This window comes from Oppia nitens, unplaced genomic scaffold (genome assembly GCF_028296485.1).
Source record: "Oppia nitens isolate AA-2021 unplaced genomic scaffold, nextdenovo-longstitch-racon4-pilon3 scaffold5_pilon_pilon_pilon, whole genome shotgun sequence".
NCBI classification, from domain to species: domain Eukaryota; kingdom Metazoa; phylum Arthropoda; class Arachnida; order Sarcoptiformes; family Oppiidae; genus Oppia; species Oppia nitens.
The window spans coordinates 2,047,348-2,171,246 of NW_026533243.1; the positions used below are offsets into that span (position 1 = coordinate 2,047,348).

Here is a 123,899-nt window from a genome sequence, read left to right on the forward strand (position 1 = left end):
TATAACTTAAAAACTTTATAAACTGTATAATTTTTTAAATAAATGTTTGAGATTTTGTATTTTAAAAGTTTAATATATTTTAAGTTTACTGTATTTAAACAATTTTTTTATAATTTAAACATTTAATACATTTAAACAAACAATTATTGTATTAATAAATCAATTTTAATTACAAAACATTGAATTACTTTTAAAAATTGATTGAGTTTTACGTTATTTGTGATAAAAATACTTTTATTTACAAACAATACAACAATTTTATCGATCAATTGTTGGCCACATTTGTGTCCGATTTGAACAACAGGTCTATCAATACAATGAATACCCGACGAGTAGCGGTCGTGACCGGCGGTAATAAAGGCATCGGCTTTTCGATTGTCAAACACCTGTTCGGTCATTCCTTTGACGGCGATGTCATTCTGACCGCACGCGATGTGACCAGAGGTCAGGAGGCGATCAAAGCACTCAACGATTTGGGTTACAAACCGTTGTTTCATCAGTTGGACATCGATGACAATCAATCCATCAACGATTTGAGACAGTATCTGATGGACAACTACGGCGGCTTAGATGTGTTGGTCAATAACGCGGCCATTGCCTATCCATACGACTCGACGGCTCCGGTCACCGAACAGGCAGCCAACACATTGCGGACCAACTTCTTTAGCACTCGAAGTGTATGCGAAAAGTTGTTACCAATTCTCAGATCACACGCCAGAGTTGTTAACTTGTCGTCAGCGTTGGGAATGCTTAACAAAATTAAAGGTTTTATCTTTGCCGCCGATGTCTTGAATTTAATATTTATTTTAACCACTTTTGATGTCTTATATGATTAGGTGAATCACTGCGGAAACGGTTTGCTGATCCTAATCTGACGGACAAACAGTTACTCGATTTAGTTAATGAATATCTTGAAGATGTCAATAATGGCAGACATGTAGAGAAAGGTTGGCCAAACAGTACGTACGCCGTGTCAAAGGTGGCGGTGACGGCACTGACATTCATTCAACAGAGACAACTGAATGCCGATAAGTCACGCGAAGATATTGTAGTGAATGCCGTACATCCAGGATATGTGGACACAGATATGACACGACATAAGGGTGTACTGACTCCTGAACAGGGAGCCGATGCACCCGCATATTTGGCGTTATTGCCACCCAATTGTAAGGAACCAATCGGTGCTATGGTTTGGTTGGACCGGCGAGTCGTCAACTGGTTTACTGAATGAGTCTACAAATTATAATAACTTATAATCCATGGCTTAAACAATAATAATAATTACTGTAAATTAATAATTAGGGGATTATATGTTTGAAACTATATTCAATATATCGTAAATTGAATACAAAAATAATAATTATTTTTATAAAATTATATGATTTACAACAAAATATATTTTTATATGCAATCTCTTATAATATTATAGATTTGTTTTAATCATAAGTTGTTTACTATTTTAGTGAATTGTTTAACACTTATAAAAGTGTCTAAAAAAAATATCATTTATTTTGTGATATCTCTATGTTTATTATTATTATAATTACCGGTATATATATTATACCTATATTTTATATCAATAAAAATATATATTTATTTACTATTTATTTGTCAAATTAAATTACGGTACCTGTATCTAAAATATTTTTAAATATTTAGATAATTAAATTTTACTATGGGATTTAAAATTTTAGTGCATATATTTACAGGTAAATTATATAGTTTATATTATTAATTAAAACATATTTAAAAATTCACATTTTTTATTAAAATAACAAAAATAAATTGTATTTTAATAATTAAAAAAAATAAGAAATTAATTTTAAATTATGAATGAATTTATTACTGTATCCCAAAAAAACAATTAAATGATTAACACTATTTGTAACGTATTATATGAACAGTCCGTCGAGTTTATGGTTAATGTTTGTGAATAAATGAGTGAATAATTGAATAGAAATTGTCTACAAAATTGTTTGACAATTATTGTGATAAACATATATTGAAAACATTTAATAATAAATTATTGTTTGAATAAATCGTTGACCACTTTGTCGGGTGTGATGTCAGTGGTCATTGAGACGACAATCGGCGACATTACAGTCGACCTGTTTGTCAAAGAGAGGCCGCGATGTTGTCTTAACTTTTTAAAGTTATGTCAAATAAAATACTATAACTTTTGTGTCTTTCATTACATTCAACACAACTTTATCGCCCAATCGGGTGACCCGACCGGTACTGGCAGTGGAGGTGACTCTGTATTTCTGCAATTGTACGGCGAAAATGGCCGCATGTTTGAGATGGAGACCAAACCGAAGATCAAGCACAGGCGCAAAGGCCTCGTCTCGATGGTCAACAACGGTGAAGGACTTCACGGCTCACAGTTTTTTATAACACTGGCCGACGAATTGGATTACTTGGACGGCAAACATACGGTGTTCGGTGAAGTGGCCGAAGGTATGGAAGTGTTGGACAAATTTAACGAAGTATTATGCGATACCAATCACAAGCCGTATAAAGACATTCTCATTACTCATACCGTTATTTTGGACGACCCGTTCCCGCAGCCAAAGAGTATAATTATTTGAATGTTATTTATAGCGATATATTTACCGTAATATTATAGATATAATACTAATAGTATTGTCTTTTCAGATCTGGAAATACCGCCGCAATCTCCCGAAATTAACGAAGAGTTTCTCAAATCAGACCGAATTGGTGTTCTTGAAGATGTTGATGACACGGATGGTATGACAGCACAAGAAATAGATGAATCGATTCGAGATAAAGAAGCAAAAGAAAGAGCATTGGTTTTAGAAATGATTGGCGATATACCCGACGCTGAGGTTAAGCCACCAGAAAATGTACTTTTTGTCTGTAAACTAAATCCGGTGACCCGTGAGGACGATCTGGAAGTAATATTTTCGCGCTTCGGAACTATAGTGAGCTGTGAAGTGATTCGCGATCAAAAATCTGGTGAATCACTTCAGTACGCATTCATCGAGTTTGACAACGAAGAAGACTGCGAAAAGGCCTACTTTAAGATGGATAACGTACTGATCGATGATCGAAGAATTCATGTAGACTTCAGTCAATCAGTTTCTAAGATTAAATGGTTTGGAAAAGGAAAAGGAGTGACAATTGTTAAAGACTTTAAGGATAAAAAAGATGACAAATCTGGTGATCAGTTTAGACTTAAAAATAGTGCGTTAGGACAGAGAACTGATGCTAAATATAATTATGTCTACGATAAAGATGAGTATCAGGTAATGTTACCTAAGATTAGCCATAAGTCGAGTAATAACTCACCTGAACGGGACAGACACCATAAAAACAGACATTCTAGACATCTAAGGAGTCGTTCCAGAGATAGAGATAAAGATAGGGAACATAGGGATCGACATCGGGATAGGGATAGCGATAGAAATAAGGATAAGGATAGAGACAGATATAGAGAACGAAACAAATACACTGATAGAGACAATAAAAGATCTCATGGAAGACATGAATACAGAACTGATTCCAAAAGGAATAGAAGTCCATCACCTGAAAGAAGTAATCATTCGAGAAGTAATCATCGCAGCAGACATTGATATATATATATAACTATCAATTGATTATACAGTGAGGCCTACATTTTTGTTACATTTTAATTTTTCAGAAACTATCCATGATAATTTATTTAAATATATATCAAAATATCACGCATTGTATAGGATTTAAATAATTAAATGAAAATAATTGTTGTCATTGATATAGTTTTAATTAAATTAACTTTTGCGGCGACATTTTGTTCATTTTTATTAAAATGATAATGTTTATTGAATTATATCATTTTTTATTTGATTACTAAAATAAAAAGTATAACAACAAAAATCCTATATTTTGATGAGTATTTTGGAATTTTTTCGAATAAATTACCATGTACAGTTTTTTTAAATATTAAATTATTAAAATGTATTAAGCCTGTGGGCCACTATGTATATAGTGTTGTATAAGTTATAGACCGACACATTTGACCTTTAATTTCCTATAGATAATGATTATTAGTTTTTAAAATTTTCTTATGTTGTAAAATATATTGACCCAATTATTTTAATTTTTTATTTTCATCAATTATTAATGTAAAAATTGCAATTTACTTATAATAAGTAAATAAATATTAAGAAAATTGACTGTAATTAAAATATTAATAGTTATACGAAATAATGGACAAAATAAAATTAAAAAAAATACATTTTATTATTATTAAAATTGTATTTCAGTTGTATATACAGTATTAGACAATATTGATTAAAGTGGACAATAATATTATGATTTTACAATTTTAGAGGCAATTATCAGATTCAATAAAATTTGTAAATTTTATTAAATCTTTTTATTTCTCATAACTTTTATTAAGGATTTTTAATTTTTGTATTCAGATTCGGATAGAGAATCAAAATGTAGAATAGGATTAAACTAAAGAATAAATGTCAGATCTTTTAATGAATTTTGTTATGGAAACGCTATCTATAAAGTACAGTAAATTTATAAAATAATTAAAAAAATATTAATATTTTTATATAATATTATTATTTGGACTAAAAATTAAACGCAAGCTCAATACAGTATATTAAACCAATCAAATCTTTATAGTGTATTGGTTTAATAAATTAATTTTTATTTAAAAAACAATTCCTTATATTATAAGTTTACGCACCCATTGTATAATTAAATTACAATTTTTACCATAAATATAATACAAGTATTATATCTTTTCTATTATGTCCGAAAGTTTGTTCAAAAGTTTAAATGCAATTTCATATTATTATTTATGCAATGTTGTGATTATAATTAGATTTTGACAAAGTATTGAATTATTATAATTAAAAATTTTAAATTAAGACACTAATTAAATAAATGTTCAAATATTCATGAATTTAGAAATAAAATATAGAATTATGTTTATTTATTTAAGATAAGATTATAGTGTATTTCAATTTTAAAACTATATACGATATTACACATTCAAAAATATTTAAAACAAATTTAATAAATAAAGTATTGGTTGAAAATTAAGAGAGAGAGAGAGAGAGAGAGAGAGAGAGAGAAAAGAAAGTGAGTGTATGTGTGTGTGTGTGTGTGTGTGAGAGAGAGAGAGAGAGAGAGAGAGAGAGAGAGAGAAAAGAAAGTGAGTGTATGTGTGTGAGAGAGAGAGAGTGAGTGATTGAGTGAGTGAGTGAGTGAGTGAGTGAGAGAGAGAGAGAGAGAGAGAGAAGAAAGTGAGTGTATGTGTGTGTGTGTGTGAGAGAGAGAGAGAGTAATGACATATAAAAAAATTACAAAAAATTCCTAATTCAATGTTAATGACAGTAATGAGTATCGGCACAAAAGTTAGGCATTAATTCACATATTTATAAAAACCAGTATATATTGTACAATATATATATATATATATATATATATATATATATATATATTTATAAACAGTATACTACTCTTCATATAAACATTTTGTGAATGTCCTCCTCCTCCACAACTCACGGCATTCGCTCATTAACTCAAATTTTGCACCTTTTCCTCCAACACCATCTCAAACACTATTGTATGGCAATAAATATCAACATATAGTCACACAAAACATATACCAATATATACAGTATATATTCAGATCTTACTGTTATGTAATTCAACTTTATTTTTATACTATACAGTACTTGAAATGTATTGCTTGATACAGTACTAACAAACCATATACAGTATATAACTTATATACAATTTATTCTATATATTACTAATACAGTATTATTAGTTTTAAACTTAAAGCAAAAATATATGTTTTTAATAGAAAAGTTTTTTCTCAACAATTTTTTATTTGTTTCTCAAAATACTATTGTTTTCAATGATATTCAATATTAGATTTATAGTTATTTTAATATAAAAAAGAAAAATAATCAGTCAATCGATTGAATGTAAACTCAATGCCTTCGACTCTTATTTAAGATAATTATTATATTTAAATATAATAATATATTTTCAATAATTATAATAATATGCTGATGTGTTTATGTATGTATTATTGATTTTTACTTTATTAATATAAGTCTATTTAAGCATAATAATTTATTATTTAAATATTTATATTTCTTATTGAAACAATAGAAAATTATATAATTATATATGTGTTTACTCGTTGACAATAAATATATGAGTTTAGATATTTTCATATTATTAGTTTTGCAAATCAATTAATTTTATTTATAAATATACTTTTATGCATTGATTATTATTATTATTATTTTGTGGTATATGTGTTGTGCCACATATAATATGTTAGTACTTGTATTTAAATATTGAAATTATTTATGTTGTTTCTAAGCAAGTAAATATTTTATTTTAAAAATAATAATAATAATAGTAAGCAAAATATATTAATGATAAATAAAAATAAATAGAAAAGACAAACATAATTAATATACGATTTCAAAAAATTTAATTAAAAAAGCAATTTCTAAAAATTGTTTTATGTGAAAGTCATGATAAGATTTTTATATATGAAATTAATTAATATATAATTTCTATATAATCATAATTTTTGTTTGCCTTTATATATTTGACTCTATATAAAAAGTTAGATATAATTTTAATTAATGTTAAATACAATTAATATCTGTATATAAGATTTTCTCTTAATGTTAATTAAAAATATATCCATTGTTTTTTTAAGTATTCATATTTAAAACTATTTAAATATAAAGATTTGATAAAATAAACATTGAATAAATTATTTAAAAGGAAAATCTTTAGCTATAAATTTGATAGGATTTATATTGAATCAAATATTTAATATAAAACAATGATATTTCTGTCAATTTGTCGGCTTATATCAAAAAACATGGCTTTTAATATCTGAGGTGAACCTCAATTTAGCTCAAATAATATGATACTCACGCGTTACCCACTAATGTTTGGGTAATATTGTTAAATCCAAACCCAAAACAACAAGAGATAACCGCCCGATGGATATCGTGTCTCAGATCCCGATAGTCATAGGCAGGTGTTATGCTCTGCGCTTTTATACACCACTGGAAACTAAAACTTATTTTTTAATATTACATAATATCATATATGTATACTACATATGCATTGTGTGACCATATTTAGCCACAAAACATAAAAAAACAGTTAGACTATTAATGTAATGAATACTAATTACATTAATATTAGTGTATATTGAATATACAGTACACTTAATATTGTATAGTGTGAGAGATGATAAACGTTTTAAATTAAATAAAAATATTGGTCCAAACAATAAATTGTTAGACAATAAAAAAATTGAATACACAGTATAAACCAATTTATATGCCAAATATTCCCAACACATTAGTTGTATTACAATAGTAAAAATAGATTTAATTTTCTCATTGCGTTTCTAAATAGACAAATGATTATTAAAACTAATTTGAATGCAAACTTCGTATTAAATGTTATGATATTTCATGTAGTTTACAGTTATTGTAAATTTTTCAATAATATCATAAATATAATAGATATACAGTATAACGTAGTAGTAGATAATGTTTTATATTTTGTTTTAATAATATTTTTAAAATAATTTTAATTCAAATTAAAAATTATAGTTTTAATATAATACATTATTACTAACTAATGTCTTATTAATTTTAAAATTGACGATTTATTGAAATACTATTAACTGTTGTATATTTCATTATAAATTCTGTTATAAATTCATTATTTTAGCAAAAAAACAGTTTTCCCAACTGTTTGGTTGATGTACTCTTCAAATTGGCTATAATTGATGGCAATTTTTATATATTTATATAATTGTCTGTTTAGTGCCACAATAATTTGTATTAATAGACTGTTAGTCACAAAAATTGTTTTGCTTTTACAGTACACTATAATTGCAATTTTATATAATTTTACATAAAAATTAATCTATATAAGTATAAAGATTTTTATATATAAAAAATTTAATTAATTATTTTCATAGTATATATATTCATTTGTATAATATAAAGAAATTTAGTTTTCAGATTCAATGTCTCATTAAAATTATTATAAAGATTATAAAATTAGTATATATAATATTTTCGATATATTGTATTCAATAAATGAAATATTTTTATATTAAGTGTATATACTATAAAAGAGTATATTTTATTATTACAAACATAATATTCATCAACTAAATTAATATTTTGTTATTTAATATGATAGTGACGCCACTTGTAATAAATAATAATTATTATTACTTATAAGTATAAAAAATTTCAAACATAAGTGCAATATAAGATTTATATGAAGATTATCGGTATATAACATATGAAAATACATAACAAATATATGTAATACAGTATATATAATATAAAGACTCATTGAAAAAGAAATGTTAGTTAACTAGTGGTGAAGTGGTCTGGTATGGAGTGGTTTGGTTGGCGCCAGCAGTTGTTACAGTAACTCATTTGCCACTGTGTTTGATGAATGAGACCAGAAATTGAACGGTAAAAACTGTGCTTTTATTTTTGTAACCATCCGTTCATCCAATAGGTCGATATCACACATCAGTTTGACTATTGAAACACACAAAAGTCATTTACAAACATCACGTTTGTCTATACAGTATATACTAAACATGTTTATACTGTGTAATATACAGTATATCTTAATAATTTTTTTAAATTATAAAAATAATAACATTTCCCTCAAAAAAATTACAAATATTCTATTGAATTTTATTTTTAAACAACTATTTTTTAAAAAAAAATAACTAATCTTATTTGTAAACTATATATAGCAGTGTTTATTAAAATTTGTTTTTTATTTGTTATAAAAAGTAATTTTTTTCACCGAAATGTTATTGAATTAATTTATGAATAAAATCTATTAACAAAATTTTAGACCTTTTTTATATAGTTATTAATCATAAATAATTTATTCAATATTTTGTGATAAAAGCAATACCAGGTGGAGAATAATTATGTTAATTGCATAGAGAAAGCCATCAGTATGTTTGTATGCATATCAATGTACTGTATTTCCTGGCATTCAATTACTTTATCAACGGGTTTCACTATATGCTAACTAACCCTATCATTACAATTCATAATCCATTTGCCAAAATAAAAGAAACAATTGACAAACAAATTGTCTATTTTAGAAAAAACTCATAATAATAACAATAAGCAATACACTACTATTACTAATAATAATAATATTTATTTATTGTTATGAATGACATACTTTTACACATGTCTTAAGGTTTTTATTTTCAGTGATTTTTGTTTGCCATTAGTTAAAGCTATAGAAGTGATAGTAAAACATATCACAAGTTATACATATATCTGACATATGAATGCCTGGAGGAGGAGTTGAGAGATTCAAATGGTCATCCTTTTGATGTTTTTGTGAATATATATATACAGTATATGATATTTGAATAAAAGGGAAACACTGCAGACAACCGACGGCTCATAACTTTTTACACTTATATTTTTCAATACATTTTTGCTTTACTCCTAATTGTTTGCCCATAATTGTATTATCATTATTATTATAGTAAGAGCACTGTTATGCCATAACTCAAGTGCTGACATAAACATGCAATTTATGCTAATTTTCTCTGAAAAAGTAAACCTTGTTTGCTCTCTCTCTCTCTCTCTCTCTCTCTCTCTTTCTCTCTCTATTTTTGAGGCCAATCTATGTCCAAAGTTGACGTCTTCATCCTCTATGACTGTAGATTCAACTGTTAATTGTCGGTCTGATTACTACTCAATGATTATGTCTATATGTTTGTACATTCAATACCCAGTGTTTAACTTATCATTTATTAAGCCAAATAAGACATTTCCCTAATAGTAGTTATCATATATAGAATCTTAACATTTATTGGACTATTGTATCCAAACAATTGCTAAATATAAACTCTAACATTGACTATAAGTAGTTGCACTAACTTATTGACTTATTTTTCTATAATTAAGTTTATTTATATCATATTTTTAAATTTTGTTTGTTTCAGAATCTTTTATATATTCTATAAAAATAAATATCAATAATAATTATTTTATATTATTATTTAATTATTAACCATCAATACTAAAATGATATGTAATAAACTTAAGTTTTCATTAACAAAACTGAAAGTAAGTAATACAACATTCATTGATAAATGTCATAAATTTTATGTTGTAAACAAAATGATACATAATAATTATATGTATTTATTATAGTAAGAACTTATTATAAATATTATTATGTAAATGATCTGTTAGTTTGCTAATTGAGTGAATAACTTGAGAGAAATACACAAAATATAGTAATTATTTAGTGGTAACTCAAATGTTAGAGAAGCATAAAATAATTGTTTTGTCCCAATAATACCTTTTAAAAGTCAAATAAATGATTTTCCATTTCCATTATAATGTGATAAATACAGTATTATATATTGACATTTAGGGGACCACTGGACTCCCGTTAAGGCCTACTCTCTTATGATATAAACAAATGGCAAATATATTAATGTTAGATATATTCAGATAGACGTAAATATAGTCTCTATGTTTATAATCACGCGATTATTGTTTCAATGGTTTTGGGTTTGCAATCATAAACTAAAAACATGGTATAAATATATCAATACTATTATATATTGCTTCTATTAACCTTCATTTATTGATATTATACACATATATCTCAAAAACTTTATTTGTCTAGTTAGCAAATATATCTCCCGGTGCAATACACACATAAATTATATATACTGTATATATATATGTCTGTGTGCACCGGTATATAAATTTATATATACATTATACACTGTTTACGTACAATAGATATGTGTCAGTCTTTCCATTAGTAATGGATTATTAGAAAGACTGAAAATAAAGTAAAAATCAAAATATTTATCAATGGAAATATATGTTTGTAGTATTCATAATAATATCAATTTCGAGTCGATTGATACACAAAATTAAATTTCTAGTTTTTTTTAGAGATAATACTATATGTTTATTTGAAAATACTGGGCGATGAAATCAATGACTGATGTGGAGGACAGGGATTGTGACAGTGATATAATCACTGATGAATACCTCGCCCTTATTTTCATTTCATTTGCAAATCTCAAATGCACTCCTAATAATAATATATACTTTATTTCATTTTAAGGCCTTATTTTATGTCGATTCCCAGAGACTGACTCTCGGGAACCGATTTTATTTCATACGATAGGTTATTATATATATATTAAATACATTGTAAAGTATATACTGTATCAACGATATACTGTATATACAGTATATTCTTTATATTTCTGGTCTATGACTTTCATTATTAATAACAGTGTAGTTATCTCTCTCTCTCTCTCTCTCTCTCTCTCTCTCTCTCTCTCTCTCTCTCTCTCTCTCTCTCTCTCTCTATTTGTTTTACTTTTCATATACACCCAAAAAAAATCACAGGCTTTTAATTTGTAAATATATATTGTCTTACATTATTAGACAACTATAATATTTGATACATTAAACCTCTGTCTATATAATATAAATTTATGTATTTTATCATTATATATATATTTAATTGAAACATTTATACAGTATATTGTAAATCAATAAATTACATAAAATTACTATTGCATAATATACTATCATTAAATATAATAAATAATAAAATAAAATACCATATTTATGAATTAAATAGAATATTTTTATAAAAATAATTTAGTTAAATTTTAAATATTAGTTCCGAATTAATTAAGTAAATAATATAAATGTGATATTACTTGTAAATATAATTTGTAACATATTGTTAAATTTTATTATAGCATAATGTAAAATGTTTCATTTATTGTTTATTGTTAAATTATTGTATTTGTTTATTATAGTGATATCTTATATTATAGTCATATTATATCTTATATTATAGTCATATTATATCTTATATTATAATTTACAACTTATACAGTTATATTTAAAATTCCAAGTTTTTAAATATAACTAAAATTAATAATTAAAATCATTAATAATACTTTACATTAACAATAAAATTATTAATGATAATAAATTTTTAAAATATTCAAACTTGTTTTTCATTAATCAAAAAATTAATCAAAAATGTCATTTTTATAAAATAATATTTTAACAAATATTTATAGATAAAAAATATACTATAATAATTTGTTATAAGATTTAGACAAAATGAAAAAAAACAAAAATCATATTTAACAAAATTTATAACTTAAAAAATGAATCTATATTATTACATAACATATAATTTACTGTTTTATACAAATATTGTGTGCATTTAATTATTTAAAAAATTACAATTTGCTTTTATTACTTGTAATAATTTTTACAGAGGTTATAATAATGATAAATTTTTAAAGAATTTTAAAAAGATATTTTGTTTGTACAAAAAATAAATCTTAAACCAATTGTATGCTATTATTACTACTATTATGATTGTAATTCTCAATTTTTCACATATAATTTTTACAGCAAATATCTAATTATTATCAATGTATTTGAAGCTATCGTGAGATTGTGTGAGTAAAAGCACCGGTAGTACCAAAATTGAACATCCATTTCCAACAAAACCATTTCCAATCCATTTCATAATATTCTTGAGTTTCTCTATAATTTACGGCAAATTCTTAAGGAGTTAATATAATTATATTCAAATTGACGATCCAATTAAATATAAAAACAATTTAAAATAAATTTTATTTACATTGTATTTGATAGGATGATAAATATATTTTTTGACATACACTTGAACTATATTTTATGCAGTATATACATTATTTTTATTTTTATCTTATTTACTCAGTATAAATTAAAAAGCATTTATTATAATGTAATAAATATCAATATGATAATGAGCATTTCTATTGATTTTTATATTAAAATAATCAATATTAGTGTCATTTACCTTAAAAATTGATTTTTTTGTATTAAATAAAATTGCTATTTATACAATTTCAACTATGTTTATTTATATTTTATTTATTAATATATCGTATAACACATAAATACAGTATAATTACTATATTGTTTTTTGTGTTTTGAATGCCAATATCATATGTTAATATAAAAAATAAGTTTTTTTTATAATAAATTTCTAGTTGAACTTAAGTTTTTGCATTAACTCATTTTTTTTATAACAAAAACAAACATTACGCCCAATCGTTTAACAAACAGATTTCAATGTGCAATTCATTGTAAAAATTTCATTATTAGTGCAACTAATTAAATAGATGTTATATAATTGATTACTAAATATTACGAAAAATCATTATAATAAACTATCTAGCAATGTTTTTTACAAAAAATAATAACAAAAAATTTAAAAACTATGAAATAAATGAGACAGGAAAACGTTGTCTTTGAGATTAATTTTCACCGAAAAAAAACTTGAAAATAACAACAAAAATTAATTTGTATATGTATGAGAAAGTTTTATTTAAAATGCCTACAATATATATATATATATATAGTATATCCATGTAATTTGAACTAGATAAAAAACAAATTGAATCACATATATAGCATAATTGAATATTTAGCAAAAAAATTGACAAAATTGAATATTTTTTTATTAAAAAAAGTCCTTTTTCTAGCTTTGATGTACTGTGAGTAGTGTTGTGCATGAATTGCATCCAAATAACGACTTCAATGATATATTAATGTTTGGCACGACTTCGCACACATACACACACTTACGGCACATACAGACACACTATTGAACGATAGGTAGACCCATACCGGGAGAGAGAGTTAGTCACTATTAGGATAGTTGGCCACCATTTCATTGTATAGTATATGAATTGCTGTGAAATAGCGCTTTAGTCGAGAAATAATTTTAATTACATGTCCTCAACGATACGTATACATAGTATATACAGTATATATATATATATATATTGAATATAAGTTATCCAAAAACGCGTAAATGAGTTATAGTTGTTATATCCGGCTATCATTTTTATATTATTAAAATTTTTATATTAATTTTGTATATAAACTTTATGCCTGGTTTTGTCTCTACAGTACAGAAATATCTGAATTTTATTTATTGTACAGATTTTTCAAGTGTCGTCTCTCTCTCTCTCTCTCTCTCTCTCTCTCTCTCTCTCTCTCTCTCTACTGTTTTTTAGTGTAAATGTAATTATGAAAATTAATTTCATTTGTTAATAAATTAAAATTTTATAGTTATGATATAAAATGACACAAAAAAACAAAACAAAAAACATATCTATATGCAAAAATATAATTGAAAACAAAAATTTTTATCACATATCCAATCTAATGGTAATTGTTTTGCATTTAATGAGATAATCATCAAAAGTCTAAAAGTTTTTGTTGAAAAAGTGTTAAAATGAAAACGATTTACAACAATAATGTTAATTGTTAAGTACCATTAGTCTATCTGATACTTATCATATCATATGATAAATATTTAATTGAATGGCAAATCTGTTTTTATTTTTGATAGTAATCTTTTTTTACTACAATTTAATATGTGTATATATTTTGTTATTATATATTATATTACATTGGATTACAATGTAAAACACATTTACTGACACAATATACAGGTATATGACTATATATGTCCTTATGTTTTGCATGCATTAGTTGTTGTGATCAGCAAATTGTATTGTATTGTATGTATAATAATGTCGAGTGTGATATCTGAGAGTTTAAATGCACGCAAATTGTATTTAATTTCTAACCCAATATTTTTTGTTGCCTTAAAAACAGTGGGAAAACAACTGTCAGACCAGTTGTCATACCTCTCTCTCCCTCTCCTCTGAGTCTCTCTAATTCAATGCTATAATCATTGACCACTCATTCACTTTCTTCCTGTAATTATTTGCCAAATAAAATGTTACACTTTAAAAAAAAAAAATAATATGCAAACAATTATTACTCTGACTTTTCATTTGACAACAATTTGTGTTAAATAAATATGATATTTATTTAGCCATTATAATATATTATACTATTATTTATTACTTAATAAGCCAATAAATCATAAATACATTTTACATATAATTTTACAATAAATTGTATACTTCTGTATTTATTACTATCATAATTATGACCAAATTGCTACTATTTATATAATTGCATTTAAATGAATATTTAAAAAATATTAATATTGGAAAATTATAAAACAAATATTTATCTGACTTTTTAGAAATTTTAGATTAGAAGTTATGTAAAATCTTACATTTTTTCTATAATTTTCATGTAAACATCAAATTATAATTGTTACAATAATAATTAACTAAAATTGCAATTAAGTTTTATATGATTTATGTGAATAAAAAATTATTATATATCATATCATAGTATTTACTATTATTATTATTATTACTACTACTACTACTACTATTTTTTTACTATTAAAGTAATTCATTCACTGAAATAGTATTTTTATTTTCTATTGTAAACATATTAAAAAATTTTGATTAAAATTATTGCAGTTTTAAATTTTTTTACTGTATATAAAAAAAAGTAAACATTTGAAAAAAACTGTGTTTTAATTCATCGATTATTAGGCGTAACTGTTGTGCAAATGATTAGCCAATAGTTTACGAGAAGTTTTGCATAATTTTCTATTCATAGCCACGCCTTTACTTCCCAGCACTCAAAACAACATATGTATAGCAAATACTATGTGTCTTATTATTATTATTATACCTGATTTGCAGCGAAAAAAAATAATAATAAAATAAAACATATATTATAATATGCTTTTGAATAATAATATTTAGCTAAAACTTAATACACTACCGTTGTATTACTATAATAATAATATAATAATAATAATAATATTGAAACTTTTGTTTTATGAATCTATGAGAGGAGACAGTATTTGTTTGAATATTGAGAGGCGAATGGACTGTAAATTATACGATAGTATTAAAAACTGATGATATTATATGTCTTTTGAAAGTTCAATGAGAGTTGTTTCGTGTCATCTCTAATAGTAATCCGATTACAACGACTGCTACAAAATATTGTTATCATTATTATAATAATTATTAAGTATTGTAACATAATTTTTTTTAATACAATCAGTTTAATTGAATAAATTATAGACTGTATTTATATAAATATATGTCACACAACTTGAATACATGACTTTGACGTGTGAGACCATTATATAGCAAACATATATTGTATATATATATCTATGTTTGTGTGACTCTCAACTTAGACATTGATTTTTTCCAGTTATTACTTAACACATGCAATATTCACCAATTTATTCAAATAACAATATTATTGTTATTATCTGTTTAAATGTTAGTTTAAGTTAATTGACTAAAAAAACTTGTTGATAGCGATCGCGAAATCAGCACAATTGGTAAGTCATCGCTATTTCACATAATTGAAATACACACATAAGCACACACACACACACACACACACACACACATACATACATACATACACACACATACACACACACATAAACACATACACCAAACTATTGCTTCATTTTTATAAATATCTGACACTTTTTCTTTTATATCAACTATTTTGTTGCTAATTAGCCGGCAATAGCCTTAACCTTAAGGCTATAGTAAATAATAATAATAAGCATTTAATAACATCACACATGCAATGCTTTTGCAATGCCATGCAATCGATTTGCACTGTTATTTGGCTTTAATTTTTATTACCAAAATCTCCCGGTGCCCATTAATGTGGTCCACCATTAAGTATTGATATATAGTGTTGAAGTTTAGATTTTGAAAATTTTTAATTTTCCTCAAATGTATTATAAATATATATAAAATAAAAGTTAATTCCTATATACTGTAAAGATAAATGCTATTTATTATTCAAACTAAATTAACTTAATATTATAAAACACATCTTTTTGATAATGATTTATTTATTTACTTATTTATTAAACGAGAAACATTGTTCATAAATTAAAACTTTAATAATTTTTGACAATTGGTGATAAATTATTTTATTTATTGCTCAATAAATTATTAGCAAAAATTTTTATCAAATTAAATCAATACAAGTTTAATAATTTTATTTATTTATTTAATTTATTAAGAAATTATCTACAATAATATAATCAATATTACTCTATAATATATAGAGTCTATATCTATAATAATATATATGATGATTATCTTATTATTATAGAGGTATAAAAATTGTTTGTTTTATATCCATTAATGACAAGTAATCTCCTATGAAAACAATGATAATAATAAATATCCCAAACATTTCATTGAAAATGACATTAAATATATAGTGACAAAACAAATATAAATAATATAATATTTGCCGTAAAAAAGATATAAAAATCGTGATATAAGTGGGAGTGAGAGTACATCTCAACAATCATTTTGATAGTTATATTGTTGTCTAAAAGTCAGACAAATCATCAATTGCTTTATCTGTCATAAAATTACATATATTTTGCTCCATTATTATCACTAAATTTATAATATCTTCATATATGAGATAACATACAAAATTTGTATTTGTATTACAAATAGGAACTAAATTATAAATAAGTTTGTAATGTTTGTATGTTTATATAAAAATAGCAAAACTTAGTTCAATATTATAATTATTTCATTGATGTTAATTTGAGTTCAATCTCATTAAAAAACTTAATATTTAGATCTTTAATCGAAATTTTAACTAAAAAATGAGGAAATCTTATTAAACATTTTAATTAGTTAATATATATGTTTAAGATATGTTTCAGTGTTTAATTTAATAATAATATTAAATTATGATTATATCTAAATTATATCATACAATGTAGTGTATTATTTATTTGTATAATAATTAACTATTTCAATAATTACAGTATTTTAATTTGGTAATTTAGTATATATTTAATCAAAAATGTTTTATTTTATATGCATAATAATATTATCATAGATAAAATGTCTTACTAAAAATAAATATAAGGATTGACTCATAAATGAATCTATGTTAATTTTTAATTTTAATATTAAGTATATATTTAATATACTGTAAATATCAATGCAAACTTTATTTTTAAATAAACATAAACAATTACATTGATAGTTATTTTTTTTTAAATTTCTAATTTGAATGAATCACTTACAAGTTAACTAATTGCTATCATATCTAATTGCTATTGGGCTTGACTTATACATTACAGTGTTTTGCAAAATGAAAATCTAAATAATTATAATGAAATAAAACAACATTTAAAAGTTTTTATCCAAACATTATAATTATTAGTACACAAACTTATAATTTTATAATTAGTTTATTTATTTCAAAACTTAAGATTAATTAAGTTTTTCTCTCATAACAAATATTGAACACAAATTTATTGTTGAATGTATTTTTTAAAAAATAAATATTTTATAATTATATTGTATTTAACTGATTGAAAGCAAATCTTTAAATTTCGTTATTATTATAATTATGATTATGTATTCATCGACTTCTTGACGACTGTTTTATTATTTTATTTTAATATTTTTTGTTTTGTTGTTCAAACAATTAATTACTGGATATGCCATTTGAGAAAACAGTCTGCACCACAAAATAGGAGTATCTTATTGTTTCTCTATTTAGGAAAGGGATGACTGATTCCAATCTCAAGGCTAAAGAGTACATATTTTTTATTTTATCGCTTCTTTGAAACTGTTATGAGATCAGAGAGAGAGAGAGAGAGAGAGAGAGAGAGAGAGAGAGAGAGAGAGAGAGAGAGAGAGAGAGAAAGAGAGATCAACTTTTCATTTTGTTTTCTTTAATAACTAATTTTTAAAGGATTATATAATATAAGCCTCTTTACTGTCAGGCATAACATGTATTCATTGCTCTTAACTGAAGACAATTATTAACATATATATACATTACTCTATGTATAACTATTTTTGTTGTGACTGTAATGACCAGACCTATAATTTGTAATATTATTGCCAACTGATCCCAGACTCTCAGCCACCACTGTCTAAGCTATTGGTATTAAAAACCAGATATAATTAGAGTCAAAACAAAGTGATCATATAATTTAAATTGGTATACATTTTATATGTATAATAACATTTTAAGCAATTTATACATGTATGTATTTGTAATTTATATTTCTATAGATATTATTTATATTATGTATGGATAGATGTAAAAGCAGCTTAATACTGGTGTAGTATAATATTTATTTAAAATAATTGATGTTAACAAACAAATTGTTGATAATTATGATGTCCATTCATTGTATTATACATTATATATGATTTTTTGTCATTAATTTATGCGATAAGAGAGATGTCCAACAAAAATAATAAAAGAAAAAAACATGAAAAGAAAATAACAATAATTTGTATGAAAAAAAAGAAATGACTAATTGATTGAAACAGAAATTGATTTTATGGCAGTGTTTTGTAAATAAATTTCTGGACGACTCATGTATTGCCTCCCATTATGAAAACACCTCAAATGCAGACACAACGGTGCTCTTCAATGTTATGCTGACCGTAATGATTGTGAGCACGAAATTATTGAGAGAGAGAGAGAGAGAGAGAGAGAGAGAGAGAGAGAGAGAGAGAGAGAGAGAGAGAGAGAGAGAGACTGATAGCTAGTATACAAACCGTTTTAATAGAGCATACGGTTCGTGAATATATTTACTGTTAATAGTCCGACAATTTAATGTATTAATGATGTTATATTATTTGCTATATTATTATCCATTGATTATTTACAGTGATAATAATAATAAGCATATTTGAATTTATATAAAATATATTTGTAAAAATTAGAAGAACTATTTATAATATATCAAATATTAAACTAATTGCTTATTTATATAAATATATATATATACTCTATATAGGTAACCATTAATAATAAAAATGATTAAACGATATTTTCAAAGAGTTAATTAATTTGTTATAAAATATTCATAAAAAAACTTAAATAATTTTAATAATTTCATTTAGTTAATTAAGAAAAAATAACTTTACAATCATAGAGAAATTGGTATCTCCTTTCTCTCTCTCTCTCTCTCTCTCTCTCTCTCTCTCTCTCTCTCTCTCTCTCTCTCTCTCTCTCTCTCTCTCTCTCTCTCTCTCTCTCTATGTCTGTCTCATCATTTATTATAAGCAACTGTACTCCGTATTAATGAGTTTTATGAGGTCTCCTCCCATACAATTGGGTGAAAAAAGCAGATGCAATACATATAATAAACACATACATTGGTTTTGTTCACAACCACAACAAACTTAATATAATAATAATAATAACTAATTTTCATTTTGGTATTTATTTCAGCTCCAAATTACTTGAAAGCCTATTAACTGCAATAGGCTATCATAATATGAAAAAATTCTCAAATACATTACTATATATATATATATATTTATTTATTAAAAAGCATATATAGTTTGTGGTCTGCAATGTCGGTGTCCTCATGAATACAAAATTACTACAAATGACTGACTGTGCCGTTGATTTGTTAGGAAAAAACTACTTCACATCTAAACAGTTGCTTCTCTCTCTCTCTCTCTCTCTCTCTCTCTCTCTTATACTGTATATTTAATGGGAATTTTCTTTCGAGTAATAGTTATCTAATTAGTTGTTTAATTTTGGATAATTGTTGGCATTTATATTTTAAAATTGCTTTTATATATATACAGTATATACCTATATATCTATATAACGATATATTATTGTGTATTTTTAGATACGACAACACATTTTCTTGCAGTGTATTCTCATAATAAATAGCTTGTTATAATAAATAATTGAAAAATTACTTATTATTATTATTTATATAAATATATATTTGTCAATTTTGCTTATAAAACTTATAATAGATATTGTTTATTATTATTATTATTATTATTATTATTATTATTATTATTATTATTATTATCCTCCTTATGTTCATTGGTTGTCAATCTCTTTACATATAAATTGTTAGACAAAATATAAATAACTATTTAAATACAATTTTTTTTTATAGATTTTTGAAAATATTTTTTTTGCTATTTTTTCGGAGAGACTAATCGTCGACTAATCATTAATTTCCGGATGGAAACGATAGATAACAATCGCGAGAATTAGACACAGAAAAACAAAATTCAAAACATCAACGGATATTTTATATGTTATTATTTTTGTTAGTATTTATCATTTGTGAGAAACGGTAGGCACAAAAAATATCATATAAATCAAAATTAAATACCAATTAATAAAATCTACATTTATAAACTAATATCATTCATTTTTTTGTCCAACAAAATCTATTATAGTTTTAATGATTAAACTAAAAAACAGCTGCAAAAATATTTGAATTAAATTTATGTTGTTTTAATTTAAATTAAATAAATTAATGAAAAGTAAAAAACAACGTTTTTTAAATAAATTTTTATAAAACTTATTGTAACAAAATAGACTGAGTTTATTGTTTTAAACAAAAAGTTATAAACATTTTTTTAAAAAATAAAAATTTGTTTTCTTATTTTTATCCATTAGTTTACGAGTAAAAACAATTATTTTTACAACATTTTTATAACTTTTAATAATTATAGTATATATATATATAAATCTTAATCTTTTTTGTCTCACAGTTAACAACAGTTAAGCAAAAAAAAAATGATATTAACTAAATTATTTATTTATTGCTTTTCATTTAAAATACAATTTACTTTATCATAAATACTGTACTATATATAACATATAATGAAAAGAGGATGTCGGAATTGATAAAATATTATTGCAAAATATTTATGAGTTATAATAAAAAAAATCTATTAATTAAATTTTAGATTAAAATTAATATTTAAAAAATTATAATTATACAAATATTTTTTTATTAAATTTATTTATTTGTAAAAATCTAGGAATAGTGTTTAAAATATTAAAATTTCAATTTAAAAAATTAACAACAATCCTACATTACCTTTTCATTTTTAAATTTTATTTATTACACTTTCTAGAGTAGACAGACGTCTACAGTCTTTCCCGTATTTTTAAAAATTATAATCATATAAATACAATAATTTTCAATATTATTATTTTTATGCAAAACATTTGTTATATTTTATATACTGTATTTAAATATTATACTGTATTATAAACTGTATTTGAAAACTTTTTTTACGAGATTTTTATTATACCGTTTATTATATGTGTATGTCTACAAAATAATATACCTAAAAAATGATATAATATATTTTTTATTGAAAAGTTTATATATTTTTAATATACTCAGTTTTATATTGTTAAAGTAATTATTAAATCATAAATGTTTGGATAAATTTAGTGTAAACACCGCCTTTATTGTGAACATAACTGTTGGCCACCAAAGTTGCTATTTATCTCATACCTAACTTTTAGATAGTTTTGTATTTTATTGAAAGTCAGATAATAAAATAGTTTATTCATATATTTATTTATGTATTTAACAAATTTTTAAAGAAACATTTACAGATTATACGCGGAAAACATAATATAATAAAATTTTATTTAAAAAAATGCTGAGTAAAATAATTTTTACACAATTTTGTTTTAAATATTATAAAACAAATTTATTATAAGTTGATTGTTAATGTATAAAAATGAATACTTAATTTGTATTTATTTTATAATCGCATCGATTTTATCACTGGTATAATCGTAATAACGATATTTACCAAATTAATGATATGGTTAACTCAGTTTTCAATTATTGATTTAGCTTTGGGTCATAATCTTGAATTTGCTATCAATTATCTTTTTAAACATATATACTAATGATATGTTAATAGAATTTTTATATAATTTTTATATAATTTCAATTCCCATGAAATTTTCAAAATGTTTTTTAATAAATTTTATATATATATATAATTTAAATCAAATCATATTATCATCATAATTCCTAATATAATATGTTATTTATTTGTATAAATTCAGTATCTATTCAATTAGACATTTATACTAAATTATAATATATTAATTTTGCAGAAAAATGCTGTATATTGAAATATAATTTTAGAAAAAAATTATGTAATGTCAAAATAAGATAAATTAATTTTTTGGTGACCATTGAATGCTTAGTGTTTGCAATTATATAAAACACCTTAATTTTTTTTAATTCTAATATTATTATTATTTTATTATTGTTTGTATTGTACTTTACTGTAACCATGGATGTGGCAATGGATTTGTAACAATAATTTTACAAAAATTATATATATATAATACATTACTTATTATAATACTTGACTTAACCCCTGTTTTCTCGTTATAAATTCAAACGGAAAGGGCGTAAACATTATTGAATTAAAGTTATTATATTATTACTATAATAAAAGAAAATGCATTACTCAAGCTTATAGGACTTTACATATAATTAATGTTGTTTTAAAAACTAAAAAAAATTAACAACAATTTACTTGTTTTTAATTTAGTTTAATATAAAATAAATTGTATTGTTAACAATAAAATTGAGTGATAATTAGAGAATAAAATTCATTATAGATAAAGAATTTGAATAAATAAATAAAATACATGTGAAGTGTGCCATAACTTAGCACACCTTGTGGTCCATCTATCTGATGGACAGTCATATTAAATGTAAGAATAAATCTATTGTTAAATTATATAAGAGGTTTAATGAATAATAATTTTATAATTGTTAACTATCATTATAATATATAATACAATGTAATATAATTGTTACAATATTGAATCAGTTGTTTCAACACACATATACACCATACTTATGTTTTTTAATGTACAAACATGGAGTTAAATTGCAATTACCATTAACAGTATATATACAAACATATATATATATATATATATATATATATATATATATATATATTTAAAAAATACTGTAAGGTATTTAATAATAATGGCCTCAACAAACATTGCTACTGTTATTTTGTGAGCTTATTTATGTATATAATTTTTAATTACCGCACGCAATAGTTAAGTAAAACAGTTATTTTTTTTTCGAGAGAGAGAGAGAGAGAGAGAGAGAGAGAGAGAGAGAGAGAGAGAGAGAGAGAGAGACCTGGTTACTTAGTTGGTAAGTATTGGGCCGGTATTTGTATTTATTACATGTGTGTGTATGTGTTGTGTTGTGTATACGTGTGCCACATATGACTTCAAACACGAGACTTTCTTTAAGAAAAATATATGTTTCAATTTTTTGTGTTAATTAATAGCCTGTTTGCAAAATGTAATTAAATCACTCCTCTTGAAAATTACAAGACATACACATTCATGGATACCATTAATTATACAGTAATTTATATTATAAAAACAATTGAATTATTTTTGTCAACAATTATGAAAAATAACATTTTTACACTTAAGAAAACATTCCTACTATATTACTGACAATATTTTACACAATATATTTGATTATATACTGTATTATTTAAAAATTGATTTTTGAAAAAATTGAGTATAAATATATACTGTATAACAGTTGCACATATTTTTGTTAAATTATCGCAAAAATGATTATCCAATTTTTTTATATATTAAAATTTTTCAACAGAAAAAAATCTATAGTTATTTTTCATGTGAGAGTTGCTATTGCATACAAATATTGTATGATTAAGTAATTGCTCAATTCATAACATAATGGTGCCGGCAGTGTATGTGTCTATCAGGCATTTCAATCCATTGCCTAACCATTGTACCAGTGATTGCATAATAGATGTGCCGCACAATTGTAACACAGAAAACAAATAGCCTATCGGTATATATTATACATGTATACTGTATATAATCAGTATATACAGGTATATATATATATATATTTGTTATATAAAGTCTGCAAAATTGGTGAGAAATAACGCATTGATAACAAATAATTTATGTAATGGTTTGGACTAAATGAGTGCAATGCGTGTCTATGCCTTATAGTGTAAACTCTAACAGTCCTGATCGTAGCAAAACATTATCTTTAGGTCAAATACACATATAATACAATTTATCGGTAAAAAGGGAATGCAATGGTAGGGAACGTAAGCACTTGTGATATATACACAATCATCCGCTGATTGACCATAACTTTGAAAAATACTTTGCTTTGATTACTGCTAACTCTTGTTTTATATAATCATATAGAGTGAGAAATAATATTAGTTTTGTGTGTTATATAATTTTTTTATGATGTATTGCACTGCAAGTTAAATACAATATATGACAAACAAAACGCAAAGTATAGTACTATATAAAAAACTAACGATTTGCCAAAAAATAGTATTATTTGATCTTTGGATCAGTCAAAACAGAAGCTATATTTTAACAATATATATATATATATATATATATATATATAAGACTAAAAATTAAAACACAAATTTTGTTTTAAGAAACCATTTGCAGAGAGAGAGAGAGAGAGAGAGAGAGAATATGAAATTATAGACAACACTAGTTTTTAAAATAGATATTTTTTAATCAATATAATCATAACAATTGCAGTTTTTATAATACAACACAAGAACCACAACAACAACAATAATAAATAATAAAACTAATAACAAAAGTGAAATGTTGTTTCAATTCATTGCGTGCCATAATATTTATAAATTGATGCCAAAAGTAGTTTTTGTTAATTTCAATGAACGAGAAAAAAAGTTGTTTAAAAATTTTTGATTTGAATGTTAACGAGGAATGAGAGGTAATAGAGAATTGATGGTCAGATATGCCCAGACCTTAGACCAGAGACGCACTACAGTCTCTCATCTCATCACTGCAAACATTAAAAGTTAATTTTGTTTTTGTATAACACCTTAATATATATACAGTGTATGTGTTTATACACAGAGTGTAAGTGTATATACTTTTTTTGATTTGTATAGAAATAAGATCGATAACCGAGCTCCGGGACCTTCTAACACTACCACTTGGGATCCAGTTTGAGATGAGATGAGAGTATATTAGCTAAAGTAGTGACAGAAAATTCAAAGGCCCAGTCATTAGATGTATAGTGAATATGTGGTGTATATATGGGGCGGCATTCATGGCAACAATCGCTGAAATGATGGATCGTTTTCTAATGAATGGCCGCCAATGGTCTGCCTTCAAGCAAAGCGACCACTTCTTTGCCATTTCTTTAGTTAGTCAGAAAGAGAGAGAGAGAGAGAGAGAGAGAGAGAGAGAGAGAGAGAGAGAGAGAGATAAACTATAGACATTGTTGGTCCCAAATATCTACAACATTAGATTATTTTTATAAACATTATTGCATTGACTGGTAATATAACGACATTTTTAGACATCAATTATTAACAAATGGATTGCTTTATAAAAAAATATTTTCCAATTGTTGGAGATTTCTTTACATTCATTGAAAGTTTCGTCTTTTAAAAATAAAAATAATAATTTTGTTTTATGATATCACAGGTTTTTGTTAAATAAACAATTGTAATGATATTTGGTTTGTATAGACAAGTCATAATACATATGATAACAAGCTTTTTAAATATAAACAAGTTTTTTTCAAAACTTTGATTTATTGCCATTTGATTTAACGTCAAATAATATAATAAATAAATAGTGTAATAGAATAAAGAGTTGAATAATTGTGTAAATATAGTATAATATAATTAAATAATATATATATATATTGTATATATTGAGACAAAAACAATATATAAATGTGATCTAAATAGGCGTTGAATACCGGCGCCTATGCAAGTCATTCACAATTGGTATCACAATATAAAATTTAATACTCAATACAATTAGTGTTTTTTGAATAATATAGTAAAAACTAATTTCAAAGCTCTCTCTCTCTCTCTCTCTCTCTCTCTCTCTCTCTCTCTCTCTCTCATAGATAAAGTAAATGCACACAAAATTCTATGATATTTATAGCTGTCAATCGGTTTTTAATGATATATGATATTTGACTGAAAAGAAAAATAAAATTGTGAGAAAACAATATCCCGGATGAGAAAAATGTTGTATTCAATGACAGTGTTTTATGTTTGCTGACCCAACAACACTAAACTATAATCTTATTTAATTTTTATTTAAATAACATTTATATATATATATATATATATATATATATATATATATATATATATGTGAAAGGTCTCACTTACTTTTAAACTGCGAATGTTTTTAAAAAATATGATACAATATATAAAAAATAAGATGTAATAAATATTATATATAATTATAGTTAATAACAACATTTTACTGTACTGTGTTTGATAAAACTTTTGGGAATTTACCGGACCTGTGAATCGGACATTAGCTAAATAGTTGTGTGGATAAAGTCGATGATTACATAATTGACTAATTATCTAATATATATATATATTTATAGCAGTAATAAGTCTAACAAAAGCCAGGGTCTGGCAAATGATGAGACAGACAGATGGTATATTCAATACGACATTTGTTACCCTTTTATTGATTTTCAAAATTTTCTTCTTCTAATATATATATATATATATATAATAATTGATTTATTTTAAAATAGTATTTGATTTATAACAATTTAACATTTGATAGAATTATTAGAAATCTCTTAATTCCTATACCTCCCAGAAAAAACAAACTGAACCCCCTGTATAATGCAGACCCAAAATAAAATTATATGATATGTAAGTCATTGGCTTTTAAAATGGCAATTATTATATCATTAATGTCGGTGCGATCGACGACCACCTACTAAATGCTCTCACAAATTCATACATGTCTAGTGTGTACCACTCCTTAATGACCACATTTGTAATTAAAGAGGAAGAGATTTTGTTAAGAGATAGTCGGGTCATCCAAATGGCTAAAAACACTGGTCACGTATTTTCACAACTTATATATCTTTTTCACATGTTTTAAACATATTTAAAAATACATACCAACACATACAGTACACTACAGTGTTTTTACAATATATTTAAGCAAAAAAAAAGTTTTAACAAATAGTTTTTATAATTTATTTGAAACTCCATAAATAAGCATTTAATTTTGAAGACACGTTTTTTGAGTACAAAAAATCTCAATCAAAAAATCTTTTATATTACACTTTTGCTTTTGTCTTTAGAAAAAGTATATAACAAAGTCATGCATTACTTCAATCAAATTAATTATGAATCTCTTTATTTGACACTTCAATTAATGCTGTGTTTTAGACAGTGAAACAAATTAAGTCTATATTTAAGTTAAAATTAATTAAAACATAGTGAATAAAATTGTTTAAAAAATAGTATATTGTATTTTATATAATAAAAAATATAAAATAATATAAATTTAAAAATGAAATATTAAATATGAAACAATAAATTTATATAAATTAAGAGGAAATTAGCAACAAAAAATAATAAAAGCAATAAACATTTTATTTGATTACATATCATATTATCAATTTGTTGAGATAAATGCTATGATAATATTCATTACTTTGTCAATAATTGAAATATTGATTGAAAACATATCATTTATCTAAAAAATAATATAATGTTATAACTTATAAGTATGATTACTTGATGTGATAATGTCTCTTTATTTTAAATATAATATTTATATATATTATAAATTCATTAAAAGCAATTTGAGGCCAAAATACATGAAAAACATTAAAGTTATTTGAAAATTGGAAGTTGTTTTGCGGACTAAAAACTAATATATTTATTACACACGTCTATAAAAATAAAATATATGTAAGCAATGCATCTGCTTTTTAAAAACACAAATGTATGGGAGGGAGACCTCATAAAACTTATAGTCCGACTAACAGTTGTCTCTAACAAATGGTATGATATATAAGTTATATATTAAAATTGAGGGATGAATTGAAAGAGAGAGAGAGAGAGAGAGAGAGAGAGAGAGAGAGAGAGAGAGAGAGAGAGAGAGAGAGAGAGAGACCTTATAATTCATGTTCACGTTTGGCTTTAAAGTATAACCTTTCAATAATTTCAAAACAAATTTTTAAGGTAATTAACTATTAATTGACTAAAAGATTATTACATTTTAAGTATTACTATATAAGAGTAAAAATAAATTGATTTAATAATTTAAAATACTTTTATTAATTTAAAAAATATTTTAATATTAATCTAGTTTTCTATTTATATTAAATTAATATTTGTGTTTAATATATGATGTTTTTGAAAAAATGTCCTCACTATTTATTATTTTAAATATCGTAAATCGACCAGATTTTTTTAGGTAATATTATAAATATATGAAATTGATAATTTTGAAGCTTACACACAAAACAATATATATTTAATAAAAAATATGTGTCTTATCGGTAAATTTAATCAACACATACACATACACATACACATACACATACACATACACATACACATACACATACACATACACATACACATACACATACACATACACATACACATACACATACACATACACATACACATACACATACACATACACATACACATACACATACACATACACATACACATACACATACACATACACATACACATACACATACACATACACATACACATACACATACACATACACATACACATACACATACACATACACATACACATACACATACACATACAGATGACAATTTCGTGCACATAACCATTACGGGTAAAGTTGAGTGCAACGTTGTGTTGGATATTATGAGGTGTTTTCCTAATGAGTGGGGTCGCAACACAAGGATCGTCCAAAAATTTACTTATACTGTCATAAAATTATATACAGTATATATATTTGGATTCAATTAATTAGTTATTTTTATATAGTGCCCAAAAAATTTATGAAATAAACTATGCCATACAGAAAATGCAAAAAAAATCTTATCAGACAAATTTTTGTTTTTTATGATTTTTCTCATACAAATTAATGCCACTTATGATTAATGTGAACGATGTGTATAATTAATATTATTGTCAACAACGATAACAACAACAACAACAAAATCATTGGCATTGGAAAATAACATATGAAGATATATTGAAAATATAATATACAAAAGTAATCCCAAAATTATAGTCGAATTGAAAAAAAATAATATTTTAATATGTTTTATGTCTTTATTCTCATACATGGCTTTTAAAAAATTAGTAGTATTAGTACTTATGTACTAATTTAAATAAATGGCCACAAAGTTTTGGCTATAGTTATAATTATAGTTTTTGGCAAATAGTTTGTTGATATGATATGACTATACAATATAGTGAATCCCTGGGATCAGTCAGTCAGTTAGTCTTAGCAATAATACAACTAATATAATAAATTATATGGTTTTTGTGAGCCCATAATATGATCAGTCAAATAGGTATAGATATGCTAATAATTGTATTTAGTCACTAAACAGTAGTACTGTTAAAAACTAGTCAATGATTGCTTTGAAAACATAATCCTTAATTTTAAAAAATATTTTTAAAATAAAACAAAATACAGTGACAGAGGTTTGAAGTGAAAACAAAATCTCATGATTCATAACTATTTCCAAAAAGCAATTATGATATATAAAAAAATTAAAAAAAAATTGCAGTATTACCAGTTGAAACTCAATGATCCCTACAATACTGTAAAATATATAAAATACAATATAATAGTTAGTTTGGACAAATGCAAAAAATGAGAGAGAGAGAAAGAAAGAGAGAGAGAGAGAGAGAGAGAGAGTAGGTTATGCAAATAAATTTTATGCTAAATCTTTATAAAATATTTTTATTATAATAATTTATATGTAAATTTTAATAAATTTATCACTAAGAAATAAGATTAGTTTGCGTTGTTTTAACTTATTATATTTTATTTTGATAAAAAAAATAATTTATCAAATTAATAAATACATAATTGTATCCAAGATATCAATGACCGTTTATTTATATATATAAATAGTATAAATAATTATTATAATGATATTGAAATAATAAGATTAATTAAAATAATAAAATGGTATATTGATGACAATTGATGATTTATATTATATATATATGACCTCATAAAATATAACTTTATTGAACAAAATTATATACTTATAACTTTAGACTATTAATATTATTTTTTATTGTAAACATTTAATTGTTTTGCTATAGAAATTATATAAAGTCGATACTTTTACTCTTAGATCATATTATATTTGCTTTTTTGAAAATAATATTATTTATTGTTATATAAGAGTATGGTATAGATTTTATCGATTATGTTTTAGCATTAATTGTAGTCATAAATTAATTTTATTATAAAAGTAAGGTTACATTACCTCATATACGCTATTATTAGTAGTGCTATAATGAAAAAAAGATTGCAATCGTTGAAAGTAAAAGAAAGAAAAATAATATTTTTATTTATATTTAATATTTGATTATTAGATATCATATAGACTTAATTTAGATCTATATCGCTCTCTCTCTCTCTCTCTCTCTCTCTCTCTCTCTCTCTCTCTCTCTCTATTTCTATGTCTATGTTTATATTTTGTGGATCCATTTGACATTATACTGAACAATGATATACTACAATATATACAAGTATATGATGCATAATTGAGGAAAGTTGTCTTAAATGGTTTTCATATGATAATAAACTTGTGTGCATATATTCAGTATATCCATTGAAATGTCATATTTGGCGACACCAGCTTATATCGCGATATGTCTGTCCAATGAACGACTAGTTCAATCATTTTATAGCCCGCGAGTATTGTTTCACATTATTACAAATAACTAACCACACTATCAGCACAGGTATGACTGATAGGTTGTCTTTTAGAATTAGAATTTATATTTAAATAAAACAATTTTTCTGATTTTGTATATCTATTCTAATAGTTATATTATACTGTAAATTTTATATATGCAGCTCTAATATACTGTATATGAAAATTATATAGATATATATATATATTTATAACAAGTTCCCATAGCTGTCATAAATTGTTGACAATTATTTATGCAACCATTTTATTAAACTTGTCAGTCAGTGTTTATGGTGATGATGCTGATGAGCTACCAGTCCTTATAACTACCGGTTATAATAAAAGTGTATATAAATACAAACACACAAGAAACTATATGAAAGGAAACGAGTGATTATTATTTAAACATAAGGCCCAATGAGTATCTAACTGATCCCATCTAACATATAAAACAAGTAGTGTTTTTTTTATTGTTGGCGCTGTTATTGTTATACAATATTATGACTATTGTACACAAAATTTTACTTTAAAAATTTAACTAAATATCATAATATACTATATATTAGTAGAATATGTTTTTTATGCAAAACATAGTAAAGAAAAGTTGCAAATTATAGAGATTTTCTCTCAATGAAAATCATCGCTGTTTATGTCATATCTGAATGAAAACGCCTTTACCTGACACACACACACACACACACACAAACAGGAGTCATGGGAAAGGCCTATCGGCTTATGTTGTGACACAATTGATATATCGCTTTCAAGTATAATTCAATTAAAATTAACGCTCAAAATATATAGATAACAATTTTAGAGTCAATTTGGATCATCCAAAAGATCTTATCAGTAAAAGGGCGCTATAAGCGCACCGTTAGATTCAGTCACAGGATATTAGCCACTCGGGGGGTATTTGTTAACCGATATCATTGTTATTTACAACAACACACCACTACATACATTGTATACACTATAAACACACAACCGATTCATTGAATACTCTATTCAAAAATCATTTATCACCTAATATTGTATTGAAATAAGTTTGTAATGAATCGATTGAGTTTTTTTCAGTCAATGTTTTAAAGTGAATACAAAGAGTTTTATTTAACAAATGAAAAATAGATTTTAAAAATAGCTTTCAGAGTATTATTTTTGTCCACTGATTTTGCGATTAAAATCAAATGCTATACTATGTATGTATGTATGTGTTTGTATGTGTAGTGTCTGGCAAATGGCAGTGTTTTTTTTTGGTGAAATTCATTATAATTTAAATTGTCTGAAATGGCTATAACCATAAAAATATATTGTATTCATATAAACAGTATATATGATATATACTATAACTTTACAGCCGGTTATCGGTTTCTGATATTTATTTTGCTTCCTGTGCCGGAAATAGACATTACCTGAAGCCCTATATAACAAAAATATAAAAATAAGGTAAAAGTGTGGACATAAAACAAGTTTTAAAAATAGTATATATATAACAGTTTTATTTTCATATAACTTATTAATCCCGGAATTACATTTTTGTTTTGTTTTTATAATTGTGTTAATTCAATATAAATTATTATTGTTATTATTGTAAAAGTTATTATATATTTTGAAAATACAAATAGAAATACTAATTTTTGAGTAAATATAGTTATAACTGAAAATTTTAATTCGTAAAATATTAAATGTGATGCAAATTGTTGTCACATTTGATAATAATTTTTACCTTATTTTCAACACACGATAGACATTGATATTTAATGACTTTTAATGACTATTAAATACTTGTTTTATTTATAATATAAATATATATTGAAAATATTGTACTTAAAAGAATTCTCGTGAGAATTACTAAAAGTTATTGAAAAATTTTATTATTAGACATGAAATTACAATCTTTATTATATAGTATATTATTATTATTATTACAATATTAACTTAATTATAAATACCAAATAATTAGTAATAATCACAACAGAGAGAGAGAGAGTGAGAGAGAGATCATTTTAATCAACAAACATTAAATGAATTCAACGATTCAATAATGACAGGAAACATGATTTGGGATAAGAGTTGTGGCTCTCAATGATTTTGGTGGATAATGTGTTGCTTAGTCAGGCTTTAATGGACTCTTAGGTAGAGTTAATTCATCTGAAAAATGACTCTCTCTCTCTCTCTCTCTTTCTTTCTCTCTCTCTCTCTCTCTCTCTCTTTCTTTCTYTCTCTCTCTCTCTCTCTCTCTCTCTCTCTCTCTCTCTCAGTCTCTTTCTTTCTCTCAAAATTTCTATCTCATAGCGAATCTTCAAATTATTATTATTTTTCAAAAATAGAAATCTATTTTGCTTTTGAAATAATCAAAACTAAAGTAAAGTTCGTGTAATTTATATCTTGTTTTTTAGAGAGAAAGTTTGGGATCTTTTACTGAATACATGCCTCAGGCGTTGATAATTGTTTTGAAACTTTTTTCTCGCATTACTTTTTTAAGCTCTAATTCTATACATATCTTATACTGTTATATATATATATAATATAATATCTGAAATAAGATTTATTTAGACTTATATCAGATTATATTTCATATAACATTGTTTGCAAGTTATTAACTAGTGAATGATAATTCATGTCATTTTTAAAAAATATGAAATAGGTTTGTATGACTTAAATATTTATTGTAACTATCTTTATTGAAAAATAAAGAGAGAGAGAGAGAGAGAGAGAGAGAGAGAGAGAGAGAGAGAGAGAGAGCAATGAATAACTCAAGTTATTAGGTGGGGTTTACATCTCTTAACTATTAATTTTAAAGTCAAACGCGCACTCAGTCTAGACTTATATGTGGCTATTATTTACCAACACATGTATAGTACCGGTATATATATAGATTAATATATATATATTTTAGGACACAATCAGCCAACCCTATCACAGCATATTTGTAGTCAATGATTATCTAAATAGAAAAATAAATAATTTTACAATATTTTTTTAAATAAAATCTTAACTGTAATAATAATAAAAAGCTTGTGTGTGTGTGTGTAAATCATTAAATGTTTAATAGTAGTGTAAATGAAAATGTAATTAGTTTTAAATTTGAATGAAACTTATTTTTAAAAATGTTGATATAATATAAATTATTATAAAACTTTTTGAAACATTGTTTATAAATTTATATGAATGTGTTAATAAATGGGTGGAGGTTTGTGTGCGCCGGCAATCAAACCGACAAAAAAATAATAAAAAAATAAAGGAATAAATTAAATAAAATGCTATTTTTAAAAACGATTCTTGAATTGTGTGAATGAATGAATTGTGCTATTATTTTAGTCAAATAGGTGACCACCCTCATCATATCGTTCCTCTATATAAATTATATACAGTATATATATATATTATAGTATATACCATCATATATAGTATACAACACCATACATAAACCATCAAACATGCAAACATTCAGTTAAATTATATATAAACATAATCAACAACAACAAAAAATTATAGTATTGCTCATTAGTTTTGATCAAACAATTTTTTTCTCTCTAACCATTAGTACATCAAATTAATATTTAAACTTATCAGTAATTACAATACAGTTGAATAGTAATAGTAATAATAATAAATATATTTTTAAAAAATTTTAGTATTTTTAAAAGAATACTACAAATGATAGTGAAAATTGTTGTCCTAATACAGTATAACATTATATATAAAGACCTACCTATTCGTGTTAATGCTCATCATCTTTAATATTATATTATTTTTTAAATATTGATGTCCTCCCCGATCGGCTTCACTGACTCTCAATAATACATTTTTCTCAGCTTTTCATAACTATAAGGCACTTCTCAAACTCATTATTATTATTATTATTTTACAATACTTTTTTTTAGACAATTACTTTAACATTAAAATACTATTGAATAATATATAGTATTCATTATCAAATATAAATATTGAAAAGTTATCTACAATAAGGTTTAATAGCAATTATTTTTAATGTTTATTATAAATTATTAAATTATAGTTTATTTCATATTATAATATTTAACTTTGATTTAATTATTTTTGTTGTTGTATAGATTTTATAATTTGTTAAATTAAACTATGAATATGTTAAATTATTTTATTAATTTTAATTTTAAAAATGTAATAATAATTATTAATATTTTAGAAAAGATATTACAATAGATTACACTAATAATTATATCTTTAATTATTTAAAATGTTAATATAACTTATAAATTGATATTATTAAAAAAACAATTTTATTATTTTTTTTAAATAACTTTAACTTAAGATAATTATCTAAATGAAGATTTAAATTAATTAGAAAAAATATCATAAAGTGATAGTTTATATTTATAATTTTAAAATAATATTGATATATTATGGGAACAAAATGATCGGAATTTTGTTGATTTTTTATTTTTACATAATTATCTAAATAAATATATTTAAAAAAAATATTACGTGTATACAGTATGTTTCTATCTATATAATAAATATACAGTATTTACAATACATCTATCATTATATATAAATGTATGTGTGTTGTTATCTTATGAACACAACAACTAAAAATTTTATTTTTACTTTTGAGATATGATTTTTCAATTAAAATATAAATGCTATAAATTAATTAATTGAAAGTCAAGTTTTCTCATAGCAATCGTTTAAAAGATGAAATATATATTTTTCATTTGCTGTTAAAACCACAGGTATTCACAGTTTCTATGAATGATACTTCACTTCTTGTCTTTTTTCAAATGATTAGTCGTTTTTCTATTAACTTACTTCTTAGAGATCTATATCTTGTATATTATGTGTGTATATATTTAGAGAGAGAGAGAGAGAGAGAGAGAGAGAGAGAGAGAGAGAGAGAGAGAGAGAGACTCATGAATTTAATATTTTGTTTTCATGTTTTGAGATGAGATGGAGATGTAGTGTCACTTTAATAGGTAATGGATATACTGTATGGATGTTGACCTGAACTATGCGCACACATGTTGTAAGCTATTATATCATATATATTATATAACTTTTTTGAACTAAATTATATATATATATATATATATATATATAGCTAATAATAAACACATACACACACACACAACAAACTTATCTAAAAATCAGATAAAATTTATATTAATTGAAAATCTAACGCATCATTGAAATAAAAAATTAAAATGTTGTTTCGAATTATATAAAATGATTTTGATTGACATTTTTAAAAATTTAAAAACAGAAAAAATAAATAAAAATAATATTTTGTTAAATTTTTACTTAATATAATTTATTTGAAAAAGATAAAACGCTTGTTAAAAGTATAAGATTAATATAAGTTTTATATTTTTTGTTATTTTTTAATTTATATAAAGAGTAATTAATTTAATAGTATTTATAAATAATTAAATATAGAAATCTTTTTTTTATATTAAAATTAATATTTTTTATATGCTTTAATAATATTTTAGTGATATTTTTAACAAAAGGTAAATTAACAGTAAAAGCAATTAATAATTTTATTATATATTTACTAAAAATTCTTAAGATTCTATTATTTTTATGAAATACCATTTAATGATATTATCCACGTATTTACTGGTCTTATGTCAAACACTGATCAGCGCGTGAGTTGATATACGGCAATATATGCGCCACAATAGGGGTGGGATCTCGACAGTAGAGTCGGTTTTATGTGAGAACTGGTATCAAATGAATTGGGCGACCAATGAGTACAATGAATCTACTGTGTACTACACTCCCCTAAACGACCGATTCATAGTATAGATAGTGGTTGTGTCGGCACAGGTATAGAGAGCGCACCAGTATTTGTTTGACAGGTAATTCCCTATTTCTCTAATACAACTATGTATAACAATTGAGAGTCAGAGTACTCTTGTATGCCGGGCCTTAGCATACAGTATGCTGTATACTCTCAGTGAATATATATCGTCAAAAAAATCAGCAAATATATAATATTCAAATTGTTTAATATATTGATATATTGCAAATTTAATTAATTATTGTTGTGTCAATATATTATTTTATTTATTTTTTTTAAAAAATGATCAAGCATAAATATATATATGTGTGTGAGCATGGCTATTTTATTAAACGGTGCAAATTCTTTACCATTATTTAAATCATACGATTCCTACAAGTATTGTCTCATTCATGTGTTTTATGTGTGTTTTATATATACGTATAGATCCAAAAATTACTGGTTAATGACACCATTAATATGAATATTATTGCATGTTTTGTGAAATTCAACTAGTTATATTATTATTATTATTATTATTATTACTATCATTACTATCATTATTGAATATAGATTATTATCATTGAATTTTGTTTTATTGTTAGTCATGTCGTATGAAAAATGACCATGATATATTTATGATTTTATAGTCATAATAAAATCAAAACACGTGTTTATTTTGACAATTATTATTATTATTATGATTATTACTATAAACACTGTATTAATATACACTTTAATATTAAATATTGATTTTTATTAATTAATAACTATGTTAATACCGTTCAACGAAATCGATTAATATACATTAAATAACAATTAAATAATAATTATTGCTTTTTTATATAATATTATACATATATATAAATATATATACAATGAAAAGTAAATAATAATTATCATTAATAAAGACATTTACATAAATTGTGTTTTTTTAATATAATTAATATATTTGCATATATGTTATATTAATGCAATTGCACTGATCATCCGGTCATCTCATGGTAATAGTTGGTGTTAAAGGGACAGCCAGTGCTCCGTACATAACGACCCCAAACATGAATCACCTTGGCACTATGTACGCCACCAAAAGGAGACGCAGGAACAGCAAAAGGTATGTCATATCTATTTGTTGCCCGATTTCTAACCCATAGTTTAACAAATAAGTTTACAAATAAGTATATATATATATGTACTGTATATAAGTATGTTTGTGAGTATAAGATACTGAGAGCCCTGTGCGATGCTTTTCAATACTGTAGAGAATCTCCCGGTGCTCTCAATGAGAGTCATTAGCGGAGGCCACCTCTCAGTGCACTCTAGAAAAAAAGTCCATTAATTATATCAGTTTGAACTTCAGTTTCGACAGCTATGAGTATTTTCACTTTTATATACTATATATATATATATATTGATGCTTAATATTGTTGTTGACTATGACTTTTACTAAATGCTATAAATTAATGTGTTTATGACTTATATTATTTAATGCTCTAAAAAATACTTTTTATTTTTTGGACAAAAACTAGCTCTATATATGTCTATGTCATTTAAAGTGCAATTCTCTCTCTCTCTCTCTCTCTCTCTCTCTCTCTCTCTCTCTCTCTCTCTCTCTCTTATATTATGACTCTCATCCCATAATGTATACCTTTCAGCTGATTAGGCATTTTTAGTTCATTCGTATGACATAATGCTTTAGCAGAGAGAGAGAGAGAGAGAGAGAGAGAGAGAGAGAGAGAGAGAGAGAGAGAGAGAGAGAGAGAGAGAGAGAGAGAGAGAGAGAGAATTAAACGTTAATTACATTAGCAGTTAGTGTTGTGATCTACTATTGCTGTCCTCTGTGTTTATATTTTCACTGCAGTTCAGGGAATGACAGGTAATATGACAGTTGACGACAAAATTATTGCTTTCATTTGGCCACTAAAAACCCTTTCCTTAATTAGCGAGAAAAAAAAAGAGAGACTAAATATAATTGCATTTTGAATGCACACAGAGTTTGACATCAATACTATACAACACAACAGCATTATTAGCGAATACCCCATGAATTCAATGAGAATATTGTAATAAACATAAATAAAAGCTTGAGTTTAATGAATTTTAGGCTCTCCTACAAACATAAAGTACTATATATTGTGTATACAGTATATACCGGTATATATTATATACTTTTTCTGATTGAAATAAATATAACCATCAAATGACAGCACAAAAACACACACACATTCATAAACTCAATTATAGAAAAAAAGTAATTATTGCTATATTTTTTTATAACAACAGTATACGTGTTCAGCCAAAGGATGGTCAAACCAAATCCAATCCTTCAAAGAGACACAGAGAACGGCTCAACTCAGAGCTCGATATGTTGGCCAGTCTTCTACCATATGAACAGTCGGTTCTCTCCAAACTCGATAAACTATCAATACTTCGACTCAGTGTTTCTTATTTACGGACAAAGAGCTACTTTCACGGTAGGCATACATTTTTATTTTTATTTATTACCATCAATTGATTCAATACATAAAGTATAAGTCATATGTTTGACATGTCATCTTGCAGTTGGAGGTATTTGAGGCCCATTTTAAAAGGGGTCTCAATTTTGAACTCTAAAATATCCTAACATGATAAAATTAAAATTTGCACCTGGCAATAGCTGGTTTAGATAAATGGTTTTTTAATCTTGTCATTAATTAATAATTAAAAATTATAATTAACAAAATTAATCAAAATTTTATACAAACAATATTATATTCATCATATGGTATACATTATATATATATATATATATTTATGCAAATAAAATTTCTGATCTATAATTATAAATATATGTTTCATTTTGAAGTTTAAAAAAATTCTAAGCAAACTAAATGCTAATATGTTCAGTCATGTATGTTTAATAAATAACAATTTCAATCTACTGTAATTGTGAGGTACAACTTCTACCTTATATATTATTTTTATATTGATAAATTTGACATTAAGTATATTAAAATAACTAAATATATAATAATTGAGGTGATTAACTGAATACAGTAACAATACATACTTTAAATATAATATTTAAATAATGTGCTAAATTAATTAAATTTTCAAATAATTGAATAGAAAAATTGATACAATTTTATTATTTAGATAAATAAGGTAATACTTATACAAATTGATTTTACTATAATTACTTTTACAGTATTGTACAATATATTTGTTTAATAAAAATACTGAAAGCAACTCATTTGATACTTAAAGTATAACTTTTTTGCTAAACATTATATGATATAGTATTATATAAAAATAAATATAGACTGAGAAGCAGTGAAAGATATATATATATATATATATATATATATATATATATATATACAGTATATTATAACATATACACGAAATTACAGTAAGATATTTGTAAAAGCAGGTGCAATCTAAATGGCCAGTATGTATGTATGTTAGGCTCGTTGGGTCATATTATGGGAGAGTTGTCAGCTTTTGTTATTAAAGTACAGTATATATGATATAATACAACATTTATTTCTCAAGCTTTTGACTTTGACTGACTCTCTCTCTCTCTCTCTCTCTCTCTCTCTCTCTCTCTCTCTCTCTCTCTATTTATTTCTTTTACTCACTCACTCCAACTAATATATAAAATATATTTTATATAATCATTTGACTACCTTTGGTATATTTAATATGTTAGGTTAATACTGTACATATGGCATATAGTGTATGTGTGCATAAAATTTTGTATTATTTTAAATTTAAATACTGAATACAAAATAACTATAATTTATTAACTGACACTTGAGTTATTTATATAAATGTAATTTTATATATAGAAAAATTGCTTCAGTTAGCATATATTTGGTTTATCAAAAAAATATGTATACTATAACATAAATTATATATAATTGTTTATAAAACTTATTATGGCATCCTATATGTTATACAATATAACAAATGTTGAAACTAAGATTGCAAATAATAAAAATTTGTATAACCACGGGTAGGAATAAGTGGGGGTAATATATGTATTATATTTAACTACTGTGGCCACCCCCTTGATGATATATCCAATCTATTTACTAGCGTATTTAAAATTTGTGACTAGTAAAAAAATACAAATTAAATAAATTTTAAAATGCATTTTAATTGTTTCAATAGGGTTTGTTGTCTATCATCGCATTTATTTGATAAACGTATAATGATATCCCCACCTGTTAACCCCCCAATTTCATGTTTGTCCCATATTTATGACTAATTCAATAAATGAATATTCAAGAATATCATGAAATTATGTACAACAAAATGCAATGTTGTTTGAAAATAATTATATTTTATACACAAACATAAAATAAATACAATTGTTTGTCAGTCAATGTTGACTGAAATGAGAAAAAATTCCCATAAATAGATAGTGAAAATATAACAAAAATAAATTATTGAATAAAATTATTTGTTATTTTATTATTAAACTCAATATTGCAAAACATGGTGTCATAAATCATAACATTTTTAAAATACAGAACCTTTCATCTAATAACATACCAGTGTTTTTAAAGTTTATATAAAATATATTAAATAACATTTTTTGTGAACCAAAAAATTAATTGCCAATCATATCATTTAACTAATCACGAAAAACACATTATTTAGAGCTATTGTTGTAAATTCATTGCTCAATGATATATGTTTTTGAGTGGTATCTCATACACACACACAACTGGCGCGCAGTTATTACATAAACCACCCGTACGTTTGATACGTTGAGTTGTTTAACCCAGACCTAGGAATAGATAAGAGATACAAATTGGTCTCTCATTTACAATCAAATAAAAAACACTATGTCTTATATATATATAATATTAGAGACCAAACATATCATTGGGTTTTTTGTTATATAATTGTTTGTTTGAATCACAAGAAGAGGTCAAAAATGGCAAAAATTAAAGTATAAATATTATTATATATGAAAAAGAAAAAACTGTTTTCATTTCATTACATTTAATGAGTGGTTTCCTAACTCTCTAAAAGTTGTCTTAAATACTACTTTTGTGTGCAATTACTTGTCTTAATGATTGTTTATGTATTTTATTTATTTTTATGATGATTTAGCCAAACCCTGTTATATAAACTGTATGTATGTAAGCACTTTATACGTACATATTTATAACATATATATTTTGCACATGTAGTTTTTTTGTCTGTATGTGTGATTGTGATTAGTTTTTCTGTAGTAATACTGTATACAGTATATAATTCACCCGGAATAATGTTTTTAACATAGAGACCAAAAAATGTTCAATTATTTTAAAAATGTTTTAATCAAATGTCAATAAATAAACTGATAATAATGGAGATTTAAAAAAAGAAAGATTTAATCATTTAGTTTAGTGTCAAAGTTATGTTATATTAATACTGTAGTAGAAGTTATAAATGTTGATAAAAATATTTGTCATTTAAATTATGTTTTAAAAGTGCTATTTTAAGTTAGCATAGTTTTTATATGATTATTATACTTAATAAATAAATACTTAAATGAATTCAAATTGTAATATAAGCTGTATTTTTATTACCACTTGTTAAATTTATAATATTATGTTTAGCAAATTTATTTATTTTTATATTATGCATTTTATAATTGTCTAATATATAAGTCCTAAAATGTTATTATGCTTTATATTTTAAAGATGCCATAAATCAATAGTAGAATACATTCAGTATTTACATAGTATAACAATATTGTTAAATTTACTATTGTTAATAATACAATATGAAACTAATATCTATCTCATATAATTGATATTTTCAAACTAATAATACGTACGTACGTGTGAGTGAGTGTGTGTGTGTGTGTGTGTGTGTGTTTGTATGACTCAACCTTTCATTATATTTATATATATTTTCTACACTACTAGTGCTGATCAGAAAACTGAGTGCACTTTATTTTTGTGGCTTAAAATACAGTAGATTTTTTGTCATACCTGTGTAATAGGGTAAATACCTACCTGGCTGTAAGTGAGTGTGTGTATGTGTGTCTAATATACTCTACTAGCTTGATATCAGTGCAAATAGACTCGGATGCCAGTGCTATAGTGCCAGTGGCGTGACTCGAGCCGTCATTTTAGTCATCAATCATTTTATTTGACACAACTCTAAGGATAACCCAGAATGCAGTCGTTCGCCAACAACACCACTGATTTCATTGCAAAAAGCTTTTCCAGTCTCTCTTCTTCTCTCTTACTGATCTTCTCTCTCTCTCTCTCTCTCTCTCTCTCTCTCTCTCTCTCTCTCTCTCTCTCTCTCTCTCTCTCTCTCTCTCGATGTCATTTCAGGTATGACTGGCAGAGCGCTGCCACACTTGCAGAGAGAGAGAGAGAGAGAGAGAGAGAGAGAGAGAGCTAAAATTGTTGTGATAAAAATTATTTTAATATCCGATTAAAAATTTGGTGTATGAACTGTTATATAGTAAAGACACACAAATTCACGGCAATAATAGCCATCAAAAGTAAAAAACTTTCAGAAAATACAACTCATTTGAGTCAATGTCTGTGAAATGAGATTTAAATTCCTACCTTTTGTTTGGTGTTTTTTGCGAGAGCGCACCGGTATTAAAGCCGGTATTATATGTGAACTAAATGAGAGCGTTTTTGGCCTTTCGGGGGAACTGTGTGTGTGAGCCCTAATCATTACATTCATACCAGTGATCATATATACATTAAGAGAAACTCATTTTTCGGCCACTTCTCTCATTGAATCTTATATACAGTATATATATATATCTTTCGACAATTATATTCATAGCAAATATTATATCTGTAAATATTAAACATAATTGTCTGTAATAAAATTGTAGCATTCATTTCAATAATACTATACATTGATGTACAGAAACACAAAAGTATTATTATAAATATGTATTGCTTATGATTATCATTTAAGTATAACTCTCATCCCAACCATGAATATGACAATAACTTATCCAAAAAAAATTGTATAACAAAATCTAAAAGTGATTGCTTTGTATATTAGACTAAATATGTATATAACTAAAATATTGTATACGTTTTTATATATTAGCAATTCAACATTAAAAATTTTGTACTGTATATAATAAAAAAAACACAATACAGGAAATTATTTATAATAAGACATTTGTGTCTTATTTAGTCAATTATTATCTATAGTTAATGTCGCTGTTGTGTACGTATACATAAAAATAAGTCACATTAATTACATTTAATATTTTTAATCACAATACACTCGTATATTTTATATCTTAAATCTCATGTATTTATCTATATATATATATAAACTTGAATTGTTGTTACAGTTGATGACTATAAAAGTTTTGGTTCATTGCATCTCAAAGTTTTTTTTCATATAATGTATATAATAGGAGATAAAATTATTGACTGATAGCTTATGAATGTTTCATGAATGCTATGAACCACTGATTCAACCATCACTTACTCTTCTAATATAAAACTATATAAAAACATTATTTTTTTGCTTCAATATTTGAGTTTTGTCTTTTTATTTATGGTATATAATATTGTATTATATGCACAGTATATATAATACATTTATACATTTAGCATATAATAAGACCAACCATGTTTACATATGCTATTATATTAATATGTATATTGATATGTATATTGATATTTACCATTTTTGGTAAATATATTTTTTATTAAATTGTACTGCAAATATACTATATATATTGTATGAATTTATTTAATATATTCAAATAATTGCAATCTATCAATGTTAAATTACAAAATTTTTAGATATTGACAATATCTGTACCAAATTAAATATATTTAATTTACTTAATTATCTAATGCATTGTATTATGAATAGTTGTGAATTAAGTTAAAATATTTAGACATTTAAAGAGCAAACTTAAAATAATATTAAGTAGTTTAATGAAAACAATTTTTTATTCATACCGGTATATATATATATAAATGACTTAAATTAACAAAATTATGACTACAATAATATGAACAATAAATAGAGTGATACCGCTGTTTGTTGAGCAAAAAAATGTTAGCTAAAACACAAAAAAAACATTTATCATTATTGTTAGCAATAAATCAATAAATGAAAATATAGATACGGTTTTATTCTCATTTATTAAGTTATTTGTCATAAATTTCATTTGAATTAGTATATCATAGATGTTGAACACAATAATAAATATTATTGTATTGCATTGCATTGACATAACAAAACTTTTGTATCAATCAATTTTAATCATCAAAATTATTAATCGGAATCCAAACATAATTGTGATCTTCATGTCAAATCTGATTAAATGTATTTCATATAAATATATATATATATATAAAGAATATTATAGTTTATATTGTTATATTGGTTTTTAGACAATTGTTAGTAATAACCTAATATATACTATATTTATTTTTTGGGTAAACAAAGATCTCTCTCTTATTTATAATATATTTTTGAATGTTAGCCAATGTTATTGATATTTCATTATGTGATATAAATTTATATTGACTAACAATAATGCTGTTTTAATAATAGTTATGTAATATAATGTATTAAATTATACTTATTTTTCATAATAAATCTCAAAGTTATTTTTATTTATTGATCAATAGCTAAACTTAAACATAAAAATTGAATACTGACTTTATTTCTTATATATATATTGATTAAAAGCAAAAAACATATAGTCATTATAAACAGTGTTATATTTAAATTGTTTGTTTGATATGCTAAACCCACCCCGTATTCAATGTATAATATACAGTATTATAAAATTTAGTGGCAATTCATTAGCACTTATAACATGTTTACATTGAAACATATCGTGTTTGGAAAGGTGTTTGTATGGTGTTATGGATGTCCATCAAAAGCCAACAGCTGGAGGTTCACCTCTTAAAGCATCTATTTTTTATTTTATAAAAAAATTTAGATTTTTTAAGCCAATAGGTCTTATAAAACGTTTCCTTAAAAGAGTTCATAGATTTGGTAAATATTTTTCAAAAGATTTTTAATTGTTTTTTATTAATCAATAGCATTAGATTAATAAATAAAAAATCAAATTATATTTTGTAATTAATTATAATTTTTTAATTATATTATATTAGTATAATTTTTTTTATTTTTATATTTAATTATTATTTTTTTTTAATTCTATTTACTATATAATTAATTTTTATATGTGAGCTAACTCTTAATTGTAATTTTTGGCAATAATTTTTTTTAGAAAAGTGTATTCATTATCACTGATGTCATAGCTATGAATATAATTAAACAAAAAAAAAACAGTCAATAAAATATAATTTGGTAATAGTTATGATAATACTTTATAAGCAATAGTAATAATATTAATATAATTTACACAATTGTATGGTTGTGGCAGTTTTGACATTAATTTTTTTTCATAATTTATAGACCACACTGTTGTATAGTATATTATAGCACATCCTAACTATAAACCATACAAATTCATGTAATATATTGTTGTCAAAAATAATAATTTTCTAGTTGTTTGTAGTAGTAGTAGTAGTAATAGTTTGTTTTGTTGTAAAAAATTTTGAAAAATATAAAATAATAATAATGATTGTTAAGGTATTAAACATATGCCTTTAACATGAAAAGGTTATGCAAAAAAGGTATTTTCATGAAAAAAATAAGTGAAAGTTTTGTGTTTGACTCTCTTGAATGGATGGCTACGCACGGGTGAGCCGTAAATGGACAGAGACGTCGTTCACGTCCTCAAAAATTCATTTTACCACCAGTTTATTGTATCATACATTTTATTATTCATTCAAATCTACATATAGTAATATACAGTATTATAAATATATAATATTGTATAATTTCGCACTCATCTAATTTTCAGCTCTCTTTCTCTCTCTCTCTTTCTGTTTCCTCAAAATTATATGATAGTGATGTCCAAAAAAGCAGTACATCTGCTCTATAAAAGGCGTGGTCGATGAGGAGGTATGAGTTGTGAGAGCAGTGGATTTGGCACACATCGGGTGCTCAGTCTGTGCTCTGATAGCATCACTGCATAGTCGGCGCACAAGTAATTCACTGCGATTTGAGTTCACTTTCTCGTCATTTCATTGATTGCTTTTATCTCTCTCTCTCTCTCTCTCTCTCTCTCTCTCTTTCTCTCTCTCTCTCTCTCTATCTCTCGTTGTCTCTCAATATGAGCCGTACATAATCATTACCAATGCACTCATACCTACCATTTTATATATAAAGCGCTGTCATCAATGTGTAGGTGCGCTCCTCTATTAATGCCAAACAAATTGACGGCTCAGACAATATAATGTTTAACTGAGTGAATGGATGGCTTCAATGAAAAGTGTAGCAAAATTGCAATATAAATGTATGCATTATATATGTATATATTCACTCAAATTAGATTATCTCTGATTTCTAACTCTGCAAAAACATATTATTGTTTTATTATATTAACATTAATGTTGTGCACAAACATATGGCCAACAATTTATTCACAATATATTTTCACTATCATTATGTCAATCATTGAAATTCATATACATTTATATATATTATATTTAATAGATCTTTTTGTATAATATAAATAATGGATGTATTTATAACCATTTTAGAGTTATATAAATTATTTCATTATATTTTTTTATTTGTTTTTATAGTTAATTTGCGAGAAAGTGTATATCTATTTAAAATGTTAATTATTTATTTCAAAAAGACAATTATATATAAGTTTAAAATAATTTGCATTTAATTTTTTCCAACAAAAATAACAAATGACAAAAACATTTCTCTTTTAAAATGTGTTTATTATTTTAGTAACTCTTTTAACAAAACATGAAATGAAATATACAGAGTATATAAATATAACAATTTAGTTATAAGTCTTATTTAATGAATTATTCAATACATGATATTTAGTATATGTATTAAACAATTTCTCACGCTTTTTATATGAAAAATATGATTTATGTATTTACTTAAGCAAATAAATAAAATTTATAAATAATTTTTTATGAAAATAATTTAATGCAAACACAAAAATTGTTATGATTTACTTTACTTAACAATATTATTATCATTTTATTATTACATTTGTTTAGCAAAAAAATAGTTAAAATTTCTCAGCAATAAATATAAACAAAATTATAAATATCTAACAAAACTTTATAATTTTGTTTAATAAAAGTTTAACTATGAGAAAATAATTTTCATAAATTTTTGCTGAAAATTATTTGTTAACTTTTTATATATAAAAAATAAGAATTATATATATATACTGTTTTAAATTAAATAATCACAAAAATTAAGTAAGTTATTAACCATTAATAATTTGATAATTGTTGCACTATTTATATCGTTTAAGAAAATGCTATGTTGTCAGTGTTAGAGTGTACCGGTATTTTCAATGTAAATGATTGTATTATTTATATAAAAATGTACTGAAATTTGTGATCATATCGTGATGATTGCAATGATTTTTTAGTCAAAAAGGTAGCACCAATTGGACCGATATTTGATGTAATAATTTTACAAAATGTTTTTGTCACGTAAAGTGCTGCTATAGTCACGGAATATAATAGTATACATACTGTATATCAGTTTACTGTTATATCGGTTTATATTTTGTATGTATTTTGTATATGTATGTTACTGAAGCAAAAATATAATGATTTCTATCCGTTACCAAACATTACAAACACATTCACTCTGATCTCATATATACCAAAAGGCCTGATATATTAGAGTATATATATGCCAACCCTATGACATAAACTAAACATAGCATTTGGATTTATAGACAAACTGTTGTTACATATTTTCAATTTCTTGTAATTGCAATACTAGTATTAGAATTTATATATAAATTTTATATAATAATATTATATGTTTTTTATATAAAGTAGTTTATTATTTTATATAATTCCCTGAGCATCATATGTATGTATGTTTTGTCATACACGCGATTTTTTGCTTTTTTATTGCAATCATTGATACAATAATATTTTGTCTGTATTTTTATGAAATAAATGTTATATATATACCATATATTAATATACCGTACATGTATATACCTGTCCAGCAATAAAATGTTTATTCATTTAGTGTAGTGATGATGGTGTCGGTGGTAAAGACACAATCATTTGTGTCAATATAAATGAAAGTCGTTCATATATATACTGTATAGTATATTGTTATGATTTTGAGGCACTATCTATAGCTAAATCACTTGAATCCACGCACATAGTAATTGAGACATATATAAACATGCATAACAATAATTTTATGAAAATATTATATTACAGTATATATTATTTTATTTATTTCTATCATTTTATTATTATGTACATATTATAATTTAATTTATATTGTATACTATATATTTGTTATACAAAGAATTATTAACATATAAAAATCTAAACATGTGTTTAGTATGACTTATTATTATTGTTAAGTTCATTGAAAAAAATCTCATCACAAACTTTATTTATCAATTTACAAACTTTATATTTACATATAATATTGTATTTAAGTATTGTATGTTTAATTTTATTTGTTTTTATCAAAACAATTAAATAACAATTGTGTGAATGTTATTAAAATAACACGTTTTCAAAAACAACAACAAATAGTCATTTAATTTACTATTTTATGATTACATTATACTGTATTTGGTTGAATGTTTTTTTCTAAAAGTATATCAATTATATCATATTTATCTAACAATTAGTTTAATAATTATCTCATTTTGTTTATTTTTCAGAAAAATTAAAAATAATAATAATTATTATTTGTTTATCAAAAATAATTTCTAATTTTGTATTTAATTTTATTATATATTTATTAATTAAAATACTGTATTTAAAATTTTGCCAATTTTTTGGATTTAGTGTTACAGGACTCTTAACTTTTAGGTCACTCCACAAACACACACACAGCTGGCCAACTATACATGTACTGTATTTTAGTAATTTTTACACAACAAATATTGAGATAATGAGTAAATGTAAAAAACAAAACAAAAATATTAAATAAAAAAATATAATTCAACTCTCATTAGCTGTTAATATAGACATATAATTGATATGACAGTTGTAATGTCTCCGTAAAAATTTTGTTTGTCGTGTAGTTTCTCACAATAATATATTTATAATATGCGGTATATTATAATATAATATAGACATACCCTGATACAACTCATGTGCAACTTAATTTTTTTTTGTTAATTTAATTTTTTTTATTTATGTATTTTTTGTCTCTGAATTTGTTTCATTTTGAAGGCCTTTATTCATTTAACATAACTTTTTTAATTCAAGTTATTTATAGCCTCTCTCTCTCTCTCTCTCTCTCTCTCTCTCTCTCTCTCTCTTTATCTTTCTCAGTGTTTCTATCAATTAAATATTGACAGTAAAGAAATATTATTTAAATTAAGTAATTATATTAGTATTAAATCTATTTTTAATAGACGACAACATAAATTATAGATTAAAAAAGCATAGTTTGCCTTTTGGTATGGATATGTAATGATATTATGCTAAACGCTAAATATTTGAGGGCATACCCCGCGACAACCCCTCTCTCTCAAAAAAATGTATACCCGGTTCTCACGTGTGATCTCCTCTCTGTGTTAAATAATATGCTGTCATATCATGGATATAGTAATTAGACAAATAATATTTTATTTTGTTTTAAGTTGATTACAGGCAACGGAAGGGTTGTCATATTTGTTACATACAGTTGTAATATAAGTACAGTATATGCAAATACTTGACTGCTTTTCAATTTGTTTTGGCAGAAAAACTAATATATTTTTGTATAAATGAATTTTGTTAAAGCTTTTAATCATTTCAACGCTAATTATTATTGTATTTCCTCTCACAAACAAATTTAACTACATTTTTAGCGCTGATCTCTAATACTTTTCTCACCAAAAAATAGTATAAGTAATGAATTTAATTGTATACATATAAATAGTTTGTATATGTAAATGATGAAACATTGATGATTATGGTATATATTTGATAATGACCTAAACTTATTATTTTATCTATTGATTGAATTAAACAAAACAATAAATAAATAAATAATTATTACTTTTCAAAATGTTTTTTTTAAAGTTTCATTCAATGAATGAATCTCTGAAATACTGATCCCCTAATTATTGGAGACTAATAGTCTGTGGGTTAACGCAATGGTAGATAAGGATCAGTGAAAAATTGATTGCATTTTATGTGTGTGCGAGTGTGTGTGTGTGTGTACTAATAATATATTATCTGTATATATATCTACTTTATATAATATATATCTACAATGTATTTATTATAATAAAATATCAGTGAATAATCTCTTGTGAAATGGTATCAAAAATACCTTTAAATTTCTATCAATGAATGTCTTAATTATAAATTCATTGCACGAAAATATTTTTTGTGTATAAACTCCTCTCTCTCTCTCTCTCTCTCTCTCTCTCTCTCTCTCTGTATATGATATATATTGTGTGCATCACTTCACACACTAATGAATATAAAATTGTGATGAATTTGAATAAAATTAATTTAAATAATATCCATAAATAGCAGCAAATAATTTAACATTTACTCACTTGACTGTCAGGATAAAAATCTTGATATTAATAATAATTATTATTATAAAAATATTTTTTAATTATTATAAATTAATGTCTGTCAATTGTACTGAATATAGTTATTTGTTTTATTTTGTTTAAATTTGTCAATTTTTTAATTGTCATACATTACTGTCAACTATAATCTCATTTAAATATTAAAATCAGTTGTGGAAATTTTTTGTTGTTTAGATAATTTTTATGAAGTATACAAATTAAAAAGTAATACATAGATATCAATTATATTTCAATTTAACTTGATTTGTAAAAAGTAGTGATAAAACCCACATAAAACTTAAGTATCTATCATATAACTTAATCTTGCATTTAGTATATACTGTAACTTTGATGTTATCTATAATAGTGAATCACATTTGAATGAATTAATCAATTATTTTAAACAACTAATTGATAAATACAACTAATTATACAGTAATTAATCATTTTTATATATATATATTTATCTGTTTATTTTTTTCTAAAAATGTTTAGTAAAAATTCAATGTACTGCATATAAATATATTTCATATGAATATTTTTGAAGTTTTATTTTATTATGAAATCTAATTTATAAATATAAAGAAATTCAATAATTATTGATTGCCTTAATAAATCAATTGAAAAATATTTTTATTTTCTTAATTTTTTTAATCATATAATATCCATAATATGATATATAATATATATATATACAGGTATATACAGTATAAATAATATTTTTAAGTAGATATAATTTATATTATAGATACAATTTAGCAATAATTACATTGAAAGCAATATTATATATTTTTTCAAAAAATAAAATTTCAAATAAGATTATTTGACTTATGATACCGTCCCTATCCATCACTGATATGGGTAATGGTATACATGAAAGTCATATTTAATAAATGATGAGAATATTTGGATCATTTCATTCTCACGTTTCAATGAATATGAAAATATATACAATTTTCAATTTAATATTACAATAATAATAATAATAATAATATTGTATAAAATTACATCAGTTTTTATATAAAACAAATATATGTATACTGTATGCATAATATATATTACAGTAGTTTTTATGTTAGCACCGGGCGATTTCCAGTTGATTTGTGCCAAATTATTGGTGACATCCAAATTGATATGAATAAATGCAAGAATTTATTATGGAATTTATGATTACAAACAAATAAACAAAAAATATTTGATTGCTTTTGACATTTTAAATGCTTAGATGTTTGTTAAGATAATTATTAATTATTAATTTATAAATATATATTTTTTGCATTTCTCATTTTATATATTATATTATATATATATAACTTATATATTGATTAATTTTCATTTGAAATAAAAACTGCATTTATGTTTTTAAGCTAAAAAACTAATAAAAATGAATTGATTTTGTGATTAGCTTTTAAATATTGCAGATATTTATATACTGTACATAATATTGAATAGAAAGTTGCTTTCAGTCAATAGCAGCGCATTGTTCACTGTTTGTAATGTAAGCGCCGGTAATGTCGATCATAATTAAAGGTTAGACTATTGAGTCATTCACTTAAAATTACAGACATTTTTGTTGAGTTACATAACTTTTAATAGTAGTTATCATCAATGTTTGTCATCAATGGTTGTCATTTCCAATGATGGCTGATGTTTGCTATGAAAAGTCAATACTGGGAGCTCTAGTAATGTGATTATGTGTGTGTATGTGTGTGTGTGTGTGTGTGTGTGTGTGTGTGTGTGTGAGAGAGAGAGAGAGAGAGAGAGAGAGAGAGAGATAGCTTTTAGCATATCTATAACCATCAATTGATCCATAAGGATGTTGATTGAGTTGTCTTCACCACTCATTTATATTGAATACAACTGTCAATACCAATACTGAAGAATTATAGTCATAGTTTTAAAGGTATAAATTGATTGACAGGTAAAGCCATCACTTGCCTGAAAGCGACTATTTGTTGTCGCCTTAAAATAGAGGGTCAGGACTTGTGTCTCGATATCTGGGCGTTCAATAAGATCTATCTCTTACTGTTTAATACCTATAATGTCTGTTCGCATACAATCTACTAAACATTATATATAAATATAAAACATTAGTTATATTTTGACAGTAAAAGTCAAAACAGTTTTTCCACTCATCTCTATCGCTAAAGTTTAGTCTCTTATACTAAATGGCAGTCAAAGTAATCGATAGCTTTTAATTTGATTGAAAATATAGTCAATCTATTTTGTAGGCACTGAATAGTATTTGATGTATATTTTTATACAATATATGCAATATATGTATGGCTTATCTCTGTTTTTAAAAATCAAATTTGACTTAAAGACTAACCACAAGAGTAGTTATATATATGTAGTGATGAATAATGACAACAACAGTGTGTCTGATATTTAGCGCTGATATCAGTCGTCAAATGTCAACCATTCTGTCAACGCTTCACAACATTTGTCTTTAGGGCTAAAAAATAATATAACTTTATATTGATAATACTTACTCTATTTGTGAGTGAGTGAGTGAGTGAGTAAGWGAGAGAGAGAGAGAGAGAGACCTCAATTATTCATTATTTTTTGGACATAGACTAGACATATATGAGCTATGAATGTGATGACAGATCCCGATYTCTGAAAAATGTAGTCTTTATTTGTTTGTGTGAACACACAATTAATTGTTATGGTATGCAAATTGTTATCATTTAGCGTTCAATTACATACTCAGCAAAAATCATAATCGTAATAATGACATTACCAGTACTTATATACATATATATATATATATATATATATATATACTGTGTATATATTTTAGTATTCACTTAACATATAATTCAGTATATTGTTATACAATAGTAATGTAATGATTTTTTTGAACGCAATTTCATGTTTTGTTTTTTTAGTTTGAAATATATATATTAAATATAATATATTTATATTAGTTCTTTAATATGTATATGATGTTATATATATATATAAATATTAGTACATTTATTAAATCATATATTGAATTGCCAGATGTGTGTATTCAACAAAACAATCCGATTGTGAGACCCATAACTAAAACACAAAAAAACTGAGAGAGAAATGCATTTTTATAGACATTTTCTATGGGAATCCAACCTAATTCACAATAATTATAACTCTTTTGAACTGAATTTAACTATTTAACCGCTTTTAAATAATATTAATATTTTTTTAGTTTTTAAAAATTTTATTATTTTAATATTTTTGCTCAATGTTTGTTAGCTTAGATAATCATAATCATAATAATGATAATATAATATAATAAAAAACTTTAATTATTAATAAGCATTTATAAATAATACAGTATATACAGTTTTCTCTATTGTATTAATGTTTTGCAAATAAAATAATTTATTTAAATTATTTAACAATAATAAAACATGTAATTTTTATATTTTCCCATGACTTTTGAAATATAATACAACTCAACAAAAATAATATTTAAAGTAATATGATATTTGAAAAATATTTTTCATACATGTATCTACTATTTTATGATATGATATCAATCTTTCAACTAGTTTTCTCATAAATCGATTTTTAAATATTACTATTCAATTAGATTCAATATAATATTTAAATGTCATCAACATTTTATATATCGATAAAAATGAGATATAATATTATAGTTTATATTCCATAAAATGCTTGAATTTTTAAAACTATTTTTTAAGTCTCTCTCTCTTTCTCTCTCCCAATACTTTAATTATTTCCTATGATTTTATTTATGAGCAAAAATTTTTTGTTTTGTTTGAATATTTATCAAATAAATAATAAGGTATTGAAGTGCTGTTTATACAGAATTTGCATATTATGTAAATGAATTACATTACAGTAACTAACAGACTATTGATTTAAATAACGTTGTTTTGTGTTTTGAATTTTTATAATATAATATTTATATATCATTTTACTCATATATTTAGTGTTTTTAGTTATAGTTTAGTTAGTTGTATCAGTTAGTGAATGGACACACAAATTATGAAAAACTAGTCAGTTTTAGGCCCAGTATCTCATAAATAAACTACAAGTCTATTATCACTCGTATCATAAAATTGGTGAACACTGACTGCCCTTTCAGTATGAAAACATAGGGTTTGATATATAGTATATTATGTACAGTACTTATACTGTATATTATATACTAGTAGTGCTCTCGATCCTTGTTTGCCATAAATTTATTTTAACCATTTTATATAATAAACTCTACAACATATAGATATTCTGGAGCCGGCGCTCAGTCACTAACTCATGAAACTAATGGTTGACTGACTGCTCATACCATACCATTGTGTGTGTGTGTGTGTGTGTGTGTGTGTGTGTGTGTGTGTGTGCACATAAATGCAGGTGTAGTGAGTCAGATCCAACTGAGAGAGAGAGAGAGAGAGAGAGAGAGAGAGATAATAATGTATGCATGAGAGAGATCAGAATATCCCATAAAAGTGAATATAATATCCAATCTGTTATACCTTTCCACCAGTTTTTAGATATTAATTAAAACCAAATACCAGAGAATGAAATGAGAAATATATATATATTTATATTATTTTTGTTATCAATAATTTCACTTTTCTTTCATTACTATTACCTATAAAGTGTGTTCATTAAACTACAATATATTAGACTCAATGAATTTCAATAATAATTGTTTTTAATTAATGAATGTTATTCCCATTTACCGGATATATTCAAAATCTAATTTATATACTGCATATAAAACTGGTACTAGTTTTTTGTTATTATATTTATTTTGAAGATAATTTGATTTAAAAATTCTTGTATTATATGAAATATTCTTTAATAATAATTGTTGAAAAATTTTGATTTAAATATTATCAATATTTAGGATAMTGTACGCTACGATATTATACAGTAAATATTAAATTATTCATAACATTGCCATTAAGTGTCATTTTAGGACTGATTTGTTTTGTTCAATAATTGACAAAATAAATCCCAATATAATAGTTTTTACTAATCATTAATTCATTGATACTGTCGGTGCTGATTGTCAATTGATTGTGTGATTTAATAGCAATTCCTCAAATTGAAACATATATTATGCCATTTAATGGCAATAATGTTGATATTGATTGGCATAAAATGATTATAATTACATTTTATTTACATTGAACTATGTTATTATGGGCCCAATACCATGRGGTAGGTGAGTGCTAAACAGCACCGGTACATATAGTAGATTGTAATATCTATAAGAGGGGAGAAAATAGTATAATATTTATTGCTTGATATTGTTATTGTTGTATTGGCTCCTAATTCTTGTATTGTATTCAATAATAAAATTGAAAGTCTTTTTAAATATAATGTATGTTAGGCTCGACTTATTCCCTATTATATATCGACGCTTTCTCTCTCTCTTTATTCAACAATACATTGTTGAGGGGACTGACTATACGTTTGTGAACAACACACACACACACACACACACACACACACACACACACACACACACACACACACACACACACACACACACACACACACACACTGTTTTACCTATTGTTATAGACAACCAACAAATTGACTGAAATGATACATAACTAACAATAATGGCATTGTGTCAGACATATAAATATATTGAATAGAAATATAAAAGAAAAAATATAGTTTTTTTCGGTAGTATTACCTAATGTTTTTGAGGTCCCCTTATTAGGGAAACTGTTGGCACTGTTAGCTTTGCCACCAACACTACATACAATAAAAAACAACAGTCACACAGTCATAACCTTATGATTGTATTTCTGCCGGAAAGCAATCCATTTGTCATTTATATAATTATGTTTATTCATTCATTATTATATCATTTCACAGTTGCCATACATAAAGAGCGCCACCAGCATCACCAGGGTATCCACGATGCCATGGCTCACCACAAGCCACCGCACCGGGAGCTGCACTATCCCGAAGCACTCATGGAAGGTGATCTCATTCTCCAGGTATGTGAGCCAACCATTAATGTCACCAATGGATCAATTTATGTGACATATATAATGACATTTTCTTGTATTAATATTTATTGATAACTWTTATCTATTGATATATTTTTTTCAGGCATTGAATGGTTTTTTACTGATCCTGACCTGTGATGGGGAGGTCTTCTATACCTCACATACTGTCGAAACTTACTTAGGCTTTCATCAGGTATTTTGACCCCATTTACCACTAAATTATTATTATTATAATAAATAAAAGCAAAACATATAYAGACTTTTCAATTATATCGTATGTCATCTTATTTATTCATGACGTTTAACACAACAACAACAAACAAACTGCCCTTTAATTGTCTGTCCTTATTATTATTATTATTATTATTACCAGTTTTTTGCATTTTCCTAAATATATACATACCAAGGTCTAATCACATATACATATATAATCTTACATTGCATATTAGATGTACATATTTTACATGTATATGCAATAGGATGTTACATTATGTATAAAATTTAGTATGCAATTTGCCAACAACACAATGCATATACTATATACTATACAATACATCATGTATTAAATACTAGTATAATCACAACAACAACAAAGTTTTATATTTACAAATTTTTGCAAAACTAATGACATTCAATTATTTGTCCATTTATATAACATTGTACTATGATTTTAAATATACATTACAAATTACAACAAGGTGCATTAGTTGAGGAAATCACTGTAACTGGCAAACGAGACATACAACAGTGTCTATTATAATTTTATATACTATACTATACCATACCAGCGCTGCTAATATATACTGTATATACCTGTGCTATAATCAAATGCCATAGTAATGCATAACTACTGTAAGTCAATTGCACTTTTAAATTATATGCCGTTTTGTTGGTTATTATTATTATTTTCAACTATTTTTTATTTAAGCGAGCATTGAATTAAATTTAATTATTTATTATGAGTTAGCAATCGATCAAAAAGTTAAAAACATTATACTTATTATTATGACATTTACTGCTTCTTGTGTTTAGCCAAAAATACCTTATTTTAAATTTAAATTTAATTTTTATTTAAAAAATATATTCAGTTTTAGCTATTACATTGTATCATACTTTTATAAACTAAAAAACAATACATTTAAAAAAGTTAAACTGATTTTAGTTCAAAAGTGTTTCAACTGATCACTTGTTTTTTGTTGTTGATTACAATAAATTATATTATATTGTAATTATATTTTCCCAATCAATATGTATATCGGTTTCTAATCGCTTACAAACAGCAACAACAACAACATAACACATAGCATTGTAAGCACAACACTAATGGCATTAATTAGCAATTATAACATTAAMAAAATAATCACTCAATTTTTACTTCAATACTTTATTTTCAGCTAAATATTTTTTGCAAACAATTTTTTGAACAAATTTTTATAAATTAGCTAAAAATCAATGAATGCCGACATCACTCATGACCCGAGAGCAAGATAGTGAGTGAGTGAGTGAGTGAGTGAGTGWGTGTGTGTGTGTGTGTGTGTGTGTGTGTGTGTGAGAGAGAGAGAGAGAGAGAGAGAGAGAGAGAGAGAGAGAGTTAGATATTTTGTATGCAATAAATCTTAATACTAAAAATATTTTTGTGGCAAATTTTACGACTACTGTTCAAAATTTTGTTCCCATATAACAGTAAAAGTGTTTTTGTTGTTAATGTTAATTGATTTTTTTCTGTAAAAATAATTTGTTTGTTACCCGAAAACAACATAGTTTTCACTCAGCTATCTCTCTGTAATATATTATTTTATAATTAATGTTCACTTAATGTTTATAGGTTTCTCACTTAATAAAAAAATTGTTTCAATTTATTGTTAAAATCCTTGCATATGTTTGATGAGTGTAACGAAAAAAAACAATTTTCACTATTTATTAACATTTTTTATATATAGCATTATTTAGAATAATTACTATATATTTATAGTTATTTAATGTTGTCGTTGTTGTTATCTAACATCAAACAAACCATTATCATGAATATGACTATAAAAATTACATTTTAAATAGTTGTCACATCATATATATGACACCTTAAAACTTAATTGTATTGTTATACCACTGTATATCACTTAAAAATTGAAACAAAATTATTGAGAAAAAAATAAGGGCGTAAATAGTTAGATAACTACTATTACTACTATTATCTATTATAAGTTGAGAGAACCATAAAGCTAGAGAACCGGGATGTTAGTACTTTAGTCAGTCTATTATATGGCTTAATGTATTTAACTATTATTATAATTATTTTATTACTGATAATGTGAACATTTAAAAAAAACTATTGTTATTATTAAGTGATAGTTAAAAATTAATGAAACACTAAATAATATGACAAAAAAAGTGTAAATTATTTATTCAATTTTATTCACAATAAAAAACTTGTATTTTATTAGAAAGTGTGAGAAAACAAAATTGTCAATTGTTTTTTTTAAAACTTTAAAAAATATATTTATGTAACCAGATATAAAACATATATATATATATAATGTATATAATATATTTGATAATTTAGTAAAACTGTGTAAAAGCAGAGTATATAACATATAAGTTTTATTCATTGTTAGACTATGAGAGCACCTGTATCTCAATGTGAGTTATCTCTGGTTAATGCCTAAAACCAGTAGACTTATACAGTATATGCGCTAAAACAATGCTTAAAGAATCCATGTGTTGCTATATTAATGCCATGCAATAATATATAGCCGCGATAGCTCAGTTGGGAGAGCGTTAGACTGAAGATCTAAAGGTCCCTGGTTCGATCCCGGGTCGCGGCGTTTAYTTTTTAGTTTATTTTTTTTTTGATTATTATTTTGTATTTTAAATATTTTTTATTATTATCATMGATTTTGTTTTTATTTAAACGATGGTATTTTTGTTACATTGTATATACAATTTATAACATGATTTTTTCTAAAACTAATTGTCTAATACAGTCTACAACTTATAGTCAACTGTTAAAACAACAACACAGCTGTCCTTATGTGTGGGAGTTTTTAAACATAATTATTTGAAATAATAATTATTAAACAATTAATGCAACGATAAATATAATTTAGATCCTTGTTTTTAATGGCAGTAAATGATCCATGAATTCAAATAAAACACATTAACAATATATATATATATATATAAATTGTGCAAAAACTATTATATGCTTTTCAATCACTATATTTTCTATACAAAAATTACACTAAAAAAGACCTTGATAGTTGCTATTTTTTAAAGYACTAACAACAATAACAACAAAATTTTATTTTATATCATATAAATACAATTGAATGGCTTATAACTAAAAAAATAAATAAAATTAATGCAATTAATAAAAAAAATCAAATTAAATAACTTTTTTATTTGTGTGTTATATTTGGCACAATCATAGTGTTATCATAATTAAAATCAAATATTAAATATTTTTTTTAATATTTGTATAAACTATAAATTAAAATTTGGTTTGAAACTTTATTATTATTTTGTCATTTATTATATATCTATTCAAAATAACACTACAGGTATTAAATTTTTATTTTAACAATAAACAAGTTTTAATTATTTATTGTCAATAAACAAAAATACATCTTTTATCTACAATCTTAATGAATTTTATTAAATACTTTACGTTTTTAACTAATTTAATATTAATTTATTTTTATTACTATAAATAATAAATAATTATTATTAATTTATACATACTATACTTTCAGCTTCTATTATATATTTTTCTAAAAATAAATTTAATTATAAATAATTTATTGTATATTTATTTAAAATAATTACAATAATTATGGCATTAATTTAGCATAATTCAGCAATTTGCATATTATGTAATTGATGAGTTTGCAATAAAAATATATTATTAAATATTATAATAATTTCTTGTTATACAATAAAATAACAATTCATGAATATTTTATTATACAACATTTAGGCAAAAAAATCTACATTATTATGCTATCCATAAAATTGACTAATTTTTAATTTAAAATAATTYAATCATAATATTTTTTATATGTAATAAATTTTCTTTTTTATTGATAATTCCTTAAAGAATTTTTAATATATAAAAAATTAGGCAAAATTATTGTCCGATTATTATCAACTTTGTTATGCTATAATAAGTGTGTGTAAATGTCATGTATATAATCACAGGTAGTAATCATTCAAATTGTTAATTAGAGTCTCATTTTTATATTAAAGTGCTGTCCAAATGAGATTTAGTTAAAAGTGTAAATTTTTTTCTACAATATACTTGGGTGCAAATTTTAAAGTTAATTATACCTATGTATGTATATCGGTATATTGTATACCAAATTGTTAGTCACATTTTGCTGTAAAAGCAGATCAACACATAAATACAACGACTCCGGCTGTTATTTAATGAATGCCATCAATAATGATATGATAGGCATTCACTTACTCTCTCTCTCTCTCTCTCTCTCTCTCTCTCTCTCTCTCTCTCTCTCTCTCTCTCTCTCTCTCTCTCTCTCTCTCTCTCTCTCTCTCTTACTCACTCACTCACACACTCGCTTGCCTTTAAGGTCTATCGGCTTAAAAAAGCTGACAAAATATAAGAAATTTTTATAACTACACATAAGCCTATCATATAATAAATACAATTTTTGAAAAATGAAATTTAATTTATGTGTTCACAAGTGAGATAGTGTCAGCACTAATAAAGTATATGTTGAGACACCAAAACTATTTATAACACATACATATACTGTATATATATAGTATAAGATACAGTGTTTTATATAATGTTATAAAAAGAGAAGTTATATATGTATTTTGGTATAAAATTTCATATTTGGTAATATTAGATGCAAAATGTTGAGTCGCGGACTATTTTATGAGAGAATATTAGCACCTGTCCTACGATTACTGTTTCCCTTATAGTTATAATAGTATTTTTTTTGCTCTATTCATTTTTTATGAGAAAGACAACAATAATATATAGTATAATATATGACATGCTTTATATATATATATATATATATATATATACGATATATACTGCATCAGTTATATTATATATATATTTATATATAGAGAGTACAGTATACATATGTAGAAAATAAAGGACTTGAAATTAGCTAATCATAAATTCAATTTATTTCCGCTAAACATTACATTTATTGTTGAAAACAAAGATTACTCCTATTTTTTCAGGAGAAAAAATCATACAAAAAAAACTTTCTTTTTTTTGGTAAACTTAAAGACAATTTATGTTATATTTTTTTCTATATTTCTATGTTTTTTCTTATCTCTCTCTCATTGTTTAGTCTGATATCTGTCATCAAAGTGTCTACGAATTGGTTCACTCGGAAGATAGGGAAGAGCTTCAGAGGCATTTGATGTGGAACTCACACCTACCTAATGATCGATCGTCACTGACATTACAAGAAGTCCTATTACAAGGTATTAGACACAAACACATTGTGTCACATATCTATGTTTTTTTATAMCTGTAATCGCAAATAGTTTTGTTCATAAAAATTGTATTAATCTTTACTAATATTATTTTATTTTTATTTTTTGTCATTATTATTGCTGTTGTAGACAATTGCCAATTATTAGAAAGAAATTTTACGGTTAGATTCAGATGTTTATTGGATAATACATCGGGTTTTTTGGTAAGTTATTGCAGTATTTATTATTATTATTWTTGTTGCTAATTAATACAACAAAATTATGCATTAAATTAATGCATAATTTTTGTAGATTGTAGGGTCCATTGTGTTAGTTTTGTTTTATAAAAAGAAAATAAGTTTCAACAAAATATTTATCAATTTTATTAATAATACTGTATTAGTATTATTATTATCAAAACGTAATTTAATACAAAATAAACATTATACTTGTATACTGTAGTCTATATTTAATAGTTAATAATATGGGATATAATAAATTGAATAAAAAAAATTGTTTGCTATATATATAAGAGGGAAATATATATTTTAAAAGAATAGACAGACAATCTGTTCTCTCATTTATTTGGCGATCAATCGATAATTGGGAGGTAACCTACCTTTTATGATAAAAATTGAATGAAAACATATATATAAGGACAGGTAGATAAAGATAGAGAGCGACTGAAGAGAATGTTAGTATTAGTATTGTTTAATAAAGGAATCGGAAAATAATTTTTTATTGAGAGTATAACAATGCTATCAATATATATCTATATATAAGAAAATAATAATAATTTTGTTGTACTTTTTCTTTGATGACTAAACCTTTAAACGTCTCTATCAATGACATACACACGTAAAACATGCAGACATTCACAACACTGACAGTACTGTCTATTATTTATTTGTTCAAATGCTATGAATTCTTTGATTTGTTATTTTTTTGAAAAAATAAAAATAAATTAAAATTTATTTTCTAAAACTGTGCGAAAACTACTAATCATTTGGACGACTCATTCACTCTTTTTCTATTAACTTTTATCTCTTAATTAAACTTTTATTTTTTTAATTTAATAGATTTAATAAAGAGATATATTAGCAGATTTTTAGTATGTGTTAGCTCTCTCTCTCTCTCTCTCTCTTTCTTTCTCTCTCTCTCTCTCTCTCTCTCTCTCTCTCTCTCTCCTCTAAGATCTAACTGACTGCTGGATAGGAGTAAAGACTAAATTAGATTCACATATAATGTTTTAAGTCATATAAGAATTATCGCCCAGAAATGGGCGGATATTTTAGCAGAAATTTTTTCTTTTATATATAAATTTATATACGATATACCTATATGTATATAAATGRAAAATATATTATACTTAGATTATATAATGTGTATAAATGAGTTGTAATTGGCAATACCTGTAAATGATGGTATATTTAATAAAAATATCTATATATCTCAATGTATATTTAATATATTTGTGTTTTTATAATATTATAATTGTAATGCGGTTTTTTAAACTTATAAATCAATTTTATTGGCGTTAATTGAGAGGCTTAGGTAATGGCTGAGCATTTTATTACATAAGCATTTTCATAGTCATTATTATGATTGTATGGACTTTCTATTAAAAAAAAAAGAAATTTAGACTCATTAATATATTAGTTATATTGTGGATTATTATATTAGTTTGGTTTCATATATTATATGTTTTAATTAAAAGTTAGAATTTTAAATATAATTATTTGAAGACTTAGTCACGACTTCTTAAGTTGGACTCTCTCTCTCTCTCTCTCTCTCTCTCTCTCTCTCTCTCTCTCTCTCTCTCTCTCTCTCTCTCGTCTTAATTGATTGAACTAATAAAACATAATAATGCAAAACAAAAACAAAATTAGTTAATAATTTAATCACACATTTTATCTACTAATCTATGACTTCATTTATGAACCGATTTAGTCACTCCCATTATAATATTATAAAGAAGCTAATAGTAGACAATATTTTTTTAATGGCAAACATTTTAATTATTGGTAATAACTTTCTTAATGAAACCGATTTTGATTGCATTAAAATGATTGTCTTAAATATAAATTTATATATTATAAGTCATCAAAAGGGACGGGAAATTGTTTTTTATATATAAATTCACAAAAAACAAGATAAATGTTTTATAGAGAGAGGAAGTCACTGATAATTAAGTTATATTGAATATACAGTATGTTTTGTGGTTAAAAGCACTAAACCAAACCATTACACTCTTAGTACTCATTTATTTATTATTTTTTTGCAAAAAATAAAACAACCCTTTGTTTGCATAAATTTATAATAATTAATTAAAACATTTCTATGATTTATTAATTTAATTAGAGATTTTGTATTATTTTTTTCTATTAACATATAATTAAAGCCGCAGACATTAAAATAAAAATGAAATATATATATATACTATATATATACTGAATATATATATATATATTATAAAATGATAATTAATATTTAATGGCTTTTATCTCCTCCTTTAATTGAAATATCTTTTTCAGAGGTTAGACATAAGGGGTCGGATTAAAGTACTTCACGGTCAGAACCACAAGTCTGAAGAGCCACCGATGGCATTGTTTGCTGTTTGCACCCCATTTGGTCCGCCGTCTCTCCTGGAAATGCCTCAAAAGGATTCAATGTTCAAAAGCAAACACAAACTCGATCTCTCACTCGTCTCAATGGATCAAAGAGGCAGACAATTGCTCGGTTATAGTGATAGCGAATTGGCAAACAAGGGTGGCTACGATCTAGTCCATTACGATGACCTGGCTTATGTGGCCAGTGCTCATCAAGAGTGTCAGTATCTATAAATGGCTTATTAATAATTAATAAAAATATATACTGTATATACTGTATAATTAATATTATATTTTATGTTTGTTTGTTATGTTAAAAACAGTACTAAAAACAGGAGCTTCAGGTCTTATAGCGTACCGTTTAGTGACCAAAGAATCCAAGTGGCAGTGGTTGCAGACAAGCGCTCGATTAGTCTATAAAAATAGTAAACCAGACTTCATATTATGCACTCATAGGCCTCTCATGTAAGTTATCAGACAAACTAATCAATGAAACAAATAATAAATTATATATTTTTTTTTGTTTCGCCCAAATCATTACAGGGAAGAGGAGGGCAGAGATCTACTGGGAAAGCGTACGATGGACTTCAAAGTGACATATCTTGACGGAGGTTTGGGAGCCATGACTGATCGCTCCGGCTTTCTGTCGGACAGTGATTTTGTTATGCGATGCCAACGCAGTCGTCGATATAAATCTCAAATCAGAGATGTGGTGACAAATTGTAAGCCAACCGGCAAACGAAAACAACAGGCGACCAATGCTGACACACATACATATACAGCGTTTGAAGACAATTCGGGTGTCAATGCTGTGAATGTGGTCACACACGCAGCAGCGGTTACGGCTACAGCGGCCGGATATCAAAACTCAACAATGTATCCGTATAGTGACAATATGAACGGGTTGTCCACTTATGCTGCCGCCGCCGCAGCCGTTGCAATGCCGCAAAATTTGTTTAGCGCCGCTATTGACCACAATTCTCGTCCATTTCTTGCACCGGAAAACTTTTTGCATTACTCTCGTCACGCGTTAGGACCATATTATCCCGAATACCATCCCGCAGCTCAATACCCGACCAATGGTTTTCTCGATCACATGACCACCAGTCGAACGACACATTGTTTTCCCGGTGGTTATAACACAGACACTAATAGTTTAGTCAAAGAAAATAATGATAAGTTATACGGTTGCCAAATGACCAGTGACTCCAAGTTTCCGATGAATGAATCGGTAACAACTAATGGGCGAACAAAGACTTCCTGTTGCGACAGTTATATGTCAAGTGCCACAACACCGTGCAGTTTGATGACGACACCGACATCCATACAAGCTATTCATCAGCCATTATTAGCCGACACCAAAATTGCCGACATTCCCGCGCACCGTAACTTYGGCATCAATTCTGCTCCCAACGACTGTCTCTCTGTCATCAAACATAAGGCAAGTCTTCCAATATTGACAGCAAACTCCGTTTCACATCGYAATGATCACAATAATATCGATTCAATTGCAACCACCTCTCAATCGACAACATCCCAGTCCATACTATCAGCGTTCAGTACAGCAAACAATATAGACTCGCGACAGAGTGTCCTCATGTGGGGTACAAACCATAACTTTGCGCCRAGAAATAAGTACGGATTGGCTGCGAACGACATTAAGCCAAATGAACGAGTAGTCAGTTGTAAGTGGAACGGGAGTATCGCTAATCCCAAACCACTATCACCTCATCCATCTGTAGCACACAGTCCATCCAGCGCTAAGGTGCCAATGAGTATGCCTATCACTGGCTATAGCACACAGGCCTACATCACTCCCGACGTACCACCAATTGAGGTACGGCTTCAATATATATATATATATATTTATTTAAATCTGTTTGAATGACTTGTTTGATTGATTTATATATTTTCTCAAAATTTATAATATTATAAAAAATAATTATTTTTAATTTAGTACTTATTTTARTTTGATTGTATTGTATTTTATGATTTGGTTTGTATTGTAATTTTTGTCAATTTTTTTCATTACCCCACATGTTGTGACAATTAATTACAGGGATGGCAGGTCGAGACAATAGGCCACTGGCGACCCCATCTTCGTAAGTGATGACCGACTCATTTCACACCATTTAAACTGTTTGTCTCACACAACCTATACTACTAGTAGTCCATAGAGCTGTGCTATCCATTACTGGGCTGTCATTTATAGTCATTAACTTTCAATTTTCAACGGACACAATCTCTATAGTTATTATTAATACTGAAATTAGTAAAATTGCAAACATTATTAAATACTGGACAGCTTTACCATCATTAGACTACTCTACCATTACTACTATTACTAACCATCAACTAACTAATTGTCTGCCATCTCAAACAACTTTCACTCATTTGCATTAAATTTTTAAACATCAATTACTTTGCACATTGTTTTTTATTTAATATTATTATTATTATTATATACATAACACCATTTGCATGATTTGCATGCTTTACGTTAATTAAACTAATAGTAGAAAAAATTGTGAATAATTGGCAATTAATTACAATTAATGTCTTTTAATTATTTTCTTTTATCAATTATATATATATATAACTATAGCAACCCTTGGCTAAGCAGTTGGATTACTTTAGAGGCATAGCATTGATCGATGGCTGCAAAGAAATTAATCCATTGCTCACCATATCGGAGGTGACCAATACTTTACTGAATCAATGAAAATTAAATTACCCGTCATATCAAACAATGTTACCGACCATTGACCAGCTTTACATTACTTAATTTAATAATTAATTACAAKTATTCAACTTATATATATATATATATATATATTTATTGTATGTTTCATTAAATAATATAACAAATTGTGTATATTGTAATATGTACCCGATCATATCCATTAATTATCATTGTAAATTATATATATATAATAATTTAAATACCGGTTCCAAAGCTTTATTGATAATTATTGTCAATTGACCAAGATCATCACCATATTGAGCTAGACTGACTTTTCCAAATAACAAAAAACTAATTAAAATTAATTAATAATTATTTTAATGTATTATAATATATTGAATTAACAAATTCCAGTGGTAGTGTAATATTTTGGTGTTTAATAATGTAGTTACTTATGTGTTAACGTTAACTCATTTAATGAGATGATAGCGATAATTGAGATTATTTTTTATGAAAATAATAAATTATAATTAAATAGCAATACATTGTGTAATAATGTGGCAAAAACCATGTATTTGATTGACTGAAATCGATTTAATATTTTGTATATTATTTAGTTTATAATATACTTTTAGTATTTTTAATTAAATTAAACACCAAAAAATTGACGCCATTTACAAAACAGGGTTTCTTATACATATAATAATTTTAATTATAAAAAATATTATAAATAAATGTAAAATAATAATAATAATATTAAAGGACAGTGTCATTATTATGACAATTGTGATGATAATAACAATATAATTTAATAATTGTATTGATTTTATTGTATTTTTACATTCAAACCTTTTATTTAATTTATTTCTTATTTTAATAACAATTATATATTATAATAATTATTATTATATAATAAATAATATTAAATAATTAAGTCTTCATTGAAAACTGTTTTCAATATAAATAATAAAAAACAATAATAATGAGAAAAATGTGAATAAAATATATGTTGCAAATAAATCTTGTTTTTTATTTTATATTAGCAATTAAACTAATATATTTAGCTTTAATTATTGTTTATTTGAATTTATTACCTATGCTTATCAAACATAATGATTTTTATTAGTGTGTGTGTGTGTGTAAAAGCACCCGAAATTTATGCCTTAATTTTTACAGGCAATAAATTTAATAATAAATTAAGACATACCTGAGTCATATGGAGGACACCTATATGTTATATATGCTTAATGACAGGCAATGTTTTAAGCGTAATATTTGAAATTTAAAAAAATTAGGGTTAAAATGTTAATAAATATTTTAATTACTAATCTTTTTTTTGATAGCCAATCTCTAATATCTTGATTTAAATTTTATATAAATTAATTAATAATTTGACAAATAAATTTATATTTATATATATTAATATATTATATATCTATATCTATAAACAATTTTAAGACATTAAGCATCAAAACCCGAGGGTTGGATTACCTGTTGTTAAATCACGGTTTATTCCAACGATCGGACTTCAAAGCTAAATGCTTTGATACAGACATTAGTCGATAAAATTAATATATATTTAAAAAAAACAATAATTGTATTGAAATAATAGAGACATATGTGGCCGCAACCGGTCAAGAATCACAAGAGAGATAGATTCTTATAGAGACTGATTGATGGATCAGCCCTTTATAAGGCTCACTCTCTCCAGTGTTTCATTACCAGAGATTACTTTTTTAATGTCATTTTATGTCTACTATCTTATTATTATCATCACTCACCTCAAAGATGTTGTCCAATTCAATACAATTGATAATAAGCTAAACACGTTTACGGTTTGCTTTACAAGACACTCATTAACAAGTTTTTCAAAATATTATTTATAATGAACTAAACATTCACCCAAATGAACAAATTTTGCATCAAATTTATGCCGTTTTGTGGATACATATGTTAGTACAGATCATCCAATAAATGTTATTTTTATTAGTAATTATATTTATTACCGTATATACTATTTATGCATTTATTACACATTTGATTCAAGTGTTACTGAAATTTCCAGATCGAGACTATATAATTGCAAGTTTCTGTTAACGATTCAATAATACTATTTGTATTGAATATTATTTTTAAAAAAATATATTTCATGTGATAATAATCAAAATGTGAAACCAAAATAAAACATAAGTTAAATATTGTATATAAAAAATATAAATACTTTATACTATAGAAAATWTTAGAGTATAAATAATATACAATTACCGGTAATTGTAAAATTTATTAAACATTTCGTAATATGTTATGTAATTGCCATTTTGTACAAAACATTATATTTTTTAATAATTTATATAAAATTACAGTATAATTTACCCAGGGTAATAAAGCAATATATAGCTTTTAATAATATTGCAATATACTGTATACTGTATGTCTATAAAAATAATGTCAATTTTATAAAATTATTAATATTGTTTTAATAAAGTATCAAATGATGTAATTAAACTTTTTATTGACTAATTATCATAAACAAATCTCAACTGATAATGAATTAATTATATATAAAATTATAATTAATATACATTGATATAAAATAACAATTCATACAGTATGAGACATTTTTCAATAATTTTTGAGAGTTTAYGCAATATTTTTGCAGTGAAGTGATTTTAATTGCAACCCTCTATAAGTTTTGTACATCACTTTACTACTAAAAATACGGTAATAGCTATTAGAGTAAAGCTAATTAAGAAACAATTTAATAACAACTAAACATTGTTAAGCACTATACGGTCGTAAATTGTTTGACTTCATGGCCGCCGCCCTATTCTGAGCTCTTAGATCATCGTAAGTGGTATACGATTTGGACACATCGTCGCCCTTTCGATCTTCATCTTTGTTATAATCGGCAAACTCGTGAGCACCATAACCTTGAATGTCATTCGTGGGTTGATCCCAATAGGATGAATCAGTCCTTGTTTGATCGGTGGTCATCATATCGTCACCACCGGTTATATGCTTATCCATCGTTATATCATCTCTAATGATACCTCTGCGACGTCTCATAGCAGTGACAAAAGGCGAGTCGGAGTTTGAATTAATGAGACGATCTTCACAAACGCCTCGATAACTAAATTTACCCAAAAACCAACCAAAGAATGTGCCACTAATTATGTGCCATACTTTTGGTTTCATATTTTGACGACCGGCCACATAAAACATACCGACAACACAGGCCGCAGACAGTGGTAAACAACGCTTCCAAAAGCTTTCGCGATTACACTCACGAAGCAGTCGAAAGTCTTCGACACTTATGGCAGGTATTCCTTCGTTAGACCGATGAAATCGTTGGTTCGCAACGTTTTCCTGATGTTTATGATAAAGACTCGGCGTTTCATTCGTCTGATTGGATCCTCTTGTGGTCGACGGGTTGCGAGTGTTTCGGTCRTCATATTCATTGAAATTTTCTCGTCTGTCGCCGATATAAGACATTAATTATTTGACTTAAATTTTATCTTCTTTTTAAATAATTAAACAAACAGTAGAAATGATTAACAGATSAAAAACATGTGTCCATTAAATCTRTAAATAAAAACAAATAATATATTTAAATGCATATCATTTGTAACCAATTAACTGATCCATTGATGTCATGATTATTATCAATTGATTGCAATCAYTGGTTAATCTTAAAATTATGTTTAATGTCACTAAAAAACTTACCAAAAAACACATATAAAGACAATTCATGAGATATTGTCAATCAATAAGATCACTGTTTGGATCAATTAGTCGACCAATTGATGTCTTTAATTGTCATTTAATTTTATGTTTCATTTAATAAAAACATTAGTTTTTTGTCGATAAGTTGTAAACAAATTCACGTGACTTTGTATTCACTTATTATTATTATTAAGTAAATTATAAATATCTTTGAATAAGTTATAACAATATTAATACATAAATATTGTAAATATTATTACAATAGTAAATAACGTCTACTATTTCCATGTTCTCAATAAAACTGTTTAATTAATTTAACATAAATATAGTATAAAAACCCAATCATATAATAGTTATGTAATTTATTTTCAAAACATATTGTTTTGATTACAAAAATAGTGTGAAATACTACTAAAAGAGTAGATTTCAGTCAATGAATGACTCAATCATTGAATCAGTTTATGATTACAACAAAAACATAATATTTAATAAAACAATTGTTTTTGTGATAATTTGTTTCAACAATTGATCCGACAATTCAATCACTAATTTGTGTGTCTAGTCGTCGYTCAGTTGATCCAAACCTCACACTTGCCTTAATCGCTGTCACTTCCCATCAAAAATGAACTTTTTCGGCAAAAAACAAACGCCAGACGGTAAGTGAACCGTTGATGATATAATCGATGGTAACCATAGATGATATAGATTTTGATTGATTTGATTTAATTGATRTCTTTAGAGATAATCAGACAACAGAATCGTGAATTAAGAAGAGCTCAAAGAGATGTTGACAGAAGTCGTACGGATATTGAGAAACAGGAGAAACAATTGGAGATCCAAATCAAGAAAGCGGCCAAAGAAGGCAACAAACAGTTGTGTACAACACTCGCCAAACAATTGGTTCAATTAAGGAAATCCAAGACACGAACGGTTGCTGTCGGCGCCAATATCGGTGCTATTGGATCACAGACTAAGGTATTGATCCATCATTTTGAACAATATTTTTAATAAACATAATTGTTATCATATATTCAGGTGATTCAAGCAAACAATAAGATGGCTCAAGCAATGGCCACAACCACTAAGGTATTGATAATTAATTTTAAGTCTTAATGTTTACTTATTTTTCTTATTTTTTTTATCAGACTATGAGTCAAATGAACGCTCAACTAAAACCACAACAGATAATGAAGACTATGCAAGACTTTGAGAAAGAAAATCAAATGATGTCAATGAAGGAAGAGATGAGTCAGTTAATCATTTTTATATTATTATATAATTTTTCTAAAGATGTTGTGATTTAAATTTTCAGTTGAAGACACACTTAATGGTATATTAGATGAATCGGGAGATGAGGAAGAACAGGATGCTGTKGTGGCTAAGGTATTGGATGAGATCGGCATTGAGATCACCGGAAAGGTTAGTCAACAAAATTTATGCAAAATGAAAGTGCAATATACAGTATATATATATATTTATAACAAATAACAATCACTGTCCCACACCTATAGTTGGCTAACGCGCCGACGCCGTCCCGAGATTTGGCCTCAACTTCTAAAGTATCCGATAGTGAAATAGAGGCACAATTGGCTAAACTTAAGATGTAGTTATCATTAAATGATAACTTAAATAAAAATTTAGTACTAATATAATTGAGTTCATATTTAGTTTATATATATTTATATTTACAGTAGAAAGTCTTTAAATAATCACACGATATATTTTTTTTAATATTTATTATATTTTAATAATTCACTCAAATATCACAAAATGTATATAAATTTGTTATCAGTATTTGCTTTTTTCTTTCCGATAAGAGTTTCGAGAGTTTCAATTGAAATTATTATTGAATTGAATTGATTTCTCCTAAACTAAACCTAATTTATAAATATATTTTTTTTTAAATATAATTATCTTAATTATTATTAAAAAATTTTATATTAATAATTGTAACTAACAAAAATAAAACAAACAAATGTGAATAATATTGTTCTAACATTTTAAATATACAGTATATATATATATAATATATGGAATAATTTAATAACACTAGATTATGACTAGTAAATTGCATCAAAACATTTGAGTATATTTTTATAGATATAATTATCATAACATGTGCTAAAAGTTTTATGTGCTTTCAATATCTTAATCATTTAAGATTTAGTATTAATTCATTGAATAAAATATGAATTAATAAATATTAGGCTATTAATTATTACCGGGAATTATAATTAAATTTATTATCTATAACATGAGGATCTGACATCAGTTGACTTTCCAGATCTGATAGAAAACCCAGTCCTCCATAAATGAGGGCACATATGCCGAGTGACGGCTGAACTCAACTTTTACGGGAAGACTACGTAATAGTTGTTCGTATGTCTCGAGTGTTGATTTGCAACCGATTCCGATGGCCTGTCAATAATAGATACAAATTTTATATAAATATACATAAAATGTACATATAATGTATATATAATGTATATATAATGTATATATAATGTACATGGGTGTTTTTTATATCAATATACAGTATAACAAGTAAATTGCTTATAATTTAGTTGACTCTATTATGATATATGAAATTATATCAATTTTGTAGACATTACTTTAGTTAAAGAAAATAGATAATAATTATAACAAATTGATTTATTGTACATTTGAATAGGAATAATATTTTTTTATGTCTTTCATATTTATAAAAATATTATTTTAATTTTTAACATTTTTTAATGAAAAAAAACATTCTCTTTAGAATTCTTTATAATAAATTAAAAATGTAATCATAATTTGATTTTTTATTATAGATTATAACGAATTATTATTACTACTTGCAATCTATTAATAATGAGTAATTTTTAATTAATTTAAGTAAATGTATTATGAAAAAGTATTTAAAAACAAATAATGTGTATTTCATAACTTTCAATGGATTATCTCAAACATTAGATTTTTAAAAACATTTTGAAAACACTTTAAATAAATTTTTCAAAACCTTATTTAGAAATATAAATTTTGTTTCTATTCAAATAACTTTTCAATAGTTTATGAGTTATAAGCAAATTACTTTAGTTTGTATTTTTTTAAAAAACAACCCAATATACAGTATTTACTGTATATATAATTTATATAAATAAATAATTAAAATCAATTAAACTTACATGATTTAAATAAAAGCCGTCGGGTCTGACCAATTTGAGGGCCAAATTAAGTATACGTTTAAAGAATGTCCACAAATCTTCGTCACCGTCGAGACCGGCGTCTCTGTTGTCCTGAGCGCTGATTGGGATATCAGTCAAGTCATTGAAGACAAAATCAAACGAACGCTTTTCGCCGATATATTGTTCCATATATTTGAGACAATCGCCAACAATCACCTGATAGTTAGGACCATCAAAGTTGTCCAAAGTGTCACCACAGGCGCCCCTGAGATACTTCTTGCAGGCGTTAAGCACTACAGCGTCAATGTCGACCATAGTTACAAATTTGGGCTCTTCTTTAAGCAGTTCGTGAAGTAGTCCTCCGTCACCACCGCCGAGAATCAGTATCTCTTTATCTTTGTATGAGATCTCTCCGTATTTCATGAGACCTCTCGTGTATGACAAGTCTTTTTCTGCTAAATTCTGTAAGTCATCCAATAGAAGACAATTACCCAGCGATGGTGAGCCTAATATCTTGATGTGTTGGTACTGTGAATGCTCTTCAAATACCACACTATCGAAGTCATACTCCAGAAGTCTTTCGTCAGACGAGGTGTAATAGTTGGGCACAACTGTCCACTTCTTGATAGTGGGAATCCGCTCCACTTTCGGCACATTCAGTGCCGACACTAACTTTGATCGCAATTTCTCGGAATTTGAGTTATTCAACAAACTATGGGTTTTGCCGATAGTCTCGGAGTCGACACACTCTTCGCCATTGATGGACACCAGCTGTTGACTCTTGTAATGACGAACCGTAATCGTCAATCGATTATCATTAGCGCCATATATAAAGATAAGTCCATCAATGAGTTGGACACGACTGGCCAACGCTATACCGGGAAAATGATCGTCGAAAACAGTGGTCAGTACCGACTCATCCAACTCTTGATTCGGTAACAGTTTTAATGAAAATAAAGCACTTCTTACAGACATATCTTCTTCTGTATGTTTATATCACTAGTCTTTGACAAGAATGTTGTGTCCAAACAACAGGTCAGCGATGGTATCAATCAATGTTAAGACTSTGAACTCAATCAATGAATGCTCTGTCTGTGCAAACCATGTCTTATATATAGTAATCAATTCAATGATATCTCTATCGGTAGTCTTTGGCAACAGTCTTAACATTGGATTAAATGATTTGGTCTCTTATCACAAGTTTTTTATAATAATATTTTCTATAATTATTTGTTTGTTTTATTTGTATATATAATTAAATAACAAAATCTCTATATTATTGACACCAATGCCATCACTAATGTATAAAATGAGACAAATATTACACTAATAGATGTCACTAAATATTAACTATATGTTTAACATTCCCAATGAGGGAAGTTCTCTAATAAAATCCCTCAAATTTTCCCGAATAATATACAACATATTTTATTTTCTCTCCTTTTATCGTTAAAAAGGGAAAATATATCTTATATTATTAGAATAAATAATATAAAAACTTAAATATTTTGCAAAAAATATATTAAAATATTTAAAAATAGATTTTAATTTAATAAATTTAGTGATACTATTTATCAAACCCACTCAAAATACAGTTTAATATATTTGTTTTTTCAACCATTATAATAAAATATGTTGTTTAGGGTTCAATAAGTGGTTACACAAGGAAATAAATTCCCTAGGAATTCCCATAGAGTAGGGAACATAAGATACTTTTGGTATATAAAACGAGGGATGGAATTTGATCGCACCCTAGCTATAAGTAAGTTATAAATTAATAAGTAATTAAATTATTAATTATTATCTAATCTAATTGAACAATAATTATGATTATTTTAATATAAATACAATATAATTATTTTAATTAAATTGATTTATTTTGTTATATATTTATATATTTAAAATTTATATGCATTAATTGYTAATTAATTAATAATAATAATGTTTATTATATGTATACTAAATTACAGTACATTTACTATCATTTAGGACTCTGAGGTTATATTTCAAAATAATTTTACAAAAATAAATATTTTTATCTCAAAGTAAATAAATGTATCATTATCATTTTTTTTWAAATTTCAATAGTAATAAAACATTTTAAGGTTTAAAGTATAAAATAATAGGTATTTTAAACCGGATATATAGTGCTTAACAATTAAGATTTATTTTATTAAACAATATACAGTACTATTCATTAAAATACTGGCACTTAACTAAACGATTTCAATATAATGTACTCTAATTTAATTAATTGATTGATTTCTATTAATTATTAATTAGAGTACAACTAATATATTGTACTTAATTCACTAATTAACTACTACTTTATAATGTTAGATCACATGTGTGTATAATATATTGAAAGAGTCATTTTGATTGCAATAATTTTTCATACATTTTATACATTTCGAGAAAATTTAATTAAATTTCGAAATAAACTCTTATTTTTTATTCATTTAATTAACATTGAAAAACACGTGTATTTATGCTACTATTTAACTAATTAATAACAAAAAAACTTACAAAATAAATAGTTTATATCATATTGTATTTAGATTTCTAAATTTATATTAAAGTTAGATATGATATCTATGGATAAAAGATCAATTATATTCATTKCATTTCTTGCATTGACATTAATGTCAAGTGTGGGTCACTGCAAGAAAAATATAGACCCATTGGCCGCTTTCGCCAATCTGGCCGCAGGAGGTCTCGATAATCTGTCCGATTTGGGTAATATGGGGGGATTTGATACTTTGTTTCCCGATTCATCGGCACAGGCAGGTGTTGAACGGGTGTTTCGATACGCGACGACTGTCCGCGAATGGATTCAATGGTTTCGCTTAATTATTGTCAMATTTATTTCCTCAATATTCTCGGTGTTTGGTCCTAAAGATTCGGTACTGAAGTCGACCGAAATTGTTCTCTTGAAGACCTGGTTGGCCATCAAAGATGAAATGCCGCACTCGTTGTCCGCATTGATGACAAACGCCCAAAATTTAATTCAATTGATGGACTCAGTTGACGGCAAAAACTTTGTTATCTAATCATATAATTATTTTGTTTTATTTATTTTTTTTTTTGCTATTGACACACATCTACTAGTTTTTAGATCTGATATCTTAATTATAATTTTATACAGATTAATATGTTTACTATTAATTTTTTTTATCTAATTAACAATAATAATATTATGTAAARTAACTAATCTATAAATATGTATATTTTTAATATGCAAATAAAATTTTGATATTTATAATTGAAAATATTTTTTATTTTTAACTTTCTGTTGTTAAAMATTTACTGCTTTTTATTAATTGACAACAATTTTGGTTTCACTGGGAAATTAGAAATTTTAATTGTTATCAAACATAGTAGTATTAAAAACAGTATTGTAAAGCTATGACCTGTTTTTGATAACATAATTATAAGACATCTTTTCTACTAAATTTGTAATAATAATTATTATTATAAAAATTATTGATGTGAAACGACAATATAACAGCAATTTATTTAGTATTATATCTTATTTTCTGTACAATGGTATGTATGACTATTAGTTATAAATATATATATATTAGAAATTGTATCTATTGATTACATAACAGTTTGATTGGTAACTMTATTAAGGTGCAAACAATTGTATATTTCTAACAAAAAAATACTGTATATTATATAATAATAATTATAATCTTATTCATTGATTTAATAATGTTATTAATTGGTGGAAGCAATTGGTGGTACCAAACATCCCGTCACCAATATTAACAAAGCGTTACAATTATCCAATCATTTAATCTATTGAATAAAAATTTCATTTTTAAGTGATTTTATTCCCGACTTTTAAATTTATTATTATATATATTTTCGTAGACAAACAGTTTGGCCATAGTTTTAGCCAAATATCAATGTTTTTATTTTTTTAGTCACTAATATTAATACTATTTTTATAATGAAATTTGTAAGTTTTATTATTTTTTATATGATAAGTGATTACTGATTTAATAATTAATTATTATTTTTATTTTTTAAATATTAAGTTATTTTTATCAATTTTATGTCTTCATGTATCACAACTAATACTGTTTGTTAGCGTCAGTGCCGGAGATCGTGGGATGAGAACTCAATATCACGAACAGGTATTTAAAATATTAAATATTGATATCAATTGTTAATCACTTCAATATTACAAACAAATTGTATGACAGGGTATGGGTCATCCAAAAAGCTATAAGTTTGGTTATACCACTGGTGATCATAAAAATCCTCAATCTAGACATGAAGTCAGGTAATATAATTTGTGGTTATTATTGATAATTTTATATCATTTTTAAAATCAAGATAATGATAATATAATATAAATGTTGTTATTATTTGATTGTCAGTCACGGACCGGGACATGTCAAGGGCTCGTATTCTTATAAAGACCCAAAAGGACGACTTCATGTGAGTCATGTTTTCAATATATTTTTTAATTATATTATTTTTTAAAAAATATACTGTATTTGCAGTGAAATATGTGTATTATTTTGAATAAAATATATTATAAATTCATGATTTAACATTTTTTAAAAATATACTGTATAAAGTATATAAAAAATAAAATATTTTAAGTTAAGTTTAAATTATAAATTTTGTTTATTAACCTAATTARCATATTGCATAAATTTAATAATTTAGTTTATATGAAAAGTAAATTCATTTTTAAAAAATATRATAACTTTACCAAAGAATTTATAAAAGAATGTAACAAAAATTTTTATTGTTTATAATATTTATTTTTTAAAATTAATTTATTTTCACAATATTTACATAAAATATAAAGTATAACATTTTTATTGTTTTATTCATTATATGACAGGTTGTTCATTATGAGGCACATCCTAAATATGGATTTCGGGTCCACCACAACAAAGTATAATTAAAACACAAAATTTTTAGTAATTTATAAAAATGTAACAAAAATATTATTACAATTGTAAGTTGAAAATTATTTAAGTTTAAATTAAAATTGATTGCCAATTGTATAAGAAATTCTTTATTACATAATAAACAAACAAATATATTATTTTATTATAATAACAATTGTATTCAAATTTTTAATATAATGATAAATATTATTTTTATGTAAATSAATATTTATATGGTTTGCAATAAAACAAAAACATTTAATTTGTTTGTTTGACCAGTATTACTTTACTGACCATTTCAATTACAATACTAAATGATTGCAAATGTTGTTTTTTAAATAACTTTCTAATAATTAATTATAAATTTGACAGCTTAAAATTATTTAATATAAATTTAATATAAACAAAAGTAAATATTTTGTATTAAAAAATAAATAAATTACATTTTTGACAGTTTTTTAATAATAAATTTCAAAGCAATATCAAAATAATTTGTAAAAAAATCTTCATAATRTTCAATGATTTTTTCTACAAAAATTTATTTTTAAATATAGATACAGTAATATATAATTTTAGTCAATACAAAAATTGTTCAAATGTTAACAACATATTAGCAACAAGTAATGGGAAACTTTATTTTTTATACAGTTTAACCATATATTATATTTAAGTAAGTAATACAACCTTTTTATTACTTTTATTGTTATTTAATTGTTTAACATATGACACAAATTTCTGAGTCAAAGGACTGAATGAGAATTTCTGTTGCGATTCGTCATTGGAAAGGTCGACATCAATCTCTTCATCGATGGACTGGTCGTCATCCGGTTGGCGATCATCTGATGATAAACTTTTGTAAGGAGTGTGCGAATCGGTATTTCTATAGTTAGATGACGACAGAGGCTGTCGATGGTTATGTGTGTGCGGCAAATGGCTGTGACTGTGATGATGATGGCTGTGCTGATGGTGTTTGTGATTATAATTATGATTAGGCTGTCGATTATGACTGCTATCATAATCTGTGTTACGGTTGTTTGGCTGGTTATTATGATTATTATTATTATTATTATGTCTGTGKTTGTGGTTATTATGATGATAATCATGACGACTGTGTTGTCTGTTTCTTYTCTCGTTACCATTTGTTACCCCATCGTAATCGCTTTGGTCACCATTGGCTGCACCAGTGTTCCCATCATTACTGTTTGTGTCATCATTTGATGGCAATTGCTGTGCCTTTTGTTGATCAGTACTGTAGAGGTTGGCGTTCTTGTGGTACAGTTGTTCACTGTTCTCACAATACACGTTATACCACCACTCGCACACCAATGACTCTATCATATAATTATATAATCAATTGACATCATTATATAAATAATAATAATTATTAAAATTTAATAACATAACTATTTATATGAKATACATCTCATTTGTATAATTAATTTCATATTTTTAAATATAATTTAAATATTAATATAAATTTATAAACACTATTTATTTTTTATAAAAAAGAATAGATAATTTGCTTAAATTAAATTATAATGACTTCATTTAATAATCAATTATCTCCCATCAGTTCCTACTTATTATTATTAATGGGCGTCAATGAGGTTATTATAGTTATTGTATTGTAAAAATTATTTTAAATCTGATTATCTAATGATATATGTTTATAGCAATTAATAGGAAGTATTTATTATAAAATGTAAGACTTTTGTCTTTATGTGAAACAAAAATAATCATTGATAATAAGTTTAATTTAATAATATAGTCATTTAAAATAATTRTTTAATTAAAAAAAACTAAAATAATTGTTTTAATATTGAAAACTTATTTTCTTAATTATAATAAAATAATAGAAATTAAATAAATATATCAAATGTATATAAACTAATTATGCATGTCTATTATAATTTAATAAATATATAGAATATAAAAATATAACAACAATTTAAACAAATGTTAACATTTTGTTAAAAAGAGAGATTTTGAATTATACATTCTCTCTCTCTCTCTCTCTCTCTCTCTCTCTCTCTCTCTCTCTCTCTCTCTCTCTCTCTCTCTCTCTCTCTCTCTCTCTCTCTCTCTCTCTCTCTCTCTCTCTCTCTCTCTCTCTCTCTCTCTCTCTCTCTCTCTCTCTCTCTCTCTCTCTCTCTCTCTCTCTCTCTCYCTCTCTCTCTCTCTCTAATCCATTCAGTTACTCATTCATCCAACAAAAAAAACTTACATTTACTCACTTTATAAAATATATTAACATGCTAGATTTTACACTTTACAATTATATATACTGTATATTTATTTTAGTTTATAAATATAAATATAATTTTTATTTATACATTTGTAAATAATTATTATATTGTATATAATTATTGAATAAAAATGATTTATTACAAGTCAAATGATTATTGATATATTTAATACACAGTTTATACTGTATATGTTATCTTATCTAAACCAAACCGAAAATGATTTATAATGTTTTTATTGCTTTGATTGATTGGTTAATGAAAAGTAAACCATAAAACTACTGTACTATCATTAACTTGAAAGCAGTATTTATTATATAATTTATTTTGCGATAATTAGAGAAAAAATGGTATGATTTTGACTAAATATAGTCATAATGTATACAAAATAAATACAATAAACTCTCGTTCTCACACTATAAATATATTTAGACTTTAATGTCAATGTTAATATATATTTTGCACTAAAACTTTCAAAACATGTGAATCAAAGATTTAATCTATTTTTAAAAACTAATGATTTTTAAAAATAGTATTACTTAATAGTTAGGATTTTTTACACAAAACTATTAATTTTGTTTTTATATTATTAGTAAAATTARAATTATATTTATATATTTTTGTTATWTATTTACTTATTTAAATTATAATATACCGTATAATACAAATGTGCTCTTAATTATTATTTTTTTAATTACATAAGTTTTCAATTATTTCTTTTAAAGAAATGATTATTAAAAAGTAGTTTAAAATCTTAAGCGTTAACTAATAATTTAAATCTAATAAATACATTTATACAATATACATTTATATCTGTATTGAATAAATATATTAAATAAATTAAAACATTCAATCTATGTTTTATAAATTAAATAATTTACATAATCATACTAATGTAATATATAATTGTTTTTTAATTAAGCCATTTTTAACAATATTTATATAAGCTAAAGTGTAAAAATTTGTTTCCCTAAAATCTTGTCACCTATCATATTAAATAATAAATATATAAATAATTATTGTCTATTTGTGTTTTATAAATTAGAAATTAGTACATTATTTATTTGCACAAATATTATCTTTATTAATTTAAATTGTAAAAAAATTATTTTAATATTTGATTACCAATGTATTATAACTATTATTAATAAAGTCTTATATTATTTTTAATCTTAAAATACTCTATTACTATGTATTGTATAACTCACACAACAATAACTCATACAACTATAATTCAGTCTACATTATTACATAACATATATTTTAATATTCATCTATTTAAATGACAATTATATATTATAATATTGTATATAATAATTGTTTCATTTTAATAATTGTTTCATAGTTAGTTATTAGTTATTTAAATTTAATGACTAAAAATATATTTTATTTATTTTATTTTTATAAGGAAGAAATATAAAACAGATATTATATATAAATATATTACATAAATACTGAATTCAACTTTAATAATACACTAAAAACTATGATAAATACTGGATTACATAAAATCCGAAACTTAATTGATATTAAAATACATAATAATAGCGGTATAACCTTAAAAATACAACATTATAATACATACCCTGACTATATAGTGTGCCATTAGGACATAGAAACCTTTGTTGGCCCTGTGRTGAGCATTGATGGTATACCTGTGCGTTAAAAACAAAATTATAGTAAACTTTATATTAGAAGTAAATTAATMATTTTATAAAATGAACAAAACAAAGACATGACATATTAATACATAAATAGTTGGATTAAAGTTATTTATAATAATAATATAWWAATATATAAATAGTTAACATTGAATTGATTATTAATGTTAATCTAAAATATATTCAATACCTGACACTTTTGACTGACATCTGCATAGAAACCGTGTGGACGACCGGCACATGAAAACTCTGACCTCATTGGCACCGACGACATCATTGGATAATCCTTTCCCGGATCTCCCGGTATACCATTGGAAGACCATTCATTTTCTTGGTTGTTATCATCACTTTTATGTCCATCACTGGCCTGAAGAGCAGCCATTTGTGGTCTGTCATCAATTGAAGAGTCGTGAACCGGGTTTTTGTTTGATCCTTCATTAGAATATCCATTTGATTCATCATTAGAGTAACAGTTTTGACATTTTGTTTCCTCATTATTATCGTAATCGTAGTCATCGTCAGACTTTGGTTGTACTCTTTGGTTGGCATAAGACTGTTGCGAATTAAATGAATTTTTCTCATTATGTCTGAAAGGCTTTTGTGAATACGAATAGTCATTTGATTTCAGACTTCTTGTATTATAATTTTTTCGGTTTGTGTTTTGAWATCGTCGGTCGACGTCATTAAGTGGTTCGTCAAAAACTTTTCCTTTTGGAATGACCTCACGGCTGTCCAGTTGGACAGTCATAGAGGCACCCACTTGTTTGGCACCCGAATCATCCAATGTATTCATTACAATCTCGGCGTCCGGTTTGGGTCGCGGGGTCTGATTAAAGCCCTCAAACGGGTGGACACGTGATGTAGACTTTGGTGGTCCAGATATATCGGCAATTTGTAAAAGTGTTTGTTTTGGGGCTAAAATATTTTGAATAAAACCCGAACCGCCACTCGAACSGGGCTTTTCATTGTTTAGATTCTTAGGCGCCTCAATCTGATAGAGCGCCGGCTTTTTAAATCTGGGATCAGAACTACTTATAATTTTTTCCTTAATATAATATGGCTTAGATTTGCTGTATTTGTTGGGAACCGATAGGTATTTATAATTTTGGGGACTTTTCTTATTTTGTTTATAAGACTTGTCGTCGTAGTCGTAGTCATCGTCACTCATCAAACCAATGCTGACATCAGATTCACTGTCTTTTGTTTTTGTCGTCTCAAATAATGACTGACTTTTGTCTAACACTGACTTTTGCGGAACTGTTGGTCTAAAAGTGTTTGTATTCTTATAATTAAATACTGGTTTTAAATCGAAATGATTTCTTTCATATGACAAATGTTTTTTCATATCCATATTTGTTTGCGGTTTCGGTCTGATTATTGCTTTATTATTATTATATGTATTATATTTGGACATCGGGTAAGACATGGATTTCTTATAGCTATGTTTGGTCGACTGACCCTTTTTAGCTGACGGTCCATTAGTTGAATACTTTTTCCATTTAATCGGTGGTTCCACTTTATAATCCCTGTGCACATACTTAGATGTTGGCCTATCTCCAAAATATTTCAATTGTTGTCTATTGACCGGTATTTTATGATATTGATTGCCATTGAAAGCCACATGAAATGTATTGCTTGCAAATGGATTTAAGTCATGGGACGCCGTAAACAATGGTGGAGAGTATGGATTAATAATAATGGGACCTGTCTTTTGGTTTGCAATTAATTTTTAAACAATAAAATCAGTTAAATTTTGATTGAAATTTATTACTTATAAATTGTTATATATTTATATAAATGTGTGGTTTTTTAATCTAAATAGTGTGTTATTTAGTGTACAATCATTGAGGTCATCAATGAACTGTAATTATCGTGTAATCTTCAATAAATGATATGATATTAACTGTGTATTACTTATAAAAATTTTTAAAAATGCACAGTTAATGATTTGGTTAAATGATATCAAAATGAGTATATTTACCTGAAATGGTAGATTTGCCTGTACTAGAGATAACAGTGCGATACAGCCTTTTTCACGGGAGGTGTGGAAAGTTGTTTTTAAGTTTTTTTTGTGAAAAAAATAAATGAAGAGAGAAAATGAATAATTTATTAATTGCTTTGAACTATTTTTTTCAATTGAAAACTAAGTTAATTTATTATTAGCAATGCTTTCAAATTGTTTTAAGTAATTAAGCTAAAAAAAAGTTATTTTTAAATATTTTGCCAAAAATTTTTAATAATGCACAAGGATTTTATAAAATTAATTTTTTTATTTAATTATAATATCAGTTAAAAAAAATATTGATTTATTYCTTATTAATTACAACATTATTTTAGCATTATTTTAGTATTAGTTTAAGGGAGGTTTCAATCTGAGAAACAATCAAATTTCAAATTTAAAAACAATTTATTTGTTGTAATTATTGATATGCTTTTYAAAAGACTATTATTACTGATTATTTATAAATTCAAAACACATACAAAAAAAACAACTTTTCTTGTTTTTGTTTAAAATAATTAAGAATATCTTAGATTAAAATCTATTAAAGACACACAAAAAATAGTTATAAATATATTTGTGTCTCTGATTTTATGGTTGTCTCATATAATTCATAGTACCGGTAAATGATTTTATTTAAATAAATTAAAATAAATATTTTATTACAAAAATAAAATCATTATTTTTTATAAATTCAATGAAACAATATTTGAAATAATTTTTTATTCATTATCAATGTTAATATAAAGCAAATGAGAAAATCGTGTTTAATTTTTTTCTAAAATTATTATTTATATATAATTTTAATTTAAAACTAACTAATATTTGGTTTTATAATTTTTATAATAATAATAAAAAAAACTTAATGTACATTTATAAAATAGTTAACATAAATCATCTTATTTCAAAATACTATAATTAAATATAATTCAATCAAAAATATTAAAAATAAAAAAATATTATTTATCAAACTTACCAATAATTAATGGAAAATATGTGACATCCATTATAAATGTAAATAATTATATAAAAGTTATTGGCTGTTAATAATAAAATTAATTAAAACCTTTATAATTTTTATCTTTAATTTAATCAAAATTAAAGCAATTATATCACTTTATAATTTATTAAGATTTATCATATAATTAGAAAAAATAAGAAAAATTTATTGAATAAAAGTCATGCTTTTAGTCGACGACACCAACTATTAATATGAGTGACAAAATCACTTCATTATATCAATCAATAGTATCAATACTTGAGAAATGAAAACTTAAATAATAAAACTTTTTTCTCAAACTATTTTTCACTGTCAGACTCAATGGAGTTATATTGACTTTTGATAGGTTTAATAATATTGTTTGGTTAGTTAGTTAGTAATAAATAATTATAATAAATATGAATGTCTATATTGGTTAAGAAAAGTTGTTTTATATATTACATACACAACAATAGATTTGAAGCTAAAAACAGTGTTTTGTTTGGCCAATAGTGAGATCTAAACCAACGCCTCACTGGGTCTATGAATTCATTGCAAGAATTTGGGTTAACATTTGTGTCGACAATATATTTCTATATATACAGTATATAAAGTTTATATTTGTTATATATGTGTTATATATCTATATATACTGTTAATATAAGATTATACGGAAAGAAGTAGCGATGCAGTGGTGCTCATCCACCCATACCCTCAGTTAAGAGTACGGTATAAACACCATAAACACACATTTATCGCTTATATACAGTRCTTATATACAGTATAAAAGTTAGTTCACTGTATTATATAACTTATATACAAGTTTGACTATTTTTCGGCTCTTTTTTTAAGTAACCACTCGTTTGTTTACTTTAAATATATATACGAGAACTGGATTTATATAACAACATATATTATAAATAAATATAATATTATATTATTAAAAGATATATTTTCTATTGTTTTTAAGAAAAAAAAAYAAATTGTTATTATAATTACACTCAACAACAACAAAACATAAGCCTTTCATTTTGCTTTTAAAACTAATTTTTTACTTTAAAAAACTGTTTGTTCACAAATCACTTTTCAATTTGTTAACAAAATTCAGATCAATGTATTATATATGTCGAGTAATTCAAGTTCGAGAAAAATAGTAATAATAATAATAATATTATTATTATTAACTTAATTGTTATTACCAAATGAAGATTATGTTTTGCGATAATAATAATAATTTGTTTTTTGTTTCGTTTTAAAATAAGAGATTCCCTTATATTTTAAAAAAGATTTGTTTTCCAACAAATAGGTTATTATATTTATGGTTTGAACAAAGTTTTTATGTAACTCACACATAAATATATATATATATATATATACTTTAGTACTGTATAATGCTTAATATTGATAGATATATATATACTGTATATATATTTATATATACTGTATTTAGCACATCTCCAGTCATTTAAAATATAATTTAAAAAAGTTTATTTCACTTTTCATTACTTTTTTGCTATTAATTTCCAAAAGAGTAGACAATTTTCAAAAATAATTTTTTATGAAAACAAAATTCACTTTTGGCAGCTATTGTGTTGATTATATAATTTATTGTTAAAGACCGGTATATATTGTATTTTTTATAAAACGTAAGCTTAAATAAAGACATTTTAATTTGAAGTACCTATTGAACGCATTATATTATTTTTTAATCCAGAAATTAAAATCATTTTATAATTTAATTTAATTTTTTTTTCTGTAAAACTAATATAAAAACAACATAATGTAATTATAAAATTATATGTTTATTTTGTTGATTATATATAAAAATTAATATTAAATTTATTTTTATATAATTTAATTAAAAAAATGTTTAATAATTTTATTTAAGTTCAGAGAACTCTAATTAAACAAAACAAAAAAATTTAAAAATTGAACAAAAAAGATATTAAAATTTTATAGTAAATAAATATATATATATATATATCATTATAAGACTCTCATATATAATTATAAGATTTAATTTTAAAATAAAAGGATTGGTTTGTTTTTTATTATTTTATTATTAAAGTTTACATAATTATATTGTAGTTGCTTGTATTATATCAATATAAAATATAAATATATTTATATATATTTGTAATTACTGTATAACAGTTAGGATGCTGTTATATTAAATAAGCTTATTATAAAATATTTATTACTGATTAATCTAAAATATAATCTTTTAAATACTATATTTATTGAATTTTATAATAATAATAATAGTAATAATAATATATGTAAAATAATTTAAATAGTTAATAGTCAATATAAATGTTTTCATTAATAAATAATTTAAATATTTATATATAAATAAGTATTTTGATTTTAAAGTAATATAAATTTTTTATGTTTATAAGTTATAACATTGAATGATAATTTTTATGCATATTTATTTAAAAATCATTATTCAATTTAAAAGGTGCAGTATAATTTATATGAATATAAAATTAAAAAACAGTATTTTCATTAAAATGATTAATTAATTATTTATTTTCTTATTTTATAGAATTTGTTTATAAAGTATTTAATGTTTAAATTCAAATAAATAAATAAATTGTATCATTTTCTGAGTGCTATTAAAAWTTTTTATATTGTTAATTTCATAAGCATTAATTATCCTATGTCTTAATACTTTATGTAATTAATTTTTAATATACAGATTATTGTTATTACTTATATAAAGTTATTTTCTTAAAAAATATATAACTTAAATTTAATTTATTAAAATCACTAAATTTATTAAAACGTACAAATATGATTTAAATACTATACATAATTGATAGACATATTTGATTGACAGAAAATATATTAAACATTAAATAAATGCAGTATATAAATTATTTAATTATAATTATATTATAAACTATAATAAATAGTTGTCTGAACTCAATATTAAAAAATTTATAACACAGTTATTTCAATTATATCAATTCATATCTTATAATTGTGTGCTTATCACTTGTTAACAAGTTTTAGGGACAAAAAATAGTTTACAGTGAACTCTATAGTAATAAATATGCACTTTTAATATGCATTTAATACTATATATACTGTATAATTAAATTAATAATTATAACAAAATAAAAATTTTAATAATAAATGTTAAAAATTAATAATAATTTGTTTAATTAAAATCATATTTGTTTACGCACACATAGAATTATATTAATTTATAAAAAATAAATAAATTAATAATTAAATAGTTAATCTATTAATAATTGTTACAAATTTCTTAAATTTTTATAACAAAAATATTTTAACTTTATTTTAATAATAAACTAATTTACATTTAAAAAAGGATAACATAAAATTTTATAAATATTTAATAAAAATAATACATCTGATTTATTAAATTACTAGAAAAATATATGTGGGTTTTTATAGTTATAAATATCAAATTTAAAACAATTTAAGCTTTATTTCTATGAAATCAATAAATTGATTAAAAAGATTATAGCATTATATTTTTTTACATTAAATAACAAACCTTTATTAAAATATAAATTTTGTTTTTATTTTTTATCACATTTTATTGTTAACACCATTATTTTATTAACAATTCTTACTAAACTTTATTTAAATATTAACAAAATGATAATCAATTAATTTAGTTTAATATTAACCTTCATTTTTTATGAAAACAAAATATTTTTAAATTTAGGTAATAAAATACAATGAATTTTATAATAAATTTGTAATAAAATAAAACTTTTTTTTCAAAATAAAATTAACATAAAAACTTAGTGACAAAACCAACAAACTATAATTTACCTAATTTTACATTTAAATGAGATATCGAAAAAATAACTAATTTCATACCTAAAAATAAAAAAATAAAATAAAAAACAATTTTGATTAAATTATATAACTAAATAATGTAATTATGAAAGTTTATAGAATTAAGAATAATTGTATACTAAAATATTTCTCATAAATTAAAATATTGATTAAAATATAACAATAAATTGATATTTTAAAAGGAAAAATTATTCAAATATTTAAATCAATTATGATATGCATAACAGACACAATACATTTGAAAACGAAAACAAAAAATATACATATAAAATAATTCATTAATTATAATATATATAATAAATGAGATAATTATGATAAAATTAACAAAATAAAATTATATAAATGTCGCAATACAATGCAGTATAGATTTAATTAGCCGCATATTTTCAATTAATAACAAAAAAAATATGTTTAACATAAACAGTATATTAATACTGAAATAATAATTAAATCAAATTATAAAAATAATGTCAATTTTATATAAATTTATGCGATCGCTTGGCTTTAGCTTTTGCTCTGAGATTCAATTTTTCACGGATTGAGTCCAACTCGGAGTCCTCTTTATCGGTCAATTTCACCAGTTTTGGACAGTCATAGTTATACCTAATCAAACACACATATATATAAACAATTGTTAAATAACTTATTTTTTAATATTATTTATATTATATCGTAAAATAGAAAAAAGAAAGAAATCTAATTATTTTTCATTTATTTTGATTACAAAATACAATAGCTATATAACAAATTAGAAAAAGTCAATTTTAATAATGCAATCATATCATTGCATTTGAATAAATAAATTGTTATCAAAAAAACAAAGATATAATATATAAACACTTTTTCCCATAAAAATAATTTTCTTATTTTTATAAATAATTTTATTCAATATATTAATTAAATTTTACTTTTGCTTAGTTTTATTTATTATTATTTTTTGTTTTTTGAATTTAAAAAACAATAAAACAAAAACTAACAGTTAAATCAATTTTATGGGTGCGTTTACATCAAAGAAATAAAACGAGATTATGAAATGAAACAAATTATGAGAGCACCGGTATGTTTTTTTGTGCCCACTATACATACCACCAATCACATATGCCATTCTTCTCATTAAATATGGTACCATTTGGACACAAAAATGAATGTTTGTATTTGTTTTGGCAGATATGCCACACCTGACAGCCGGTCTCTAAATCGGCGTAAACACCATTATTTAAGTCTTTGCAATCAAAGTTAGTCTTTGGCACCGAATCCAGTGTCGGAAAGTCTTTTCCGGCCACTCCTCGGCGCTTATCTTTTGATAACTTGTTTACGGAGGGCTTTGATATTGAGTCAGACGTTTGCAACGACTGAATACTCTTGCGTTTTGTGATAACAGCGCGACGTCTGCTATCACTTGTCTCGATGTCGTCCTTCTTGTCGGGCGTCCGCTCGTCGATTGCATTACGATATGAACCAAACTTTAAAAAAAATTAAAAATTTCTAAATAATAAAACTTAATAATAAAAAAACTAAATCATATACTCTTCTAATTTTATTAATAGCAGATTTTGCAGTCTTTTCTCTGATTTTATCGGATTTGGACGAAAATCGCGATTCGCGTCGTTCAACAACAGGTGCTTCGGTAGATGTGATGCGATTGAGTGACGGTCGCGGCACAAAACCGTCCAAACTATACATCGCTGGTCTCAAACTCTTAGGCAATAACAGCTTCGGTATGCGTTTGCTTGTTATATTGGTTTCGGTTATCGTTCCGTATAGTATTTGGCCATTGATTCGGCTTTTGGATGCAATTCTTTTGGGTACAAATATAGCCAAAGATGGCGTGAAATCAGACGATTGCAGATCAAAGATATCAGTCTATAAAAAGTTTAAAAAATACTTTAGATTTTTATGATAGGACACCAAAACTAACTGTTGAATGACCTGATTATTATTAGTATTATTATTATTATTATTGGAAAGTCGTTTTCTTTTAACTTTCCTAACTTTGCGTATTGATGTCGACGCCGTTGCCATTGTTGGCAATGTTGTTGCTGTTGTGTTAGTCAATGGTGTGGCCGCTATTTGCCGGGTTTGTAGAGCAGATGCATATCCAATACGGCTCTTGGATTGATCCACTTTTTCTGTGGCATTGCTTTTCTTAAGCTTTGGTGGGCGTATAGGAAATCGTTGATCCCTTTCCTTAGACCAACGGAACAGTTTTAGACCCTTTTCGCTGACAAACGACTTCTTGTGAACACCTTTATTGTTAAGGCTTTCATCGGACTTGTCTTAAAAGATAATATTAATATAAAAAAAAGTTTTTTATTTGTATATAAAAAAATCTTTTAGTTAACACTATCTTATCAAAACTAGAGTATAATATGCTTTAATAAGTTATAAAAGGGTATTTTATAGGATTTTTTATTTTTTATTATTATTTAAATAGAAGTTTTTATGTGGTTTTTTAATCTGTTTTCTAGATCTTTAAATAAATTCATTTATAAAAAAAAACATAAAAAAGWTTATTTAAAAAAATTTCAATAACAAAACACAACAAAATATTTGAACAAATTTCTTGAAATGTATTTTTATAACAGTATTGTTACTTTAAATAAACAATAAAATTGCTATAATATAACTAAATTTATTATTTATTGTGACATTTTACAAGCTATTAAATTAACTATTGAACATATATTGTTAGCTAAAATACGTGTACACAACACAAATAACAAATATAACAACCAATAATAATATACAAAAAAAAATCCTCAAAACAGACAAACAATTTATAACAATTTAAATAAGTTTTTCCCGAAATTTTTATCTTTTTTTGCATTCCGTTTAAGAGTTAATAAAAAATAGTATACAAAGTTTTGTTATGAATTAATCGGATTTTATTTTACTTGAAAATTACTTTAGTTGTTAAAGAAAAAAAAGTGATATCAAAAATGTAAATCATTTTGATGTAAATCAATCCAGTTTTTTGTTGAAAAAATATATATTTCACTCATGAAATATTTTTTTTAACTGATAATAATCATAGAGTTCAACATACATTAGAAAAATATGCAATATTCAAGTAAAATACAGTTATATAATCACAAAAAAGTAGAGTTGGTTGTGAATCAATCAAAAAATTGTTTTGAAAATTTTATATTTCAAGTAAAAACGATAGGAAAAAAATTTATCATATATTACTGTATTAAATATGAGGCACAACCTCCTGATTGCACAGTCAGGACTACTTTTGTCAACTATTTTGATTGATTGAAATCATGTTAATATCTAATACAATATAATTTATAAATTAAAATGTTTATTTCATTCAATACAGTTAGCCCAATGTGTCAGATCACTGCCCCGATTATTATTTACGGTTATTATACTCTATACATAAATATACAGTATATATAAAACACACAACAATCATAGATAATTATTATTTAAAATTATTGTATTATATTTATTATATTTTAAAAAGCTATTTAAATTGATGTTTTATATRTATTTTTATATAATTTTGTTACTGTTTTTATGCGATATTTCATAAACAATATAAAAAATGAAAATCATAATTATTAAAAGCTAATTTATCATTTTTGTTAATAAATTACTAGTTGGTTGTAAAAAATAAGTAATAAATAAAAGTGAAAGAAAGCAAAAAAAAATAATAATCGAAAGTTAAATAATTAATTATAAAATAATTGTGTAAAAAATAATAATATAAAATATACAAAATAATATTTTTGTCTAAATAACTATATAATACTTAAACAAACATTTTTATTACAAACAATTGCAATTTCTCAATGATTTAATATAAATGCTTATTAAAGACATTAAATTTAATTATAGCTCTTAATTTCATTGATTAAAATAATATTATATTAATGAATGACATGCGATCATCACTTTTCAACAAATAGTAAAACTAAAAATATTATCCATTATTATTATCAAACGTTTTTCTTATTAAACAATTTTACTTTTGCTTAAAATATTACTCTTTAAAAAACAAAAAATAAATAAAATCGGAAAATATTCTTTTAATTTAAATTCAAATACAATATATTCATGACTTTAAAAATCAAAAAATAAAAATATATTAGCTTTAAGTTATAATTGTAATTACTTTTAAGTTTATTATAATAATAAAACAATTCACAAATTATAACCTTCACTTTAATAATTTATATGACATCACAAATGTTTTATTTTCATATATCATAATAAATTTAATTGATTATAATATGTGATACTTTATCTTTGATTATGATTATTATTATTCAAGTCTACACTTTAGCTCTAACGGGTGGGTCATTAGGTCAACGTTGTCCACAATTACAACGGTCACGAAATGGCAATAAATGATTTTAAATTTAGCAATCATTACATTACAATTGTTATGTAAATTACTGAAAAATTTTTATACAGTATATCATATTAGACATTAAATCGACATTTAATTGGTATATAATTTTTTACTCTCATTTATTGGTTAATCCAGCAATTGTTTTAGTTTTTTACTAAACAATAACAACATTAAGTTAACAGTGATTACAATCGACAATGACTTTTATGGAAATATTTGATTAAAAACAGTAATTTTTTGATTAGATTTTTTGCTATTTTATTAAATAAACAACTTTTTACTAAATAGTTTTGACTATAAAATCATGATTACAGTATAACTTTAGATTTTATTTTTTGAAAAATTGTTTTATTGATAAATATCCAAAAAAATCATTTTTAGGAGATTAGTCAAAAAATTGATAGATTATTATAGCAGGACTGTGTGAAAGTTAAAACACTTGAGGAAAGTCAAACAAAACAATTTTTTGAAGTAGTTTTTTTGCTGATATAATAAATAAATAACACATTTTTAATTGTAAAATAACACATATATTTGCATAGATTATCAGTTTAGGGGAGCTTTGATTTAAGTATTGATTTAATGTGATTTTTTCAGCAAATTAATAACAGATTAAAACAATAACAAAACAAATACCATATTTATTATTGCATTATAATATAAATACACACTTGAATTAGTGCACCTCATTGTCGATTTCAAAGATTATTTCCAATAATTATTATAATTGCCGTATTATTGTAACCCTAAGACAACATTTTGGCAGTAATTTGTTTTTTTTATCAATAAAATTTGTTTGCATGCATTTAATTGTAAATAAATTGTAAAACTAATAGATTATGTAGTTTTGATTGTATGATATTTTTTAGAAGTTATTACTAATAATTTATTACAAAAGGATTGATTTGTAAATAATTTCATTATTTGACATATAAATTGTTTGTATATTTGCTATAATTTTTATGCCTGCAAAATATTGTAGTAATAATTAATTAAAAATATATTTAAAATTAACAAAAAAAATAATTTCTTAAAAATAAATTTAATTATAATTTTTATTTAATAAAAACTGCTACAAATATCAAGTTGTAAGTTATTTATGTGATATTTATTATAAATTTAGATATTATTTCTAAATTGAAGTAAATATTAAAACACTTAATTTTGATACATTGATAACTTGTTTGATTTATGTTTCAATAATTTTAGACTAATCGACTAAAAATTATTTTAAGTAACATTTTAATAGCAAATTTTTAATACCTAAAGGCTAATAGGGGTTCAAATTATAGCACATATTTTAATTGATGTTTTTATATAAGTCTTAGTATTGCATAGAAACCATGAGATTGTGTGCAAACATTTAAAAAAAAGATATTGTTATAATTATTTATAGATATAATATATTACAATAATAACTTTTAAATAAATTTATATAAAACAATAATACTCTTATAACAGAGTAAACAATAACAACCAATTACTCAATAAAAGTGTGGTAAATATTTATCTTTAAAGCAAAAAAAATATGTTTAAATAACATTAAAACAAAAATATTAATTAAAAATCAATAGTTTGATAAGCAATCAACAAATATTGTAAATAATAAAAATTTATAGTATTAATAAAAACTATAGTATCTAAATAATTGTTTTTTATTTTAATTTTAACCAAAAATATTTGGGACTTTTATAAAAAAAATCATGCTTTTAGAAAAAATTACAACATTTCTTGTTTATAAATAATCATTTATTTATTTAATTATTAATATAACATTATTTTTAACTTATATTATTTGAAAATTAAATTAGACTTATAATTAGATACTAATATTAGCTGTCAAAAATCAAGAAATCAGTTTAATATAAAAAACATTTACTTAGTTATTGATATTTTTTGCATATTATATGTAGAAATTTACTAATTTTATATTTAATTTGCATTAATTTTTATGTCTATATTCAGGTCAGAGTCAGTTTCCCTAACAATAATTATTATCAAAAATATTAAAAATTATAGTTTGAGAAAAAATATTACTTTATGTATTAATTTAATTAAAGAGAAAAAGCTTTAAATAATTTTTTTTAAATAAAAACTTGTCATACAATTTAAACATTAAATACTTACCTAAAGACTGTGATAATGTAATCGTAGCAAATGTTGCAATTAATACAACAATTATTAAATGACAATAAAATTTAATACTAAATCCCATCGTATTGTTTCAATTGATGCCATAAAAGCAATTGATTTTCTTATGTAGAATTAAATTATAAAACACTTTATAATTATTATCAATCAAAAGATGATTATTATTATTATAGTTATTATAAAACAAATATTTAACTCATTATTCTCATCACTTCACAGTAATTCACTCTCACATCAATTGCTTGATTATTGCATTATTTTAAGCGACTTATAGCTCACAAATAAGATGCTATTTTTAAGCGATCACATCACTACATATTTAATAACAATCTCCACCTATAAATTAAATTCAAGTGAATCCCTGATATTTCGTGAGTCAGCGGCACAGGTAGTATCGTCTCTCTCTTTCTCTCTCCACTGTTGAGAAGGAGTGGTAGTATTGTCTTCAAATGAGATTCAGTATTGAAGTCACGTTCACTTTTGTTTGAATATATCTTATAATATTTAAAAAAATCAAAATGATTATTATTGCCTTAATAAATATAACCAATTAACTATTATTATAAAATTATTTTTTTTCAATATATATAGATAATAGTCGGCTATGTTTTCTTGTTGTTGTTGTTATTGTCAAAGTTGTTGTTGTTGTTGACTATAATTGTAGTTTTCACCTGTTGTTTCCTTTTCAACAACAGCAGTGTGTATACCTTTTTAACATAACAGCTCACTGAGCACTTGTAGCTTTAGCTATCGGTTCAAATCTAGCAGTGAGAGCTGCTAGAGGTATAGCCGCTGTATATACTTTTTCCTACCACTGGTAATACCACTCTTGTATTAAATGCCCAAAACTCTCATTCACTTAAAAAAACTTTTTTAATACTGTATTACTCCAAACATATTATACAATACTATACAGACATACATTGAATTATAGCGATAGTCAGTGGTGTTGTTGGACTGAATCTGTGGCACTAACTTACCACTCCTGTGGCAGAGCCAGCCATACCAATGAGTTAAAAGCAAAGGACACCCTAAAGGGATCACTGGGATAACTGGTCTCTCAGTTATAAAGTATATCTAAATCTCTTATTTACTGATTTTTGTAGTAAAAATTCTCTGATAACTCAGTTTTCATTTCAAATCATAGAAATTGAAAAACGTTTTTTTGCTGATAAAATTTTCACTTAAAATTCACATAATTATTAAATTAGCCCATTATTCAATGCAAACTATATATTTTATTATTCAAACGATAAAAACATATTTATCTTTTAGAGCCTATCAGTCAACTACCTGTCTGACTCTTCAATGGGTTTTAAATGGGGAAAAAATTATACAAAAATGAAAGTCTATTTTTCGTAATTATTTTTCCACAAATATCTACATTTGCTTTAAATAAACACAAAATAAACAACAAAAATCTATGTTAGTTTTTAGTGTAATTATTTATTAGAGTCACTAATTTTGCAAATTTAAAATATTTTTTAAATGCCATAAGTTTTTTGTCAATTTTTGCTCTCAATACTAGCAATCATTACTGTTGTATGTATTAAATTTATAAATAATTATATGAAAAAATAAAAATATTTTCAAAGTATTTATATAATTTGTAAAAAAATTTAAAAATTATATTTAAATATATTCAAAATTGTATAATTTTCTGAATGATAGTTATTATGTGGTTTATATTACTTACTTATGAGTTGCTAATATCTAAATAATAGTGACTAAAATATTTGATATGCATAACACCTACATACTAAACGATTAACAGCAATTATATTATACTTTTACTAATTATCATTTTAAACGCTATCTAACATCATYATTATTATTATTATTAAAATTCATTAAACAATATATTATATTTATAATTATGACAAAATAGTCAGACATATACAAGCAGTGAATTATAATATATACATATAATATATAATAGAAATTAAATCAATATTAAACACCTATAATAAGTTCACGTAATATAACCACTTTCTCTGACACTTTCAGTATATATATTGTCGACCAGTATATCGTGTTATTAATTGCTTTGTTTACCAAACCGTTTAATAWGTCTGTAATAAGTGACACACATTTTTTGCATCCCATTTGTTTGTAATCTATTAAATAATATTTGCAAACAAAGTTTATGCCTAAAACATTACACAATTTTTAAAAATATCAAAACAAATAAAAAAATCTAATAAATAATAAAATCAGTAATAGACTGACAATCAATGCATTTGTCTTATATAACATCAACTAATAGTAAAAATTTACGGACTTATCGTTTTGAATTACAATTAAGTTTGTTTTTAATAGTTTTATCAGTAGTAATGCACAATTGTGTGAGTGTGTGTGTGTGTGTATGTATGTATGTATGTRTGTRTGTGTGTGTGTGTGTGTGTGTGTGTGTGTGTGTGTGTGAAATAAAAGTAATTTAAAATTATAATAAATAAAATAAATAAATAGTTTTTTACCTCAAAAAATCTTCCGACTATTCTCTCTCTCACCAAAATATTATCAATTAAAATAGTAGTTTGAAATATAATATAAATTGTATTATTCAGTACATTATATACTTTTGTATATACATTTGAACATCAGTCTGCCCTCCCATATCTCAATCTATATTTTCCTCTCCCACTAAAAGTTAATTTTGTGGTGAACTCTAAAAAAGTCTATTTAAGAGATAAATAAATAAATTATTAAAATAAATAAAATAACATTAAAATAAATTGAATACTCAAAAAAATGATGTCATCCTCTTATATAATAGAGTAATCATAAAAAATATAAAGATAGATCTAGTAATAGTTGTGTAGCCATTAAGCTTAGGTATCTAATAACAAATATACAACAMCATAATCATCAACTTTAACTTCAACAACAAAAACATTATACAGTTTTAATAGTAAGCCAACTAATATTTAATGACATAACAGGCAAACAGTAATAAAAATCCTTAACCTTAAAAATAATATAAACTTATAGTACAGTAAAGCAATAGCTATAAGAAGTTTGTTTTGGAGTCTAAGTGGACATATTGTAGAAAATAAAATCAATTTTAAGTATATATTTGTATATATATATAGTATTTTTTTAGCATATAATCTAATAGTTTTAATTGCATTAAAAAGTTTGAGATATATTTTTGTTATTTAACTTTAAGGCAATACAAATTCAAAATAAAAATATACTTTAAGCTAAATAAAAGTAAAAATTTGTATTTTTTCCAAATGTATGAAAAWTTTTTGTAATTACATTTTTTCTCAATACTTCTATGTGTTTRTACAGTATATACAGTGTATATATTCTCTAAATTATAATCATATCATATTATATGAGAGATTATATAATTTTATTTTAAACTTAAAAATTATATAAATTAATTTTACGAGAAAAGTTGTCGAATGAATATTAATTATATAAAAATTTTATTTAAGTAATTATCTAAATATCTATAAATCCACTTTTATGTAAACTATATAAAAAATACATCTATTTCCGCAAACAATAATTTTTATTTTTTAAATATTTTTACAATATAGCTTTTATTTATTTTTTGTCCAATTAGTAATCAAATAAGCAGAAAAAATCATTTTATATATTTTAATTAAGATAATAATATTTAATAACATAAATAATTTTAAATAAAATATTGTTAAGTAAATACTGTATTGTAAATATTTTATAAAATTTAATAAGTTATATGCAATAAATAAGCATATAAAATAAATGAAATAATAATAAATGAAAATTTATCATAAAAAATAATTTGCCAGTTTAAAATCTAATCGTTAATTATGTAATAGATATCATCGATTTAATCTTATTAAATGCTTAAACAAAATATAAAACAAATAAAGATTAAAACTCAATTCACACTTGATATATATTTAATAAATTAAATACATTAACATAACTATCTATAAAGTTAATTAATTCATTTATTTAACTTATTATATTAATATTCATTTTGCTTATTTGATAAAAAACTTGACAACAATAGCAACAATAACTGTCAAAACGATTATTTTAATTAATTATAATATTTTGTAGAAATATTTTTTATTTATTATGTGTTGTTTACATATCCAACATAAGCAGCATTGCATATTAATTGATTGAAAATAAAAAAAATAAAATAATAACAAACTAAAAGCCGTTATCATAAAATTTGTAGTGTTATGAAACTATTGTTACAAACAATTATTACATAGCAATTGTCAGTTAGTAAAAGTTATTTATTTTATTTTTTTGAAAGTTTTTTTAAAAGTAAAAAGAAATAACTGTTAGAAAAAAAGGGAACATATGTTTGACATATACAGTAAACTAAGGTTTTGCTAAAACATTAAATTTGTGATTGAATTGTTTGTATGCTTTAAATACACAGCAAGAAATCAATAAAATAATATTTTAATAATCATAATACTTAAATAACAATAATAACAATGATATTATTAAAATATTAAAAGTTTTTTAAATGACCTCAAAATTCATAAATTTTTTAAATTCAAAATATATTGCAGTTTTAAAAAGTATTATAAATTATTTTAAAATACAATTAATTTAAAAAAATATATGAAATATACTTTACATGTATATGATATTAAATACATTTATTTACAGGTTTCTCAATTTGATCGATACATTGTTTAAACTATTATATGTTAATAGTAGATAATTGTCAATAAAATGTTTCAACAGTTAAATTTAAATGTGGAGCATAATGAACTGTATAATATWATAATAATAATAATAATCATAAATAACAATAACAATATATTAGCAGTAATAATAGCAATATTAATGACTTTAAATTGAGAAATTATTTGATTTTATTCACACATATAGCAAATATATATACACTTTATTTACAGTTTTACAATTAACTATATAATAAAACTCTATTGATTTTTTCACAAATATTTGCGGAAATAATATATAAATTTAATACAGTATACAGCATGACATTGTTATAATCACAATCATAAAACTTTATATTAAATGATTGTTATAAACTAATATATATATATAAGTGAATTAAAACATATATTTTTAAACTTAAAAAAAGACAAAAACAAGTTAAATAAAAATTTTAATATCATTAGAAATATCTCCTGATTTTCCTCATAAAACTTTGATATATTTTTTTAAATAGTAAACAGTAAATGAAATCATAATACAGTATAATATCCATTGTAATGGCCATAAAAGTACATTTGGTATTTAAAAATGTGTTATAAATCGTGTTTAATAGGTGTGTCAAAAATTATTGCCCAATTTTAAATTAAATGTCTAACTACTATTTTAGTTAACATGTAAAATATGAATATAATGTAAATAAATTATTTACTATTTAATAATATTATATAAAAAAATAAGAGTATTATATAACTTATATAATATTAAGAATAATAAATCTTTTTTAAATTGTATTAATAAATAAAATGTTTTTAATATTATGAAAATTAAGGCGTTTTGTATGTTGTATTACATTGTAATCTATTTAACTAAAATAATAAAATATTAAAAACATATTTTCATATTTAATTATAATTATCCTATTTTGCGATGAATGGTAATAAAAGAGTTCATTTACTATAATAAGTTATTTCACAATTCAATATCAGTAGCTTTTTATTTATAATAAAATAATATACTAATTTAAATAACGTATTTAATAGTTATCTATATTTTTTAAACAATGATATCAATTTATCAATTAATTTTTTATATATGAATTGACAGTTCAGGGAAAGTGATATATATATATTCACACATAATATTATATATAAAATTTAATTTATATTTTAAACTAATTTTTTCTATTAGTTTCCAATAAAAAAAACTTCATTGAAAATATTGATACATACACTAAATAAAATATTTATAAATSTATAGCAGACTTATAAAAATCAAATTAGTATTTTTAAAATAAAAACTTGATTTTATTAGATTACTTGCTTAATACCAAAATTGTAAAATTGGGTAAAACTATTACATATAGACTGAATCTATCAATGAGGTTTGAAAATGGATTAAATAAATATTTATTTTTTTAATTCAAAAAATAAATAAATAAATCTAGACTAATTTAATTTTCGTATTATTATTTAAATAATATTTTTAAATAATAATAAAAAAGAGAAAAAGCCTTGAATTATAGATATATTAATATAAATAAATTGTATTAAACAAAAAAATATTTACTAATATATTGAATATAATCGGCAATGCAATTGAAGGTAAATTCAAAATAATTAATAATGAATATTTTAATATATATTTTATATATATATATGTATTTATATGGCATTTATCTATAGATTAGTAATAAAACACTCGAAGCCGTTGTCCTTTTGGTTGCTTATGTGTTAAGTAATTCAAAATTATTAAATCAACAATTTTTTAATTAAATTAACTTTTCATTTGTAAATAAATGCTAAATTATTTAACTAATATTTTGATATTGAAATAATAATTGTATTATTTTTTGCTTCATATATTAGACACAAAAGCGCATATAATTGGATAAGTAATAGGTAGTGAAAGTATAAAACAATTTTTATTAAAAATTATTAGTATATATAATCATATCATATCCTTGACTGATATACGCGCCGATCATAATATGAATCTTGAATTTTATGTACAAATATATAAAAAATAAATAAAACAAAACAAATGTTTTTTATCACGAAATATAATAATAATTTGATTTTATAATATTAAAAAAAATTAAACTAAAATAATAACAGTGTATAATAAAATATCAATTAATGTACTGTAAATATAGTGTTTGTTTATTGATATTAAGTATAGTATAACAACAATAAATATACATTTTTTTGTTTTGCAATAACAATAATTTAATACCAACTGTTCATATTATAATATATTATTATCAAACAGTAAATACATTTTTAATAATACAGTAGTTTTTTGGTAGGCGTTTAAAGACAATAATTTGAATATTTTAAAGATTTATATAAAGTATACGTTTGTTGTGAAAGTTGTAACAAAAATATCGTTTTATTGAAAGATAGGATATTTAGATAAATTTGATTGCTATTAACAATAAATTTAGTGATAAAAACTAAAACATTTACATAAATTAAATCGATTTTGATATCTCCAGGACCTCTAGTGATGTGATTACTATTATATTGAAAAGTTTTTTATGATAATTGTATAATTTATTTATTAAAAACTAATAAATATTAAAAAATAAAAATAAGTTTTTGTATTTTTATATTTCATACCCTTTTCCGCTAAAAACCRGTGATAAGATATCATAAGATATCACTAAATGAATACAGTTTTTCTAAATAATATATATTTATGTATAGATAATTAAAATTAATACACTGTTTATTAATAATATTTTTATTTTAAAAAAAAAAGTTTATCAATAACGCTGTGAGAAACTTATTAAAAATATATTGAATTTAAGATAAAAATTTTCCAAATAAAAACTATACAAATAAAATTGTATTGAATTAAATTAGATAATAAAAAATTGAAAATTAGTTTATGTTATTGTATTATTAAGGAAATTACAATTTTTATTTAATTTAGAATAAAATAAAAAAATAAAGATAAAAATAATCACAAAAAAAAGTTTTTACTGTTTTAAAAAGTTATTTTCATTTACGGCTATTATTATGTTAAACCGTAAAAGTTATTCAATTTCTTATATAAAATATTTAATTTATTATTATTTGTGTTACTGTTATTCAAGCAAATAACACACACACACACACACACACACACACACACACAATGTTTTTATGTGTTTTAATAACAATTTTATTTCTTGTTTTTACACTCCGAGAACTTAAAACATGAAATAATTTAATTTAATATAATTATTCAACAAATTTCTTATTTAGCTATTATATAGCTCTTAAAGTTTGTTTGACTAAATATAATTAGAAAATTGCTTTAGTATATAGTTATAACTTAATGTAATAACAGTTTACATAATTTATTTATTTTTTATTAGAAAAATTACTTTTTAAAATACATAACTTTGTAGTAATAGCTAAATATAAAGTTTAGACAAAGAAATTTTTTAATGATAATGTTACTTAACTTTCATATATTAAATAATACTATTTAATACAATATTTTAAAATACATATAGTGTGTGTGTGCGTGTGTCTGTGTGTGTTTGTGTATGTGTGTATGTATGTGTGTTTGTGTGTGTATTTGTGTGTGTATGTATGTGTGTTTGTGTGTGTATTTGTGTGTGTATTTGTGTGTGTATTTGTGTGTGTTTGTGTGTGTATTTGTGTGTGTGTGTTGAATTGTGAAACACACATAACTATAATATTTTTTTAAAATACTAATGAATAAAAGATTTGGGAAAATGATATTCAAATTTAAAATACAATTTATATTCTCAGAGGCATTCAATTTGGTTGTGAAACGGCTTTAAGGCTTAAATAATAGTTTGAGACTAAAAGTTATATCATATATCATAATATATATTGTATTATACAAGTGTGTGAATACAGTCATTAGTTGATGGATGTCTCCAAACACAACACAATTGAATTGACTTTCATAGAAAAAATAAATAAAAATATTTAAAGTAATTTTTATGATTACTATTTATGTAATAAGTCTATTCAYTTTATATACAGTATATTATTGTTTATCTCATATATTTTGTAAACAAAGAATTGGCTAAATTTTGGACAAAATAAAAAAGAAATTGTTTTTATTATATTAAGTGTGGAAAAATAATTATAATAATAATAATGAAAAAAATAAAATAATTTTTTATTTTAATGTCAGACAAAATTTGTGTCCATTGAATGCATAATTGTTACAAAACTGTCTAATAATATGCAATTTTTATTGTTAAGCAAAAAAATAAAAATACATTTTTGTGTATGTGATTAGAGTAAAAAAATTTTTTTATTAAACTCAAAAAACAGTGTATAACCAAAAATAATTAAAGTTAATAAATTTTTGTGTGATGTGCTAACCTTGGGATAAGTCGTGATTTTTTGTTAAATACATCATTTTTGAGTTACAATAAGTTAGCTGTAATAATGTTTAAGTAACAAATTACTCTATTATGTTATTTTATTACTACATCTTTATAATGTAATCCTAGACACTAACAAAACAATTATTTTTTTGTGATTTATTAGATATTTTAAATATCATTTAACTTACTCTTTAGTATTGTATTAACAAAATATGTTTTGAATGCTTTAATCTTTTGTTGCTGTTGTTAGACTGCWAATATTTTTTAATATCAAATATTTGAAAATTATATAAATAATTTTTAAAAATCATATTTAATTGCATAAGCAATCTATAATATATATATAGTATATATATTATATACTGATAAAATTAAACATTATATTACTTTTATAATAATAAATACATTTACCTTATTATATTCATTGATATAGATTTTAATGGACTTCAAATGTACCACATTTTATATACTTGAGTAAAACATATAATAACATAATTAACACAAACTATTTGTGATCAAAATAACAATTTGTATGACTGTACGCAAATCAATAAACAAATAAATAAACTAAAATTTTTAGTAATTATGTGCCAAAATTAGTGTATTTGTGTATATTTTTATAATATAAATAATTGTTTTAAAATTAATTGAACAAAAAAGGGTTACATTTAATACAAAGTGTTTAATCGTGCAGATAGTATAATAATATATATAACTTAATCACCAGATTATAAAGTTATTGTCATATGTTTTATAATGATTTTAAACTCATAATATATATATTTGAAAGGTTAACAACACAAATTGATCAAGTTGAATTTTCTATGAATAAATTGTTTCCAATACTTGAAAATAATTCAAGAATTGTATAATTTTTTATTATTGATAATAAAAATTAATAGCTGTGTAAACCTTTTACAATATTTAACTAAAAATTATTTGTTTTAATACTATATTAAATATTGTATAATAAAAGGCTTGATTATATTGAATAAGACAGACAATAGTATATTATGATTAGAAAAAATATTAAATATATTATATGATGTTTTTTATTAGTATTTTAAAACAAACAACAATATAGTTAAATAACTTAAGAAAGATAAAAAACTAATTTATATTTTAATAATAAAATAGTTTTGAAAAATAGATAAGCAAAGGATTAAAATGATAATAAATCAAAACATATATGTATAACAAATAATATACATATTTAACATGAAATAATATATTGTTTAGTTGTATTAATTGCATTTTATTGTTAGAAAAATTACATATTTTAAATGAAAGTTAGTTAAAATGTAGTCATTATTGAACGCTATTAAATTTTACACAATTGTAATTTTATAAATTATCTATTAATTAGTAGTAAATTAATTTTTTTTCTATAATAATATTTATTTATTTAAATATATAAAATTCAAAAAATCAAATGGTTTAATAAATAAATGAGAAAATTAAACTTTAAATAGTTGTATACTTTAATGATTAAAGTATACAACTATTTAAAGTTATTAAAGTTTAATGCATAAGAATAGTGTAATAACTTATTAGTAATATTAGTAATAAACTATATTTTATTGTTTAAAATAATATTATAATAAAAATTATTAAAATTGAAATAATTGAAAACTAATATTAATTAAAATATTTAATCCTTGAAAACTATAAATCTATTTTTGAATTTATAAAAAAAATCAATATTATTTTTAGATAACAAAATATAAGTTTAAATAATAAAATATAATAAAATAATGAATTTATTTATGCATTTGAAAAATAAAAACAATTAATTATAATATCCTTAAAAAAATCATCAAAATTCAACATTTTTAAAATAAAATTTATGATATTATAATTTTTGAGGTTTCATCTTAAGCATATTTATGTAAATTTATTAATTTTGCTTTTATCATGAAAATATTTTTAAAAATTATTATTTTTATACAAAAAAATATATGTTGTCTTATGCATTATTATTGGATGAGATAAATAATAAATTATAATTATTTTAAAACAAACAAACAAACAAAATAACGATAATATAATTCTAAATTATTGAAAACAAATAATTTATTTACTTATAAAAAATCAGTTATTAAAATATATTTTTAAAAAAAATTATTTTTTGTTAAGTAATTTACTTGATTTTAAATTAATTTGCAATTAAGTTCATTAAAGAGTAATATCAGGTGAAAACGTTATTATATTTTTATTAATTTTCAATGGTTTACACGTTCAGAGTAAGCAAATAGTGTTTAATAATAAAGAAAACTATAATAAAAATAAATAAATAAATAATTGATTTATAAGACAGTTTACGGAAAATTGCACAATAAATACATATATTTATATAAAAGTAATTTTGTATAAAAATATTTTTCAAGATTATCTGATTTATGTTAGATTAGTCTCAATAATCAATTGAAAAACGTGTGAACCAAATAATTAGTGCATAATTATTAATTATCTTTAATAATATCCCAATTATAAATATCTGTGAAATTTTTATTTCAATATGTTTTCATCCATTATTATCATTGATATAAAGTTTTTAATATAAATCCTAATCATATTAAATTTCACTGTTTATAATCATTTTTAAAATTCGTTTGTAATAACTTTTGCTTATTATAATAATAATAAAGTTAAACAACAATTATTGAATGACAAACATTTATCTCACGAAAAGATTTTACATTKTGTTACACTATAAAGCTTAGCATTAAATTTTAATACCATAYAATTTAATAAATAAGATTTTTTGTGATGACATTTAAATAGTGTTATACAATATGCATTGCATGGCGTATATATATATATATATATATATATATATATATATGTGTGTGTGTGTGTGTGTGTGTGTGTGTGTGTGTGTGTGTGTGTGTGTGTGAAAGAGTGAGTGAGTGAGTGAGACAGTGTATAAATGCTTTATTAATTGCAGTTATACTTTATAATTAATAACAGACATAAAAATGTCAAGTTTTTAAAATGTATGAAAAGTATAGTAGTTTATGAAAATGTTTTTAACCTTTTATATTGTTTTAAATTTTATTTACATAATAATAATAATAAATTATTATAGTTAGGTTCAATAATGATAGACCTTCATGTTGTCTATTTATTATACTTAACTATTTGTTTGTTTTAGTTTAGAATATTTAAATAACAATTAAAAATGTTTTTATGTAAATTTAAAGTATAAAAACTTGAAAGTTATATCATTATAGGTATAAAAGAAAATTTAATATGAAATAAATGGGTTATTAAAATAGATAAATATATACTTATATATTAAATAAACAACTGATTCATCTAAGTTTTATATAAAAATATTTTAGTGTTATTTTTAACTTCCCTTTTCAACAACAATAATAATAATAATGTTGATTTTAATAATATGTTATTTGTAAACTAAAATTAAATTGTTTAAAACATCAATCAAATAGATTATTATAAAACAGATAATGAGATATAATTATAAAAAAATATTGTATATTAATTATTTACGGAAATTTTTTTATTATTTAAAAACTGTCAAAATTATAGTCAATGATTAACAATAATTTTTAAATAACAAAAATATATTATTATTTATAAACTGTTTTGGGAAGTAGTTATTGAAAAAATATTTTATTTTTCGATAAATAAGATACTATTAAAATGCATAAATTGAGTTTATTATTAATATCGATTTTACAATAAATTAGAAATAATAAAAACATATAAAAATTAATTTAACCGTATAATCAATGAGCAATAACAACAACAACAAATTATTCAATAATAGTGTCATTTATATAAAAATATAACTTTAGATCCAAAAGTTTAAACTTAGATAAATTTAAAAAGTTTTGAACAAATTTATTTATTATCATTACATATAAACGTTTGAAAAATGTACAAATTTGTGGAGTAAGTAATAAAATTAGATCAGGGCTTTAATTTATTAAATTACAATTTTGTGTGTCTTTAATTTTTTATATAAACCAATTTGACCATCAATTTATTATAATTGTAAAAAAGTTGTTTGAGTTTTTTTTAATATTGTCAGATAAATATAAATAATAATGATTATAATTATAACCTTTTAGGCAATTTATTAATTTAATATCACTTTCTTTGATTGCTCTAATAAATGCCTTTTTGTGTGTTTCATATAAATGTTGGTTTTATATAAAAAATAATAATTGATATTTAATTATAGACTTAGCAAAAAAAATACAGCTATTTTAATTAATAAGGATAAAATATGGTCAATTATATTGTACAATATTTACATTGAAATAAAAAATATAAATTAACTTATAGCATTTTTAATATTATTAAAAATTATTTTAAAAATAATTAATAATTTTTGTTTAAACAATACAATTGACAGCTTGGGTTAAAAATGACAAATTAAATATAAATTTGTGACACTTTATTGATATAAAAAAAACTTTTTGGGACAAAAATGCCTATAATTAAGTCAATCAACACATAGTTTTATGACATTTCACTTATCTAATGATGAAAATGTTTAGCTATTTGTCGTTCAAATCAATTTAACTTACAGTTATAATCAAACTCATGCCATAAAAAGTTTCATTAATCTTACACTTAAATCAAAATTTAAATTATATCATAAATTTTGTTATTCACGAGAGAAAATATAGCCCTTTAAGAACTTAATAATTTTTTGTATAAAGTTTTATATTGTAGTGTATATATAAATAACTAAAATTAGAAATAGTTATTGCCAACAGGTTTTATTATTTATCAAAATTTATTGCATTTCCAATTATTTCCTAATAATAACCACTAATTTGCTATATTTATAATAATATTATAATTTGTTATATTTATTGCAATGTGTGTTAACTAATAAACAATATCTTTTGTGTTATTATTATTATTTTATTTCCTATTAATAACTGAAATAATAAAACAATTTTACTATCAAAACAAATATAAAGTAAAATGTTTATCAAACATATTGTATAATTATATATATATATATATATATATATATATATATATATATATATATATATATATATATCATATAATAATAATAATAAAATAGAGAAATCGGTAAATCAATGACCGTCACCACTAAAACAACAAAATTTTAAAGTTCATGTCTGATCTAAATCTGTTTAAAATACTTAATATTAATAAAACATTTTTTTTAAATATAAAAAATATTTTACAATACATTAGAATACAGACATATTGCTATACATTAAAATTAAAAGATATTACTTTTAAATTTTAAATAAGATTACAACGATTAATGATGAGAGGGTTTGGCACTGCAATGATTGTAGACTAACCAGAGTTAATACATGTGCCAACTGTACTATAATATATTTATTATGAATTTGAGTCTAATCTTATGAATAGTTTTAAACAATATTACTTATAGAAATACATTTTTAATAATCTAATTAATATAGTAGTGACATAATTATATCATATATAATAATAGTATCAGCAATTAGCGTATATTTTTATATAAATAAAATAATTAATATTATAATTTAATAATATAACTATTTGAAAATGTTGTCCATATTTACAGGAATTAACATCTCTTTATGGGTCACTCTAAATATATTTATCATATGTTTCAGATTAGATTTGGTATTGTTTTGTGGTTATTGTTTTTTATAGTTAACATTTGCTATCTTACATTTTATAAACTTGAAAATATATAATTATAACACATTTTGAACAGTATTTAATTGTTTGTTATATTTATAATATTAAATTTTTAATTAATAAACATATAAAATATGATTTTTTATTTTATTTTGATACTTATTAATAGAATTGATGATTTAAAAACAATATTATATAAAATCACAAAATAACTTTTATTTGAGTTGAGTCAATGTTCAATGTCTTCAATGTTTTAGAAACAAATAATTTATATCACAAATTAACAAATCTCTAACATTTTTTTACAAATATTTTTTACTTTTAAGTGGTAAACATTTGAATACTTATTATTGATAATAATATCAACATTTTACACATTAAACACAAAATTTCATAAATATATTTTTAAAGGTAGAGTTGACATTTGTAACCTCATCTTATAAATCATGAGTTAGAGAGAGAGAGAAAAAAAAWTAAAATCATTATCTGATAAAAGCTTTAGTTGTAAATAATACCCGGGACTGTTAGATATGATAGTTGGCAATATAGGAAGTAAAAGCAGTTATTAGAAAAAATAGTTATAAAAAATAAATAAATAATAGTCTTAAATAAATTAAAAATTTAAAAAGTGTGTATAATTTATACATTTTATATGATTTTAACGATAATTGAAGTTTTCTCTTATAAATATTAAATAAAGTGTACTATTACTAAATAGTATTGTAGATTTTTTTCAGTTATATACTTTTAAAAATAATTTTGTTGATAATGTTTAATTGGTGATCACTTTGCTTTTTATCAGTATATTTAATATATACAGGTATTTTTGTAATTTACATAAAATATTAATAAATCATTAATTGGTTTTCTCATCCATAGCCATTAATATACAGTCTGTAATTTATGTGTATATTTGGGTTATTTAAAAAATTATTTCCAAAAAATGCATGATTTTGTATTTATTGATATTAATTATGAATATATATATATTTTTAAAACAAATAGTTTTTTTAAATCAATGAACTTGATTAACATAGAAAATAAATTTCGATATATTTATGTTAAATTATTTTTGACTTAACTGTGCATTTAACATACATCTATGATAGATTTATGATAAATTAATTTAAATTATCTTCAAATCAATTTTATAGTCTATTTTTTATTTTGAGATTTTATGTGCAATTAAATGTTTAAATGTTGCAAATTAAAGAAAATAACAAATATTATTTTATAAATATTTTTTTATTAAAAAATCAATAATTTTTAAATTTAATAAAAAACAAACATTATCTTAATTATGACAAAGTATCTCAAATATTATTAATTAAGAATAAATTTAATAGTTTATAAATTATGTTATTTTATTAAAATTAAAATGAATATTGTTTAGATGTTATTTATTTTTAAAAAATATTAATTTAGATAAAATTGATTTATGTTTAAAATATTAAATAAAATCAAAAAATTGAGACAGTATTATGGATAAACATTTTTGTATATTATTTAATTGTTATTAATCTACCAAAAATTTATATTCTTATAAATAAAAATATGGTATAAATTATATAATGTTATTATAATATTATTTTAATGATTAAACCTAAGTAAATATTAATAATTATAATTAACAATTACAATGATAATTTGTACAATTTATTAATTATTATATTTAATGTCTTATATGAGGAAAATTCATTAATTTGGTGTTTTAATTAAAACAACATTGATATCAATAATCAATAAAAATGTTTATGTAATACATATTCAGGTCATATCAATCGTATCAATGAAAATATTTAGATAATATAAAAGCATGTTTTGCAAAAATTTGCATAATTTCAAAATACTATTTAAATAATTTTATAAAAATTAAAGTAAAAATATTAAAAATTTATTAATAATTATCTGCAATTTTTTAAGTTTATGTGCAGATTTTAAAGACTATACATAGATATGTATATAACAAATGMATTTAGTTAAATACGATATAAATATTAATTTTACTTTTTAGTTACTCTTAGTGTACAAAACACAAAAAATATATAATTTATGTTTAATTTATTATTAATTATTTTCTTAAGAATTAAATAAAAACTTTTTGATTTTTAAATACTAAATAATACTTGTCTTATTGTTATTGTTATAAATAATTATTTAATGATTAATAAATGTTTAAATTAGTATTTAATAGTATGATGTTCAAAATTAACTAATTTGTCGAAAAAATTAAGTAAACTATACATCACACATTTTTTCTTTAATTAATTTTTGTTTATATTAATGTTATGTGTATAAAAATATTATTGATTAATTTATTAATTTATTAATTAAATATTTCTATTTCAAACATACTTAATTTATATATAATTATTATATTAATAATTTTTAGTTAACTTCGATTACAATTAAAAATAACTTTCATTTATACATACAGTAGTTTACATTTATTTAATGTGTATAAACTTTTATTTAATTTATTTTTAATTTTAAAGTCAATGATTTATATTATAGCTTCAAGTATTGATTTTTAACGACAAAAAATTAAAATACAAATACAAATTAAACTAAATTTTATATAAAATTGAAGTATAGGTCTTAGTTTTAATGTATGTATAATTGTGAGAATTTTATGTTTTTATTAAAATAAAATATTTTAAACATTTAACAAAAATACTATTAATTAAAATAATCTCTAAATTTTATTATTTAAATTGACATAATAATTATAATTATGTAATTATTTTAATAACCATTCAATCTCAGTTATTATATAAGCTAACAAGTTTAATGATATTTATAGTTTACTAATTTTTACAAAAAAATATATTAAAAATCAATTAAATTTATACACAATAACATATCATATATTTTAATTGTTATAAAGGCGTTCAAATTAAAAATAAATTTCATATTATTTTAATATTATATTTAAAATCTATAATAAGTTTAAATTAGTATATCATACATTATATTGTATAGTAATCTTTAAAATATATAATTAATTTTTATAGTTTATATTTGGTTAAAGTAAATGTATAATTATTTAAATTTATATGTCTTATGAAATAAAATGATACCAAATTTAGAAATAACAAAATTGATTTGTTTTATATAAATTTTATTTTTTTACAAATGATTTAAAAATAGTTAGCGTATAAATTATTATTATATTATTATTAATGCATATGATTTTTTTTATAGAAATAAACAATAAAATATCTAATTTTACAAACATTATAAAAGCCTTACTTTTGTCTTTAAATACTTTGCATTTAAAATTTGTTGATCTAATTATTTTTATTTTGAGAGATAATCTATTTTATTACACAAAATATTCCTCAAAGCAATTTACACAATATGTTTGTATCGTTTTATAAGAAATTATTGCAGACATATAAAAACATTTGTAAATGAAAGAAAATTTTATTATTTTATTAATAGTAATACTAATCGTTATATTATTGCTAATATTATTGTTTTTTATTTTTTAAAAACAACTCTCCTACACATTTATAAATGTTGTATATAATTATAGAGTATATATATACTCTATATAAATTGGTATAATAATCCTAATTAATAAAAAATAAAAGATAGTAAAATATTAAAAATCATTTATTTTACAAATTGATATAATAAAGTCTTTTAACTCATAAAAGTGTTTCTCATTTTCTACTAAAGCTATAAAATTTTAAAATTTATGACAAATAAATTGTTTTAAGTTTAACTTAAATAATAAAATGTTTCAAATAATATTTTAGACTTTATTATAATATAACTTTATTAATGTAGTTTTAGTAACAAAAATTCAAACTTATGGCATATTTCACTCTTTAATTTTTTAAAGCTTCCGTGTTTTACATAAGTTTATAAATTAGTAGACTATTAAATAGTACTTAATTAACAAATATAATTAATGTATATTTTAAGTGTTTGATTAATGTTTTGTTAGTCACTTAAATTTCATGGATTTAAAATCTATTTGTTTTAATTAATTACATTTAAATTTTATTTTTGTATTTAAATGTTCTATAAATATATACATAAAAGTGAACATATTTTTGTAAAATATTTTTTATTTGCTAATTAAAATATAATTAAAAGAAAACACAAAAAACTCATTTTAAGTAAAAAAAATATTTTGTGTTGAATAAAAAACAATAGTTTTATTTWAGCTGTAATTTTAACTATAAATGTGTATCTCATTAAATATTTTATTTGAATTATATAATATACAGTACAGTATAGTCAATCAGTGCATCGGTATATACAGTATGTGTGGGCATATGTAGTTCATCACTAAAATAATACTAATAAAATATTTAATTTATAAATATAAACCGCAATTTCTAATTATATAAAAAATTGTGTAGTTTTTTAATTAACGATAATAATAATGATAAGACATTTTTTTTATTAGGAAATTACACAATAAATTCATTGCATAGCCTATGTATGTATTTGATAAAAATAATGTTTTTATGAAAAGAAAATAAATCTAAAATTACACACATTTAGTATAAAAATATTGTTTGATAATCAATTGGAGCAACTTTTAAAAAATTAATAACTGTATATAACATATGATGATTTAAATTAGTAACTAAATGTGTTGATTAAATATTGTGCACAAAATAATTTTGTGTCAAATAATTAGTTATTCAGTGAGCGTGTGATGTCATTAACTCAATCATATCAAACATTTTTAGTATTTATTTTAATCACACAGAAAACACAATTTATTCATTTAAATGTCATATTTGTATATATGATAAGTTAGTTTTTGCGTGTAAATTAATTTACTGTAATAAGTAATACTTAATTTATTAGAAAATATAATATTTTTTCTATTAATAGTTTTATTAATAAAATATTAGCAATTAATCAGATATCATGCATGATATGTTAACTAACTTTTACATATAAATATTATATTTATAAAATTCTATGTCTAATATGTTTAAAATATAAAATGCTACTAAATCTATCTTAAGAAAATTAATTTTAAAAATTGGATTAAAGTAAAATAGTTTATATATTATTTGACTCTAAAGAAACTTTTATATCTTAATAATAATAAACTTTAATATTTGTAATTTATATTTTAAAAATTAAAAATTGGCAAATTTTATATAATTAACAAATAAATAATATAGTTATATAAATTGTAAACACTCCCATTTAATAAGTGCTTTGCTTATAAACCAATAAATCAATATTTTTCAAATTATTTAATTTTCAATAATTGATTAAAAATATCATAATAAATTACTTAATAATTAGATTATTAAGTTTTATAAATGTCTTTAATTTGCATTTATATTATAAAATAGTAAATAATATGCAGTTAAAATTAGACAATTGATAATATAATCATACATTACACATAAAATTTGATTTTAATAGGCATAATAATTATATGCGATTATAAAATAAAGATCCGTTCAGCGTTTGATAGCGTTTAAGATAATAAATAAATAACAATTTTCTTAATAAAATATTAACAGTTTTTTTTATTTAATATAGTATATTATCTATTTATCAGTTACCTAATGATTTAAATAAAATTTTTAATATTAATAATAATATTTTAGTGCATTTATTTAAAATTCGAAAATATTATATATTTAAAGTATATCTATCTATAATAAATTATGAATAGTTTAAATTTTATATACATTTAATAATAATAATGTTTGGCTATAATATTTAAAACAATTTTAAATAATTGTTTTATTTTGTATTTTAAACATATTTTAATAAAAATTTTGAAAACTTGTAATTTAAGAATACTTTAATAAATATATTGATTTAAAAAGTAAAATTAAACCACAAATTAGGGAAATAGTATTTTAGTTAATGTAAATTAATCAACAATAATTTTTATGCACTCATRATTATTGGTAGTAAATAAACAAATAAATAATAATTTATTATTTTTATTATTTTTCAAAAAACAAAACAAATTAAAGCTATAAATTGTTATATAAAGTTACACTTTTAACACAGCATTAATTATTCAATAAATTTTCAATATTGAGGAAAATATTTTTGTTAACATAACACAATAAAAATACAGTTTTAATATATTAATAATATAGTAGTATAGTATAAATATTTTTTAAATAGAAAATGTTTCTATAAAATAAATATTTAAATAAAAATATTGCCATTAAGTGATTTTTAAAAAATAATTATAATTTTTGATTTACATTTAAACATTCACTGCTAATGCTATCGGGAGATCCCTTTGAGCACACAATTTGATAGTTTAATGTTTTTCAGATATTTCCTATTAGTTTAATATTGATTTATTGATATTTGTATCGGTTTTGCAATGATTTTGTATATGACATAAAATTTGTTGTTTAGTTTCATTAATTTTTTCACACAAAACAATGAATCGCCGCAAACACTGATTTTTTTCTACCAAATTTGCAAAAAAATAAATTTTTTCTTATTTTTGATGTTTAGATGAGATTATAAAAAACAATTAATAATTGAGGTAATTAAGTGTTATTATTTTTATTTTTGTTATTTTGTTACCCTTATGTATCTCATAATTAATGTTAGGATTACGGCTAAATTATTATATTATTTTGTTGTTGTTGTTGTAATCAAAATTTTAGACAATAATTAATATTTAAAAAATATATTAAGCATGTGTTTAAATATACCCATTATTACAGATATTATTAGATTATTATTACAATAAAATGTTAATTACAAATTAATTTGATTAAAACAGCAMTATAATACTTTTTATATAATAATATTATAATATTTAGATTTTCATTAAGTTTAGCCTTTTAATTGGTGCCATGCCTTGAAAACAAAATAAAATTGTGATAATAAAAATGTCAAAAATATTGAACATATAATATAATATATAATACATTTCCATAAATCTATAACATTATRTGTTCAATAAAATTAGATTTGTTTGTATTAATTAAATGAATTGTGTAATAATGTTTTCATTAAATATATATATTGTAAAAATTATTTAATGTTTCAAAATATAAATTATTATTATTATTATTATTTGCACATTTGTTATAAGTTTCATTTTCAAGAGTTTATTAATTTGTTTTTTATAAAAATACAATGGTTGCGCAAAATGATAATATTGGGTTTTGGCAAATTTTATTGGGAAACTTATAGTAAATTCCCAGTGATATATTTGTTTAATTTAATTTACAGTTATCATATCAATCCTAACATTGGATTATATAAGAAAATTTGATTAGATGTGATAAAAACATCTAATTTATCAAAGAATAAATTAAGAAAAAATAAACAACAATTTAAAATATTTTTAATGGCTTTTGGTATAAAATTAACAAAAATATATATATGTATATACACTGTACAGTATATTAACAAAAAATTGAACGTATATTTAAGAGTTAATATCTAACAAATAAATTATAATTCAAACGTTTACGTGATATTATTATGCACTGTATTTAATGATGATTTATAATAGTGTCAAATGCAGTGTCAATCAGTTTTGATTATCACTTGTTTTAAGTGATAATATTAAGTGAAAACTCTATCGCAAACATAAAATAGTAAACAAATACTATAATTAATGCATTTTTTATATTTTAAATTTTAAAAACTATTAATGATTTTGTAATTCTATACTATTATATTAAAATTTAATACTRTATAATAAAATTAACTAATATAAATATAAAACTTTATTAACATTTATTCATTTACTGACATTGTTTTCATGTTATAACTATAATAATTTAAAAAAATTATTGCAAAAATACTAAAATTATGTTTTTATTATTATTATTATTTATTGAAATTCAATATGCAATCTAAAAGTTGAGATTTTACTAAATTAATATTATARATTGATAATATTTTAATTTAAAAATTAATTATCAAACTTAATTTGTATTTACATAAATCATATAGATTTTACATAAATGATTATTAATTATTGGACATATTAGCCCAAAAGCATTTGATATCTTTTGATTTATAAATTTGAACACAATCTAGATTTATTAAATGTTAATTAAAAATTAATGTTGCTGGTAGCTTATTAAATATTAATTTAATTTGAACTCATTTTAAGTCAATAATTAAATAAGGCAATAAACTTTTAATAATTAATTATTTTTATGTTAAATAGTTAACTTATAAAATATACTAAATATAATAAAATCAGATTACGTAATTTAATTTAAAAATGCGTAAAATCTTTATTAGATTGCAAATTATCATTATAATTAAATATTACTTTAATATTTATAATATTAACTAAACTTTAACTTTGATTATTATTGAATATTACATTTGTGATATAACGGATATCACTAACACTATAGCGTTAATAAAAAGATATCTTTTTATACAACACTGATAACTAGATTATTTAATTCTAACAATTTGTTAATTATGTTCATTTATATATTAATTATTACTGTATTTGTATAAAGATTCTTTAAAATAATATTATGTAAATGTATTATGTTGATTTAAAATACTATTTAAATAATTGAAACATGTTTAAATTGATTATAATTATTAATAGAAACTCTATGTAATAAATGTCGTGTTTTTACGGCATTCCCCTATAATTTGTAAATAAAAAGTTAAGTTCTGACCTAACAATTGAGTTCCTTATTGAAAGTAATAGTAAGTGTAAACCTATAGGTGTATTGAGCGGAAAATAGTGTTCTGTTTTTACAGAGAACTTTCCGTGAGATCCGATATATAGTTCCCGAATACTAGACTTGATAACTGTTAACCAAACCTATATAAGCGCTATAAGTAAGTGCTACCCGATATACCTATGACTAGAATATAAAAGATATTTTTTATATGCTATTAATGGGTCAATAATACCCGACCCGTTATACATCTATTATAAAATTCAAAAATAGATGCAAACTAATCATGATACATTTTGTAAAAAAAATATATTTATTTATTTTAATATTATAAAAAATACAATTTTATCATAAATTCTTAACTAATTTATTTAATTGTTATTATTGTAATGTATAATATTTGATTTTTTAAATAAATACTATATAAAGTTTTGAAACAATTGTTATTTATAATATTAGATAAAACTATACTAATGTCAATATTTATTAATTCTAGTTTACTAAATTAAGGTTACTATTTAATAATATAATAATTTTATTAAACTAAATAATATTTAAGACTAATGTAATTATGTTATAAAACTAAATTAAATACAAGTTTCTAATACTGTACATACATTTGCTAATACATGCATTAATACTATATAATCATATTAATAACATAAAACTATTAGAGACATCTTTGATATTTATTTAATAATTATATTATTATATTAATAGAATATTTTCAAATTTTCAAAACTATTATAATTGATTCACTTTAGTCTTGAGTTAAAAATTATTTTTCTAATTTAATTTATATAATAATATTAAAAAATATAATACCTATTATAGTAGACATATARTTTAATAAATAAAGTATATTATCCCATACATTATACGACAGCTGTCTTTTACTATTAATCTTAAATACCGTATAATAYATAATTTATTATACAGTTTATGCTACTGTATATAAAATAGACAGTTCAGTAAATTATGTTATTATTGATCTAATAATGTTCAACAAATTTACTAACAAATCATATTATAAATGTTAAAAACAAACTTTTTTAAATAAATAACTCAAATTCGTAGCAAATAGATAACCAAAACATATGTCTAGACTCTATAGTACTGATATTATAGTATTTGTTTTTTTGTGGATGACTTATTGGTATACAGATATTAATGACTAATAATGAGTTTGTAGTTTCTAAAAGTTATTTCTTATTTAATAATAAATTATATTTATATCTTTTTTTAGAATTATTTTCAAAATAAATGGTAAAATTATAAAATATAGTAAATTATTTGGTATAATTTACTAACAAAATATATTGGATATTTATTTTATTACAGTAATAAATTTTCCACTWATTATACGGATATTTATAGAAAAAATACAAGAAATCAAACATAAGTAAATGACAACTATGTGTTGAGGACAGAGATAGCAATATTTTATTTTATAATTAACTATTTATATGAGTTATCATTTTTAATTCATCAATTATTACTCATAATTTTATCAATTACTCAAATATTAACATATTTTTTCACAATATACTGYATAAGCAACTATCATAAACAGTAGTTTAGAGAAAAATCACACATTATTCATCAATTATTGTTAGTATTTTAAATTTAAATTAATAAAAAATATGAACTACCGGTAAGTTTAATAAATTATAAACTAACATAAGGTATATTATTTATATATCATAATATACACTGAATTACTATACAGTAGTACTATATTATCTCTTGTGAAATAAATATACCATATTTATAATATATATTATTATAATTACAATTTATATAACGTAAAAAACAATGCAAGTAGAGTTGATAAAMAATTGAAATTAATAAAGAGATTTCTAGAAAGTATCTAAAAGAAATTTCTATCTATGTGATAAAATATTGAGATAACAAAATGAACATGGTGATCTATGTGATYACCATGTTCATTTTGTTATCTCAATATTTGTTAGATTGTAAAAATACATCATAATTACAAGTAAATCTAGATAATAATAATAATAATAATAGTAGTATTTTAATTAATATTTAAAGTAAAAAATTAATCTATTTAATTACTGAAAACTGAAAATATATTTGAATGATAAATAGTTTTCCAAAAATATATAATTATAATTAGATAATTATATTAATTTTATATATACAGTAGGAATCCTATTTGTATAGTAGTATAGTGTACACTAAACCAGGATTATATTAATATAGTATTACAATAGTTAGATATGTTAGACTAGAGTTAGTATAACAATATAGTAAAATCTCTATAGAAATTAAATAATTTAAGTAAAAAACTTACTTTAAATTGAAAACACTTAATATCACAAAACTAGTGAATTGGTGTACGATATCGATATCGTTTCGGTGGCTMACAGCACACCATCATCAGCACTAATGCACTGTCTTATAGTCATTGAGACCAACAGTGCTGTAAACAATACGAGAGGTTCGGACGGGGAGTGACACCCGAGATGTGTGGAAATTGTTTATATAATTTGTATTTTTTATAGGTTCTGTGGGTATAGTTATTACTGCTAATTTAATTTGTTTATCATATAATTGTTTAAATTATAAAATTTCAATATTAAAAAATACAAATTATATAAACAATTTCCACACATCTCGGGTGTCACTCCCCGTCCGAACCTCTCGTATTGTTTACAGCACTGTTGGTCTCAATGACTATAAGACAGTGCATTAGTGCTGATGATGGTGTGCTGTKAGCCACCGAAACGATATCGATATCGTACACCAATTCACTAGTTTTGTGATATTAAGTGTTTTCAATTTAAAGTAAGTTTTTTACTTAAATTATTTAATATGTG

At 23.1% G+C, this 123,899-nt stretch overlaps 8 protein-coding genes and 1 non-coding gene across 9 annotated transcripts; 5 read left to right on the plus strand and 4 right to left on the minus strand.

The window, feature by feature from the left end:
- The first annotated feature begins 209 nt into the window (after positions 1–209).
- On the plus strand, positions 210–1,301 carry LOC128961050 (carbonyl reductase [NADPH] 3-like). Its single transcript, XM_054307258.1, has 2 exons — positions 210–765; positions 837–1,301. Exons 1-2 carry the CDS (start codon positions 318–320, stop codon positions 1,229–1,231), a joined length of 843 nt encoding a protein of 280 aa, XP_054163233.1. The 5' UTR covers positions 210–317; the 3' UTR covers positions 1,232–1,301.
- A 628-nt stretch (positions 1,302–1,929) lies between these two features.
- LOC128961856 (peptidyl-prolyl cis-trans isomerase sig-7-like) lies at positions 1,930–3,779 on the plus strand. The gene is made up of 2 exons (XM_054308157.1): positions 1,930–2,574; positions 2,656–3,779. The coding sequence occupies exons 1-2, from the start codon at positions 2,064–2,066 to the stop codon at positions 3,591–3,593; spliced, it is 1,449 nt and encodes a 482-aa protein (XP_054164132.1). The 5' UTR covers positions 1,930–2,063; the 3' UTR covers positions 3,594–3,779.
- A 34,664-nt stretch (positions 3,780–38,443) lies between these two features.
- LOC128961209 (uncharacterized) lies at positions 38,444–68,767 on the plus strand. The gene is made up of 10 exons (XM_054307421.1): positions 38,444–38,492; positions 39,662–39,852; positions 57,846–57,970; positions 58,086–58,175; positions 63,310–63,445; positions 63,587–63,660; positions 65,971–66,265; positions 66,369–66,510; positions 66,589–67,882; positions 68,651–68,767. The coding sequence occupies exons 1-10, from the start codon at positions 38,455–38,457 to the stop codon at positions 68,765–68,767; spliced, it is 2,502 nt and encodes an 833-aa protein (XP_054163396.1). The 5' UTR covers positions 38,444–38,454.
- On the plus strand, positions 60,732–60,804 carry Trnaf-gaa (transfer RNA phenylalanine (anticodon GAA)). Its single transcript has one exon. It is a non-coding gene; the product is annotated as a tRNA-Phe (tRNA).
- Positions 68,768–71,324: 2,557 nt separating the features above from the next.
- On the minus strand, positions 71,325–72,509 carry LOC128961067 (uncharacterized). The gene is made up of 2 exons (XM_054307276.1): positions 72,452–72,509; positions 71,325–72,310 (listed from the first exon to the last, which is right to left on the minus strand). The coding sequence occupies exon 2, from the start codon at positions 72,218–72,220 to the stop codon at positions 71,507–71,509; it is 714 nt and encodes a 237-aa protein (XP_054163251.1). The 5' UTR covers positions 72,221–72,310; positions 72,452–72,509; the 3' UTR covers positions 71,325–71,506.
- Positions 72,510–72,844: 335 nt separating this feature from the next.
- On the plus strand, positions 72,845–74,163 carry LOC128961002 (charged multivesicular body protein 2b-like). Its single transcript, XM_054307195.1, has 6 exons — positions 72,845–73,107; positions 73,191–73,426; positions 73,487–73,537; positions 73,597–73,699; positions 73,764–73,870; positions 73,963–74,163. The coding sequence occupies exons 1-6, from the start codon at positions 73,074–73,076 to the stop codon at positions 74,056–74,058; spliced, it is 627 nt and encodes a 208-aa protein (XP_054163170.1). The 5' UTR covers positions 72,845–73,073; the 3' UTR covers positions 74,059–74,163.
- Positions 74,164–74,574: 411 nt separating this feature from the next.
- LOC128960961 (spermine synthase-like) lies at positions 74,575–76,880 on the minus strand. Its single transcript, XM_054307145.1, has 2 exons — positions 75,616–76,880; positions 74,575–74,869 (listed from the first exon to the last, which is right to left on the minus strand). Exons 1-2 carry the CDS (start codon positions 76,588–76,590, stop codon positions 74,720–74,722), a joined length of 1,125 nt encoding a protein of 374 aa, XP_054163120.1. The 5' UTR covers positions 76,591–76,880; the 3' UTR covers positions 74,575–74,719.
- Positions 76,881–81,194: 4,314 nt separating this feature from the next.
- On the minus strand, positions 81,195–88,162 carry LOC128961210 (putative uncharacterized protein DDB_G0282129). The gene is made up of 5 exons (XM_054307422.1): positions 88,123–88,162; positions 86,414–86,460; positions 84,623–86,140; positions 84,357–84,426; positions 81,195–81,859 (listed from the first exon to the last, which is right to left on the minus strand). The coding sequence occupies exons 1-5, from the start codon at positions 88,160–88,162 to the stop codon at positions 81,195–81,197; spliced, it is 2,340 nt and encodes a 779-aa protein (XP_054163397.1).
- Positions 88,163–91,613: 3,451 nt separating this feature from the next.
- On the minus strand, positions 91,614–98,245 carry LOC128961059 (uncharacterized). Its single transcript, XM_054307267.1, has 5 exons — positions 97,741–98,245; positions 93,180–93,526; positions 92,778–93,113; positions 92,337–92,713; positions 91,614–91,853 (listed from the first exon to the last, which is right to left on the minus strand). The coding sequence occupies exons 1-5, from the start codon at positions 97,826–97,828 to the stop codon at positions 91,727–91,729; spliced, it is 1,275 nt and encodes a 424-aa protein (XP_054163242.1). The 5' UTR covers positions 97,829–98,245; the 3' UTR covers positions 91,614–91,726.
- Between the last annotated feature and the right edge of the window lie 25,654 nt (positions 98,246–123,899).

Excerpts from the sequence above, each read along its gene's own strand:
- LOC128960961 (XM_054307145.1), bottom strand. The coding sequence starts at position 76,590 with ATGTCTGTAAGAAGTGCTTTATTTTCATTAAAACTGTTACCGAATCAA. Across the intron at positions 74,870-75,615 it reads ACGGCTTTTATTTAAATCAT|GCCATCGGAATCGGTTGCAA; the intron begins GTAAGTTTAATT and ends TATTATTGACAG.
- LOC128961050 (XM_054307258.1), top strand. The coding sequence starts at position 318 with ATGAATACCCGACGAGTAGCGGTCGTGACCGGCGGTAATAAAGGCATC. Across the intron at positions 766-836 it reads AATGCTTAACAAAATTAAAG|GTGAATCACTGCGGAAACGG; the intron begins GTTTTATCTTTG and ends TTATATGATTAG.
- LOC128961059 (XM_054307267.1), bottom strand. The coding sequence starts at position 97,828 with ATGGGATTTAGTATTAAATTTTATTGTCATTTAATAATTGTTGTATTA. Across the intron at positions 93,114-93,179 it reads ATAATACTAATAATAATCAG|ACTGATATCTTTGATCTGCA; the intron begins GTCATTCAACAG and ends AACTTTTTATAG. Across the intron at positions 92,714-92,777 it reads CTATTAATAAAATTAGAAGA|TTTGGTTCATATCGTAATGC; the intron begins GTATATGATTTA and ends TTTTTTTTAAAG.
- LOC128961856 (XM_054308157.1), top strand. The coding sequence starts at position 2,064 with ATGTCAGTGGTCATTGAGACGACAATCGGCGACATTACAGTCGACCTG. Across the intron at positions 2,575-2,655 it reads CCCGTTCCCGCAGCCAAAGA|ATCTGGAAATACCGCCGCAA; the intron begins GTATAATTATTT and ends TTGTCTTTTCAG.